General features: G+C 41.0%; 7 protein-coding genes and 2 non-coding genes across 18 annotated transcripts; 2 read left to right on the forward strand and 7 right to left on the reverse strand.

The window, feature by feature from the left end:
• Window positions 1–7,684: 7,684 nt before the first annotated feature.
• On the forward strand, window positions 7,685–14,616 carry scoca (short coiled-coil protein a). 3 transcript variants are annotated; one of them, XM_085163270.1, is made up of 4 exons: window positions 7,685–7,948; window positions 12,073–12,144; window positions 12,254–12,334; window positions 12,981–14,616. In XM_085163270.1, the coding sequence occupies exons 1-4, from the start codon at window positions 7,885–7,887 to the stop codon at window positions 13,121–13,123; spliced, it is 360 nt and encodes a 119-aa protein (XP_085019396.1). In that variant the 5' UTR covers window positions 7,685–7,884; the 3' UTR covers window positions 13,124–14,616. The 3 variants fall into 3 exon arrangements, with proteins under 3 accessions (XP_085019396.1, XP_085019395.1, XP_085019398.1); XM_085163269.1 differs by lacking the exon at window positions 7,685–7,948 and adding an exon at window positions 9,887–10,031; XM_085163272.1 differs by lacking the exon at window positions 7,685–7,948 and adding an exon at window positions 10,051–10,468.
• A 1,211-nt stretch (window positions 14,617–15,827) lies between these two features.
• clgn (calmegin) lies at window positions 15,828–25,411 on the reverse strand. The gene is made up of 15 exons (XM_085163268.1): window positions 25,183–25,411; window positions 22,355–22,612; window positions 22,177–22,250; window positions 21,994–22,052; window positions 20,772–20,913; window positions 20,609–20,690; window positions 20,272–20,464; window positions 19,942–20,131; window positions 19,458–19,571; window positions 19,211–19,367; window positions 18,743–18,958; window positions 18,528–18,644; window positions 18,286–18,436; window positions 18,043–18,185; window positions 15,828–17,164 (listed from the first exon to the last, which is right to left on the reverse strand). Exons 2-15 carry the CDS (start codon window positions 22,610–22,612, stop codon window positions 17,090–17,092), a joined length of 1,971 nt encoding a protein of 656 aa, XP_085019394.1. The 5' UTR covers window positions 25,183–25,411; the 3' UTR covers window positions 15,828–17,089.
• Window positions 25,412–27,136: 1,725 nt separating this feature from the next.
• exosc9 (exosome component 9) lies at window positions 27,137–31,934 on the forward strand. Its single transcript, XM_085163899.1, has 12 exons — window positions 27,137–27,282; window positions 27,493–27,587; window positions 27,677–27,796; window positions 28,559–28,661; window positions 28,755–28,892; window positions 29,016–29,098; window positions 29,862–29,994; window positions 30,531–30,619; window positions 30,734–30,880; window positions 31,161–31,327; window positions 31,434–31,509; window positions 31,605–31,934. The coding sequence occupies exons 1-12, from the start codon at window positions 27,217–27,219 to the stop codon at window positions 31,666–31,668; spliced, it is 1,281 nt and encodes a 426-aa protein (XP_085020025.1). The 5' UTR covers window positions 27,137–27,216; the 3' UTR covers window positions 31,669–31,934.
• Window positions 31,935–32,117: 183 nt separating this feature from the next.
• Window positions 32,118–32,189, reverse strand: trnaq-cug (transfer RNA glutamine (anticodon CUG)). Its single transcript has one exon. It is a non-coding gene; the product is annotated as a tRNA-Gln (tRNA).
• A 297-nt stretch (window positions 32,190–32,486) lies between these two features.
• trnai-aau (transfer RNA isoleucine (anticodon AAU)) lies at window positions 32,487–32,560 on the reverse strand. The gene has a single exon. It is a non-coding gene; the product is annotated as a tRNA-Ile (tRNA).
• An 18,440-nt stretch (window positions 32,561–51,000) lies between these two features.
• Window positions 51,001–68,932, reverse strand: LOC146516232 (high affinity choline transporter 1-like). 4 transcript variants are annotated; one of them, XM_085163893.1, is made up of 10 exons: window positions 68,510–68,932; window positions 63,567–63,635; window positions 62,862–63,064; window positions 62,629–62,742; window positions 61,390–61,545; window positions 57,838–57,986; window positions 56,469–56,612; window positions 56,117–56,270; window positions 54,984–55,201; window positions 51,001–53,811 (listed from the first exon to the last, which is right to left on the reverse strand). In XM_085163893.1, exons 3-10 carry the CDS (start codon window positions 63,043–63,045, stop codon window positions 53,269–53,271), a joined length of 1,662 nt encoding a protein of 553 aa, XP_085020019.1. In that variant the 5' UTR covers window positions 63,046–63,064; window positions 63,567–63,635; window positions 68,510–68,932; the 3' UTR covers window positions 51,001–53,268. The 4 variants fall into 4 exon arrangements, with proteins under 4 accessions (XP_085020019.1, XP_085020017.1, XP_085020021.1 ...); XM_085163891.1 differs by lacking the exon at window positions 63,567–63,635 and having other exon boundaries at window positions 68,510–68,930; XM_085163895.1 differs by lacking the exons at window positions 62,862–63,064; window positions 63,567–63,635; window positions 68,510–68,932 and adding an exon at window positions 58,625–58,671 and having other exon boundaries at window positions 61,390–62,741.
• A 4,738-nt stretch (window positions 68,933–73,670) lies between these two features.
• On the reverse strand, window positions 73,671–80,086 carry LOC146516233 (uncharacterized). 4 transcript variants are annotated; one of them, XM_085163908.1, is made up of 5 exons: window positions 79,807–80,086; window positions 78,863–78,922; window positions 76,957–77,112; window positions 76,661–76,753; window positions 73,671–74,315 (listed from the first exon to the last, which is right to left on the reverse strand). In XM_085163908.1, the coding sequence occupies exons 2-5, from the start codon at window positions 78,863–78,865 to the stop codon at window positions 74,007–74,009; spliced, it is 561 nt and encodes a 186-aa protein (XP_085020034.1). In that variant the 5' UTR covers window positions 78,866–78,922; window positions 79,807–80,086; the 3' UTR covers window positions 73,671–74,006. The 4 variants fall into 4 exon arrangements, with proteins under 4 accessions (XP_085020034.1, XP_085020035.1, XP_085020036.1 ...); XM_085163909.1 differs by having other exon boundaries at window positions 76,957–78,748; XM_085163910.1 differs by adding an exon at window positions 78,700–78,748 and having other exon boundaries at window positions 78,863–80,086.
• Window positions 80,087–103,607: 23,521 nt separating this feature from the next.
• On the reverse strand, window positions 103,608–120,678 carry LOC146516234 (multidrug and toxin extrusion protein 1-like). 2 transcript variants are annotated; one of them, XM_085163373.1, is made up of 16 exons: window positions 119,900–120,678; window positions 118,339–118,440; window positions 118,181–118,249; window positions 117,810–117,958; window positions 116,132–116,174; window positions 115,291–115,335; window positions 115,084–115,181; window positions 111,991–112,088; window positions 110,218–110,399; window positions 110,026–110,134; window positions 108,857–108,932; window positions 108,478–108,547; window positions 108,252–108,384; window positions 106,401–106,495; window positions 106,260–106,323; window positions 103,608–106,186 (listed from the first exon to the last, which is right to left on the reverse strand). In XM_085163373.1, the coding sequence occupies exons 2-16, from the start codon at window positions 118,423–118,425 to the stop codon at window positions 105,942–105,944; spliced, it is 1,563 nt and encodes a 520-aa protein (XP_085019499.1). In that variant the 5' UTR covers window positions 118,426–118,440; window positions 119,900–120,678; the 3' UTR covers window positions 103,608–105,941. The 2 variants fall into 2 exon arrangements, with proteins under 2 accessions (XP_085019499.1, XP_085019498.1); XM_085163372.1 differs by lacking the exon at window positions 119,900–120,678 and adding an exon at window positions 119,014–119,560.
• Window positions 120,679–120,718: 40 nt separating this feature from the next.
• On the reverse strand, window positions 120,719–133,256 carry LOC146516235 (multidrug and toxin extrusion protein 1-like). Its single transcript, XM_085163375.1, has 16 exons — window positions 132,996–133,256; window positions 132,319–132,420; window positions 132,161–132,229; window positions 131,790–131,938; window positions 130,292–130,334; window positions 129,453–129,497; window positions 129,261–129,358; window positions 128,547–128,644; window positions 127,944–128,125; window positions 127,753–127,861; window positions 126,006–126,081; window positions 124,347–124,416; window positions 124,121–124,253; window positions 123,075–123,169; window positions 122,934–122,997; window positions 120,719–122,860 (listed from the first exon to the last, which is right to left on the reverse strand). Exons 1-16 carry the CDS (start codon window positions 133,176–133,178, stop codon window positions 122,616–122,618), a joined length of 1,761 nt encoding a protein of 586 aa, XP_085019501.1. The 5' UTR covers window positions 133,179–133,256; the 3' UTR covers window positions 120,719–122,615.
• Window positions 133,257–134,757: the final 1,501 nt, after the last annotated feature.

Raw genomic sequence — 134,757 nt, forward strand, 5'->3', positions numbered from 1 at the left:
TGTGTGTGTGCTCGCGCGCATATGTGTGTGTGTTCCCCCTGCAGAGTGTGTGTGAGTGGGATGAGAGTGAGTAGGGTGAATGAGAAGAGGGGGGGGGGGGGGGATAGAGAAATGTGAGTGTGGGGGACATGAATGCTGAAGACCTTAAAGTAACACTGAAGCCTGTGGCTGCCTGCAAATCCTGGAATGGACTTTTACCATAGATCGATAGATAAGGGAAAATGTAGATCCTCAGTCAAGTGCCTCATTTGCCCACAAGCTCTTAAATATTTTAGAGTGATTAAATTACTCCACAGATAAAGCTACAAAGAAGGACACACACTGAGCATCACAGATGGTATTTGTTATTCTTCTATAATGGCTCGTGCATACACACTTATTTGCACAGAACAGCACAGCTGATTATCTTTTATTAGTCTGAGGCCGCTGACCCTTTCTGTAGCCGTGGGTAATCTAAGGACACATAATGGGATGAATGTGCGAGGCGGTTGCAGCAGAGGGGACGTTTCTTACATCTTAATGTAAATAACGTCAGAAAACTAAGAACAAAACTAGAGAAAAATCCGTCAGGATGGATAAGAAGAGAAATGGTCTGCAGCTACCACCTGCAAATATATACCTATTTACCTTTTTGTGGGTTGTCACCTTCTCTGACACTAAAACACTGAAATGGATTCACAATACTTGGTACTTTCTGGGCAGATTCATTTTCCTGACTTGTGCTGAATCAAACACATGGAGCTACCTGCTGTGGTGATGTATGAGAACAGAAATGTGACTTTTTAAAGCAAACTGCTGTATATGTAAATTATATAACATCCATTTTTTCATGCTCTGATGAAGGCCGAAGAGCCAAAATATTCATATATTTGCTACATGGCCTGAATAAATTGGTGAAACTTCAACTTGTTCCTTATGCCACCTGTAAGTCATCCTCCCTGAATTCCTCCCACTCTTGAGCTTCTTGTTCTGCAGCTGCATTGGCTACAGCCTCTGGTCCTTCAATACACATGAGCTGCTTCAGAAGACTCCTGGACCACGTGAGACGATTGCATGTTTGTATATTGAAGAGGTTCGTTATGGTCTGGCTGACGCTCACACTAAATTTGTTGAAATCTGGGGTCCTTTTCTCAATCATATTAAGGAGGATTCAACATAAACTTTAACCCATGTGACTGCACTTTGAGTTTACGTGACCCCAATTTCATCCTGGACTTGTTCCCCACATCTTCTTGACTTGGTGAACTCTCTGTTGCCCTGTCTAACCTCACACAGAAGATCACCTTCCTCGGACACTAGCATTTCTCTTGAACTTTTGATTTGGAATGACTAACCGGTGTATTCTTTCTTTTCTTTTCTTGTTTTTCTGTTCTGTTTTTTTGTCTTTCTTTCTGTGTTTGGATATTATTGTTTTTGAATTTTGTTTCCTTTGTGTAGTGTGATTTTATGTAATTTTGACCTTAAAATCTTATAAATAAACATTTTAAAAAAAGAAGACTCCTTGGACCAACCAGGCCCAGAAAGCCTTCGCCGCTGGAGTCCACCAGCAGGTCCTCGGTTGCTGCCATGTCCAGCTCCTCACAGCCAGCTCTGCAATGGTATCTGTAAATATTTTCCATTTGGACTCCAACTTCCCTGATCTTGCAAGAGAAATTGTTAAGGACTCCACTGGCAGAGGCCTTGAATAGGAGTCCCTACTTCATCCTCACCACCTGTTTGCTTTCACCAGATCTGTCAGGCAGATCAATTCTTCCTGTTTCCTCCTCTCACCCCCAACCAGTCGCGGCAGATGGCTGGCCCTCCTTGAGATTGTTCGGCCGATGGTTTCTTCCTGTTAAAAGGGAGTTTTTCCTTCCTCCTTTTGCCATAGTGCTTGCTCACAGGGCGTTATCTGATTCTTGGGGTTTTCTCTGTTTTCACTGTATTCTTGTTCGGTCTTTATCGTACTATATAAAGCACCTTGAGGCGACTGTTGTTGTGATTTGGCGCTGTATAAATAGAACTGAATTGAACGGAAATATCTGACAGTCCCGCTCCTCCCTTCTAAACATCCTCAGATCAGATGACACAACAAAGAGTCAAAAATGCTTCGGTACCATGTACACCGATGAGCCACCTCACTCACAGAGAGGTCACATAACATGTAGAAATACATTCAAAGTCCTGCTGACTGTAGCAAAAAAGAAGAAAACTTGTGTGAATGAAAAAACAAATTGCTTTTTCATGTCTATTTGACTGCACATCAGTGCAATCTAACATTGTATGGACTTTGTACTTGAGAGCTGGCAGGTTAAAGACTGTTTAACAGTCTCAAAAAAGGTGAAACAGCTATAGGCTCATTCACAGACATGCTCACACATAACGCTGAAGAGGCTGCAGCAGACACAAGCATGCTGATGTGGTCTCTGGGCTGGGAGATGGACAGATGGATGAGTGCTCTTTCACTGCCTCTTGTGTTTCTGTTAGAGTGCGTGTACGTGTGTGTGTGTGTGTGTATACCCATGCCTGGTATAACACTGATTGGGTGTTGGTGCCAAAGTGGGCATCTGGTCTGTGGACTATCACAAGAGAAAGAGAGAGAACAGACACTTTACTCTCTCGCTAAAGTTGTAAATGGTGCTGATCCCACCCCAGATACTGCTCTGGTTGTTGGGAGGCACTACGTTACAATAATTAAGTGCACAAAAGGAGAAAAAGATAAGAAACACAGTGAATACATTTTAAGACTAAAGAAATGTCAAATACGGTTTGTTCCTCAGTGCCTTCATTTGTTCCCAGAATCAAGCTGTGGTGTGTGTGTGTGTGTTTGAAGTCGTATACTTCCAGGTTGCGTAAGGGTCAAACTGTGCTACAGGTGCTAGAAGCCATCACCGGCCACTTACCATCCCACTCGACATCGTCTACCACCCTCCCGTAAACTTTGAAACGTCGTGCTGCGTCTGCCTTCTACTATTCATCGAGGGTTTTGTGAGGAACAGCAGCTTTACTGTCACCAGCCAAGTTTAGCTGGCAGTGTCATCCTTTATACTCTGTGAGTGATAATAAAACAGATCTGAAATCAGCAGAAGCAGCCCTCGGAGAGAGCTGATGAGGCAGCACTCTGAAGGGCGAGTTTGGATTATTACCAAACTTTTTCCTGTTAACGACTCTCCCTTTCCTGTGAAAATGTTCATATAAATGTCGCTTTCTTTGCAGCTTTGTGGGGGCAACTAAAAACGACACACACCAAGAACAGGAGTTCAACTCCAAACCTGGCACTGCCTCTGAAATGTTTCCCCGATCAGTGGTGAAACATTTCAGAGTCTGCAGGGCAGCGATGATCCCCTGTGGATGATTCGGGCACTTCACAGTTTTATTTACATTCATTTGTCCCACATTTATCCTCTGATCAGTGTTTGTCAAGGTCCCTGCTGCATTTGTTATCTAGTTTCTCCTGCTTTCTCAGTAAGCCGTCTCTTGCTTAGTGCTGTCACATCTTTAACAGTAATGGTAATTTTGTATTTTGATTATTTCCTGTTTTACCTTAAAGATCAGGACGATCATGCGTCTTATTTTGGTTTTACTTCATGCTTTTGTTTTTTTCCTTCCTTTCACCTGCACTGGACATGCGTTTTATGCGTTTGTGCTTCTTCTGTGGATTCCTTTTGTGCGTAAGTCCTTGACTTTGTGAAGCTTTTGGTTCTTTGCTCAACCATGAAAAAACTTTGCTTTCTGTTCATTTTGCTCTTTCATCATCCTCTCTCCAGGTTTCCCTTTAACACAACTGTCAAGGTCCAGGGATGGCTGGGTTTTTTCTAAAGCTACGCACTGTGTTATTTCTACTTAATAATACTAATCTAAATATATATGTTATATATAAGTGCAATGAAGGTGGTCAAGAAATGGTGAGTCAGTAGTGAGGAAGACTGATAGTGTGTCTTCTTCTGAGAACGAAGAGGAGCAAGGAGAGGAACCATCATGGAAGGACAGGCCCCTGCACGGCATGCACCATCGGCAGATAGAAGAAGTAGCTGATATCCAGAAATCCGGACACTGGTGGACTGAAAGACAGCACAGAGGCACTAATCATGGCAGCACAGGAACAAGTTCTCAGCACAAGATCTGTAGAGGCTGGATCCACGTGTAAAGATGACCCTGAGACAATCCAACAGCAAGCAGGGCAAACATCGAGTGCCATAACCAAGTGGCCGGCACAGTATACAAGAACATCTGTGCCTAGTACGGCCCGGGAGTCCCGAGGTCTAAATGGGACACATTTGTCACATCTGTGTTAATCCTGCAATAGGCTCCAGGACCCCACGACCCTCAGCTTGTCAAGAAGACAGATTATCATCTGTTTGAGCTTAACTGTTCAAATCCCTTTGTTAGCACCAGATTTCAACATGCGACTGATTTCAACATTTCTTAGTTTTTCCACATGCATTGAATTTACTAGAGCACACTACAATTTACAGATCACTAAAAAGGGACAGGAGCTTCACGTGTTGAGTTTTGGTAATCAAACTCAGCATTTCAGTCTTTATTAATCAGACAACTCGCTGAGAAAAATGCTTTCCACATTTAAGATGGTATTACACCATCACACCAGCATTACAATGACAATTGGAACAATTAATGACCTCACTTTTCACATTTAGAAATCCATCCAGTGAGCCGGAGTAGATCCTGGCTTCCTGTTGGACACACCTGATGTATAATATCGTTTTAGCTGCACCGTGAGTGATCTGACCACAAGATGGTGCTCTGCCCTCAGTAATTACATTTAATGTGGGCTCCAGCCTCTTACCACAGTTCGAAGAGGTACATGTCAGGTTAATCAGTGATTAAAATTCAAAATGCTAATTGCAAACTTCAGAAAGTTTTAGGTCTTCAGGTCCTTGATGTTGTGTTTTGCTTTTGTTGTTCTTTTTTTAAAAACTTCATTTTTTAGAAACAAAAACAGACCCGATTAAATAAAAGCCTAAAAGTTAGAAGTTTTAACTTTCAACTTTGACTCCATAACTTTGCATTTGAAACAAACAAACAAACGAAAAGAAAAAGAAAATATTCATACTCATATCAGCATGTTTAGCATCTCTGTGTATCTATAAGGCTGTGCAGGTCCTAGCTGTGTTTGTGTATATGAATCAAATTTAAAATACGCCACTCTGGTAATATTTAAAACACATAGCAGCTTAATAGCTCAATTTCAATATGAGTTTGATTAAAGTCCAGCTGCAGATCAAGTATATCAGTAAGCCAGCAGCATTGACAGTAGTGGTGGACTAAGGAAAGTCAGGCACAGGTTAAAGTCTGAAAAGGGTTTGTTACCTTATTTATTTACCCCATTAAAAAAACTTGGTTCAATTATGCAAAAATCTAAATCACAAATAAGGGCAAGGTAACAGAACATAACTCAAAAACCAGCTTGCCCCAATACTAGTAACTCAAACAATCGGACCTACCGAAATGAGACAAAGGGAAAACTTAAATAGTAGCTGATCAGCCGACCAGGACACAAAAAGGGGTACAACTCACTAAAACCTCACTAAAACCAACATAACAAATTCCATCCCCCCCATGATCCAGAGTTGTGGTATGACCCAATTTGCAGGTCTCCATATAGGCTTGCTCCGCCCCTTTTCCACCTCTTAGCTCAAAGGGCTGGGAGCAACAGCCACTGGGAGACTAAATCATACACATAACACTATAAATTAAAATGTGCGCACTTATTTTAGAATACACTAAACCAAAACCAATTCTTTTTTACCCTGTAAATTAACTCCTATATTTAAAGGAAAAACAACTATGTGTAGTGTTATGTATAAGTCTGTTGTTGATAGATGTTACCCAATATGTGTGGCTGTAACTTCAGCCATCACAACAGTAAAAGGCAAATAAATGTGCCCAGGTCCTGTTGCATTCCCAGTTTTCCTGTCATTTTTAGGGGGGATTTGGAGTCTAAAGCTCAGGACTAGACATTTGTGTGCATTCATTTATGCCAGCCATAAGGCACCAGGTGAAAGATGTTGGCTCTGGTTCACATACTATTATTTTCATTTGGTGCATATGATACACATTTATACAACTGTAGAACATAAAGAATCACTTATAGAAATCATAAATAAAAACTGGAATGTTAAAAAAAATATATTCATATTCATGTGGGTTTTTTTCTTTCTCAAAGCCACAGGGAGCCAGCAGAGATGGAGACCACGTGGAGCTCTGGAGCCTTAGGTTTCTGACCATTGTTCATACTGGATTAATGCAGCTGCAGTGGGTATCTGCATTAATGGTGTTCCCTGTGTCTGCACCATAAATTGCACACAAAAGACACCGGTGTGACATTAAACATTATTTCTGGGGACTGCATTGTAAAGCCTCACCATTAGAGCGTTGGCCGCTGCCAAAGCAGAGGGTGAAATGATCACACAACCAAGCTTGGTTGTATAAGGGCAAATCACAAACACAGGAACCGGCTGTTTAAAGGTTCCTAACAGATGAATCAAATATTAGAACCTTGGCCATTAAGAATGAACTGCAGATGTCTTGGCTGGTCTGTGCCACACAGCAGGCGTTATCATTATTGAGATAAAAAAGAAAAATGTTTTCAGGACATACACCACTGTAGGAATCTTTCATAAGACAAACCCTTTTTAATCTGTTACCCAAATAACCCAGCTAACAGCGAGCATTCCTACAACACTTGCAAACGTCAGCTATGACATCTTTAAGAAAGCATTTTGATCTTTATCATTTCAAATATCATCCATGTAAAAGTTTAAATAAGAGACAATATTTTGTGGGGGTATCAGATAATTTTTAAAACATTTTTTTTTAAATAAAACATCCCTTTAGTGTTACGTAGTAATACGTTTTCAAGGGGTTACTCAGAGCAGAGATGTTAGAATGTTAAACTGAAGTAAAAACTGGCCATTTTAATAAAAGATCGACGTTCTTGTTTCTCTGATTCATTCATTTCAGACTCTTTCCACTAGCTGGAGGACTGAGAAACTACTAGCCTCAGCAGTGTTGGGGAGAAAGAGCCAGGTAAAATACAGGCTATCAGTTATATCGCTTTTGTCATTTCAAGAATATATTTATTTATGTTTTGATAAGATATAGTTTTAAGATTAACATTTAAGAAAGGACAAGTTATTTTTCACGGTTTCCTGGGTGGGCCTCTAACTGTACATGGACCCCTGGGAACATGCCTTGAATGCCTACAGGATCATTTACGCAGGCTCTGGCCCGCAGGAAGTCTCCTAAGAACTAAAATGAGTTTAACCCCCCTGTTCTAGTCCACAGACAGTGGATAGTGAGCTGCAGTGCAAAGCTTCAGCCACCAGAGTGCAGGATGCACCGCAGATTTGAGGAAACTCTTTGTCGTTAAAGATTTCTCCGGTCATTTTAAGTCAGCTGAAGCCTTCAAATTCAAACCTCGTGTAAATAAATAAATAAATGAATAAATAAATAAAAACTGAGGAGCAAACTGTCCCGAGTCACCGAGCTGGGGACTGCAGTGTGCTCGCATGGCTCACGATCCTAATTTGAAGATACTTTAAATGTGCCTCTTCGCTATTACTCCATTTTACAGGAGCTTAAACTTTGACCCCCGATAGCTTTCCCTGCAGTCTGTCTCGTGTTTTGGTCAAGTGGTCGCCATGGTGACCCATTCCCACGACAGCCACGTAATCGGAGCTGCCAGGCAGGTAGAGCAGGTAACCGTGGCAAGCAATTCAAGGCAGCAGGTGTGTGTGAGAGAAGGCAGAGCCAGAGGGGGAGAACAGACAAACAGCAAGAAGAAACGGAGACTAACAGAAAGATCAACACACATTCACGACTCTGTGAGACAATCAAAGAAAGAAAGGAATACAAGTGGAGGACGAAAAGCAAACTCAGGCCATGGAGGCCACAGTGGACGAGGATGATGGGACGTTCACTAACATCTCTCTGGCAGACGATACAGGTAATCCACTTCTTCAGATTTAGCCCTAACCTGTCCTTTATTTCTATTTGCACAAACAGCTTTTAGCCTGCAGCCAGTCGACCAGATTGTAAACGTCGGTCTGTCAGTCACAGTTTTACACAGATAGTCGCCTCAAGACTAAGACAGGAGCTAACCCCCCTCCATTAAACTGATTCCAGTGTGCAGCTCTATGCTTTAAAACTAAAACGTTGCTTTAAAAACAGCTTATTGTTCAAAAGCATGCGCTCTTTGGGTTTCAGGTGAGGTTATGTTCTGATTATTATTGTTATTCATTTATTTATATATTTACTTTACCTGGAGCAAACGGTCAGAGACCGTTGTTTTCAATGTTACAAGCATGTGACTGAACAAAGGGCAATAAGGTAGAAACAATACCACAGTGTTTATATAGGTGTGTGGCATTACTGGCTGGGGTGTGGCTCCTTTTTACTTCTTGGATTTCACAATTTCCGATTGTTACTAATCTTCACTATGTACACATGAATCTCAAACTATAATATTTTATTTAGAGTTGAAGTAAGTAGCTCGATAACAGCATGTAAGCAAAGAGAAAAGAGTAGACGCCACAGACTGTAAATAAAGATGGCTGCAGTCACCTTCAGAATCACCAACAGGTTTGTGAATCCCTGCTATGAAGCCCAGAACACTTATTGTGGAAGTTGATGCACTAATTAAACTTTAAATTAATTTGAACAGTTATTGTCTTGATAATATATGTGTTACTATTAAGGTACCAACATCAGCAGTTGTCTTACAGTTCAGTTACACAGTTTAGCCTGTTAGATGCTGCTCAGCTGCCTGTGTCAGATCACAGACAATATATAGAATATGGAAAATTTTGTAATCACAAGCCATTAGCCACTGAGTGTGCAATTTCACAGTGAGATCCATCCCTTGCTTTTCACATTCAGTTCTGAAACACCAAGAATCTCAGGGCTTCCTAAATTTAATCTGTGGTCTGTGTGGTCTTTACCCACTTGCCAGTCAAAGCATACACCCTCAATTATGCAAACTGGAAACCTTAGTTGTGTTGTGTTTCCTCTTACAAATCCCCTCTAAAGACTCAGTTTTCTATTACCTAATAATCCTAGAATGCTACTCATAAAGACCTTGGAAGCCACACACACTCCACAGAGCAGAAAGGAACGCACAGGAGGATGGATACAGGGTAAACTGGCCTCAGACAACTGTTGGCTGAGGCAGCAGTGCCCCCACAGGGTTTGGGTTTGGCTAACAAGCAGCAGCATATGGAGCTGAGGCCACAGGGGTGCCACACACAGACAGACAGACATGCAGGCATGTAATAATGCTCACACAGGTCAGATAACACTTCCTTCATGCATTCACATAGAAAACTATAGATGTGCATAGCTATGTGCGTGTGTGTGTGTGCTGGGGTTTCTACCAGACGGAAAAGCACGAGCATCTGTTAGGAAAGCTGTGTGCGTTTGTGTGTGTGTGTGTTCAGAGCTGACATATCTCATTGTTAAGAAACAGGGTATAATTCAGGGGACTCACGTGACATAACACTTATTGAATAGAGCTAAACGGCTAAAATATATTACATCTGGTTCTACATATAAAACCCCACACTTTGGTTGGGCGAGTCTTCTTTTTTATTCATTTATTTATTTTATTATACTTAGACTGCATGCTGATTGGGTTGGTTAAGGGCACAGTCCCGGCTGCTGCTGGCTTCATGCCTGAAATCAAAATGGCAGGTGCCGTAAAGTGGATTAGTAGCCTTGTGGCAAACCCACATAAAGGTATTTTGCGAGTCTAAAATCGAACTAATTCCAACATATTTAATAAAAATGAAAATATGATAAAAACCCACGAAATTCAACATTTCTGTTACATCACGAAACCGGAAGTTTAGAGAAAGTCTCCGGTGGTGCGTAATGCATGTGGTATGTTGCTCCCCCTGTCGGTTGGTGTGGTAACACACAGCGATGTAGCTGTCATCGTCATCCTCCTCCTCCTCCTCGTCGTCATCATCACAGCTGTGGGTCTGTTTGCAGGGTAACTCCGCTAATCGGAGAAGACTTTTTTGTTGCTTTAGGTGAGTTCATACTCATACATCTGCTGTGTTCCTAAATTCGAAGTATAAAAATTCGGGACATATTTCTGTCTGAACTTAAAACTAGCCAACAATTTGCTTGTAGCAGTTAGCTGCTCTTCGCCCGGTGACACGGTGTAAATTTTATTTGTTGGCAAAAATTTAAATATCAGACATACCAGGTGGTTTTGTTTGGTTTCTTCTTATGATGCGTTTAAACGTTTTTGGTGTTGAAACTAAATTAAGTTTCAGATTCGTTGGCGTGGTTGGCTGAGCTAGTTAGCTTATGGAGCTAATGTATCTACGCCCATTATCGGACACGCTTGTGCTGTTTTGGCTTGTGTTGTTGGGGAAAACTGCCTCCAGCACCTTGTCCGATGTTTCGGCCGTGGCTTCGAGTGGGAATCGTGATGTGCTAGGAGGTGGAGCTTTGTGTATCTGTATGTGTTTTTTTTTTTTTAGCTAAATGCTATGTTTTGGCGCTCATTGCTGCTTAATCGTTGCTTCAGTGTCAGCATCGATTCGATTATTGGACGGCAGACCGGCGAACTAATGAGCGCCTTTATCCAAAGCAGCATTTGGCTCCTAACACGCGTTTTAATGATGCGGTATGACCACAGCACTCTCAGCCTGGGTGCGGTGTGTGCTCCCATCATGCTATCATCACTCACTCAGACACGGTAACGGTTATCAAATCCAAACAAGCCAAACAAAATTACACTATTCACACAAACGATCAAAGTTACTTTGTTGATCAGTTAAATCACTGATACAGTGTATTTAATTTGAATCAAAATTTCCCAAATTCTCTGTAGTTTATAATAACAGTACAATAATAGTAATAAATGTCTTATGATAGTCTTTATAAAGCATTCCCCGCATTAAAATAACCGTAACTGTTATTTCAGCTGCTGGTGCACCCATTATAATTTTATGATGAGCTGAGTACATACTCAGTGTGTAGGAAGGTTAAAAATGCTGTCATCCTGATTCAGAAAAACCCTTTTTGTGTCACTGTTTGGACTAGAAGTCCAGAATTACTGTAACAGTTAAGACACTTAATCTCTGCAGACTATCAGTAAATGAGTGAGCTCTTTATAATTATGTAATAAATAAATTAATAGGTTTATTAAGACGAAGGAAGACTTGACAAGAGTGCAACCCGGTCACAAGCCAGTGCTCCTAGTGTTGGTCTCAAGCCTGGATAAATGGGCAGGATTGTGACAGGAAGGACATCCCGCGTAAAATCTTGGGCAAATCAACAAACGCAGCTTCCCGTGTTGTTGGACAACAGGGTGCTGGTGGATTCTGTGCTACTACTGACCAAAAACAAAAGAATAGGGAGAGATAGAGACAGATGATCTACTGTGGTAACCCAGTTTCAGTGTTTTAGGATTGGAATAAACCTGGCTTTACATTGCAGGATGGAACAGGTCTCGGTCTGGTTCATACCTCAGCTCGTGTTGTCAGGAGACATGAACTAACAAAGTGCCAGCTGAGCAGTAGAGCTTCAAAGTTATGTCACAGTAATTCAAGAAAATTTATGATAATGATATAGAAAACTACCCAGAAGCAGTTTCAATATTTTTCAGCACTGTGACTTCAAACTTGAAGGGAATTTGTCTTGTATTGTAATGATCACTGATACCTACTGATATGAAATTCAAGTTTTTGTACATATTGCCCAGCAGTAAGACTGAGAGTAAACAAAAGGGGGAATCATTACAGCTGGAAGTGTGTCATCTGTAGAGCATATAATAATCAACCTAAAATTTAATGTTCAGTGATTCTGCTAATAATTAAAATCACTGTCTTATATAACCTTTCCATTATATCCTCCCCATATGAATCTTGTCCGTGTGTTCTGTAATGTAAGCAGGCCACCCTGCCTGACACACCAACTTTACTGACATGAAAATGTAAACACTGATGGCACCATATTTACTGTTGTTTATGAAGAGAGAGATAGATTGTACAGTGGCTTTTAAATATAAACTCCATGTTACAACTCACAGCTATAACGGCGCTTTTCTTTGTCTCACAGCGGACGGTGGATCTGCAGCCCTGTATACCAAACAGGAGAACGAGCTTGTCACCATGAACTGCGACATAGATGGTACGTGTGGGTGAAGCAGTCTCCCTCAGGGTTAGCTTGTGTAGAAATACTACTACTACTACTACTAATATGATAATAATGATGCTGACGTGTATTGTTGTTATTTCAGGAGACATGGAGAATCAGGTGGAGGTTGAGGAGAAGACGAGGTTGATAAATCAGGTTTTGGAACTTCAGCACACACTGGAAGGTAAAACAAAACAAACCCTCTAACACACAAATTAAACTTTACCAATGGGAACAATGACCTCGTGGATGAAACACTCTAAAATGATACAACACGCTGCACATTTTCTGGTTTTATACCAGGAAACTTCCTCTGATATCCGAGGGCCTTTCACTTTTTTTGTATGTACATCCTGCGTTTGTTCCCTAAAACAGATTAAATAAAACCCCCAAAAATCACATGTTTCTGATTTAACACGCTGGACGTTTCTCTCTGTGCAGCTGTCTTTTCTCCTTTTACGTATTCTTTGTTACTGCATGAGCTGTAAAGCATTAAATGCAGATTTTGATAAGTAAAAAACTGGTTTGGGTTTTTAAAAAAAATCCTCATAGAGGAAAAATACAGAAATAATTTACATAAGTCACATGTTGATCTTTCAGTGTGTATTCTGGTAAATTTCTACATCTAAAGCTTTAAGATCGGTCTGGGCATGTCTGCTTAGACAGCTTCCCGAGTGACCCAGGCCCATTTACAACATGGATGGATAAATACTAATAATTAAGTGATATTTGTGTGACAAAAAATATACAGGGGGTCAGTAAATGCTAAGAAAGGGGACCTAATGGGGAAGAGTATGCCTTTTAGCTGCCCGTTTCCTTTTTTGTCCCAGACCTGTCAGCACGAGTCGATGCAGTCAAAGAGGAGAACCTGAAGCTAAAGTCTGAGAACCAGGTCCTCGGTCAGTACATTGAGAACCTCATGTCGGCCTCGAGCGTCTTCCAGACCACCGACACCAAGAGCAAGAGGAAGTGAGTTAGCCTCAGTAGAAAGCTGGAGTCCTGGGCCAGCAGCTGGGAGAGGAAACCCATCATGGAGACGTGGAGACGGGTTTGTCTCCTCAGCAGATGTGGGAGTTCCTTTAACCACTTACCCGAGTCAAAACTAACAAAATAAATATCAAATAACTCCATAAACGGACTTATAGATGTAAGAAATATGTGTATATAAAATTCATTTGGACCTGGGCTGTTTTTCATCAGCTTCACTAAACACTACAAAGTAGATGTCACCCCTTTAACTCAATAACAGTAAATTAACAGGTTGAGGGTCTTCTTACCTCAAGTTTGTCCCTAATGCTCGCTGTCAATCCGGTATGTGTAAAAAAACAAAACAAAGCTGTGTTTCTGTTTGAGGCAAGTTCTGATTTCCTGCGAATGTCCCGCCTTTGTGTTCTGTTTAAAGGTGACCCCAAAACAAACCGCAGATATTACAGATCCTCTTTGACCATGAACCTCATTATCAGCACTGGTTTAATTTATTTACTTTTGGTAAAGTATTTTGTACGACAGCTGGATCTGTTCAGGTCTTGGATGTCACCTTGTCTCTGTAAAGCACGACTGTGTTCCTCCACTTAAAAGCTGGCAAGCTGAACAGTATTATGCAGAGTGCATTTGGCATGTTTGAGTGATATTTGTTTATGTATGTTTTTTTGTTTGTTTGTTTGGCCGATTAGCATATCTACTGAGATGTCAATAAATCAATAATCACTGAAAAACAGACTGTATAAAGTTACCAAGAACTTTTTTAAATCAAGAGTAGGTGGATCCAGGATGTGCAGATACCTTTGAAAGCTTGTTAGCAATATAAAGAAAAGCACAGATACTAAAAGTCTTGTAAACTTGCACTCTGTACCAGATTTTGTCTTTATTAACATCACTCAAGTCGGATTTTCTGTGTTTTTGCAGACCTGTGAACTTAATAGTGCGTGTTTGGTCCAAATAATTCCAAAAGCCACTGGATAAATACTCTAAAAGTTGCATCTGTTCCCTGCCTTCCCCTTAAACTGCAGGAGCAAAAAGCTGCAAAGAGGCCTGGAGTGTTATCGATCCATTAATCCAGGCCTGCAAGATGGGTTTGATCGTAAGATGAGTTGATGTACTCAGAGGGGGGGAGGGCGTGCACATTGTCGTCTTCTTCAGATAAAAGGGGACGTGGAGGGGAGGGGTCAGGTGAAATTTACTTTGAGCAAAGATTTAATTCGCTTTTAAAATGAATTTTCCCCAATTATCCCAAACAGTAATGTGCTGTTTGTAAAGTAAGGAATTAGGAAGGCGAAGGGAGTCAGTGAGTGCTGTACATGCTGTAATTTATTGATGTTATTTTGTACAGTTGTACAGTAGGATTTTAATTTGTTTCCAGCATGCTGCCTGTGCCCTGCCTGCACACGTCCTCGTGTCATCCTGTATGTAGACGTTCTGCACCTTTGCCTTTAAATTCTTTCTGTTTTAATAAAATCCTGAGATCGAGCCTCTCGCTGGTTATTTTGTCATCTGTACAACCTGAAGTCTGTATATGAAAGATGGACATACCCACTGTGGCACCCCCCCATTGGTTGGTGCTGTTTCTCAGACTGTAGAGCAGGGATGTAAAAATTTGACATCATGGGCTACACACATTTAAAGATTTAACCCCTGAGACGTCTTAATATAAGACAAAAGAACAATTTCAGCATTATGTTTCAGAGTGTTTTTTTTATATATATGTGATAAATCTATAAAATTACAGAAAAAGTCTATTGCCCAGTTCGTTCATGGCCCAGACTGACGGGACTCCCAAGTTTGTGTTTTCTCTTTCCCGTCTGAGCAGATGCAGCTTTCTGCACCAGCTCTTCGACGTCCTTATCGCCGCATTGCATTCACGTTCTAAAGGAGAAATAGTTTCCTTGTACTTAAAACAGATTCTGAAGTAAAATTTCACTAACTCATCTGCACAGGCATTTTATAGAAAGCTTTAATCTCAACTTTATTCTCAAAATGATCGATTTTTTTTCCTGAAGTGACCCTGATAATCATTCGACTGTTGTGCATTTATAAAAAATGTTTTTGGTATTTCACAGAAAAACAAGAACATGTCATTTAATTGGTTATCTGTCAGTTAACTATTAGGTTTATGAAAGTTTATAAGAATACGGTTAAAAGTTCTAAATCTCTGCACTCCACATTTTCCACAGGCCTCCAGCTGGATTCTAACCTGTCCAGCGATTAAAACTGGTGGGGTATGATTTTTCTTTGGTTTGCCATTTAGATTAAAAAAAAAAGGAACCACAGGGATATTAAAGCCACAAAATGAGCGTGTCCACCATCAGCATTTGTTTGAGCTTTGAGAGCTTCACCTAGTCCCCCGCCCATCAGCTGTTCTGACTTTAACACACTGTATACGCAGCACTGCATCGACCCCAACAGCACGTCTGAAAAATCCAGCCTTGCATTCTGTGCTCCTCTGTCTCCATAATCAATTATTTACACAAATTGTATAATCAAATTCCTAATATTCATTGACAGCTTCAAACCAGAGATGATGAGTGAGGCCTCCTCTAAAGCATTCCCTGCTTTATCATTATTTTTGACTTTAATGGGGACCATTTATTTCTAAACTGTTGAAGTCCATAAAGTCATCATAAAAGTGTTTACAGAGGGCGTATGCATCTTTGTCCAGTCTGAATAAATCCCAGAATAAGTTTTCTTATTAAATAAGTTTATTTTCAAGAGCAATGTACAATTTGCAAACAAATGTAAACAGGGATATCTGCCAGTGTGTGGCGAGAAGGTGAACTACAAAAAGCTTGAGACAGTAATAGAAAACAAACGAGCGTCAACGTCTTCCCCAGGCTGCAAACTAGATCAGACCTCCGGCTAGCCGGGATAGATTCTGGGAAAGCACTGCTGAATGAGACACATCCACACGGCTTTTTGTTCTGTCTTCCAACTGATGGCCGAGACTTTAACTGTACTTATTTTTGCTCAAAGCGCTGACAGTTTCACTTTGATTTCAGACCTTGGCTCAAAGTAAGCACGTCAGCGGCATTTAGTTTCAGGAAATCTGCCTCGAGTCATTTAAAACACGGCAATATTAAATTTATCTGTACTGCAAAAGAAATTACAACCAAAAACAATAAATATGGTAACCAGTGCTAGTCCTCAGTTCTTAAATGCTATAACTTAGTATAAAACACACATGAAAGGAACTAATGCTCATTACAAACTAGCTGAAATCTAAACATAACATCTTTTTTTTTATTTTTTAGAAGAGGTAATCTTTAACCCTAAGCTGAGACGAATTTGTCTGTCCTGAAGTTGTAGTAACATCTCACACAGCCTTCCTCACAGCCCGGCATCCTCTCCTGCTCTTGAAACCCGAACATTTAGAAAATCTGCCAAACGGTGTCCTTGAACACGTTCTTAAAAAAAGAAAAAGGACACTGAGAGAATGGAGTCTAACTTGAGAGAAGTAGCCCCTACGATATGCGGTAAAAATGGGACGAACGACGCACAGGCGCTCTCTGCTGCTCCGAGAGGACAGGATATGATGGCAGAAGAAACACGGCGAGCAGGAACTGTGGTGGAGGAGGGGCGGGGCCTTTTTTCGTTTTAGGGCTGACAGGCGTTTCGACAGCGATGGCTTATAGAAGGAGAGAAGGATGAAGAAAGTGGATGGAGGAGGGTAAACAGCTAAATGCACAGACTCTCTGGGGAGCTTATCTGAGTAGACGGGAAGAGGGAGAAACAAGACGAGGGGATGGTACAGGATGTGGTGCGGGTGGGTGGATGAGGAGGAGGAGGAGTGGATGGGGCAGCCGGTGGGGTGAGAGCAGGCTACCAGTTAAAGGAAATGCATGCTGCTCCGCTCAGGGAGGAGGGAGCAGCGGCGGCGGCAGAGACGACCCTTCCACCTCTTCCCCGTTGGGGCAGAAAGGAGACAGCAGGCATGACGTTCGCCTCCTCAGTCTTTCCGTACCCTCCTCTTTCTCACTGCTTGTTTGTGGCTCTCTTCGGCAACGTCTCCTTCATCCTTCATCTGCGGGACAGAAAGCGAAGCGTCAGCTGTGATGCTGGAGCTGTACCACAGCACTCGTGCAGCTGACACGTTATTAAAATGTTAAAAGCTTTATGAGGTGTTAGGGACATGTCGGGTTGAGAGTTATTGGGCAGTTTTGACCATAAAGCCCGTCTTGCAAACGCAAACGACAGTTCCCAAGTGACCTGTAAGATTAAAGTTTTATTCTAGTGGCTGTGTTACAATTCTGCAGCAATGTCGGGTTTTATGGTCCAGAAACAGGTGATGTGAACTGTATCAAAATCTCAGATGTATCGCTGTCAGCTGAAGTGAAGTTTGAGGCTGTTTGGATTTTCATTTGCCCCCTTAGGGTTACTGCTGCTTGCACCGCTCTGAGCGAGGACATTAGCCCCTCATTAAGGGATGCTTTGGACTACCGGCCCACCTCTACTGCAGGATATCTATAAAGGCAAAGAGAGCCCCAGACAGCAGCAGACTCGAGTGTGCTGATAACAAACGTGGAGACGGGCTGAGAGACCCTGAGCGATCCAGAGGCAAGCTTCCACCAGTTCAGCTACGGAAAATCTGTTTCTCTAAAAACATATTTTGATCTCATTTCAGTCATCTTGTAAACAGAGAGTGAGTTTGGGCTTTTAGCAGCACAGTGAGACAAATCAAAACAGTCACTGCATTAATGGCTGTAATACCTCCACAATTTACGCAACTGTTTCTGTTCAACCCCTTAAATTAAAGCTAAACTTAAGTCACATCTTGATAGTTTCATTTTATCCTCTTTTGGTGGTAAATAGAAAGAAAATATGTCAAAGACTTGAGAAGTTCCCTGACTGCACAGCTGTTAATTTTTTATCATTTCCCCCTGTTGAACAGATGACACCAACCTCATCTTCTAATGTTCTCCCTGGAGCTTTGCTTTCCTCTTCTCCTTCCTCCTCCTCCTCTTCCTCCTCCTCCTCCTCTTCTTCTTCTTCATCGTCACCCTCTACATTGTCCCCTCCTGCTACTGCATCCTCCTCGGCTTCTTCTGTTGCATTAGAGGAAAAAAAACAAAGAGGACAGTAAGGGGAGAAAATATGATCCAGAACAGTGCAGTATAAATGTATCAATAGGTGAATGTGTGTCACCTGCAGCTGGTGCTGCTTCTGTAGCTTCAGCTCCTTTGTCTTCTTCATCTACTGCTGCCTCCTCCTCCTCTTCCTCCTCCTCCTCTTCTTCCTCTTCCACATCAGCCTTGGGCGGATCCACCTTTTTGTACACGTAGTCATCATCCGATTTCTGGGATGCAAATACGAGACGTCGCAGCAAAAGTCAGGAAGCTGCGCCTATGATCTGAAGTCTAAATGAATGTTTAGCAGGGTCTTGGTACCTTTGGCCAGCAGAAGAGCACGAGCAGTCCCACAGGAAGGCCTACTGTCAGTATGTAGATCACCCAGAGCCACGGCCGCTCCTCTGCTGCCATCATCAGCTGAGCGAAAATCCCTGGCTGTTGAGATGGAGGGAGAGACAAAGAGTAAACCGTGAGAGCTTCTGCACAGAAACGTGACAGCTCTGTGCTACGTCACACGCACACGTGCTGCTGACCTCGTTAGCACTGGCCACCAGTTTCTTCAGCCCCCAGCTGTCAGACGCCCAGCGGTCAGCAACCTCCTTGTGAGAGGTGATAATAAAGTTGTCGAAGTAGATATCTGAGGTCATGGACCACAGCTCCAGTCCCAGAGCCTTGAATGGTGTCATCCTGAACGGCTGCAGGTCCTCAAAATAGTCCGGGTTAAGGATCTTACGAGGCTTCCACACTCCCTTAGGAGACAACACAAAGCACGGAGGATACAGTCAGAAGGACTCACAAATACAAATATACTGGCCAATGCTGTTTCGCTGATAAGATGTACTAATAATACACATTTTAGCTTTTGTCTAGAGATAAAAAAAATAATACATTAATTAAAAAAAACTATGAAAATCGTAAAGTACCAGCCGTGCAGGGGCAACTTGGTGGACACTGTGACATCAATTTAAGTTATGTGTATAAAACCACAGAACAATAGTTACCTGATAGTTAGGATTGTCCACCAGGGGGGCTTTCCACTTGCCCTTGTACTGAGGATTGTTGATCATGGGACGCTTCCACACCCCGCAGCCAGGAGCCGTCTCACAGGCTGGGTTAGGGATCTGCGGCGCCTCCCATTCTCCATCCATCTCCTCGTCCCTAAGGAAACACAGCGACAAGCTGTCACCCTGAACCATTCCTCATTCCAGTTAGCATGACTGTAAGACCGCGGTGAAAGAGTTTGTTTACCAATCTTCTGGTTTCTCTGCGTTGGGGTCAGGGACAAACTCCGACTCATCATCCAACCAGCCCTCAGGCTTCAGTGCATCAGGGTCTTCGATCTTTGCAAGTGCATCCTCATCCCTTTGTTACACACACACACAGCAGGGTTTGTTATTTGCTATTATGCTTTTACATTTTACCTCTTTTACCCATAAAGACCCCATCTGACGACCTCCGCTGTACTCCTAATGTTGACACACAATATATATCAATAAAGATTTGGTTTAAAGAACAACAATAGTTTCTGGATTTGTCCAAGCTTAGCTGCAAAGACAGACCAAAGTGGATAGAACTGAACTTTCAAAATAAGAGCAAGGAAGAGTTTTCTGCCTGTCAATTGTGGATGGTGTTGTTCTGATAGCCAGACTGAGAATAACTGAACATTTTCGCTCATCAGTTCTAGCCTCAACTTGTGTGTCACTCTGTGCACTAGTATGGAGACTATAGTCACCAGTCATCGGGCTTCGTGGCCTCTGGGTCGGGAATCTTGGCCCTCTCGTCCCAGTCGTCTGGCTTGGAGTCATTTGGGTCGTCTATCTCTTTGGGCGGGTTGACCGGAGGCACCATGTCCTCCAACAGGTTGCCACGGCTCACGCTCGACTGATCGATGAACAGCTCGTAGCTGTTGTCCGGGTTCAGGACTGATGACAGACAGAAGTGACCAAAGTAGAAGAGTAGAGTGGATTTTAATGTCATCTGATGAAATCGGAGTCTTACTGTAAAATGAGATCATACTACAAAACAACACTGAGTGCTAAATCTCTTCAAATTAGCTCCATACGCAGCGTGTAGAGGTGAGTCTTCTTGTCAGTGTAGAATTTCTTGAGGTCGACGTCGGCTCTCTTTGCGTGCTTCTCCTCCATGTCTCTGTTCAGAGGATTCTTGTGGCGGAAGATGAAGTGCAGCTTGTAGTCCTCGCCACATTTGTCCGGTCCGAACATGATGGTGTAGGGTGTACGGTCATGGAACTGCGCCTGTAGTGCAGAACAGAAAAGAAAAATACTTAAGCATTTGGTGGATTAGAGAAATTCACCCAATTCTACCACAAATATCAGATTACAGCACAGAAATCTGGAGGTTTTGCTAATTATGGTGGATTATAAAACATGTATACAAACCAGGTTGAGACTGCCAGTGTCGGAAAGCAGTTTGATGTACGCTCCACCACAGTCGATACCATCTTGGAAATTCACTTCATACCTACGACGCCACATAACAAAACTGTTTAATGGGTTCAGGTTGCGACTTCTCTTCATAACGAGGGACAAAGTGTGAACTCACTGAATGACCAGAGGTTCATCCTTGAACACAAAGGGTTTGTCCAGCATTGCAGAAATGGCGTGGTGTTTAGCCCGGGACTTCAGCACCAGGCCCTGGTCTCCTGGAACCTTGTTCTCCTTCAGCTGCTCCACAGCCCACTTCCCTGCAGCCACAGACACGGTAAATGGACAGTAACACTTATTATTATGGACGATTGTCTCTTTTAAACCAGTCTGAGTTTTATTTTTACTGCCACAGCTTTTAGTCCTGTGGGTTTTCACAGACCGGCCTTTAAGGTGTCGCGGATAAATACAACAAAATAAAACTAGTACCGGTACCGAAAAAAAGAAGATTTATTCATAACACACGTGAAAAGACCCAGGAAAACCGAGTAAACGATAAAAACGATAACAAAATAACGCTAAAAACCCTGAAAACTACACATTTCACACCTGAGCCTCAACTCTCGCGGCCCGGTACCAAACAACTCACGGACCGGTCCGAGGCCCGGGGGTTGGGGACCGCTGGGTTATATGGTAACGTTTTTCATAAAAGCCTACTTTTTGGGATGTGTGGTGGTGCTCACTGTGTGTCAGACAGCTTTAAGAGGACCAGTTTCTGGCTCAAGTATCGTAACCTCATGCTGCAGCAGTTATGTTGCCAAATGAAGTACAATTAGCACCAAAAGAAAAGGTGGCCAATACTATACAAGTTAGACCAACTATTATAAATATCATCATCATTTAAAAGCATAATTTCTGCAGGTTTTAAGAAGTTACATTTAATAACTGACTGAGCAAATTTTCAGTCAGTTATTAAAAACTGCCAACCAGTCCCACTGGTTAGAAAATTTATTGTGAAGAATCAAGCATTTTTTCCATTTTGCCGATATGACAAGATCGAAGCAGAACCAAACGCAGAACCCAGAGGAGTCTGATTTCTTTTTGGAACCACTGAAGTCGCCCCCTGTTGGCCATTAGAAAAAAGGCTGTTTTAGGTACTAATTTGAGTGCTTACATATGTTACAATGAGCCTGACTTAAAGTGTGGTTTGCTTTGATTGTTATAGGCTTAATTGATAGTTTTGTTTAGTACTTTCAACACACTTGCGTTACTTTGAATTTAATGCAACTTAAAATAAGATTTTCAGACCTTTCAAACAATGGAATCATGCATGAGGAATATGTGATGTGAGGAAAACACCGACACGCATCTTGAATAGGAGGAAGAGAACAGCAACAAACCGTCATATTTGGCGATGTCACCATCCGCGTCCTCCTTCACTGTTTTTGACAGCTGCCATCTGTGGAGATCAACATCATGAAACACACACACACACACACACACACTTTGATCCGCTAAATCTCTGTGGGAGACCATATAATAAGTTTGGGCTTCATTTTGGAAGTTTGTGTGTTAAACAATACCTGTCCAGTGAACCATCATCAAATGTCTCTGCAAAGTACACATCTCCAGTGGGAACAGGAGTCTTGTATGTTACCTGGTGATATAATAAAGGATACAATAAGAGGCTTTGCAGCCATCAAATAATCTTCAGATTCAAATCATTTTACTAGATTTCCTGATTTTTGCTCTGCTCCAGACCTGGAAGGAGACATTGGAGTCAGTGTCCTTCTCACTGGCTGTGCTCTTGCTGTGCGTCTCTTTAACCTGCTCTCTCTCATCCTCCGCCATCAGGACCTTTAACTCCTCCTCATCTAAGCCCATGTCATCATCGTCGTCGTCAACGACGATGTCTGAAACATCAGCCTCCGACTGCTTCTCGTGGGCCGCCACAGCTGCCACAGCCAGGGTGGATATAAGCAGCAGCAGGAGCCACGTCCAGCCTTTTTCCAATTTCATCTGTAGCAGGAGGGTTACAGAAGTGTGAGATAAGGGATGTGCATGGTGTTAGAGCCAGAGTAAAAAAGGGCGCGGGAGGGGGATGGGAAGAAGAGGCAGGTGTGAGTGAGATGGATTTTATTTATGGAGAACAACGGGGAGTGTGTGCGTCGTGTCAGGGATAAAAATAGAGGAGAGACAAGTGGGTGAGGGTTAGAGGGGAAAAAAAACTACAGACATGGAGGTTACATTAGGACACAATCCTACAAGATCAATGACGTGTATCCTCAGATCATGACTCTTAAAAGAAAAAATCTGCACATTTTCTGCTGTTTTTCCACCAGAAGAAACGCCTTAGGAGCAACACCTCTACTTCACTACACATCTTTTAATATCCTTCTTATTTTTTGCAGCACATGCACAGTATGAATACGCATTTGAAATCTAAACGGTGTCGATTTAGCATGCTGAACCTCAGCTTCAATAACCTCCCATTGATCAGCCCACACCCGCTCGCTCTTGTTGCGAGCAGCAGGAAATGAAAAGCATCACTGGAGACAGCACAGCGGCATGCTTTCCCTTAATTCCTAATTAAGTTTAATTCCCAAACTGGTGTTGTTCTGTTTGCTAACAACAGAGTGCAGGAGGATCAAAGGGATTGTGATGAACATAAGGGAGAGATGATGAAAGAGCAGCATAGTGAAAAAGCTGTCTTATCTTTAAAGGCATTGTGCTGTTGCTCGTGTGTTTGCATCTTTGGACTGAAAGCGAAGCTCAGTTTGAAAGAGAGCTCAACATTTAAATATCAGGTAAGTTTGATGGGGTGTAACCGTTCTGTTTTATCACGGTTTTATCTTCCCCTGTTGTGACTGCCATGTGGAGATGTTAATGCCTGGTTGAAGTGCGCGAGTCTGGTTAAAGGTGTGATGTTTAATGAACGTTGAGTTAACGAGTAAACTGAAAATATAGCAGAATATATTAGTTTATTCTGCCTGAGCAACTGATCAGGCTTATGGTAAAAATAATTCAACTGAATAGGAATGCACCAAAGATATGGCCCAGATCCTCACTCAAAAAGCTGGATGGGATATCCGCAACAAACAGCCCATAAACAGCCCAGTTCTATGTCCTGTATTTATGCTGAAGAGCTAATTTAGACTGGGGGAAGTTAACAGTCTGGAGGTATTTCACACCTTCAACATCAACTGATTTTCTTCACATGTTTGTGTCATATATCTTCATATTTTTTTATTAAACTAGAAACTGTGGTACCAGGATGAAGAAGCTCAGCAAAGACTCATTTGTTTGTTTACTATACCTCTGTACATTTGTTCAGAAAGACATTATATTTGTTAGAAGCTAGGAGGACACTGGTTCCACTGTTGTGACTTGTTGTGAAACACTCGATGCATAATTTCAGCTGAACAGTAAAAGGTCTCAGACAGAAAGGAAATGGAAAACTACCAATGCATTTAAAAATATATATTGTTTGTGTTGCGCCTGATGTCATGCATTATTCTTCTCATTGAAATAAAAGGAGTCAATTTCTAAACTAAATTACCAGCTTTTATTAGCAAATTATAAAATCTTGTATGAATGAGCCTAAGTTTATTTTAAAACGTCAGTATATCAGAGTTAAGTTGAGCTTGATGTTGCCTTAGCACCGAGAGAATGATTCCTAGTTTCCTTCACACAATGAGAAATACAGCTTAATCAAATACTGGCATTAGATCAACGCTCAATTAGATCAAACCCTATCTGGAGACATGTGAGGTCTAGTTATTTATCTTGGAACTGGGAAAATTTGGATTGGAGCACCACTAGGTAAGTCACTTTCCCACTGGCTTCCCTTTTCAAACCAAGGAGCTACACCCATCTTTTATTCTGTCTATGGTTTGGGGTTTTAGGCTTCAGGTGTCTCAACTTGGCCTGCCATGCTAATACCCTGCAAGGACACATCGACCATATCTTACCTGGTGTCAGTCTATCAGTTATGCAGGTAACTCCCCCTTTAGCAAACAGATTTATTAGTGGACATAATCTAGTACTCAACAGCTGTCATTATCTTTACCCCACAGTCAAGCTTCAGTCCTCCTGCTGAAGTGTGCAGGGGCTACATGCCTTATCAGCATCTGGTTGACTCTAAACAGCGCCATTGTGACATTTTTCCATTTATAACCATTATCATAACACACGTTTACACAATAGGAATAAAAAAACCCTAAAAAATAAAGGTCAGAGGCGCTAACATGGCTGCCACCAAACACAGCAACGTCCAGGCTCTTTCAGAGAGCGGCTCTGGCTGCAGGAGCTGCTCGGCTAGCTGATGTTAGCGCGCCAGTCACAAACGGCAAACGTTAGCACAAGATAAGCTTAGCCAGAAATAAACTAACGGGCTCGTACCAGCCCGCTAATTCAACACACATTGGTGTTTAAATTAGAAGATGCTAATGATTAATTTGAAAGCAAAAGGCCGCCGAATATCGCATTCTTCGGTTGCAGAAATGAATGAACAGCAACCGTTAGCTGGCTACATTAGCAGTGATGTCGCACAGGGAGGATGGAGAGAGATTGAATGAGCGCAAACAAACCTTAGCGCCTCCTGGATATCACGGAGAAAAGAAAAAAAAAACTCCGTCGATGAAAACTGTTTCTCCACGCAAAAACACGGGAATAGTTATGTGGGGTGAGCCCGCTGAATACTACTGGGATACAGTCGAGGAGAGCACGGTTATCTGCTGGAGGAGATGGACCGTGGATGACAGCTCGGCCCGGATAACGGTGCGCCGCTGAGAACAGGTTCCTTTGCGACTGAGCATGCGCACCAGGGGTGGTTGGAAGCGTAAAGGGTGCATTCAGGCACCGCAGAAATTAAGAGCATAGCGGTATTCATAAGTATGAAATGACTGAAAAGGAACACTCAGCATTAAACACATAACTAAACGAATCTTGAATCTTGAATTTTTTTTAAAAAAGTAAATGAATACATATATAAATAAAAAATAGCTTACAAATTACACAAATGAAAAAGCTTAATGACATTATTTAGAGAAAAATACATTTCTCTAAATAATACATTTATTAATACAAAATTTAGAGAAAAAAGTAAAATAAACAAGTTCAGAGCTCTTTATTGTCTGTCAGGGTAAAGGTCAAGCTGACAGATGATGTGACAGAGGAGTTCCCATGAACTATGATTTGCAGATTAACCTGTGATCTGAGAGTAGGGAGGAGTTAGAAGAGAGTCTGAAAGGGTGGAGGTATTCTCTGGAGTGAAGAAGAATGAAAATCGGAAAAACCAAGACTAGAAGAGGGAGGCAGACCTAATGGTGAAGACAGAAGAAACCAAAGCTAGTAAAGGTAGATTATTTTAAATATGACATATAACATAATTTCCTCTTGAATGAATAAAGTATTTTGATTCCTGGAGTCAACCATCCAAAGCAACACATGAAGAAGAAAGTGCAGGTAGAGGGGATTTAGACACGTGTTAGTGATGATTTGTGGTAGAAAGACAGTAGCAAGAATGAAAGTGAAGGCTTTCGTGATGGTATGAGACCGGCTGTGAAGGTGGTCCTGATAAAAAGACAGGAAGCCGAGCTGGAGGTGGAGTTAAACATGCTAAAATTTTCATTGTGAGCCTCCAGGATGGACAAGATCAGAAATGAGTACATCAGAGGAAGAAGTCAGTTTTGGAGCAGGTTACAGACAAAGCTAAAGAGGCAGGCTGGGATAGTTTGGACTTGTGCAGAGGAGGGCGTTGAAGATGGAGCTGCCAGGCATGAGGAAAAGAGGACTCTCACAGAGGAGGTTCATGGATGTAGTGAAGGCAGACATGTAGAGGGTTGGTGTGTGAGAGGAGGATGCTACGGACAAGATGAGATGAAAACAGGTGGTCTGCTGTGCTGAAAAGACAATTTGAAGGAGATATATGAAAGCTTACATGCAGCATATACTCATATATTATTACACATAATATTAACATTTATTTCTAGTTTGTGAGGCCGCAAATCTACTAATATTGCGCTTAATGCCATTCACAAAAGCCTACAAAGGACTGACAATTTTACCTTCTTTGAGTGAAACCTTTCTATCAAATATATTTCAGTGTAACTGAGTGACAAAACATGAATTTTATTATTATTTTTCATGCATAACATAAACTAACATTTAAAGAATGGAATAATCTCATACTAAATACATTTTGCCCATTTTTTATTGCTTTGTGATGTGTTTTCCAAAATTTCCAAATTCCTCCAAAACAATAAAAAACAGCTACTGAGAGCTATAAAGGACAAGCTTTTAATATGTCACTAAAGGCATCAAACCATCACACCGCGCAGGATTTCAAAATAAAAGACCCTTATCAATAAATTCTACGCCCAACATATCAAAAATAACGAAATACGACACAAATACAGATTCTAAATGAATTTAAACGAGTTTAATAAAATACTTAATATTAATAATTTTAGATATGCCAATTGTTGAAAAAATATATCATCTAGCCGCTTTTACGTTCACGTGTCTTCTGCACTTCCGGGTTAGAGTTAAAAAAAACATCGATGGCGGCCACATGCTTTTTGGAGCGGTGAATCAGATCAGTATATTATAACAAAAACAGAATGAAGGACACACCGTTGTCCAACTGCGAGCGGGACTTCCTGCTTAAAGCCATCGAAGAGAAAAAGGTGGGTGCGATAATCAGCACGCGCTGTTATGTGTGTGTGTGCGCGCGCGCGCAGCCTGAGGGTTTAACATGAAATACATATATCAGTGTCCTATCCTGGCATCGTTGCTCTGTTTTAGAGAGGATTGATGTGTATTATAGTGCCTTACCGTAGCACACCTACAGGTTTTCATCCGCACTCATGTGTCCTGTTTCTGTTCTCTTCCTTCAGCGCCTGGATGGACGACAGACCTATGACTACAGGAAGATTAAGATCAGCTTTGGGACTGACTATGGGTGCTGCTTTGTGGATCTGGGACAAACCAGGTGAAGCTGCAGCCACATGTTTGCAATCGTGTGTCAAACTGAGCATCTGTGTACACTGAGCTGTGTATTCACTGTACGGCTTCCCGCAGGGTCATGGCGCAGGTGTCGTGCGAGCTGGTGGCTCCTAAAGAAAGCCGACCGAATGAAGGAATCATGTTCTTCAACATCGAGCTGTCCCCGATGGCCTCACCGGGATTTGAGCAGGGAAGGTGAGGACGAACCTCACTCTTTGAATTCAGCTCATTCATTTATGTTCGCTGGAATATAAAGAAATAAGCTCGGTTTTTTTTTCTATGGAGTGTAGGGACATTGTTCCTGAATTTAATTAGATCTGGTGACTGGAAAGCATCCATAATAAGCTTCCATGTTCTGAGGCCGTGGTTCCCAGTTGGATGAGGGTGGAGTACCGACTGGGTTGGGGATGTATGCAGCGGGAGACTGATAAAGGGACTGGTGGCACTTTTGTTTTGGTGAGGAGAAAGGTTACCATGAAACAACAGGTGTCCATCTATGCCACCACGAGCTGTGGTTAGTGACTGAGATTGTGGATGCCAGCGACAGACACGAGCTTCTCCAAAGGCAGTCTGTGCTCAGTCGTAGAGCCGGGGTGTGGAGCTCGTTCTTTCAGGCGGCGCACGGAGTACAGCTGCTACTCCTTCATAGCGTAAGGAACTAGCTGAGGTGGCTTGGGCATCTGATCTATGTGTCTCCTGCTCCTGGCTTCAAAGTGAGGCAATTAAGGCTTGATCTACTGTAGCTTAGCTTACCAACAATTCTGTTTACATGGAAATAATATGTAAGAGGACCTCTGTGTTTGGAGAATGATAGCTGGTGAATTATAGATGACCTGTGCAGTTATTGTTAATTACAATTTTTTGAGTAGTGTTCGTCCCCTGGGGCTGTCTGGTTCATTTAGACAGACTGCTGGTGCAGAGAGTGGAAATCATCTGTGGGGTTTTCTGTGTTTCCAGACAGTCTGAGCTGTCAGTGAAGCTAAACAGACAGCTGGAGAGATGCCTGAGGAACTCCAAGTGCATCGATACGGAGTCTCTGTGTGTGGTGTCTGGAGAAAAGGTAATACACACACACACAAGACAGACAAGACAGACAGAAAGAAGCTTTATCTATTGATGATGATGGTGGTGGTGCCTGCTTGCGGGTTTCTAGGTGTGGCAGATCAGGGTGGATGTTCACACACTGAATAATGATGGAAACCTGATGGATGCCGCAAGCATCGCCGCCATCACCGCTCTGTGCCACTTCAGGCGCCCTGACGTCAGCACCCAGGGACAGGAAGTCACAGTGGTGAGTCAGCAGCACCACAGCAGGTGGTGTCTGAGCTTCCCTGGACCTGCTGGGAGAAAAATGATGATGTTATTGTTTTCATGTTAGCTGTATTTTATTTGTTTTTTAAATTTCTGTCTTCAGTACAGTCCAGAGGAGAGAGACCCCATTCCTCTGAGTATCTACCACATGCCCATCAGCGTCAGCTTCGCCTTCTTCCAACAAGGGTAAAACACTGCTTCTCACAAGATTTCTTCTCCTCTGTATCAAAATGTTAATCAGTATATTCAGTAGTGTTTATAGAGAGTCACTTCAGACCTCCACCAGAACAAAACTCGTGGAGGGGCAGCCCTCATCAGCTTGCCATGACCAGCTGGGGAGTGAGGGGAAGCTCAGTGCATTGAGGCATGAAGACAGTGCCGTGGTTGCTGGTGTTACACGGGCCAGGGTATTTCAGAAACTGCTGATCTTCTTTTCCCACATGCAAAAACATCACCTGGTCTGACAGCACCTTGATTTCTGCTGTGACATTTGCATGATAGCGCCTGAATTTGGGGTAAACGAAGTGAAAGCATGAATCAGTGATATTGTGAGGGACCTTTTTTTGGGAAACTCTGGCTTCCTCAGGACCAAATGTGCATTGTTTCAACTCCACAGCCTGCCTGAGGGTTGTTGCTCACCATCTTTATGATCAGTGCACACATGATAAAACTCAGATCATCTCAACCTGATACTAGCGAGGTGTACCTAATAAATTTGCCAGTGAGAGTGAATAGAAATTTGACTTTAGCGGCACAACTGAGTGAGTGTTCAGGGTCACCTGATCCAGCCTCAGCATTTAACTGCAGTAACATGCAGGCGATCAGGGGAGTAACTTAACTGATCTCAGGCTGTTTTCTTAAAACAGTCCACTTATTTCCTGCTGACCTTCTGAGTACCTGCAGGTGACCACTTGTTTGAACATTAACCTTCCTCGTTGTTTCTCTGCAGCACTTACCTGCTGGTGGACCCGTGTGAGCGGGAGGAGCGAGTGATGGATGGCCTGTTGGTAATCGCCATGAACAAACACAGGGAGATCTGCTCCATCCAGTCCAGCGGAGGAATCATGCTGCTTAAAGAGCAGGTGAGCTCCTTAAAAGCTCTTTGTTACTGTGAGTGAGTGAAAATGGGCTGATTTCCAAAAGGTATAAATTAAGAAATGAATTACTTCAATGCAAAGTTTCGTGAGGACTTATGAATGGGAGATATGACATGTGCTGAAGGTATCTGCAGCAGCAGAGAGTCTTTCTTGTTTGGAGTTTTCCAACTATTTGTCCTGCAAATGTTGTTGCATACACTCGCCGCTGAGGTCTGTCCACAGATCTTCTGTGATTAGGCCACAGAGGTCTGTAGACATCATGGCTGAACCTCATGAGGTTTAATTAAGATCTTTGTCCAGTTGTCTGATCTTCAGCTTTGTTTGAAACAGGCTGCTCCCAAAATCTGCTGGAATATAATTGAATCAGTTCATCCCTCTGCCAGTGAAATATTACAAGGCCCAAATGATTTTTTTGCTTACTCTAAAATTAACAGATACTTGGCTGATATGTTGGTGAAATAACTGTTCAGTACAATAATTCTTTATCAGAGTAATAGACTTTTTTCTGTGTTTTGTTGAAGGTGATGAGGTGCAGTAAGATAGCTGGTGTCAAAGTGTCTGAGATCACAGAGCTCATCAGCGAAGCCCTGCTGAATGACAGGAAAGCCAGGTGAGCAGAGACTTGGTCTCACTGCCAAACTTCAGTCTTAAACTAGAATCATTTTCGAAGCTAAATTAAAAACAGTGTATTTTCCTGTATTTAAAATGTGTATTTTAAATACAGGAAGGCCGGTGGAAAGTGTGGATTTGCAGAGTCCATGCCACAGGACCGAATCACAGCTCTGAAAAAGGACGACACTCCGGTTGAGATGACGGATGTGACAGAAACAGCCAATGGCATCATCCAGAAGGGCGAAGCTGCACCTCAGACGTATCCTGAACCGAATTACAAGCTTAGATATAAAGCATATGAAAAATGGGACACGGTGTCATGGCATTCTTTCAAATGGCCAGCAGGGGGCGATTGCCAAAAACAGATGCCACTTTTCACTGGATTTGTTACGTCTACAAATTTTAAGTCAACAACATGAAGTTTATTTTTAAGGTTTATAACTGAATGACTACATCCAGATTTTATATACAGTCTGTGACAGCAACAAAGAAAATGTGTTCACTTCCTTGTTCTTAGTCTCCTTAACCACACATGCTAGGGTGCCATCCCCAGTGGTGCCAGTCCCTGGTGTTGGACAGGTGGGGCAGGGGCTGCAGAACAGCTGGGGACTGGAGGAGGATGATGAAGATGACTATGAAGAGGAAAAAAATGACAACAGTGGTGACGAGCAAGTGGAAGAAGTGACAAAGATGGATGTGGGCGAAGGTGGTTTATTATTTATTTATTTGGACAGTTTGATGTAAAAGTCAGGTTTGCCGATTAGAGGAAAAGAATAAAAATGTGCTTGAACTGAGAGTTTGTTGTCTTACAGGAGATGTGGTTGAGATATCAGACAGTGAAGAGGAGGATGTGGTCATACTAAACCCTGAGGTGCCAGAAAAACCAAAGTAAGCACAGCTGTTCTTTTCTAATGAATGTAATTAGCAGATAAATATTTTTATATTGATGTGGTTGTTCTTAACTGATTTCTTATTGCTCTCAGAAATACAGGCTCCAAGTCTCACCAGAAGGGGGCAGCAGCATCCAAGAAACGGCAGAAAAAATGAGGAACGACTGCAGATGGGGATTTGTTCCAAAACGTCAAAACGTTTTATTATAAACACTGAGCTGGATTTCAACGAGTCCCACCTGAAGTGACTGCAGCTCAGAAACAAAACATTAACTTGATGTTTGTAACTGTTTCAAACAAATGTACAGAAAGTGAAAATGTTAAAAGATAGTTCATCTGTGCACACCAGACTTTTATATTTCAGTTTGTTTGCAGGGATGTATTTCCTACGTCGATTTCAAATAAAATTAAATAGCTTTTTTTTCTAACAGCGTTTCTGGCTTCATCTAATGGGTTTTATGAATCATAAATGCAAACTGAGAAGCTGTAAATATCCTAACATCGTTTCAATGTGTAAACTAATTAAAGTAAGCACGTGTTGTTAATGGAAGACATTTACAATTATGATAATGATAAGGAGTAGCAGCTGGAGAGAAGTAAAAGTTTAGGTTCCACCGAGATTTGAACTCGGATCGCTGGATTCAGAGTCCAGAGTGCTAACCATTACACCATGGAACCACCGTTGTGACACACCGAGAAGGTTTGATCCATATAGACAACATGATGGCATTTCGTTAAAGTCTATGACACTACTTTTTCTCACTGAGAGCGATACAGTTTTTCTGAAAAAGAAAATAAACATTTTCTTGCTTCGTCAAGCAAGTTAGCTGAAGTTAGTTAGCATATTTGTGATGAGATAGCCCCGATATGGACTAGCATGCGAACAAGACCTCGATAAAGGGAAGAAAACTGCCGGATGATCAGATGTTTGTATGAGCGAAAGAATGCTTGAAACAACATAAAATAAAACGAAGTTGGCCCGTACGGGGATCGAACCCGCGACCTTGGCGTTATTAGCACCACGCTCTAACCAACTGAGCTAACCGGCCACGTTGAACCTGCCTTTCAGTCATACTTAAATAGCTCACAGGTTTCATGACAAATGGCGGCTACATAGCACCAATTATATAACCTCTGTGGCGGATGTAAGAACACCATAAATCAGTTTTTAAATCACTTTTGGTCCTACACCCTGGTGTTCACACTTAAATGTAGGCTGCTGAGTACTGACTACAGATTTTTGGTTATGTGCTGAAAGCTTTAAACCATTTACAGTTTTTTCTGATGGCTTAAGCACATTTTTGTAACTATTGGCTATTTTTGCAAAACTCTACACACAAATAAGAAAACCCTTCACCAAATCAGCAAAACATTGTAGTTTTCTTGTAAAAGCTAATAAACCTTGCTTAACTCTCCAAACTTTTGTAAAAATGGTATTTTCGTATCAAACAATTAACACAAGCCATCACATTAATAACCACACAATGCACCAACTACACACTGATGGTATGAATAAAAAACACATCTGGCTTTTGCTTTCTCAGTATACAAGGTAGGCTATGTCAATTTGAAGTCATGCTTTTGTCATAGGTAAGTAAACATAGAGGGATCTGAACTTCATGTACTGGTGTTTATTCACACACATCAAAACAAACACAAGTGTTTATTTCCAAGTCAAAACAAAAATAGTAAGAGCAGGCGGCAGGCAGTGACCAGAGACTTCCAACACTGCTTCCCATATCCGGGTTTTGTCCTATTATCTGGTTGCTTCACAATCGGACTACCGAAGGCGCTTGTGCGCCCCCCAACTCAACATGTGGTGGAGGTGGAAGGAGGAGTAGTGATGGTAAATTTGATTCTTTTTACTGAATCGAGTTTTAATGAGTCACTCACCAAAGTGAATCGATTTTGAGTCATTTGATTCACTAACTCAGTTCACCAGAGAGTGCAAAAATGTACATTTTCACTCAAACTTAATTTGTTTCTCTTTTCATGTATAGCCTACTGCTAAGATGAGTGATTCTAAAAGAAAACAACTATTTTATAGAGCAAAAAAGAGCAAATTTTTTTTTTATTTTGTTTATTTTTTTTTATTAGTATTTTCCTTAAATGTGTCAAATATATAGTTTCTCATCTAAATGTCCACTGAGCTGTGAGCCAGGGGGCGGTAATGCACCTTAACATTGGTTGCCAACCAAGAAGAAGAAGAAGCTGTGAGACAGGAGGGAAGTAAGCAAAGCTGTTATTTTCAAATGAATACAGTCAACAGACAAAGGGCTACGCACATATTGATGTGGTTGTTCTTAATTCATTTTTTATTGCTCTCAGAAATACAGGCTCCAAGTCTCACCAGAAGGGGGCAGCAGCATCCAAGAAACAGCAGAGAAAATGAGGAACGACTGCAGTTGGAGATTTGATCCAAAACGTCAAAAGGTTTTATTATAAACACTGAGCTGGATTTAAATAAGACTGCAACTCATTAACAAAACATTAACATGCTGTTTCTAACTGTACTGAATACAGATTTTCGGTTATTTGCTTCATTAAAGATTATCAAACCTTTAAACCGTTTAAAGCGTCATATGCTCCTGTTCTTCTGCTTCCAGTTGCTCCCATTAGGGGTCACCACAGGTCATCTGCTCCCCATCTCACCTTGTCCTCCTCTGTCACACTAGCCCTCTACATCTCCTCTACTTGTCACTTCCTGGTCACTCCCAATGAAAAACTTAGCATCCTCACCTACACCTCAACTTCCTGTCTACTGTCAGTGCCATCGTCTCCAATCCATACATCATAGCAGGTCTCACTACCATCCTGCCAAACTTACCTTTTACTTTTCCATCCATCCATCTTCACTTCCTCTGCTCTTCTAATCCTCACTGCATAACCTCCTGCAAATCCTGCTCATGAAAACACTCATAAAACTGAATTCAATAGATATGAAACTGGTATAACACACTTGTTTGTGCAATGAAAAAAAGTAGACATGAACAGCAAACCTCAGATAATAAGCACAGACAACAATGGGACATACATAGGTTAAATCAGTAAGGAAATTGCACAGATCCTAGAAAAGGATAACCGGCGAGGTGTGAGGTTTAAATCTAAAATATGATTTTACTTACTTTTTTAAAGATGATGTAATAAATGTAAGAAATTTATGAAGCTTGCAGCTGACATCTGACAAAATGAAACATGGCAAGTCTACTTATTATGTAATTAGTGGGGTGGGATTCTTTTCTCTTTGAGTAACTGGTACATTGTGGGCCTAGGGCTTCTAATTGGGATAGATCACAGCCAACATTTAATACCTCAAACACAGATTCAGACTCACAAACATTTCAGAGAGGTAAGATTATGTAAGCGGCTTCGAACGACCTGGCATCAAATATCATCAATATAGCAAAACAGTTGCTCTCAGACCACAGAATATGGAGTTCAAAGGGCAACAATGCAGTAGCTATGTCCACCTTTTAAATACAGCCTACGCTTGTAACCTAAAAGATCCACAAAGGATCCGTTACAAACGTCAAAGCGGACACACCCAGAGGTCCGGTACCCAAGCTCTGGGAATCAGAGCAATTTTGGCTGTGCAGGGTCGCCTAATCAACATTAGGCAGGTAGTTTTAAGGTTACGTCTGATCAATTCAGCATGTGCATAGAAGATTATATAACGATGTATCTGTATGTATTTTTTATCTTAACAAAGTCACCAATCCTGTTTGCTTTCTGATGGAGTGATATGTAATCACTAGAAAAACAAAAAAAAGTCTTTTAAGCCCCTGTAAATCAGACGTGCTGTTCCTGGAAGCCTCTTGGCACCTGATGCAAATACCCACATGACTTAAATGTGCATGCTTTTACCGTTATCGGCTTGATCACCTGTGCAGCATCCTTTGTGTACTAGTTTATTTGATGAATCAGAGGTCAGGATTGTGAAGCAGCTCGGGACTTGTTCCCTAGTGCACCAGTACATAGTGATGAAGGATCTAAAACCCATCGCAGAGCCACACCTCTGCTTTCACTTCAGATGTCTGTGTTTCCAAAGTTATTTCCTCAAAACAGAAACACATGATTAACTGCTATGTAACTCTGTCAGATTTGCTCTGGTAAAGTCCTGTATGACTGTGTAATCCTCTAATTACATTCTTCCTCAATTCTTCATTAAAGCCTACTCAGTTTTTCATGTCTTTTTTCTTCTGGTTGGCTGATAAGATGCAGCAACGGTTCCTGTCTTTTTCCCCCCGGGCAGACACACAAGGCTTGCACACAAATACACGTGCACGGCCTGGTGTCTCAGCCAGTGGAAAAGTACTGAACAAAGCAGCGACTGTGAATGCTCACCACCCCTCATCGCTGCCATCAGTGGTTTGACACACAAGCCAAGGTGGCCTAGTGGGTTTATTCAGTGACACACAGGGATACTGTTAAATCAAACTCGTAATGTGACCACTCAGTGCACAAGCAGGGTCTATATTACTCCAATAGCAGACACTCCAGCAGATTATTTAATAGCCAATATTGTGTTACAGTGCTGGAACAGGTTAAGTCTCTTAACTTGGCTAGATTTATCACAGGGTTAAGTGTACCTGAGCTCACTCTCTTTGCAGCTTTTTAAATATACATAAAAAAGATGCTCTTCTGCTATTGGCTCTGTATGATGTCAGTGAGAGCAGAGATAAGTATGGCCATCGCAGGCACACAGTTCTGGCCGTGAGCGCAGAAGCCCCACCTACCTGCTGTTTGGTCATTCTGTTTACGAGGGACAGCCAATAGGAAGAAAGTCGTTTAAAAGTAGAGGCGCTACGAGGAGCTGCATCAAGACCCAGTGTAGGGTAAATAAGGATTATTTTGGACTGTGAATAATGCAAAGCTATTCTAAGCATAAAGATATGGAGTAAAAAGCTACTATTTTAAGTTGTTAGCTTGGGCAATACTGCAACGCTTCCACTGAAGCTTCCATTTCTGGATCTGTGGAAGTCCTGTTGTGATAACTTTCATTACATTAAAGATCTTTTCCAGAATTTTGAAATTTTTGAACTTAATTTCATGTTGGGGAACAAAACAAAGTTACAGGTGGGACAAATATGGCAGGTAGGGATGGTGGTAACCAATGCTCCCTCTAATTTTTCATGTGTCTGAGCGAACACACAAACTCCCTGAGCGGACACTTGGACCACTGTGAGCAACATTAGGCGTGTGCACTGTGGTCACGCCAGCATCGAATCCATCCAAGTTCCATGGTTTATTAAAATAATCAAATTACAGCCTTTACATTTATGTTAGACTACTTTTAATTAACTGCTTTAGCCCACTTACAATTAAAATTAAAAAAAAAAATCTTGTTCATGACCTGTGTAGTATGTTAACACTATTGGAAGTAAAAAATAACTTGAACTCCAATTTTGAAAACACAACTTTCTTTTTTTTTTATTTTAATTTTTTGCTCTGACTTGTATTATGAGTCTGTAGTCTGGGAGAGAGTCCTGTAACTCTCTGTCTGCAAAATACAGTATATAATGACCAATGTTGGGCAATTAATTATATAGTTACTTCTTCAAAAAAGTAACTGAGTTATGCAAACAAAGTTTTTTGCAGCTGTTTACCTAAAAATGCAGCCAAGGCGTTTTTTTAAAGAAACATTTCAAACTATTTACAGAACAATCAGCTGTTCTGCATCAAATCTGATGCCACACAAATTATTTGTGCCACTCCAAAAAATAATTTCTGTCCACTATGAGAAAAAAGGAGAACAACAGCCTGATACCTGCAGGCCTGACAACAGCAGACGTATCACTCCTGTAACACCTGTAACATTCAGCAGTTGCCTCATTGTTCTGACACACACAACACAACTATTGACTACACTACACACTAACTACACAAGATTTGCGCTGAACGTCGCAAATCTCGCACATCTCAAAACACCACCGTCACTCCTAAAACTTCCCCCTTTCCTAAACAATAAATGCCATGTTGCCGTATAATTTTTTGATTGGTCCACATAGTACATTTTTCCACCAATAGGAAAGGCTGGGGGGTTTGGCGTTGTCTTTGCTCACAGCGCTTTCGAGCGTTTTCCTTATAAAACGCAGTTTTTACCGTTTCTTCTCGCAGTAAATATAAACAACGATAGTATTCAGGAAAAAAACAAACATTGCATTTTTTTTTTTATCATAACTCTGGTTTTAAGTGACCTATCAACACAATTTAAAAACTGGTATAAATTCCACACTTTTTCCATCAATTGTTCCGTCTGTCCTGCTCACATCTCCAATGGTTGTACACGTTGTCATTAACGTGGCTTCACTCCACATCAGCCACGGCGCTTTGCTAGCTAAAACACCGGTGTCGGCACATAAGGACGCTGTCTTAGCCTGTCAACGACGTTGATTAGCTGCGTATATACAAATGTGAATCGCATTATTGGCTGGACTGTGGGATAAGGTGGCATCGTTCTAATCCCATACGGGAGCAGCCACTTACTAACACTGCAAAACAAAATTGTTAACGTATTTACTTTAATTTCAATTCAAGTTAGATTTGTTAGATTTTCTGTGCGCAGAGACCGTGCCAGCAGTGCGCAATTGCGCAGCTTAGAGGGAACATTGGTGGTTACCAATGATTGTGTGCACTTGGAGTACAGGCACCACCACCTTCACATATGCTTCAGATGTGTTTTTGTAGAGTAGTGCCTTTAAATGACTTCATGCAGGGTAAACTGAGACATACCATATTTAATGAACCCACTTTGAAGATTTTTCAGAAAATTTGGTCTTTTTCATCTTTTTTGTGGAGAAGGATTCATACAGTATGATGAGGAGCCCAAACACATCTCAAAGCTTCCCAAGAAGACCAGAGAGGACCAAGAATGGCCAACTGTCATTTACTTTCTGTCACAGCCACATAACAAATCCATTTATGGGGGCACTTGAAGACTGGTTTAGCCAAACATTCCCGGCATCACAAGTAGCTCTTGGGAAGTTCGTGCTGGGTTATCAGGTTTTGCATAACATTTGTTGAGTGCTGCTGCCTTGAAAACAAAAGCTGGGGAAACCAAATTTGCATATATTCACCATCACTGCACCTTTTACTCTTAGTTGATATTAACATTTCTGATGGGAAATGCTGTACTGACTTTAAAACAAATGCAAATTAGAAGCACCTCTTTGCAAGTTTGCAAACGAGTCTCTGCTTACACGCCAGTGTGTTTGCATGGTAAAAAAAAAGTCATATCTAAAAATTTCTATTAAAACTTGTTGATATAAACTCCCAGTGAGTCATTTTAACACATTCAAAGAAAAATGTTGTTTAGAGCTGGAGTTTCTTTTTTCCACAGATGATCATCACGGATCAGACTTAACCAGTTTGAGAGGAATGAAGCACAAACTCCACATGCAGTGAAGTGCTCCAGTTTATTGACATGAAGCAAGTGTTTAGTCACCTTCTTATCAAAGAGGCCATGCTCTTATATATATGTCCGTGTGGACGAGTTATAAAAAATTCACACTACTCTGAGTTGTTATGAAGGGAAAAACTATCCATCGAGGCTAAAACATTGTTTTTTGTTGGAGCTGTTGCAAGAAGGATTTTCTCCCCAACATGAAGATGGCATCAGTGTGTTTCTCTGTTATCTGTGAAGACGTTTTCACACTGGCTTCAGGAGCTGAGTGCCAGTTCTTGCATGGCTGCAGTGGGAGATTTTTCAGACCCACTGTTGAAGACTAGAACTTTTCTCTGAAGTAATGAAATTTGGATAAAAGCAGAAACCAGTTAACACAGAAAAGCTACTTGACACTGACTAACTACTACTAACTACACGAAGTGGCCTTTTGGCAGGCTGTGACACTAAAGCAGAATAAATAACTTTCATTAGATCTTGTAGTGCTAGGTCGTACTTTAGTAGGTCTAATTTTTATGATGTTTCATGTTCAATCTTTCATGTCCCTAGAAGGAAGATAATTTTTTCCATGAAAAAATTGTCTGCAATGATTCCCCAGCTAGCAGGAAAACAGCTATTATTAACATCTACAGCATCCTCTGCTCTGAAACCGGAGCTCCTTTGTCCTAATTAGAGGAGTGTGTTGATTGCATCCACCTGTTATAGAGAGTGACACTGAACCAAGACCTCAGCTGAACCTGAAGCTTATTTCTGTGCAAAGAGGATTTTGCTATAAAGCACAACTTTCACGTCTTAGTAATCCATTTTGATGTTTATATGGACTAAATGTAATGCAACCCACGTATTCTTATGGGCACTCCCTCTTTAGTGATTTGTTTTAACCCCATCTTGCCCCATCTTTGGTAGATATATATGTGAATGTATATGGTTGATTGTTTTGTATTTTTTTAGACTATTCCAAAAAATGTGTCTGTCAAACTATCAAAGTTGTGCTGTTGGAAACTTTCACTCACTTTACTTCTCCGTGCATGAACGTTGTGCCAGAAGCTTCCACTCTGTTAAACAACAATATCATGGTGCAGAATTTGCCTGCAGTGTCCGTCAGTCACTGCTGATTTCTTTGTATAGCCCCATCCCATAATGCTTCCAGCAATTTCGTGGTGTCATTCTGCTGCCAGGCTTTTGGCAAGGGCACTCATCTTCATTTGTTTTTGGTTCAAATGAATGGAACTGGGTTTAGATTGGGCACAGCCACTGCATGAGACTTGACGCTCGGCCTATCAAAGAGCTCCCTTCAACTTTCCAGTCCTTAGCGATGAAGGCGATGCGTGTGGGAGTCACTCATCATAGCTGGTGGTGTTGCTGCAAGCTCAAATGGCGTTTGAGTGGCAAACTGTTGGAGCAGAAGCGATGAAATGAAACTTGGTCACATGAGAGGGTTTGCACTTCTGCAGTCTGTATTAATAGTTCTGTTTGGGGTGCTGGTGGCCACTAGTCAAAGTGCAGGACTTTGTGTCAGGGAAGTTACAACATAGACAGTTTTCTAGCAGTGCAAACGTGATGGGTCTTGTTCAAAATGATCAGGATCTTTCTGTGTGTTTACATATATACAGCTGTTTATTTTAAATATAGCCTGAATTTACTGGATTTGATAGAAATCCCCAAACTACCACTTGAACTGTTGAATGGATCCATTTTTGGATATCAAAGGGACGTTTAACCAGCCATAGCTATGCAGAAAACTCTCACATGTGGGGTCTAGGGGAATTTAATGCTGGCATGGGGAGACAGAATATGGGCTCGAATTAATCTATAAGAGTAGCTGTGTGTATGACTGAGGCATACTTCCATGTAACAAGCAGTCTGCTCCAGTAGATTTACATGGCTCTTGGGTTAAAGCCCTAAAAGTACCAGTTTCACTGAACCATAATTGGTTCTTGAAACAATAGCTCTGACCATGTTTCCAGCTAATTCACCATTCAATCTTATAACAACAAGTCAAACAGACACTTTCAGGCAGTTGGTGGAAGTGTGACGTGTAAAGCTTATGAGGCTTCAGTCCTTTAAGACCTTTACTGTTCTTCCCTTAAGGCATCCGGTTTGACTTTTACCAAACAAAAGGTAAAATAAACTGAAATTTATTTATTTAACAGAAGTATTCACACAACTAGAAATGAGCAAATATTCCTCTGACACTGACACTAAAGAGAATTTTTCTAAACAACACACAGAAAGTCATTCAGTAAAAACGACTCTCTGTATTTAAAACCTCAACGTTAGGATTTGGCCATGGCTGTATGTTTTCAGAGCCAAACATAACCATATTTGCACGAGAGGCTGGAGTATTATATTAGCAGGTAACAAGCTAGCTTGGTTAGTAAGCTGCATTCATAAACTGAACATATGCAAAGCAGACGTGCAGATCTGATAATTGGTGCTAATAAGATCAAGGTTCACTCAGCAAAAATTAAATACAGAAGCTGCTTCTCACATAATTGCATCAAAAAAGCCCAAAAAGCCCAGACATGACCGAGAGGCTCAGTTCAGGGATTTGAACTAGCAGACGTGAAGCCTCCCAGATGTCAATCAGCTGCAGCTACCTGTCAGTCAGTCACACCTGTAACTCCTTTTCAGGAAGTGTCATACATGTGCATGTCTTCGTGAGTGCATGCACATACAAGTTGCACTTGTCTGTGCAGCGCCCAGCGCCACATCCACTCAAGATGTGTCAGTTTCACATGTTCTTATCCATAGTGGTTAATGTTCACACAAAACTGAAGCGTACCAATACACTTGGACACACACTTATTTTTCAGTATGCATGCGTTAATAATGCCACAAATTTTGAAAAACAAATCAGTGGCATTGGTACTTTGTACAACACTGATGTTTCACTTGAGCACTAACAAAAAATAGTTCAGCAAAACTGTACTGTTCCATTTTTTGTAAGAAAAAATAGTTTCAGTTTATCATGATTCAGATTCAGATGTCTAACCAAAACATGATCGGTAAAGATTACAACTTTCACCAGAGTGGCACGCTTATCTACTCACTGACAGCTCCTTGTGCTTGTACCAGAGCTCTGATCACGAGGATGTTTCAGTTTCAGAATCATTACAAGCAGTAAACATGCTGCTTATGAACTGGCAACTATTCAAAAATGTATTTAACCTTTACCTCAAAGATTAATGTTGCTAAAACTATTCAAAAAGAAAGAATATTGTACATACATGTGTAATTTCGGCATGTTGTACTAGAGGGCAGGGAGTATGTACCTGTTCAGCTTATTCTTAAAACCTCACAGGAATATTATAATTAGGCGACCACTAAAATTCAGATTTAAACAGAGGTTGAATTTAAACGTATAAATCGTAATATAATCAGTCAAGAAGTGAGAAAGTATTGAATCAGTTTGCCTTGCTTTTGCAAGGTCTGCCTACTATTCACCTACTGCCTACTGGTGGTGGCCAGAAGGGCCGATGGCGCGATATGGCAGCCTCGCTTCTGTCAGTCTGTCCCAGGGCAGCTGTGGCTACAACTGTAGCTGCCTCCACCAGTGTGTGTGAATGGGTGGATGACTGGGTATGTAAAGTGCTTTGGGGTCCCTAGAGGGGACTAGTAAAAGCGCTATACAAATACAGGCCATTTACCATTTATTACTTGAAGTTGGTTAATATGTTATAATATGACCTCGTTTCATGGGCCTTGTCATCAGACCTTTAAAAAATTGTTCCTTTTCATCTTTTTTGGGTAAAAAAGTACCTGTGCTTTTCATGCTTTAAGACAAGACCTGACCCCAGAGGCTTACCAATAATCATCCCACAGATGTAATATTATCTACAGCTACTCTTAGTTTCATTGATGTTAAGTTAGACTCTTTTTCTCCAATTGATCTTTCTGAGTTAACTTCAATAATTACTTCCTCCAAACCATCAACGTGTCTTTTAGACCCCATTCCTACAAAACTGCTCAAAGAAGTCCTGCCATTGATTAATTCTTCGATCTTATATATGATCAACCTATCTCTAATTATCGGCTATGTACCACAGGCCTTCAAGGTGGCTGCAGTTAAACCTTTACTCAAAAAGCCATCTCTAGACCCAGCAGTCTTAGCTAATTATAGGCCAATCTCCAACCTTCCTTTCATATCAAAAATCCTTGAAAGAGTAGTTGTCAAACAGCTAACAGATCATCTGCAGAGGAATGGTTTATTTGAAGAGTTTCAGTCAGGTTTCAGAGCTCATCACAGCACAGAAACAGCTTTAGTGAAGGTTACAAATGATCTTCTTATGGCCTCTGACAGTGGACTCATCTCTGTGCTTGTCCTTCTTGACCTTAGTGCAGCATTCGATACTGTTGACCATAATATCCTATTAGAGCGATTAGAACATGCTGTAGGTATTACAGGTATTGCACTGCAGTGGTTTGTATCATATCTATCTAATAGACTCCAATTTGTGCATGTAAATGGAGAGTCCTCTTCACACACTGAGGTTAATTATGGAGTTCCACAGGGTTCAGTGCTAGGACCAATTCTGTTTACATTATACATGCTTCCCCTAGGCAGCATCATTAGAAGACATAGCATACATTTTCACTGCTATGCAGATGACACCCAGCTCTATCTGTCCATGAAGCCAGATAACACACACCAATTGGTTAAACTGCAGGAATGTCTTAAAGACATAAAGACTTGGATGGCCACTAACTTTCTTCTTAACTCAGATAAAACTGAGGTCATTGTACTCGGCCCTGAAAAGCTTAGAAATATGGTATCTAACCAGATTCTTACTCTGGATGGCATTACCTTGGCCTCCAGTAACACTGTGAGGAACCTTGGAGTCCTTTTTGACCAGGATATGTCCTTCAACGCACATATTAAACAAATATGTAAGACTGCGTTCTTCCATTTGCGCAAGATCTCTAAAATTAGAAATATCCTGTCTCAGAGTGATGCTGAAAAACTAGTTCATGCATTTCTTACTTCCAGGCTGGACTACTGCAATTCATTATTATCAGGATGTCCAAAAAACTCACTGAAAAGCCTTCAGTTAAACGAAAATGCTGCAGCAAGAGTACTGACAGGGACTAGAAAGAGAGAGCATATTTCTCCTGTTTTGGCTTCCCTTCATTGGCTTCCTGTTAAATCCAGAATTGAATTCAAAATCCTGCTCCTCACATACAAGGTCTTAAATAATCAGGCCCCATCTTATCTTAATGACCTTGTAGTACCATATCACCCTATTAGAGCACTTCGCTCCCGCTCTGCAGGCCTACTTGTTGTTCCTAGAGTATTTAAAAGTAGAATGGGAGGGAGAGCCTTCAGTTTTCAGGCCCCTCTTCTGTGGAACCAGCTTCCAGTTTGGATTCGGGAGACAGACACTATCTCTACTTTTAAGATTAGGCTTAAAACTTTCCTTTTTGCTAAAGCATATAGTTAGGGCTGGACCAGGTGACCCTGAATCCTCCCTTAGTTATGCTGCAATAGATGTAGGCTGCCGGGGGATTCCCATGATGCATTGAGTTTTTCCTTTCCAGTCACCTTTCTCACTCACTATGTGTTAACAGACCTCTCTGTATTGAATCGTATCTGTTATTAATCTCTGTCTCTCTTCCACAGCATGTCTTTTATCCTGTCTTCCTTCTCTCACCCCAACCGGTCGCAGCAGATGGCCGCCCCTCCCTGAGCCTGGTTCTGCCGGAGGTTTCTTCCTGTTAAAAGGGAGTTTTTCCTTCCCACTGTCGCCAAAGTGCTTGCTCATAGGGGGTCATATGATTGTTGGGCTTTTCTCTGTATCTATGAAGCGCCTTGAGGCGACATTTGTTGTGATTTGGCGCTATATAAATAAAATTGAATTGAATTGAATTGTAGGGCTTAGCGCCTGATCCTGCTGATACACTGTTTGTGTATAAGAGGAATGCACAAACTGTTTGTGTGTTTCAACTTTCTTTCCCTTTTCTGTTACTATTTTATCTTTTGCAAAGCTATTCACTCAGTGTTGTCAAATGACTGTTTAATGCTAACCACTGAGCTAACAATAATCACAGCTCTCTGTGCCGAGGCCTTAACGAAATTATTATTTTACATTCATGTCATAACGTCTTCTTTCAAATTGCTCCTCTTGGGTGGTTTTCATCTCCTTCTATCTTTTTCATCTTCATCTTCCTCTGTCATGCTAGCCTCCTGTACATCCTCTCTTACCTCATCTTTAAACCACTTTTTCTGTCCTCTTCCCCCTCTGCTGGCAGTTTCACCATCAACACCATTTTCCTGGTGTACCCAGCATCTCATAACTAAACATTTTCAAACCATCATCTATATTCAAATCTTATCTTTTTGATCCTCCTTACTTCAAACACAGGTACGAATAACAAAACCCAAACGAAAGTATAAGTGGGCAAGACACTGAGCCCTGAGTTGCCCCTGGTGCATCGATGGACGTGTGAGGGTGTGTGTGAAGGTATAAACATTTGACTGCATGGTGAGCTTGTACAAAAAATCCCTCTGAGTGCTCAAAAGTATGTAGAAAAGGACTTTATAAGTACCAGTAAATTTACCAACATAAGTAGATGTAAACGTATGTGTGGTCTGAGAAGCACAGATGATTCAGAGGATGATTTTGGAAACTTAAATAAACTCCTCTGCTGAAGCAATTTATTTTTCCTACATCAAAACACTGAAACAAACTTTCTGGGCAGACTTTTGCATCTTAAACAATGATGCTATTCTTTTCTTAGATGTGCTTTACCACTTTGATTTGATTTGATCCCAATAACTGGCAACAACGAGGATGAATGACCTTTTTTGTGGCGTTTGCACATTTTTGTGCAGAGATTCTCTGAGAGTCCTGCGTTTTCCTTCTATCAAAACATACACCAGGGTGTTGCTGGATATCGTGGTCCAGGACTCCACCACAAAATTAGTTTTATTACCAGGAAGCAGAGCACAACTAAAGGTATCAAAAGCCTTAAGATGACAAATCCTGCCACAGACAGAGAGGATTTACTTCAAAATCTTATCGGCAATTTTTTTTCCCTCTGGCCTGCGGTGCTATTTATACATCTAGATTATTTGTTGTAAGTTGCCCAGTAATGGAAATATCAGCTGTAGAACATTTGGCCTCTCTTCAGTCAGTGTCACTGTTGCTGCGTAACTTCCGCGATAAACGAGGGACCACTGTATAGCGTGAAATCACAACAACAGCTGCCTCGGGATGCTTTATGTTGTAAGGTAAAGATCCTACAATAACACAAAGAAAAATACAGTCTTTGCTGTGATTTCTTCTTCACTGATGCATATAGAAGCTGCGGGGTGTTGATTCTTTCTTGGATTATAATCATCTCTTGGTCTTATCTACATTTATGAAAAGATTATTTTTATGACACCAGGCCACAGTCCTGCCAGTTCTCTTCTGTGTGCCATCTGTTTGTCAGTGATCAGCCCAATCTCTGTAGTGTCCTCTGCAAACTTTATAATGCTGGTGTTGGTCTGGGAGGCCAGACAGTCAGAAGAGGCCAGACAGTTCTGGTTCCTGATGTCTGGTTTCTAACTCTGGCTGACTGCAGTCTGTCTGACAGGAAGTTCAGCATCCAGTAAAAATGCATGAGTGGATAAAAGAGTGCATGAATGAAGAATGAGGAAAATAAATAACTGTCTGGGAAATAAGCGAAAGGATAGAAGACACCATTGACTTAAACTGCAACACAAATAGAACAGATGGAAGATGGAGCAGATGTCATTTAGTATACACTCACCAGCCACTGTATTAAGTACACGTTGCTAATGGGTTGGATCCCTTTTCACCTTCAGAACTGCTTTAAATCTTCATGGCACAGATTCAGCAAGTTGCTGGTTTTGGTCCATATTTACACGATAGCATCACACATGGCATGTTAGACACTGCTGCTGAAACAAGGCTGCTTTGATCACCACAAGGCACAGTTTCAGCCACATTATTATGTTCATAAAACAATTATGAAATAAAGCATAAGAAAAGTGAAATTTAAATCCATTATATTAAAAAAAGCAACTGAAATCTACAAAACTGAGCCCCCCATTCCAAACAATCCAGATGAATAAAAAGCATTAAAGGCAAGAAGAAAATATGTACATTAGATGCTTGGTTGAAGTGTCCCTTTAAGATTTTGCCAGCAGTCTTAAAAGCGTCTTTGAGCAGTCTAACATACATGAATCATTTTGTTTTGATTAGACTGTTCTGTTTCTGTTCTACATAAGTGAATGTGCTGTCACACAAACTGTAAAATTATATTGTCAAGTATGAAAAGAGGACTGGAGTCAAATTCAATCTAAAGCTCAGAGACAGAAATTCTTTGACAAAACAACTGAAAAAAAATAAGAGCTGTTCATTTTCTAATATTGAGGCATAACTTCTGAAATTGTGAGATAACATTGCATGTTTGGGTTGTAACTGTGCGAGCAGTTCAGGGAAGACATTCAGTGTAATGGCTCTGAATGGTTGGACAGAATTCATGGTATACAAACTCTTATTAAAGGTCACAGTGAACATCTACACACATGCACTCATGTTTTTTTTTAAACTGTGGACCTGTTGTATTGTGATTGTACCGCCTGTGTGCTTTCACATCATTAAACAGTGCAGTTGTCTAAATGTTTTGATTGATTGATTGATTGATTGGTAATTTATTTCAACATGTGAACAATATACAAGTACATTTAGAAAAGAAAATAAGAAAAAAAAATACTATACAAATTACATACAACAAAAAAAACGTTCTGATTAATTTACATGTTGAAAGGGAGTGGGAAGAAGTAAACACTTATTTAATCCCACCCCTTTGCCATAAATTATCAGTTTATATTTAGTCAGCTTCCTTACTGATATAATTTGTAATAAAAATAGTGAACAGATTTCTGATATACTATATACTATAATATCACATCATGAGTTTTTTTTTGTTTATTTGTTTTTTAAATAGAGACATTCACTTAATTTAAATATTTTCCTTTTCTTTATAGTTCGAGAAGATCATATTTTTATAACTCTTTTTGAACAGTGTTATGTTTGGACATTGCTTTAATTCCATATTCAGACTGTTCCATAGTTTCACTCCATGAACAGAAACACAAAAGCCTTTTCTTGTCATACGTACCTTCATTGTTTTGAAGTTACAAAAACCCCTTAAATTATAACTTCCTTCTTTCAAAAAAAGCATACTCTGAATACAGTGTTGGGAAGGTTACTTTTAAAATGTATTCCATTACAGAATACAGAATACATGCCCCAAAATGTATTCTGTAACGTATTCCGTTACGTTACTCAATGAGAGTAACGTATTCTGAATACTTTGGATTACTTAATATATTATCATGCTGTTTATGTTGTGCCCTTAAACAGGGGAAATAGTGAGGAGAGGTGAAAGAACGGCACAGACACGCAGCTCTCACTCTCACTCGTCTGTATTGAGTTTCAGAAGCTAAACAGATAGTAACAGAAAACTCTTCACACAATATGGCGGAGTAATAGCGAAAACTAGCATACACAGTAACAGAGATTAACTGAAACTTCTCAGCCAAAAACAGTCCGCAATTCACATCTTTCGCTACAATGAACAATGATAACAACGTAATAATCAACAGTAACACACATTTATACAGATTTGTCCATGACAGTTACCTTAAACAGGGGAAATAGTGAGGAGAGGTGAAAGAACGGCACAGACACGCAGCTCTCACTCTCTAGTGATGGGTCGTTCGCGAACGAAATGGCTCTTAGAGCCGACTCTTTGAAGTGAACGACGGGAGCCGGCTCCTTATCGCGAGCCGTCACCTGGGTTTTTTCTCTCTCTCTCTCTCGCACTTTTTTTCGCTTCACTCCGCACGCGAGCCTTGTGCTTTACGCTGGGCAGAGGGGGGAGGAGCGGTAGTTACTCAGTAGCACAGGAACAGAGCGGGAGGGAGAGAGAGAGAAAGAGAGCCAGGGACAACAACGTCACATTAGAAAGGTAAAGTAATCATCCACAACTATTTTCGGTTGCAGATGATAAAGGATGTAGAAAGTTTATTCATGCAGGCCCATATGACAGAGAATATGCATCTTCTTTTTGTTTTCATATTTTAATTTATATTTAATTGTGTTGTGGTTTGCTGTGTTTTGTGTTGTTTCATTTTAAATTTGTTTAAAAGGAAAAAGCTGAAAATTTAAATAGTTAAAAGTTGAAATGTGAATAGTTGGTTTTTGTATTATATGATTTATTTATTACATTTTATGTGGAGTGAATAAATAAAAGTATATTTACGGTGGCCCCTACAGACAAAGCACATACAAACTTCAAATCACGTACAAACTCCGAAGCACGTAAAAACACGTAAAAACTCCGAAGCACGTAAAAACTCCAAATCACGTAAAAACTCAAAAGCACGTAAAAATTCAAAACACGTACAAAAGACAACAGAAGTGCTCCAGGATAGTGTTGAGCTTTTGTTACCTAGTGGCTACACAAGCCAGCAAGTACCAACGACCGGATTTGGTGTGTGGTAATAACAGGTAAATGAACATTTGTTTTAAATTATTTGAATATATATGAGTGCCTGTGTATAAATACACAAACAATACACACATGCTTTCAATTGTGTAATTTAAGTGATCTAGTAGCTCTGCTTTGGAAGTTCAGTTCATGCTAGAAATGTGTTTTGGAGTTTGTAGTGCTTTGTCTCTAGGGGCCACCGCATATATTTATTATAAACATATATAAATAAACCCACTTTGTTTTACGTTAGTAATTCCTTTTGTGCATAATTTTATATTATTGTTAATAATAAATTAATTAAAGCAACAAAACAACCTGAAGAGCCGGTTCGGAGCCGAAAGAGCCGGCTCTTTTTAGTGAACCGAACCGAAAGAGCCGGGTCTCTAAAAAGAGCCGGAAATCCCATCACTATCACTCTCACTCGTCTGTATTGAGTGAAGGAGGAAGCGCGCGAACCCACCTACTGGAGCCCTGAGGCATTACCAATGGATCGACGCACAATCAACCCAGGCAAAACTTTCACTACATATCTCCCTCTATATTCCCACTGCATATTCTATTCGAAAACAGTCAAAGCAACAAATAAAACATTAATAAAGGCATCACATGAAACGTAAGGAACAGAAATGTACAACTTCAAAACTAATCAAATTTATGATCCACCACATTTACAACTACATGAATGTACTATTGCTGTGATTTATTACTGTTACTGAAGGTCCGCGGCTCCGAACCGTAGAAAAGGGACCTCTGGCTAATACGGTGGGTTCTGTGTCGTAGCCGAAAACTAGCTTTACTTTGTTGTCTGGGTCAACTTTGTTAGCGGAGACAGAGAGAGGCGTTTGAAAGGCTGCTCCAACGGAACTTATTGTTTTTGGAGGAAAACACGAACACGGTGTACAGTCGAGTCTTAATAGCTTACTTATAACTTACTTATAACGTCAGGCTCTCTTCTTGGCTGCAGTGGTTATTATTATATTTACATGCTTCCATGCTCGATGACAGCTGTACTTTTCCTTTTTCTCCCTCCCTCGCTCAGAGACACATAACGTGTATGGCAGTCCATTCTCCCTGCAGCACGGACTACACTGCCTATGATGCTACATTCTTTAGAGCTGTACCGGTAGCATTCTGCCTATTAGCTTAGCACAACAACAACAACTGCGCTCTCTCACCCAGGAAACACGCAGAGAGAGAGCGTCACCCTGTAACCATGGCAACCGTAACTACAGAACGTAGCTGTCAAACAAAACCCAAACAGTCCTGACCCGCCACAATATGAAACAGGGAAGTACCGCCGTGTAATCCGTTTATTTCAACAAAGTAACTGTATTCTAAATACCACCTTTTTAAACGGTAACTGTAACGGAATACAGTTACTCATATTTTGTATTTTAAATACGTAACGGCGGTACATGTATTCCGTTACTCCCCAACACTGTCTGAATATTACCTGGCTGGTTACCTGGTTCTTTATTTTTTGCTTTGAATAGAATTTGTGCTGTTTGGAATTTCACTAGATTGTCAATTTTCAATATTTCAGACTGCAAAAATGTTTAAAGACGATTCAGACAGTAATTTGGTTTCATCCTTTATTCTGACAGAACATCAGCCCATGGGGATTTACATTAACTGATGACAAAGTAGGACCTTGCCAAATGGCAAGAAGAGAACAGTCTTCACAAAAGTTCAGTATACAAACAACTCAGTAAATGACATGCATGATAGTATAAAACCAAATACATGTTTAGGGGACAAAATACAATATAGAACTCACACTGTAATACAAACACCACTGTCCAGCACTTTTAGAGCTGTTTGACCAACCCGCAGCTCATGTAGGCACGTACAGTTTCTCCACACGTGTTCACAATCAGTGCTCTCGAAAGTTCATCAACACCTGTTGAAATTCTATATTTATATTCATGTTCTGCGAAATCCAAGGTGAATTTATATATTATTTTGCTAACTTGAGATAAAGTTTTCTACTCTGCACATAAGCAAACAACTGATAAAAAATAGAAAGTGTAGAAATACAAATTATGATCAGAATTTACAGCACAAGAGTAATAATACAAGTAGGAATCACAATCGCACGTATAAAAAGACACATGCATCATATCCTGCATGTCCTCATCTGTCTTTGCTTTTTTTTCTTCTTTTTGACGGCTCGTTCACATTCACACTGTTGGATAGAAGCCACAAAATGTAACGTTTTGTATACTTGAAAAACAACAATACCGCTATGAGGTATAAGAGCAGTGACTAGCGCATATGAAAGTTTTAGTCTGTGAATTACACAATCAACAATTTAGTAAAACAGGTTTCCAGTGACATTAAAGGCAACAGCATGGCAGAGGAAGGCTTCCTGCTACTACCAGGCATCTAGTGCAATAAAACACACATAAGGAAAAAGAAAAGAACCAACAAAAAACATTACACAGTCTTAAAAATCAAATCATTAACAAAAAGGAGTAGAATTTGTACTGCTGTAAAACTTTCAATTCTCTGAATCTTAGCTGCAAACATTTGCACTGCCTCAGAGAAAAAATGATCCCACAGTAAACTACAGCTTTGCATACAGTTACAAAAAACCGACAGTACGTTAAAAACAAAAAAAGGGAAAGGCACTTCTCCCGTACTCTTGGAGAAGAAATAAAAACGTGAGAAAGAGGAATGAGCGAGGAGGAAAACGAGGAAACAAGGAAAGGCTACACTCAGTTATTTTGTGAAATGCATTTGAGCGAAGCGGGTGTACGGTTTCATCTCCCCCTGTTTTTCTTTACAGCAAAACTCATCATTCAGCAGACAAGGAGGGGGAGGAAAAAACGGGACGTTTAAAAAGCACGAGATAGTGTCGGTGTCACTTCCATCAGTGTTTCTGTTGCCATTTTATGAGTTTTATTATTTCTCACACATCAGCACCTCCAGCATTGCACTGCAGCCGAGCTTATCAGCTGACTTAAAATGAACCTAACTAGCAAGATGAGGAGAGTTGCTGTTGCTGCATTATTGGACTTGAGGCAGCCTTAGTGAATAAAGGAAGGAGATGATGATGAAATGAACGGTCTAAACATCTTTCGCATATGAAGCCGTGCAAAACGTTCACTCGTTCTTCGTTCTCAGGGTGACACTTCTTTGTTCTATGTGAAAGAGCCGCGTCCTGCTGACAATCAAAGGAAAGGTAGCGGCACCCGCTGCACAGCGCTGCGATGCAGATCACATGATTATGTGAAATGTTAATAAATAACAACATACTATTTGTGTGTTGTTATAATCGTCAACATTTTGGAGGACTGATTATTCCTTTTGTGCAAAGTCTCTTTTTTGTGCAAGTGTCTTTTTACCACAGTGCTGGTGGTCGTTAGGAAAGGAAAATTTAGGTCCGGGCAGCAGCTCAACCTGTCAAAGTGTGCTTGTGAAAGTGAACTACTGTAAACTTGTAGCAAAAACAGAAAAAATTAAATGGTTTTAATGAACTGTATGTAATTTGTTTCCATTTTAAGTAGTGACTAATGATTTAAATAGAATGCAGCACAAACTGCAACATTTTATTCTGGGTCTGTGTGAATGTTATTATTATTTATACGACACAGGCTTATGGCTTTTAGCCAGGGAGCCTATTTTTTTTTTTTTTACTGTATTTTCTTTAGAAGACAACAGCTCATAGGTCGGGTACCAGAGAGCTCAGCTCATATCTGCTGCTGTTGTGTCAGCAGTGCTGTACAAACTGTATAAAGCATCCAGCCTTTGCTGCTGTTCCCCCTCTGTGAAATCGTGCCCAGCCAGCAGACAAACATGCCTCCAGCCGGCGCCCACCCTTTCTCCCCCTCGTTGTGAGACTTCTCAGCAGCTGGTGGTGTCCAGCAGCTGCTTGGCCACGGCAGCCCCTTCCTTTTCTGAGTTGGTCCTCTTAACGTGTGCGACCTTGGCTGTTGCTCTCTGCCTGCGTTTGACATTAAACACATCCCACTTCTCCGGCAGCAGGCCCTTGTTGAAAATGATGGACGCCAACAATGAAACAAGGAGAATAGACATTAGAGAGATGAGCATGATGGCGGTACGGAAGGGAAAGTACTGGGTTAGCTTTCCCTCCTTGTCAAGCCGGCAGCCGGGGAACTGGATGGCTGGTGGGAGGCCAATGAGGGGCTCGCCGCTCAGGATCCTCATGAGGAGCCCCATTATGTAGCCCACGATGGCGCCGTAACCGTTGGAGACCTTGAAGAAGAGGATGCAGACCAGCTGAGGGAACATTATGGTGTAGGACATGTCCACGCCGACAATCCAGAACACCAGGACGCTACTGTCCAGGAAGGTGAGGCCGGTGCCAGCCAGACCCACGACCACCACAGAGATACGGATGACCCACTGCATCTCACAGTCTGAAGCCTGACGGAGCAGAGGAAATGACAAGACAGACAGACAGAGTTAAATAATACATTACATAAACATGCAGCTTGTTGAGCCCTCCTAGGTGAACAGATGCTGTATATCTAAGCCACTGTGCGAGACGCCAGCAGTGAACAGTCTCACTGTAGGAAACACTGGGTGTAGTTGAAATAATGAAACAGGTCGTTGCTTTCAAATAATTCTTTCTGCACAGTTAAGAACTTTTTTCATGCTGTTTGTTTCTTTAAATGTTAATGCAAATGAAAGGATTATTACGGTTCAAGTACAGATCTCCTGCATAAATGGCTGCACATTGTGTTTCATGCCTTTTCAAAGGAAATTGATGATTAATCCTGGTGAATCGTCATTTGTATCTCCACAGTATGCCAGAAAATTAAATCTCTTATGAAGTGAAATTGCCACTAGCACATGAAAAACAATGTTTTACGCCAACCAGTAACAGTGTTTTATCTACGCTGGCCGTTATGGTGATGACAGTGCAAGATCGGGGGATGTTTTTACCATCTGAGAAGCATAAATGAAAACAGTTTGCTGAATTAAAGTCGGCAAATTCAGCAAAACCAAAAGATATTGAGCACTACAGCTGCTGATCTATGACTAACAAGATGACATTGTCAGTTGAATTATTGAAGCCTCCTTATTGGATGATTCATCAGCATTACCGCAGTTGTTCATACCACTGGGATGATTCATTTAGGAACAAAGTGTTCTTGAGCAGCAGACACTGACACGCCTTTTCTGGAAGATCATATTTGATCCCTAATGGAACTTTTCCTTCACATAAACAAAAATGGCATTGTATTACACCTGAAGGTGGCAGCACAATGGACCTTCAGACCAGGATCAAGTAGTAATAGGACACTGCAAACTGGTGCTGTGGTGTCGTCTCACAGTAAGAAGGTTCTAAGTTTAAATATCCCCACCACCTCTGTGCATGAGTGAGGTTTCCTGCATAGTACAAAACCACATGCTTGTTTGGTAAACCGTCCACGGTTGATATGATGCTACGATGGCTCCAGTTCCCATGACCTGGACTTAAGATAGCTAGTTAAAAGAAAAGGATGCACAGACATTATAATGCTGCTTCAATGCAACAGAGCAGAACACACTGCTGCTTTTACAATCCGATTAGTGCTGCTAAAAACACTCACCTGCTTCCTCATGATGTTCTTGTAGATATTTGAGGAGAACAACGAGGCAGAGGATAGCAGGGCCGAGTCCATGGAGGACATGACAGCGGCAGCTACAGCCCCAATGCCAATGACAGAGATGTAGGGGGGTGTGAGGTACTGCAGAGCGATGGGGAGGATGGATCCTGCCTGGTCGCGCTCGTACGGAGTGGGCAATCCATAAGAGGTTGAGTTCCAATCTAGCAGGAAGCAGGGGAGATCAAATGTCCCCATTAACCCTTTAAGACCTACCATAGAACCAAGTCCGCCAGAGCTTATATTATATTTTTACATGTTGTGGAGCCATTTTTGGGAGCATTTCAAGTTGCTATACATCAATACAACCATTATAGCCCAAATTTTAATAATATGTCTGCATTAAGTGCATAGCAATTACATAAATTGCAAAAAAGTGCAATAAACTACAAAAAAATTGAAAATCGTTTTTCCTTTTTTAACATATATTTCTAGTTAGAGAAATTTAAGAGGTTTATCCCTCAAAACTGTAAATACAAAAAAGTTGCACAAAATAGTTTCCCACCACAGGAAATTTATTTTAAGTGTCTTCATAGTTTTATTTTTGAAATACACCAATTTTTATATACTGCAGGAAAAACGAAAATAAATATTATAATGCAAATTTGCAAAAAAGCAGCATATGCATCAAAATAAACTATTTCCAGCAGTGCAATATGAGTCCTAAGCATCCCAGAAACGACACAGAAAGTCATAAAGTCAAAGATAACTTTTAAAAACACCAGTATAGGCTCATGAGGCCCTGGTGGTAAAAAACTACATTTCCGCGAAAATTATGTCACTTCCGGTTTCTGGCAGGTCATGGCGGACATGCGAAAGTTTGCTCTGACGTCTATTCCAACGTAGAAAGTGTTATGAACAGCTGATCGGATCGGCAAAGCATGTTTCTGGAATATTATGTTTTTGTTGCTGCAAGCGCTTTTTATGCAGTTTTTGCAAAGCTGTATGTGGAAGGAAACTGTGCCTAGGAAGAGCTGATGGCCCAAGATGTAAGTACAATTCCTCCGGTTTCATATGCAAAAAAAATTCCTTCATGCTGATGAAGGAATTTTCCACAGGTGCAAGTTTAGAGGCTTTACCTGTAGATGCAGCCACAGCCCCGATCAGGACTGAGGGGATACCGAGCACCAGGCAGCAGGCCGAAGAGGCGAAGCAGGTCACTTGAGCCTGGGTGTAAGATGAGGAGGACAGGATCCTTTGGTAGAACGCCTGGTAGGCCAAACCGCCCAGAGCCTGGCACAAACACACACACAGTTCAGACACGATGACAGGAATCGGCTTGGATTGTGTAACAGGACAAGATCAATCCTGCAGTGAAACCACTGCTGTTATTCTTGGCAAAGTTTCATTTAACTCTTGCGATGTTTGCTTTGCTGAAAAACAACGTTGAGTACCATTTCCACGTATGAGTTTTATAACATTCACGCTCACCAGCAGCATGAAGTCATCGAACCACTTGCCCGCCTCATCGAGCTCCACGGTGCCGACCCAAGGAGCCTGGAAAGTTGCGTTGTATGCCGTCAGCGAGATGTCCACAGAGTGAGGGTTGGTCATCATGAAAGGGACGCACACCCACTGTTTACACAAGCAAGAACACAGATGATCTGATTGTTAGCTCAGCAGGAGATATTTTTCATCAGACACTGAGGAAATGAGGCTTTAACGTCAACACATTTTATTCCCCCGAGGTTTTTTATTCTGAGTGAAATACAGTTGTGGCGTGGGTGTGGTCTCTGGCCAGCTGCAAAAGAGGGGTGACGCAGTGAGCTCCCGGGGCGGCGCAGAGGCGGGGTGAACAGGTGTGCTGGGATCTGACAGTGATTGTGTCTCTTTATATGTTGGCACTGACAGTCGGAGGGGGAGAGCGGATGTGACAGCAGAGAGAGAGCGGGAGTGTCTGAGTCCCAGTAAACGAACCACAGTATTAAATAAAAGTTCTGCTGTCATCATATTCGCTCCAGCGTTGGTTTCTTGGGTCCAACGTTACAACAGTCAACTAAAAACAGTCAATTCATTTGCTGTTCTGGACAATCTTAATCACATAAAATCTTCTCTGTCTGCAGACTTAAATGGTTTAACGTCTAAGTCAAGACAGACGGGAAGTTCTTTGTAAAATGGAAAATTCTGTAACCTCTGAAAACGCCACTGGCAGCAGAGGGTCATGTGATATTAAGATCAAAGAACAGATATTAAATGGCTCGTGATGGAAGCCTACTCATCAGTTTCTAAACTTTTAAGCTTAATCAGCATTTAGGGAAAAGGTCAAAAGGTCAGGTCAATTTTTGCTCATTTCCAGCTGTAGAATTGCTCGACTAACAACTAGCATGCCGGTGCCACGAGGGCTGCCGGTTGTCCTTAAGTTGCCGTTGGGAACAAATGTGGAGATCTACCATTGCAAAGGTAGACAATAGCAACTTTTGGGGGTGTGACGTGGAGTCTTAGCGTGCAGACAGAGCCTTGACAAACATGGGGCTTCCCAACGGTGGTACATGAACGCGCCTACATAGCAGCCTTTTAGCAGTTGACAGCTGTAACATCAACAATCTTATTTGCTTATCTGGATGGCAGCCATTTTGAAAACTGAGTGATGGAAATTTCAAATAAGCTACTGAAACCAGAGCCTGGTTTAATAGCACCAGTTTGCATTGTTAATAAGCTACCTGTTGACTCTATATTGAAATCTTATCCTTCTATATTCTTTCATGCAGCAGAGCGAGTAACCTGATAGGATACATGCTTGAATAATATTCGTCTCTCAGCGGGAGCCCCTGCGTCGCCATATCAGTAGACGGTTACGCACCAGGCTGATGAAGATGAGGATCAGCTGGATGACGTCTGTGTAAGCCACAGAGTAGAGGCCCCCCAGCAGTGTGTAGACTATGGCCACCACTGAGGAGATGATGATGGAGTAGACATAGGGCAGGTCCAGGATCACGCTCATGGTTCCGCCTGGAACAACAGAGCAGAGCGATGAGCATCGGAGGACTGACGGACACTCGGGTACAGATGAGCGTATCTATGTTTACATGCAGCTTCTCACTTTCGTTGTTTAATTAGATGGTTTTAGGTTCTCAGTCTCTCTTTAAATACGTTCTCTCACACACCACATCCACTCTTATTTTAAGTTCTAATGAGAAACATTGTCTGGTTATACTGTTCACATATAGAGATGCAGTATTAACACATTACTCTTAAGAGCAACATTACATGTGTAGCCGTTTAACTCAGTTACGCTTAAGCATGGGTGACTTTGGTTTAAACCTTATGTTAAGCAACGCTACAACATAAAAGTGATGATGACAAAACTAACAAAAACCATAGAGGAACACAAAAGAAAGCAGCCTATTGATTGTGACTCCACTATGTTCAGTTTCACCCTCTTGTTTGGGCGAGTTAGCACCCTTTGTAATATTGATGTTTCATTTAAAAGAAAAACATTAAAGACAGAGGTGTGGAGAAGTGTGTTCTAGTGTGAAACAAGTGTAAAAAAAAAGAAAAAAGGAATGAAACAAGTACATTTAAATAGATGAGTAAAAAAAAAAAGAGAGATCTTGTTACTCAAACAAGACAAGCAAAAACATCACTACCTTCACCGTCTCTTCTGCCACATTGCCAGGGTCCCCCCAGCCGCAGCCTGCAGCCACACCACAACAATGCCCTTAAACAGAGAAGTGTCAGATCGGCACCATCCACCCCGCTGACCTTTCACCCCACCCACATTACAGCTACCTGACCACCCCGTCTCAACTTCCCCACTAGCTTTGCATCATTATGAACTGAGACATGAACGCTTTAGATTGACCTTTAACCCTATTTGTGTATTTTTTTGTAATATGATCCATTTCTCTGACTTTATCAGGTTCTTATTGGAAAATGTAAACGACTGGACTAGGTGTCAGCTATCTATGACATTGTGGCCCTGCAAAGGAAGGTTTGTTATACAGGTGTTCATTTTTTTTTTTGCACTTAGGCTTCATTTAACGTTTTGGCGTTAACTCTTAAACTGTCTGACACTTCTGCGATGGGTGGGACATGATGCAGCGCAGTCACTGCATCGTAAATAATTCCTGGATGGCCTGTTTTCCAGATATAGTATCAGAGCTCTTATGCATTCTGTGCTGAACTGTGCCTTTCCCCTCAATGCTAAATTTAGGAATAGGAAAGGTGGAATGAGATCCAGGGGCCTCTGGGGCTTAATGAACAGCACCAGGGATGGACAGGGGCAAAGAGCATCCCAAACACCCCCCAGGTTGTTATTAGATCCTTGTCCCACTTACAAACCTCAAACATGTGTGCATGCACACACGCACACACACACACACAGGCTCCCCCCCTTCCAAACTGTCCTGTTCCACATTTCTTCTTGGCAGAAATTGGACCGTGACAGTGCCGTTGATACTCCACTGCTAAGTGGCAGCACATCGAAAGCATTTTTTTAGTTAAGCACCCACCCACCCACCCACACATACACATACACACACACACACACACACACACACACACACGCTCAAGCATAAAGGTCAGTTTATGCTATACATACACACATACAGTCACTCAGCAACATCGCCCTGGTGGGTCAAGCACTCTCTGGAGTACCAGGTGTTTGTGTGTGTGCATGTGATGCGTGCACATCAGGGAGGTTTGCATAACATTTCCAAAAAAACACTGGTGGATGTTGTTACACTGACATGTTAAGGAGGGGTGTCCCCTGATTCTGTATCAGTTTGTAGCTTTGGACAGAAAAAAAATAAAAAGTCCCAGGAGCCTCCCCACCAGTCCTTTTATGGAGCACTGGCACAGCTTAAAGTGACTCTGCTTCTCTTTAAATCTTTAAACTACACACAGGCATTAAACTTTAATTCAGCATGTAACATTTACCCGTCAGTCACAACTGGCACAAACTTTGGAAAATGTCTCTAATGAAACAGCAATCTGATTGGAATAATTGATCACCTTTCACAATCAAAAGGCTGCTCGATGTCTAACCCCCCTTTTCAAATAACACTGGAAAAGAAAACAACGTTAAAAAACACAAAGGAAAACATTATACACACACAAAGGCGCGCACACACACACTTTTGCCTCTTCGCAAACACCCATGCACATACACACTTGCGTTCACCATCTCAGCACGTACCACACACGCATACACACGACACCATCAAAACAGTATTAACAATGTTACCAAACAAGCAGGTTAAATAAGTCACACCATTCCCATTATTTTACGAACATTTCAAAGTAAATTCAATCCATCATCAAACTTTGTATGTGAACTTTTACTCTTTAAAAAAAACAAAGAGACCCTACCAGCAGGAGTGGTGAGATTTTAGATCATATGACTGATAGAAATAGAATTGTTACCTAAACATGAGTGATAATACAAAGATCCACATTAATCTTCAAATAAGTCAGGTGAACACTATGTAACAACAATAACCCAGAGCTGCCATTATTTTTAGTCACTCATCCTCATTGTGCCTATAATAAGGGACGACATTTGTCTTTGCAGAGCCGCTAGGATGACCTCACAGCCGTGCACGACAGCAGCGTGCTTGGTTCGTTCTACAACGTTTCGTTTTTTTCGTCTTTTTGACACGGACTATTAGCAACACTGGTGTTTACATTTTTTAGGCTATTAATCCTTCATTTTAGACAAGGCCAGCAATCAGGATGTTTACAAATGTTGCTAGCAGATACCTGTTGTAGCTAATTATTCAAGCTAAATGAGTTAGTCTGACTTTAAACTGAGTTGTATAGCTAACTAGATTATAACTAGCATGCATGCTGGTGCTAAAGTAGCATAAATAAACTGAGAAATGCTCTGTTCAGATATTGCAGGGTATAAATAGCTGGTACTTCTAAAAAAGGCAGTTGTTTTAAAAATGTAAAGCTTATCTACTTGTTTGACTTTTGAGATGCTAACGTATCGTCTTCTGTTAACTTTAAAACGATTGCGAACCTCAAAATCGAACCAAGAGCAGGACAAAGTGATAACATTACTCTACCCAAAGTAGCGTACCTTATAATTCTATTTTTTGTGTGTTTTTCACCCATTCTTTAAACTTCTTTAAGCTACGTTAACACCTGGTGAAGAAGTTACAAGCTAGCAACTGTTTACAAAGTTGGCTGTTCACTGATAACTTTTGTTTGCAGTTTTCTTATAGCATTGTTTTCTTCACCTGCTTCCTTCCTCTGAATTATTTACAGCATTCAAGCTGTTTGCCAAAAAAGCATCCACTATCAGTATCCTGCAGTTTTTTCTTTTTTTTACCATGCACTCGTTTGGTTGCACAATTATGTGCGTACACATTATGTTGCCAGACCTTTTATAAAGTGTGAAGTAACTTACCCAGGCTGACAAGTGTGCGTGCCACCCACAGCACGTCTGCAACCAGTGCAGGAAAGATCAGTGCACTTGCAAGGACATTCCCATACTTCTTTTGGAAAGGATCCATCATTGTCACGTACTTGTTCTCTCTCATTGGCTTGGCAAAGAAAAAGCCACCTGCAGGAGGAGGAAATGGATTTAGCAACACATCTGATTACTTCCTTGAAAATGTTGTCAAGTTTAGGATACATCGTTTACATATATCTTTCATTAACGAGAGAGAAAGGAAGCGATTTAGTGGCCGAGTGAAAGAATGAACGCTTTTGAACAATAGAAAAAAAACAAGTTCTCCCTCCAGATAGCATAATAAACACCTTCAGACAAACACATGGGGCCATAAGGCCAACAATGAGGCATGTTGTATTTCCTGATAAGAGGTTCCAGTTCACATCACTCTCACAATCTGTGGGCTTTTGTGAAAGAGGTGCCCGAGTGCCGATGACTAAACATGTCACAAATGTTTATGGATGCCGGACGCCCTGCCGAGTTTGTCTATTTGGTGAATTCACAAGAAGGCAACCCAAGCTTAGGGGTAAACTCATCTGTTTGCACCTGTTGCCTCCAGTTAAAATCCTAAACTGATTTACTACAGTACTATTTTTAACACGAGCAACACTTTTATTGGTGCAGTCAAACAGGGACGGTGGTCAGTAACACTTCTGCTGCAGACAGACACTCGTTTTATTAATGCATTTTACACACTGTGGATAACTTAAGGTGATTATGGTCAAAATACTAAACCTATAGCTGCTCATCATAGTTTCCATAGTTCTCAGTTTTCAGTTTAGCATTCTTTGAGTGCCCTGACTTCCTCTAACAATAGCACCTCTCATACCCAAAGGTCATTGTACCACAGGACCTTCATTAGCTCCTCCTGGGTGTAAAATGAAGCATACAAATGTTAAACTTTCTTCTTCCAAACACTGGAGGGGGCTAAGCTGTGTTGTTAGGCTCATTAAAGCTGACATCAACTTTTTGTTTCTATTTAAAAGTCCACCCCTGGAATGTGAGGATAACAAGCACCAATCCGACCTGCACAGTTGCATCCAATCAAATGAAGCCTGAACTAAAATCATGTAAAAAATACCTGCATGACCAAACAGACGCGACCCAGAGCGTGCTTTGAGTGCTTTGTACTTGCATTGCACACGTCCTGCTGTTGCTCTCTTTGTTCTTGTTTCATAAGTGGGTTCCACTCACCTAAGAAGAAGGTCACGACATAGGGCACAGGCATGAGTGCCCAAACTGCACCTAGTGTTGGGTTGTATGTTGCTTCAGCTATACCCAGGATGAAGCCTCCACCAACCCATGTAGCTGCGGACGAAGAAAAACAACTCACTTGTCTTATTCTTGCACCACTTTCAAAGATCAAAATTTAGTGCACCATACAAAAGACTCAGTGTGTATATATTCACACCATCTGACTGCCTTACCAGTAAGTGTGAAGATACCAACTAGTAAGTTGATATTGCGTCCAGCCAGTAGAGTTATCTCCATGCCGTCTCCTGTGCATTTTTTCTCCTCCTTTTTGGAACGCAAGGATGCCCAGATGCCCGTGCCCAAGATGAGCAGGTAAAACAACGCCATCACCACCAGGCCTGGTATATTGAGAGCCATCTTGAACTACTTTTGTGTCCTGTAGAGAGACATCAGAGGCTGGTGAAAAACTGAGTCGCCAACTGCTTCAAAAGGAAACATGCAGATGCTGCTTGCAGGTCTTTTAATTGTAAAATACAAATAAATCACATCTAATTCTCTTTTTTTGTATAAATAAATATTTGCAGGACTGTAGCGCAAGGAAGATGGGGGAGGAGCCACGTTTGCATACATTTAAAAGTCACCTGAGAAGAATCTGATAAAAACGTGCATTCATGATGTGCAGGAAGAAATTAAGCACAATGAAAAGAAAACAGAAGGATGTGTTTGTATTAATGAAACCTGAGCAAAGTGCAAAGAGACTATGTGCCTCTTTAAAAAAGCAAAAAAAAAAAAAGTTAGAGTTTAAAACAAACAAAAACAAACATAAGACAGGAGCAGTAGCATCTGAGGGCCTGGGTCTTGGTGCAAAAGGGGGGGGGGGGTAATAAGAGGCAAGGGGCATGAAGGATGAAGAGTCAAAGAGGTGGAAGGGGTCTCACCATAACACTCGGCAGCACTGATGAAGATGGTGGACAGATGTTGTCCCCCGTCTTCAGTGGTTGAGTAGCCTGAATTTCAACCCCAAACATTGGGAAGTGAACACATCTGAGAGCCACATTAATACGTGTGTGTGTGTGTGTGTGTGTGTGTGTGTGCAGTTACTGTGAGAGGGCATTGCACCGAAGCCTTCTTTGAAAAAAATCTAAAACTGACTCTCACTCATAGACACGCTAAAGTTTTATTATTGAACGCATCACAGTAAAGCAATAATGTTTCTTATTATAAACCAACTCCTTTATTTTAAACAGCCAGTTCATTGGTTAAAAGTTTTTCATTCAGAAATAATTGGTTTTAAAAAAGAAGAAGCCTATATACACACATGAGAGAATATGTAAGAGGGAAAAATAATAATTTTGGTGCGATTTAAAGCTGAAAAAATAATTTCTTTTAGGAAAATGTCTTTACGTGGAAGCATGGAAGGAATGAGCGAGGTGGAGACGGGCTGTGCGGACTACTGGCTTGCTGTCACAGTCCACTAAAGCCTCAAAAGCACACTGACACAGCCCGTGTGTTTTATTCCTCCTGTTGTTCGAGTGTGCGCGTGTGTGTTTGTACACACTGTTATTGCCTATACATAGCAAACATAGCTGGGTTCAAACTGCATCATTGCTACATTAAAGTGCTCATGTTTTCTATGCAAAGCTGTAAAGGTTTAAAGAGAACAGAGGGCTGCAAACACAACCCTGAATCATCTGAGTCGGTGCCTCTGTACTGTGTGAGGAACACCAGGATAGAAATACAACTCTTTCTGGCACTTTGAATGAAAATGTGAAGTGTGGAGAATAACAAATGTCTTATGAGTTCTTCTGATATGCAATAATGTGTGTATACGGAGATAGACACCACCTGTGGCTGTATGACTAACATTCAGCATGCAATAAAGCTAAAACATCTGCACCATAACTAGTGCAGTTTGTTTTTAGGTACTGAGCAGCATCTCAATTTGCTTAGAACTCTGTCCTTGGACATGTATGACTGTTTTCATATTGGGTGAATTGGGATTTGGGAAGATTTATACTAGTTAATCCTTTTCCTTAAAAAGCCAATTTTAACCGACCAGACTATTTTCTCAACCGGCTCTTTTCCTCTCAATCAGAGCATGCAAGACATTCCACAGACCGGTGAGAGGTTTGGAGTCCCTCTTTCTGAATATATGTTTACTGACCTACTTTAGAGTTGAAAAGCATCCCAGTATGTCTGCCTTGCTTACTACACAGACTTTCGTTGCCCTCTGAATATCGTGCCCCTATGGACTTGGCCAGTAACGTGGATAGTCTGCCTTTTCTTAGCAAGACTGGCCACTCTCATGTTACAGACCTCTCTGGTCCAAATGCAAAAGCAAAAATTAATTATTTCACATATTTACACTTTTCACATTGACATCATTCACTCTGCTTCCTTTTTTTTTGCTCACTGTTGAAAGCATGGACACAACACCAGCTGACTTTAGCTCGTATTTGATCCTGGATCACACTAAAATGATGTCCAACTGAAAGGATGCCAAGATATGCATGCTGTAGGCAACTCCCAACCAGGCAACTAAACTCTGTTAAGTAAGAGGCGACAAAAAACCAGCTGGCTTTCTTTTAATAACTCCTGACAGGTCAGCTTTCGCAGCACACAGTCACATGCATTTCTTTCATTTTGCTGCCATAATATGTAACTAAAGCTCAAATAATAGCTGCTGAGCAGCATCCAGTGCCCATATGTCAGATGCTACTTGCATGTTTAGGGTCTGTATCCATACATGGACCAATAGATACTGTTGGTCTGCAATTCATTTGCTGGCTTAATTTAACTTCACATTAACCTGACATGTGTTCCCAGTCTGCTTAAGCAGTGGACTTGGAGCATGGTTTAAGTGCAATGCGCCACTTTTGGTGCAAACAGGGACTACTTATTCCTATTTGTACATCTTCCAGGAGCTCTGGAATGAAGTAATAGCTGTCTAATAGTTGGAAATGCAAAACTATTCCAACCACAGCAATTCCCTTCAAACAAGCTGTAGGAAATTGTTGCATTTCCTCGCACTGAAGTCCAAGCTCACGAAAGCCTGGACTTTAGAGTACCTGCTCTGCAGAAGATAAAGAAAAAACCTCATTGGTCCTTAGATCCTCTGGGGCAGATAAAGAAAGAAAAAAAAAAAAAGCGGTACCACCTCCAACGATCACTAGAACCAGGAAATTATTACTATAGGAAAAGTACTAGAGGAACATGTTAGAACATGCTAGAGGCCTGAGATGAAGAAACCTTTTGCTAAACAAACGGTCTGCCAACAGGATTTACATCTGATATTTGTGAAGTTGCGTGTGACCTTTCTTGGTACACAAATGACACTTAATGTTAAAACTGTGTGTTTCAAAAAAGATGTCTTGATATGAGAATAAATTTATTAGGCAGCTGTAAGTAACAGTTTATTCATACTAAGATTTTGAGAGTCCTCTTGCCAAAGCAACCTATAATCAACTTTTATCATCAGATGTTTGCTACATGTAGAGCTAAAAGCCATACAAGGCTAAAACTGGCCTTTGCTGTTCAACTCATGAGTGAAGAAGCTCTGTATGACATTAACACGCAGTTACTCAATCATAAAGCTAAACTAATTCGTATGTATGACTACAAAAGGGGTTGGAGGGGGGGGTTAGCATTGTTGCCCCACAGCCAGAAGGTCCTGAGTTCAATTCCACCATCAGGCCAGGGACGTTCTGTGTGGACTTTGCATGTTCTCCTCATGTTTGTGTGGGTTCTCTCCGGGTACTACTGCTTCCTCCCATAGTGGGGATTAAATTGCCCATGAGTGTGAATAGTTGTTTTTTTTTAATGTGACAGACTGGTGATCTGTCCAGGGTGTACCCTGCCTCTGAATCCCTGCCACCCTGAAAAGGATACGCGGAAGAGAATGGATGGATGAACTTAAAAAAATTAAAACTAAAATTAAATATTAAATCCTTCAGACTGCAAACTGGTCTCTCTGTCACTATTATCGTTTTACATAGGCTAAACATTCATTTAACATTGGCTTGAATACTTTCAAGGCAAGGTCTATAGAGAAGCCTATTACTTTCATGCCTCATTGAGAAACCACTCTAATGACCCTTTTCACACAATGAACGGTATTCATCATTTTATATCGGCATCGAGCCCTTCTGCTATAAATGTCACGTCAGCATACTGCCGACTCATCACTGGTAATTTTCCATTACTGTTGCTACCTGGTCTAAGTGTGAATACAGCGCAGACATGAGTGTTACTGTAAGGTGACCTTGAGGGTCTGAAAGGCGCCTATAAATAAAATGTATTATTATTATTATTATTATTATTATTATTATTATTATTATTATTATTATTATTATTATTAGGGCCTGTAGCTATCAGTGCAGTCTATCTATACACACATTAATCTGTTATTAGTTTACATACAACATCTTCAAAGTTGGATATACTTTGTAGTCGTGTTTTCTCTTCTTTATGGTGCAAACCAAAAGCAGAAAAGAAATCCACTTACAAGTCACCAAAAATTCCCATTTAATTAGTGTCAGCTTACAGAAATACAGAAAGAAGCGTTAAACAGATGAACTACTGTGCTGCTGAACAGCCGTTTGACATGTCGACACTCATTTTTCCAAGCAGACAGCAAACAAACCTGAAAAACCTGTTGCGTTTTAAAAACACAAATTTCCGTTCAACGTTATTTAACGTCTCATTTCAACTAAATTAAAATGATACAATCTATTCGGTTTGAAGATATCTTAAGATCTAACAAACTGAGAAGCAATTTTTTTTAAATTTAGTTGTCACACAGCAGAAAAAAACAACAACAAACATTTACCACTCACAGCAGATTTACTGCAGGTCGGGCATCTCACGATACATCAGCGCTTCGCCGTGAGCTACATGCAGCGGGTTCAGCTGACACAGAGCAGACCTGTTGCTGCCTTTTTTTCTCTTTCTGTTTTTATGTTTTGTTTGGGTTTTTTTTTTTTTTTTTGGTCCAACATTGTTTTATATTCTCATGTGCAGACGCCTGTCACAGCGGCATTTTTCGCATGCCTCCGCCTTCCGCCCCCATCGCAGACACCTAATTTGTCAGCCTCTCAGTACTTTTCCGTCACGCTGTCTCTCCAGCGCGCTCTGGGTTTGCAGCCTTTCTCTCCTACGTCCCCCCTGTGTGACTTTGTGATGCTGCGCGAGACAGTGCTTACGGATATTACCGGCGTAAAATCATTTATCTTAAAAGCGGATACAGCGCTTAGAATGCAGCTGCAAAGTAATATCAGAACACAGACGTGGCATGAGGCTCAAGAGTCAATCCAGCGAGGACAACTTTGACTGGGAGAATTAGGAACAACTTGGATGATTAAAGGCTTAGAGGAAGAGAAGACAGGGAAGACCAAATAAGTAAAATTGCACGTGATGCGGACTGCCTATTAAAGCAGCCCACACATCGTTATTACAGTATAAATGCCCACAACACGTTCTTCTATGAAACACCACATCAGCATTAAAAATTAATTCAAAGTCATCACACTCTGACACTTCACTAGAACCCGGTATCGTTTCAGTTTCTGCCACTTCTCTATTTCGCGATCAAACACACTAGAAAATTGCAGCTTCATCGGTCACACAAAACAAACCAGAGAGCCAATTTGGCTCTGCAGCGGAGGACCTCGGTGCTATTTCTAGGCACCGGCATGCACTCAACTAAGTGTGTCCCAACTTGACTGAGTTTAAACAACTTTACAAACAGTCTGCACGCGGATTGGACACGGACACAATAACGTGGAATTTTAGGGGATGTCAAAAAGTCTTCAGAAAGTAACACAAGGTGGCAACAAAGAAAAACAAATACACATGCGAGCATATTCAGTGACTGAATACATACCTGAAGTGCACAGTACGACTCAGTTGTAGTGATGAAGAGGGAACAGAGGCGTTTCTCACAGGCCAGGTGTTAAACTCAGTCCAGGATGACACTAGTCCACAATGCTGAGGGAATGACAGACTACCAGAAAATGTAACGAAAGTTCTTTTAAATGAAAGTAAACAAAAATCTATTTGAAAAAAAGAAGCTGAGAAGAAAGAGGTGAGTCAGAGATGATGTTCAAAGAGAGGCTAGGGCCACCGCAGAAGGATGGAAGTCTAGAATCAGCAGCCAGACTTCCGCTGATTTTAAACCTCACGGGGTGGGAGGGGTTAGGCACAACACAAAGGAGAGGGAAGCTGCTGCTAGTGCTACCTGATTGGCGACTTGGCCCCCTGGTTCTGTCTGCAGCCAATTAGCAGTGCTCAGAATCTAGGGGCAGAGCAGATCCCTCCTTGGCTTTGGCCCACATGAGGATGGTTTTGGGAGTGGGTTGGCACTGCCACATCCAGATGCTCATTATGGCTTATTAACCCCCCACCCCCTTTACCCCTCACTGACTACCCCCCCCCCCCAACCCTTCTCAAAAACTTTATCATCTCCCATCCACTTCTCCTTTTCTGTCTCTAACTGTATCTGTCTGCCACCTACCTGCAGTAAAGGCAGCTGTGCACCCAGCCTGAATGATGCAGTACCAGGATCCTCTCTGTCCTTCAACACGAAGACAAATATAACCTCTGTCTGTGTGCTGTTTTTTCCCTCTCTCTTTGGTTTCATTGGTGTGCTAATGTGTGCCCAGTACTTTCATAAAGTAGTGCTTGTTCTGTCCCATGTTTTAGTGTATGAAGTAATTAGTAAAAAAAAAAAGCTGGTGTGTTTTCAGACTGCTTTCACATATTCTCACGTCAGTGGTGGAAGCAGAAACGATTTCACATTCAACAAACCTGATATACGTCTGAATTCTTGTCATGTTTTACAGCAGGGGTGGGGGAGCTCCAGGCCTCAAGGGCCGGTGTCCTGCAGGTTTTAGATGTGTCCTTGATCCAACACAGCTGACTCACATGGCTAAATTACATCCTCAACATGTCTTGAAGTTCTCCAGAGGCCTGCTAATGAATTAACCGTTTGATTCAGATGTGTTGACCCAGGATGATATCGAAAACTTGCAGGACACCGGCCCTTAAGGCCTGGAGTTCCCCACCACTGTTTTACAGGAACTCTGCAGAAAGGGTGATGGCAGCTAGTCATCTTTCTCCAGAGTAAACAAATATATTATGTGGAAACCTCCCTCACATGAATATGAACTTTTTAAAATCACAACTGTGCCATTACAGCCTAATGAAGATGTCTGTATGAACATAAATTGTTAAACTACAAAATAGCATAATTTTTTCACACCTAATGAAAACAGAAAAAAAACCTTCCTCATTGAGGAAGCGAAAAATAAATCTCATTTTTTACTACAGGACGTTTCAGTAAAACTACGTTTTTTGTCCTTCTTTGCTTTGTCACTCTTGGATTCAAATCAACAAAGACCAGCTGTGCATGTCTGAGGTGACACTGTGCCTTTATGAGTCTTCCCTCTTCCATCCTGGAAGTTCAGTAACTCTTTGAATGTGTTGCTGCATGCAAATGCACAGTCACCCTGCCTTGATACTGCCTTACATGCCGGTTTAGATCAGACTTGACTGATCCCCCACAGGGCAAATTAAATTTTTCCCCTGGCTCAAGGAAGGAAAGAGACAGAGAGAACACTGTATGCACCCAACACTTAAATATGACATGCAGCAGTAATATACACATAGTTTGTAGATTATTGTGAAGGAAACTTAATACACTGTTTCTGATCACAAAGACTTTGCACTCATTTAAACCCTTTTCATTCATAATCAAGATCCACAATCCACAGATCTGTTGCTCGTATTTTATTTTGTAAGATTTATTTTCTGCTTTTTAGGCCCTTATTTAACACGACAGTGTAGAGCAGATATGAGGGTGGGGGTAGAGAGCCAGAGTGGATGAATGACACAGCAAATGTCCCGAGGCAGACTCAAACACAGGCTGCTATAGTTCACACCAAAACTTTGCTTTTATTTTTAACATTCAGTTCTTGCTAACCAGGTAGCCGCAGCTCTTCTTGTCCTGTGTTTTCCTACTGGCAGGTATAACACAGGGTGCTGTTGTCCTGTCCTGGAGTCTCTACCTAACTCTGCCATCTCAGACCACAGCTGGACATGGTAATACTTGTGCTCTGGATACACCACCTTCTGCTCAGTTACAAATCCATTTTTTGTAGAGTGTAAAATCAGAGTATTGGTATACTCTCACTCTCTTAACCTTTATTTTATAGATCTTCACTTCTGTGAGCCTGAAGTGATCATCCATCCATCTATGATCTAACAGATGTCCTTTTCCAGTTCCTCCTTGGGGATTCCCAGGCCAGATCACCTGACCTGACCACCGCTTGCTTTCCAGCTTCCCTTGAGACTGGATCTGGGGTTGTCACTTTCCAGTAAGGGTATTGTCGGATTATAATATTATTTTATGCCATGTTAGACCCCTAATTAAAGATTGTGAATTATTATGTAGTTTTAGTTTGCATTATTCTCCTGAATTAGAAGAAGGTGATAACTATTACATTTGGTAAACTGATTTGCATTATATTAGACTGTTGATTTATTGTGAATGAATGATATTGTTTTATGATGCATTATACTGCTGAGTTATAAGAAAATACTGTTCACAGAAAGTCATCGCCTTATTTGTCTGATTAGAAGAGAACAGAGCATACTGCCCCATCTCAGCAGGAGCAGATAAACAGGGAGCCAAGGTCATAGCTTAGGCGCTGTGTGAGAGAAAGAATGTGAATGTTTAGGCTTTTATGATTAGGTGGGGGCCACTAGAGGCTATAAGAGTTTGATCACGGCTCCACCATTTTGAGATTTGATGCTGTCTGCTGTATGGTGTCCATCTCCCACGCGTGTGTTCATTAAATCATCGTTTGACTCAACCCGGCCGGACCAGTGTTGTTATTTTGGTTTTCCTCACTATCCAGCACTAGGGAGGGGTACCGGTTCTGACATAAACGGTAGTAACCAGACCGAAAAGCAGCGCACATTTTGGTGCTTTATTTTGGTGCTTTTTTTTTTTCCTGAGATGTCATACACTTTAGATTCTAGCCAATCATTTTACCTTTCCAAGGATAGTAGGCGGGCCCAGGTACGTACGTTCTTTTAGAGCAGAGCTACAAATTAAAATGTCCCAAGGCGAAGCGGTCAAAAGTCTGGCTGTACTTCACAGCAAAAGATGCAAACTCAGCAGCCTGCAACAAGTGCTTTAAGCTGATACTGTGATACTGTCAAAGGAGGTGACACCTCGAATCTGAAGAAACACCTGGCGACGCATAGCGTTTTTTTAAAAGCCGAGAAATGCGCCGTATTTGATAGCTTGCTGCAAGACCGAGCACCGAGCACATCTACTGCAGGTGTGGTGCCTGTTATCAGACCCGAAGTTAAGTTAGTAAGGTGAACTAGCAAACACCGTCGTAGTTACATGCAGCTGTCTTCTTGTTTGATAGAGTGATACAATATATATGCCCTACAGCTGCAGAAAAGGCTAACATTGTTAGAAAAACAGCTACACATGAGAGGTTTTAGGACAAAGTTTGTGTTTTCCATTCTTTAAGCACCGGTTCGAGCACCATTTAAGCATCGGCACCGTTTCAAAAGTACCGGTTTGGCACCGGTATTAGATAAAACCTAAACGATACCCATCCCTATCCAGCACCAAAACTTTCTACCTCATTAGTTTTTAAAAATTTTAAATTTCATGTCTGTTTCCTCCCCCGAGAATAATCTGCGTCAGGAGAATCTACCAGGACCTACTGGCCCACACTCAAAAAAATGTGTTGTTGGATGAACACAATTTAATCATGGCACCCATTTTGCACACGATTTAACCAAGTACAATAAACCATTTTCAATCATGTCAAACCAACACATTTAGCATTTGGCGGTTTAATGTAATCAGATTACGTTGGATCAACATAGTATACTTACATTGATTTGAAGTGATTTATTTAAGTATGTAGAGTGAAATTTGTTTTAATTCATTCTACACACGTTAAAAGGTTTAGGAAAACACAATTAAATCTTGTTGTTTCAACAACTACTTAGTTAATCAAGGCAACTACTGCAAGTCTTGCTTAATAAACCAATATGGGGGTTGATGATTTCACTCATTTCAATCGAATTATTTCAATTAGATTTGTTTACATTTGTTACACATTTAGAAACCCACTACTTTACAAAAAAAGTCACAATCAGATAATGATAACATTAACTTTATTAACTGGATTTAGTGGACAATATAAAAGCTTACCATTTTTGTACACCTGCAAGCATTATGCCACTTCAAAAGGTATAACGTTAGAATACTTATTTACATAGGTAATATGTTGGAACCAAAGCTTCCACAACTAAAAACAGATGCAAAATTTGCTAAATATTTCAACTGTATTTTAAAAAATTAAACTAAAAGATAAAAATACATCTCCCACTTGGCAAGTTAAAACATGTGACAAAATAGAATTACCATTGTGTGAATTTGGAAAAAAAAAAAAAATTAGAAATAATTTGGGGGCAATACAACAACAACAAAAAATCCATAGGTTAAAAAAAAAGAAAAAAATATATATATAGGGATTAAAAAAAATTTAGGAAGTAAAACTAAAATAGAAACAGAAGGCTTAACATCAAATTAAATGACAGATGACATTTTTTTTTCAAATGCAATTAATTATTTGAAATGAAAATCTATATTTGTTTGGTGTATCTCATTGTAATAATTATTAGTTTGACCAATTTTTATATTTCTGTATTTATTTTTTAATTTTTGTTGCAGTCCTCCACAGCTACCAATATAGTTTTGCTGTGTTTTAAAACATGCTAGCAAGCAAAATGGACACAATAATACAGTGAACTTAACAGGTGGCAGTGGTCTTAAACTTTACAGGCCCTTGACACAACATAGTAACAGTGCAGCTAAAAACAACAATGAACATTTCTTTGGGAAAACCCCTCAATGCAGTTTCTGTAAAATGGTAACTTTGTTCTACAAAGGAGAAGAAAAAAAAAAAGAGGGGGGCACTAAAGCACTCCAATGGAGTGCTTTAGTGCCCCCCTCTTTTTTTCCTTCTTCATTCAACACATGACAGCATTATGGTATGTGTGAATTAGTACCTATACTACAAACTCAAAATTAAATGAAAAATAATTAACAGAACAGTACTTCTGTCAGTACTTCTGATCCATTTTGAGCCATCTATATAAGGACAAACAAAAATCATCTGCAGTGCTGTATAAAAGGTGAATTGCCCAACAGAGAGAATCCAAAAACTTAAAAATATTTTTTAAATAATAGAAAAAAATATAAACAACTCAAATATTAACATTATATATTGGAAATCACCATTGCACCAATGAACCATTCAAGACCTATCAATCATTTTCAAGTGCTCTCACCCCATAAGCTTGTTTTTCAGAAACTGTGCCTTTGAAGAGAGCTTTTGTCCATCAAGATTTAAAAGTATCTTCTGGAGGACTTCAAAGGTGCATTTAAGTTCTGGTGGGTAGCTCAGGTTCAAACAGTATATGAGTCCAAACAACAGAGCCCATGCTTGTGCAATGTTACCCAAATCAGTGTTAGCCTCCACACCCTCAATCAGGACACCAACGTCCTCTGGGTCATCTTCAGGTTCAGCACCCTCCTTCTGGATGACGTACACCCCCATTTGCTCCATGCAGCTTTTTGCCTCGCTGTCCGTATCCTACATGAACAAATAGAAGACAACAAAGTAAAATTTAAGAGATTGTTTAAACAACTGTTTCTATGCTGTTCATAAAATCCAAGTAGTCAAAGTAATAAACAGAAAATTACACCACTAAAGTAGTTGTTAGTAATTACTCCAATACATAAATTATAAAATACACCTCTCATGTCAAAAGAGGTGGCATAATTGACCTCTCACCAGCCCCTCCCCCAAAAGGGCCATTGTCCAATTACACATTATAGCAACAATTACTGTGTCTGACAAACATTAACCTCAAGCAAGATGGAGAAGCAGTGTGCCCACCGATACCCCGAGAGATTGTGTCTGGAGGAGTTGTGTTCTTTCCATTCACAAAGTCGAAAACAACGTGAATGGATTAAACAGTGTGGATGGCCCCACTCCCAGGTAAATGTACCAAACATTATGAAGCATGTCTGCTCGCACATTTGGGTACCCATTGGTGCGCAGAGGAAACCATTTGTTTGTCGGACATAGCAAGAGTAACTTAGGACTCGAGAAAAGGCTAACTCAGCTGCTAAAATAAAACAGGTATAGAAGTGTTAGTACTAAACAGCTCAAAGTTCATAGACATTTCTATTTACAAATACTGATGACCATAGCAATGAAAAAACAACAGGACTTGTTTTAATCCAAGAGCAGATTCAAAAGCAATATTGTCTTGATGCATGTTAAATGCATTGTATGTTTGTGTATCAAGTTTAACTACTGTATGCATAAATTTCTTTCCTTCCAATACCAAATTCCATAAATTCTTTATTGCAACGCTTAATACTGTTTGGTATTCAAGACATCCTTTCCCCAATACCAGGTGTCTTGTTGCTAGGGCTGGGCGATATGACCCAAAATTCATATCTCGATATATTTTACCTGGACGGCGATATAAGATATATATCTCGATATTTTTTTAAGCCATAAAGTAAGAACAAAAAGAGAGTTCTTAGTCAAAGCTGTGTCCCAGATGTCACACGGCACTTTTATTAACATAGAGCATAGATGTACATAAAATTTACTCAAAAATAAATTATGAGCATTTAATAATGCAAATAATAATGCTCCATAAATAAAAGAAAACAATGTTGTTTTTGTGCACAACAAAAAGCTCACAATTGTGCAGTCAAAATGTAAACTAAAAGATGCAGAGCATAGTAACAAAGACAGATTTCACAGCTGCTCTGTTCCCAACTTCTACTGTGTGACTGACAGCATTGAGTTTGAAATCCTCTTCGTAACCACGTCTCTTAACAGGTGCCATTTATGGTCCTTATACACAGTAGGGTAATATTACGTTGAAGCACAGTACGTATCACTCCGCGAGGCTCCTCGGTAGCCGTAATGCTCTGACAATCCATCAACCGGTGCAGCACCGTAGCTTACCAAAGTCGTACTAAAACATTTTTTGACAGATTGCTGAGCGCTGTGTACCACATAAAATCGCTTCGCGGCCATCAAGCACAACCAGAATTCATACATAAGGCGCGCTGTCAACTTTTGAGAAAATGAAAGGATTTTAGGCTGTGCAGCGCCTCTGGGCTGCATGGCGTTAGCGTGGTTAGCTAGCTAACACGTTGACGGCGTCCAGCCCCACGCACGGGGCGATGCGCAGTAACTCGTTAACGGAGATTTGCCGTGTCCATCTTGTCGCTTCCTGCAGGTGAAGCGATGGGGGAGGAGGGGGAGTTGTGTTCAGTGAAGGAGGGGTGAGGCCGAGTAATGTTGCGTAAAGACAAAAGTGGACGAAAGAGAGGCAAACTTGCGGCTCCACAAGTATAGTTATAACGTAACATAGACTATATCGATATAAAGGATATTGTCACATCTTATATCTCGTATAAAAATATATCGATATTTTTTAAAAACTCGATATATCGCCCAGCTCTACTTGTTGCTAATCTCAAAATTTTAATTTTAACGATTTGCATTTGAGGCAACGTCACAATTTGTATGGTAAATAAAATGGTAAATGGCCTGCATTTATATAGCGCCTTACTAGTCCCTAAGGACCCCAAAGCGCTTTACATATCCAGTCATCCACCCATTTACACACACATTCACACACTGGTGATGGTAAGCTACATTGTAGCCACAGCCGCCCTGGGGCGCACTGACAGAGGCGAGGCTGCCGGACACTGGCGCCACCGGGCCCTCTGACCACCACCAGTAGGCAACGGGTGAAGTGTCTTGCCCAAGGACACAACGACCGAGACTGTCCAAGCCGGGGCTCGAACCGGCAACCTTCCGATTACAAGGCGAACTCCCAACTCTTCAGCCACGATCGCCCCATATGAGAATGTTACAGTCAACATGCTGTCACAATGACTCACCAAGTACTCCTTTATTAACTTCTCATAGTCTTCGTTTAGGTAGATGCACAAAGACTTCAAGATGCATGCTCGTCTGGTATGGATGTTGTCATGCTGGAGAGGAGGAGGAGATAATATGAGCCAAAACCAGGCTGTTTTTCTTAAAGCTAGGGTAATCAGTTAACTTGCATAATTATTCTTTAGGTTAGAACCTGGCATGTACCATTTGTTAAGCCGAAACAAAATTGACAACTTCATCTCCAAATAAAAGTTATTTTTGCTGCCTATGACAAAATCTACTCAATCCTAATACAAACCTTGGAGATGGCAAGCATGAGACCTCTTATTTTCTTTCCAGGTGTCCCTCCTTTGATCAGAAAGATTTCCATTAAGCGTGGCGCGTATTGGTCAAGCTCGGCAAAGAAAGTAGATAGCAGAGGCTTTCTGGTGATTCGCAGAAACTCCTTGTCAATCTGCAATAGAGAACAAATACATTGATTAAAAACTCAACTGTATATTTCACTCACTTCACATCTAAGCTGACTAAAGCTGCTTTTAGAAGACCATGCAGACATCAGTGCTGTCTGTGTAGAACATGAATCAGTCTGTGTCAGATCCTGAATTTAAAATTTCCACTGAAGTCACAGGTAAGAGGCAAATGGAACCAAGATCTAGGCCATTTGCTTTTTGAAGTTTGCAAAGACTGCTAAATTGTGCCAGTGGTAGTTCACTCTTTGCAACATAGTACGCTGGTCTAAACAGATTTTTCAGGTTTATTTTTAGTATGTTATTTGCAATTGGTGTTTGTTCTGGGAAAGATATTGCAGACTGAGCAATAATGCATTTCTAATGGGGGCCTTTCTTAAATGTACTGGTCCCAGTAACAAAGGCGCTTGTCGACTCAGAAATCGAGGGAAAACCAACAACACAACCGGCAGAACATTATGTTATTTACACGGGTGCACATACGTGGTCCGCATGTGCGCATTCGCTGTCAAAATAAAAGACGCGCACCAGATAAGAAGTTGCGACGCGCATTTGCGTCCATATAAAAGGCACTGTTTTTGTCCGCTAGAGTGGGATTTTCACGGCACATTCTGCACCACATCTCTGTGCGTTCATCATTTGTTTGAAGCCAGCTCACCTCCTGCAACCACTTTTCCGAGAATTCGCGCTTCTTTTGTGGTTCGGACTCCTTCTGACATTTCTTTGGAGGTGGAGGAACAGCAAAGTAATTGCTTAAAGGAGCTTCTTCGACATCTTTAAGAGTTCTAAACAAATGTCTGTCCTCCTCCAGAAAATCTTATGTACGCAAACACGCATTGCAACTTCTTATCTTGTGCGCGTTTTTTATTTTGACAGTGAATGCGCACCTGCGGACCACTTATGTGCACCCCTGGTTATATAGCTTGTCATATTGCAGCCACAGAAATTCTTGTGTCCATGAAACCATAAAGCTGCACTTTCTTTTTGCCTTATAGTCTGATTTGTCATAATTTTTCCGTTTTGTGGTAAGCTTTTCTTTGGCTGTCACTTCTTCACCCTGACCTGTCTTATTTGGCTCAGCAGAACTAAAATATATATCCTGCTGCTTTTACACACGCACTTACATAACGCTCAGCGATTCTCTGTGCGATCAACCTCTCACATGTTTAAGCTTGCTGCGGGAGATTTCACTTGTCATGTTTGCATAGTAAGCTAACAATTGATAAGACTATGTCAGAGGAATTGGTGCGCAAATTATCATCACTCACCAATCAGTGCTGTCGCTCTCTATACACAGTTCGCGCGATTGCAAAGTGAAAGCAAAAAACAAGCGCAAATTCAAACGCGATTTCAATATGTCACATATTGACAGTGGCTCACCAATGCCAATGACATAATTACCCAGCTACATTTCCGAAAGAATGCAAAAGCATTGACATATATTTTTCCTTCCTATGACAGCCCGACGGGCAGGGCAGAGATAGATTTTGGTGGCCCGACTGGAAAAATCGCTAGCCCCGGGATGTCGGGCTAGCGATTTTGCGAGCCCTGTACAGTGTTTCAATATTTTTTACCTACTACTCTCCCTGATGGAGCAACGCTTGCACTGCCACATACAAGTCACTGAAAGAAAAAAAGAGAAGCAGTTTTAAGGATGGTTTTATTGACCACCTTTTTTTTTTTAACTTTGATTAAATCATAAAACTATCATAAAAATATATGATGGTAAAAACTTACCATGTATTAAAGAGGAGGCACAAACAATCAGAAAAGGGGTCAGCTTTCTTTGTGGTGTTACTATGGTAAAGAAAACAGACAAAAAAAATTATAAAAACTCCACAGTGGATTTTTTTTTTTACTTTGTTGCAAACATATAAAAAAATACAAATACATATAAATACCTCTTGCAATATAAAATTCACAGATAAATATCCAATCTGTTGCCAAATGTAATAGCAGTGTTTCACACTATGCAATAAAGATGCTGGTAGTTGCGGTAAAGGTCCGACAGGCAATTTTCATAACTATCCGCCATTGCCTTTTCCTCTGACCTCGTGTTTATGCTCTTTTTCCCATGCACTAGCGTTTAAGTCAATTCAAAGGATGCAGTCCCTGAATTTGGACACAGCTAATATTTAGCAACTCGCGCATGCTAGTTTAACTTGCATTACTGCAAGAGGCCGAATGCTTAAAAAAAGGAGAGAGAAAGAGAGAAGAAATGCAAATGATAATAAAAAAAAAGTGAAGAAAGACCATGTCTTGCAATAACCGTCATTTAAAACCAAAGTGAATGCTAACAGAGCTAGGTAAAAGTTCAATGAGACAACCATACAACTTTAGCTAACTTCATTTACTTTGAAATTGAATTTCAAACGTGTTAAATATTGAATTAAACACATTAATAACCGCTAAAAACACTATAAGACTAACTGCAAAAACGGGTAACAAAAAAAAGAAAGAAATGGAAATGCTAATAATAATATAAATATAGCCGGAGCGGATTAGAAATCAGGTATTAGACGGTACCGATTGGCACCGTCTAATACCCGATTTTCACTGTATTTGCTCCACTAGCGCTGTCTAATGACAAATTACACATTTGGAATTAAAAACATTGTTAAACAATTAACGGACGGAACAACTTCGTTTGACTAAGATATTTTCAGTTATTTATTACTTACCTGTATTGTGGAAGATTCTGCAGAGGGAAACGGCAGTTCACCAAACACATATAACTTTCTCCGCGTTCCCGCCTCTTCACTTCTGGGAAGTTTGAGCATGCGCACTAGGCATCGGTTTTAGAGTTGTTGATTTAAAATAATTACATTTAATTGAACTGAAGAATGCAAATCTAGTTCATTAAACTTTTTGTTATTTTATGTTAAACCAACAACTGATAATGATTTAAAAACCTAAACTCAATATGTTCATGTTAAATAGACAAATGTCTATTGAATAAATCAAACAACTGCCTTAGTTGACTTTTTTGAGTGCAGACAACACAGCTCCCACATCACATGGACATGTAAATCCCTCCACCATGATACGGTGATGATTCACTGTGGGGAGGGGGGATAGGGGGGACAAATCGCCACTCCCCCAAGCTCACCCCCGCAACCCCGAGTATGATGGCTCCATTGTGTTAAATAAACATGATCTTTGCTGTGTTGTCAGGGAGGGAGGGAGTACAAGTTTGATGTGGTTGAATATGAAAATCCTTTCTATTGTTTCATCAGGTGAGAACTTAGAGCCATCAGTATGAATTTGGAGTTGGGCTCCCTGGGGTACACAGTCTTCTGTATTGCAGCAACCTTCATGTAGTTTTCTGTAGGACTGGAACTTTCTGCAGACAAAAGAGATGGAATTAAATTTTTGAGTCGCAGTAATGGCGAGCAAACAGCTGCTAGTTTACCTGCTGTTGACAGTGAGTAAATACCTAAACTAGGTGTGGCAGCACGAGGTGAGATTAAAGTAAATACTCTTCACAGTTTTAAAAGACAACGCCACTCTGGGAATTTCACCCAGAGAATAATAAGTAACACTAATCACCACGAAGGCAGTTAGGTTTGTTATACTCAGTACAGAGACGAGGTTCAATGTTAAGACAAATTGACAATTTATTAACAATTTAAAACACAGTCATAAAAATCCATGTACAAATATGCTTAAAAATATATTCAGCGCTGAGGCTTACCAGTGGAGGGGCAGGGATGCCACGCACAAACTCAAAAAAAGAAAACACACCACGACACAAGTGCAACACAAAAATCACACACTCACACTAATAAACTAAACAAGGCAGGTGTGTACACTCAAAGGATCCCACCACCAGGGCACCCTGGTCTCCTCCACGTCGGCACTCCGCATCTGAATAAAAGAAACAAAGAAAATTTTAATAGATTACAACAAAACTAATGTAGCACTGGGGGATAACCCTACTGCAGGACCACACTGGTGATCTGCAGCTATAAAAAGGGCCTCCCACCAGTGGTGTAACAAAAATCCAAACTACAAATCAAAACAGAAAAACAACATACAATCTGGATAAAACTTTAAAATCTGGAGCAAACGGAATCGCCGTATTACTCCAACTAGCCGTCTGCCCGACTATAAATTAATCATACGCTCATCAATATGTACGCCAGCTGACTCCCATAACCGGCGTGCATATGGCCGCTGTCCACGCCGACGTCCACGCCGACGTCCACGTTAAAAAGCGGACAGCAGCAGGAAAAGAAACTTCGCAACGGGAACAGACGGTAAAAGCCAAGCAAAGCAAAGCAGCAGCACTTCAGTTAGTGTGGCGTTGCGTAAAACCAAGGCCCACACTTCCGAGTAACCCCGCGTCATGAAACATGAGCAGGGGCTCATAGGAGGCTTCCACAGCTATGACCAGCCGCGATGGAGGCTTCAGAATGATCTCTGCAACACCAAGGGGAAGTCAGGTGACCAGAAGGAGATCACAGGTAAGAGATCCAGGAATGCTCACAGGGCCACTATTTATACTAGCGCCCCCTAATGCGCCAGGCTGAAAGTGGGTGGAACCAAAGAATAACGTTCATCCTGCCACATAGGGATGCACCGATACGATACTGGTATCGGGTATCGGGGCCGATACTGTAAAATGTGTGTGTACTCATACTCGTAAAAGTTAACCGATACCAACTTATTTCATTAATCAGAGGGTGGCATGTCATTTCTGTTGTAGTTTTTTAGATTGGCCACTAGGGAGCCAATTATTATTTTATTTATTATTTATTTAATAATAATTATTTTGTTTGTTTGTTTACAATATGGACACTCTGCAATAATTTAAAAGTTTATTTTATTCTCAAACCTAATTTGTATTTATTTTATTCCAAACAGAAGTGTTTATTTATTATTCTGAAAGCTTGAGACAGTGCCAATAGTTCAGTGATATTTTGTTAAATTACAATGTGGAGACTCTGCAGTAATTTAACAGAAGTGCTTATTTTTCACTTGAAATTTTTTTGTGGTCATTTTTATTAAGATTTTATTTTTTATCGACAGGGAATATAATAAAACCTGTCTTCCAATTCATTGTATTTGTGTGTGTGTGTGTGTGTGTATGTGTGGTAGAAGTATCGTTTTTTGTACTCTGTATCGGCAAGTACTCAGATCCAAATATCGGTATTGTATCGGTTTGAAAAAATTGGTATCGTTGCATCCCTAACCTAAACTATTAGGGGACAGACTGAAGTGTTTCTAGGGCTAAGTCAAGGCTGTCAACCTTTGTGCAAACTGTGATTTAATGATTTAAACGCAAAATCATGTATGCATATATAGACTGTACCTACAAATCAGCAATGCAGTAAAAGCAACGCCAAAGTGCCTTATATATGCATTCTTTTAATAGCCAGCAGGGGGCGACTCCTGTTGTAATGACCATTGTACAGAGATCTGTGGGAAAATGGCCCATGGCTTCCTCGTTCTATGCATTAGGTTTTCTATAGATTACGACCCCCATTAGAGCTGTAATAAAGGAGGGTAAACGTTCTCATTGGCAAATATGAGTGTACAGTTTCCTTCAGTTTCAGTTGCCTCACCATTCACACTGGGTAAGTCCACCATTCATGGACAGTATACTGTTGAGACTGACCTGCTTGCAGACACAAGCCTCTAGCCCAGCTGTGAGGTGCATGACCTGAATAATGAGACAATCAGTTTGAACATTAACATTAAGGTACATGACTTTTGACCTTTTTTGGTTTTAGGCTCCAGACCTCCTGCAACACTGAAATGGGTAAGCAGTTAAGAAAAAGGATTTAGGTTTCAGGAAACAACAGCATATCAGAGGTTCTCACCCTATCTTTAAAAAATGACTCTCAAGGCTTCAGAGCTGCTCCTTTATAAATGTTAAACTGGCTTTTACCTTCTGCACACAAAACAGTCAGAAGATCCCCATTTCCCATTTTTCAGCGCTAACACTGATCCACCAACATCACGGTGAGTCTAAAAGACAGTTAGCGTGCCTTTACTTGCCAGAGGCACACACACACAGCCTTCTCCCTATCACCAAGCACCTTTCATGTACATGTTGACCTTGAACTCATTCATGTTGCTCTACAATTTCACACCCCTTACAGACATGTCAAAGATAGAGCTTTACATGGCAAAGACCCAACAGCAATACTGGTAAGCCGTGGAAAAGTTAGCTTGTTGCATGTAGGAATTTATTACACATTTACAACATCAATGCAAAGCATAGCAGCAAAATCCATCATTGAACTTATAATAAAGTAAGTGTTGCCTTTATTTACACATGCAGTACCAACTTCATTAATCACTAATAATAAACTGTCTCCATGATGATAAGAAAACTTTATACTTTTACGCTTTATCAAGTCTTGGGCATAGTACACATTGTTGAGTACTGCAGATTTTTTCCATCAGCACTGTGGGTATGATTGAAGTCTTGAGGACCATTAACGTAAGAGTGAGCCTTGTCTGAATGTCACCTTAAAAAAGGTTGAATTTTACTTTGGATGCCACTCCTGATGCAATCCCAAAGGGCTTTGTGTCTCCTCCTGGGACAAACTATGAAGCCACTCTAAACCCTTTTCCTCATGTTTTTACTTAAATATTGTCCTCTTCAGATCTCCCATACTTGTTGCACTAAATGCTCTTTCAGGTTTCTTTTGTGGCTGTCTGTCTTTCTTGCTTTCCACACTGAAGGAAATGCTGGGCAGAAGCAATAGGCCAATTTCCAAAGCAGGAACTATCTGGTGGTTTTTAGGCAGTCTGCATGTGTATGTGTTTAACCTTGTCAAGTAACGGCTGTGTGCAGGCAGGAAAAGGACCCAAAGTGCAAGGCACTTGCAGGCCGACCCCAGAACACACAGCATGAATGAGAGTAGATCGCGACAAGGACGGAAGAAAACACAGGACTTAAATACATAGAGGGAGCAATCAGGGAATGAGTAATAGGAGGAAAACACAGCTGGGGCAAATCAGGCCTAACGAAACAGGGGAAGCAAAACCAGATACATTAACATAAGACATGGACCTTCAAAATAAAACAGGAAACATAACACAGACTGAACTTACAGACACAGACTCACAGGCAGGCACTACAACAGAGGGAACAGAGATGTGGGACCAGGGCAGACACAGACACTGACTAGACACGGGGATATAGCAAACAGGGGAGACAGCAACTAAGGAATACACAGAGACATAAACCATAAGAAAGAACTCTAACAAAAACCCAAAGACTAGAAATTATATAATAAACTCAAAAACCCTGGGTCAACGACCCAGGCATCCTAACAAACCTCCCTTGTAACCACTCTGTAGGTCTTTAAACTTGGAGAACAGTAACGTTTCAGAAGGAAGACGAAGGACAGCAACACAAATGAAAATAAAAATAAAAGTCAGGAATGGTTTGATGAGCCTCTGATGCTTCTGATGACATCCAGACAGATTTGTGTCAGAAAAAGAGCAAGAAGCACAAGGATGAGCTAAAAGGTGATTGAGGAGAGGCGACAGAGTCAGAGAAAACACAGCAGAGAATCAGAGAAATAAAACATTCATTTTTTTTTAGACCAGCTACATTTGAAAGCACTAATAAATACCTCCACACAGTCTGTCCACTCGTAGCTGTTTGGCAGAACAGGTGTAACACAGACTTGCAGCTCTTCAGGTTCTAGGCTCTGCCTGGAGGCTGAGTTGTAACCAGGTTGCTATGTTTTAAAAAAAGGGCGCTGTAGCTGTAGCTAAACACAGACAGGCAATGTCTGAAGGAATCTTTTAGCTCCCTAAAAACACATTTCTAAGAGAGCAAGCTCTGGATAATCTGGATTGAGTTTAACATGTGCTTCCACACACTAACACAGTCTCACAGATCAACACCTCCTCCCACGTCCCCGCTCCTCAAGATGCCTATTTGTGTTCATTAGTCAGTCATTTAAAGATTGAGAACAAGGCCGCACGCCCAGTCTTGTTCTATAGAAACAGTGTAACAGACACTTATTTGTGCACTGCAGGAAGAATGCATCACATTACATCTATGTTGTAACAGCAGGCAAAGTATGTGCACAATGCAAGAGCTACAGCTTCAGACAGGTTTGCAAATTAGGTGATAAATATGTGATCAAGCCACAAGTTAAAACTCAAAAGAAAATACGATGAAAGTATAAAGTAAAAAATATCACAGATACACTTATAACATATAACTCAAGCATTCAGATATAAATAAAGGATCATGCCGTACATAATAAAGATCAAAGCTCCAAGATACTAAGTCTTATATATTGTAACAACTATTTAGAGGGCAATTTAACATCATAACCATTACCTCTATTAAAATGAGTGGCCTCTGGTTATATTTATTCATTTAGATTTAGCTTTCGTCCAAAGCACAGTTCAAATGAGATAAAGTGTGAACTGTAGATCAAAGAGGAGCTCGACAGCAAAACATGCAGAAAATTATTTTCAGTTATGAAAAAAAGTACAGAATTTGGGAACTTTTTGCTTGTTATGTGATTTTTAAGAGATGTTTTTCTAAAAGATTTGTTTTAAATTCAAATTTGGTTGATTTTTTTAAAATATATTTTGTTTATTTTGAACATGCCTGGAGCCGTGGCATGTGTCACTGCTTGTTTTTCTTTCTCTCACTCTCCTCGTGTTTACCCTGGTTTTATTTTATTTAAATCACCGTGATGTCTGATCACCAAGCACACATGAGGTCACTTACTTGAAGGTCGAAGGTCACTTCGAGCCCCAGCTTGGACAGTTTCGGTCGTTGTGTCCTTGGGCAAGACACTTCACCTACTGCCTACTGGTGTTGGCCAGAGGGGCCGATGGCGCGATATGGCAGCCTCGCCTCTGTCAGTCTGCCTCAGGGCAGCTGTGGCTACAACTGTAGCTGCCTCCACCAGTGTGTGAATGCGAGAGTGAATGAATAGTGGAATTGTACAGCGCTTTGAGGTTCTTGAAAAGCACTATATAAATGCAATCCATTATTATTATTACAGTTTTGTTCATTTCTACATGTGATCAGAAGCCCCAATCAAAAACACATTGTTATGATATATATATATATCACTTTTGAGTGTGCATGAATTTCTTTTTGGCTGTGTCACCACAGACCCTCTTATTAAGTGATTAAACTTACGCAGAAGCACATGCCGAATAAGAACACATCCATGTGGGTTACTCCTGTTGCAGAGCTCTGACATCCTGCTGTAACCATCAGTCAGTGCTACATATTTTGTCATACGATGAAAAGGACACGTAAACATGCTTTTTCTTCAGATGTCCTGAACACCCGCTGCATGGGCACGCTGATGGCCTCACTCCATGTACGAGTGCCTGGAAGTGATTACTGTTCCAGCATACTCAAGTTTTGCAAGTGCGCCAAGAAGGCATGAAGAGGAAAACAAGTTCCCCCTGTTTGTTCCCTTCTCTATATTTCGGTCTCAGTTCTTTCTGTACGACACAGATTACTTCCTGGACGTTCCCTGTGCTGTGGTAAACAGCTCTCCGTCTTTTTTTGGTCAGGTTTAACATGTGTTTGCCTGGAAGTTGATTGTTTATGAGTAATGCAAAACCAGAACGACATGTGACAAATGTTGCCTCTGCAGACTTTTAGTTTCTTCAAGGCTCATCTTTACATAATATATCCTAATCTTGATTATACTGACTAACTTCAGTGTTGCATACCGTTTATATGACATAAAGTTGTGCAAAATATTGCACTTTTAATATTTAGATCTCAATTTCTAACCAGGATATCATGCTGATGTGACGCCATAGTAACAGGATTACATCAGTGTGTTTACTTTTGAAACAAAGGGGTTATCATACTGAACCCTTTTTGATTTCATGCAGTGTGGTCAAATGTTTGTGCATGTTGGAGGTATTTATTTGTTATTTGCTGTGATCTGTATTGAAACACTTTTCTTAAAAGTAATGGGGTACATTACTTAATTACTTCCCTGAAAGAGTGATTCTTTACACTACTCTTTATATTGCTTTTGTGTTTTTCTGTGAAATGACCTGAAAGGCACTGTCTCATAATTACTATTTAACAATATAAACCTATAGGCTACAGTTCCACATACCAACACAAATCCCTATTCTAATGAGGACACACATTCAATCTTTCTCTTAGTATTCAGGTATGAACACAAAGCCAGCAGCACTAAGCAAAGATGAACACCAGTGCTTTAAAGCGATCGCCACAGTGATTCTACTTTGGATGGGTACGGTTGGTGAAGGTGAGTCAGCTCTCTTTATTTAAATACTTGTAGTGCATGTTCTTCTCTCGAAAAGAGATGCTAGCTATACACAGCAGAAACACACACACTTGCACATGACCTGTACTTGATGTATACAATTATTGCTTATTATCTTAATAATCTTATTATTATCTTAATGCTTGCTCTGATAACTGGAGAAACTGCGTTGTCATCCATCTCTTCTTTTCGTAAAGGTTTTATACCCATCAAGCCCTGCTGAACTGAAATGAACTAAACTGAAAAGCAAAGCAGGAGGTCGTGTCTGTGATTTGACAGCTGTAATGGAGCTGATACTTGTCTGTCAGTTTGGTTAACATGTAAGAAATAGCCTATTAAACCAGCTTTATGAGATGTGTCAGGCCACAGAAGATGTTTTAAACCATTATAAAATTTATTGCCAAAACAAACAACAGATTGTATGAGAAGCTACACTAGGATATTGGGATTGTTTTGGGGCCTTTTAGCTCTTTTTCTTGTTGGGTTGCTGCTGTGTGCATTTTTGATTAAGTGTGGGGGGGGGAAAGACTGCACTAAGCAGCAGCACTACTACAAAAATGTAATAAAATAAGTGATTCCTGTGGTTCAAAATGCTCCAGAGTATGTGGAGTAAATAGCCTCAATGTACAAAAACAACAGTTAAAATGGACAAATATAAGTAATGTAACCTTTACAGTTATTTATGTTGTAAGTGTGAAAGCAAACATGCACATAAGAAAAATCAAAAGGTATGCCTCCTCCCCAACTGCTCAACTGAGCAGTTTCAGTAATGCTTGAACTCTTGCTTCACATTGTGGTTCATTCTTTAGTGTGAGTTCAAATTTCCCAGCTGAGGAAGTCATTTACTTATTTCGCTTTCTGCTGATTAAGACTACACTGTCCCACTATCATCCTTCATACTGGGATTAAATGTACAGTTGGGTCCGTACACTTATGGACAGATCTTGTTGTAATTTTGCGTCTGCACACAGTTGTACTTTAAATCAAACAAATGTGGGTTTAATTCCAAGGGTTTTGTGTTGCAGTATCTTTTTAAGAATTACAGACACTGTATGTTTGGGTCAGGTGACGTACCATCCAAACAGTTGTGGCTGAAGCATAGCAGAGCCTAAAGCCCTGTACACTTCAGAATTCATCCTGCTACTTCTATCAGAAGTTTCATCACCAATAAATACTGGTGGCCCACTTCCACTGGCAGCCATAGATGCCCATGCACAACACTGTCCCCACCACGTTTGATGGGGATCATCTCTTCTTCTCCTTCTCTGTACTTTTCTCTGCCCATCATTCTGATACAAGTTAATCTTTCTTTCATCGTCCACAGTTTTTTTTTCCCCAGAACTGTGCCGGCTCTCTTAGATGTTTTCTGGGAAAGACTAATCTAGCCTTACTGTTCTTGAGCGTAACCAGTGATTTGCATCTTATTGTAAACCCCAGTATTTCCATATGAAAAGTTGTCTCTTGACTGTAGACTTTCACAATGATAGACCTACCTCTGCTTTGAGAGTTATTGACTCTACTAGCAGTTGTAAACTTTTTTTTTCTCTTAAAGAAAGGGAAGAAATGTGCAAACATCCAGTTCAGGTCCTGCTTATACAGGCCTTGAGATCTGACAGTGACCTCCTGGCAACCCCAGGTTACTATGAAAAAGATAGCAGGAAGCAGGAAATAGAGAGTATTCACTTTCAAAGTAAAAGTCGCGTCTTTTGAAACATGTTGATTTACAGCAGTAAGGCTGTAAACCAACATCATCAACATCATTCCTCTTTATTCTTCTCTTTCACAACACTCTTTCAGTCTGGTTCAGCTGGAGGTCTTCCTGTTAAAAGGGAGATCTTCCTCCTCCCTGTCACCAAGTGCATGACCTCGTCTGTTCCTTGGAGGTCTCTTTCTAAGACTGTTGGGTCTTTATGATATAAATCATATGTAGATGTTGTGCACTGGCATCATACATGTAAAACTGAATTTAATGGAATTTTATAGCCAGAACCATGACGTGAAACTAGTTTATTGACAGTGTTGGGGAGTAACGGAATACATGTACCGCCGTTACGTATTTAAAATACAAAATATGAGTAACTGTATTCCGTTACAGTTACTGCAAGACTGTTAATTAAAACACTTTATTAACAAACAATGATTAAAACGACAAGGCTCGCTGCCACGGTGCTACCCTAGTAAAATAACAACTCGATAAAATAACTAAAAATGGTGGAGACTGGCCACCCATTACTCACCCGTGTAGTTCCACTGCAAACCTCACTGTCACTCACACTGGAATCTAAATGGTGCAGTCTACCTATGCCCGGTGTGTACGCTCTCATGCATCGGGGAGGGGATTCCACCTCACGGGCCTAGCCCCTCAACAAGTTGTCGCACCTCCACTAAAGCAACAAAACATAAGCATAAAACGTTAAACAAATTAATAAAAAGATATAGATAAAACAAATACAGCCTAAGTTACAGTTCTTTATAAAAGCGAGATTAAAATATATAAAACAATTCTGTGTAAAAGACCATAAAACCAGGAGTCAGTCGAGGCCAGTCCATAAACGTTTGTAAGATGACAGCAGGCTACAACAAGACAGAATAAAACCGAACAAGACAGAACGAGACAAAACAAGACAGCAGCAGTATGGCACTATCCATTATTTAAAGGGCAATACTAAAATGAGCAGCTTTCCTGAGGAGATTTGCAGTGCTTAGCTGCCTAACGCTCTCAGCCACCTATGATGGGAGAAGACTGCCAAATGCCTCCATGTGGTACTGAAGCACAGCTGTTTCTAATGAGGCTGCTAATTATCAGCTGGGAAGGTGTGGATGTTAGTGCTGCATTTGTGGACATCACGTAAAATCCTACCCCAAAATCTACTTCACTACATGTATAATAACATCTCTTCTGAGCTTAAAACTTTCCACTCACAAATAACCTGACTTAAATGGTAAACGGCCTGTATTTGTAAAGCGCTTTACTAGTCCCTAAGGACCCCAAAGCGCTTTACACATCCAGTCATCCACACACTGGTGATGGCAGCTACATTGTAGCCACAGCCACCCTGGGGCGCACTGACAGAGGCAAAGCTGCCAGACACTGGCGCCACCGTGCTCTCTGACCACCACCGGTAGGCAACGGGTGAAGTGTCTTGCCCAAGGACACAACAACCAAGACTGTCCAAGCCGGGGCTCGAACTAGCAACCTTCTAATTACAAGGCGAACTCCCAACTCTTGAGCCACGATTGTCCTAAGCTCACTATATAATATAGGAGTTTAAAATTAATTATAAAGGACTAAAGTCTAACAGTGTTTATATCTAAGTCAGAGCTTTGAGTTGTAGATTATAACCATTTGCAAAAACTACAACTAGGCTGCTTTTGAGATGATTTCCTATAGTGGTGCTGGTGGAAATTTACAGAAGAAAAAGAGCGTAAACAGAAGAAAGTTGCCCGTATGTGTGCACAAAAGAAAAGAGTGAAAAAAACAAGCAGGAGGTGAACATGAGGCTGGTTGAAGAAACAGAGCGATCCCACCTACTGTTAATTGACAGTATTTGCATTTTTTGCAATAATAACTTAAGACAGCGCTGAGTTTTAGCACCACCTAAGACCACAACTTAACAGTAAAATCATTATGATCTCATTGCGACACTGAACGTTTGCCTCTAAAATGTAAATCCTGCCTTTGTCAGTGTTCATTTTATGCATCATTCTTCCCTGGATATAGAAGGATTGAGTGGACTTTGCAAAGACTAACAACCAAAGTCTCCTTCCTGGTTATACATGTAGTGACTCAGCTGCATGGTGGTAAAAAGAGAGGGGGTAAAACAAGCGATATTAAAAAACTTTGCTTTATTTGAGGAACAATGTTCGGATACAAAATATGTGCAGCTCAAATCGCACAACATGATCAGAATGCTCCTGTGTGCCAAGGTGTACCATGCCGGCAGCGTTTCACTTCAGTGATGGTGACACACCCACATGCTGCTCGTAAAATGTTGTTTTGGTGCCAATCAACAGTGTGTGCTTTGAAAAGGCTGTAATATCATTGAAATGCATTAACCTCAACTAGAGTCCTGTTTTTATACATTTTAGTTCATTTAGAGGTTGCAAGCTACCGGACATTTTGATGGCAAGGGCAAAAAGCTCTGTATTTGAAACCTGCTTCTATGTGCAGATGCAGGGCAGGCCTGGTTTTCAGTGAGGGAGATGTGATAAGCCTTTATTCATACAGACATCAGTGTCTTCACTGTAACCCGCGGCATTTTGTGCACGCTCTGCTCAAAGGTAAAAACAAAAACACATCCTTCCGTCCAACAACTTGCTTTGGTTATACATGCTTTCCCTGCCTGTTTGCACCAACATCTCTGTGAGCAGTGCACACACAACCAGTGTTGGGAAGGTTACTTTTAAAATGTATTCCATTACAGAATACAGAATACATGCCCCGAAATGTATTCTGTAACGTATTCTGTTACGTTACTCAACGACAGTAACGTATTCTGAATACTTTGGATTACTTAATATATTATCATGCTGTTTACAACTACAACTGTTGTAAACAACAACAATACAACTACTATTGCTGTGATTTATTACTGTTACTGAAGGTCCGCGGCTCCGAACCGTAGTAAAGGGACCTCTGACTAATACGGTGGGTTCTGTGTCGGCTCATAGCCGAAAAATAGCTTTACTTTGTTGTCTGGGTCAACTTTGCTTGCCAGAGACAGAGAGAGGCGTTGAAAGGCTGCTCCAAAGGAACTTATTGTTTTTGGAGGAAAACACGAACACGGTGTACAGTCGAGTCTTAATAGCTTACTTACAACTGGGCTCGTCAGGCACTCTTCTTGGCTGCAGTGGTTATTATTATATTTACATGCTTCCAGCTCCCGTTTCTGCTGGATGACAGCTCGTACTTTTCCTTTTTCTCCCTCCCTCGCTCACAGACACATAACGTGTATGGCAGTCCATTCTCCCTGCAGCACGGACTACACTGCCTATGATGCTACATTCTTTAGAGCTATACCTGTAGCATTCTGCCTATTAGCTTAGCACAACAACAACAAAAAGGCCTCTCTCACCCAGGAAACACGCAGAGAGAGAGCGTCGCCCTGTAACCGTGGCAACCATAACGCTGCCGCCTGGAACGACAGAACGTAGCTGTCAAACAAAACCCAAACAGTCCTGACCCGCGACAATATGAAACAGGAAAGTACCGCCGTGTAATCCATTTATTTCAACAAAGTAACTGTATTCTAAATACCACCTTTTTAAACGGTAACTGTAACGGAATACAGTTACTCATATTTTGTATTTTAAATATGTAACGGCGGTACATGTATTCCGTTACTCCCCAACACTGCACACAACGTAGCAGCTGGCTCTCTCTGCTACCTCACAAGAGTGCTGGCTCAGTGTTTTTCCATGATGTCTCTGTCGCATGAGAGACTTTTCTCTCTTTTGTCACATTATGTTTATTCAGAAATGGACTGTACAATGAAAGCCAGGGAGTGTGAGCACTTGAATAAATTAAAAGAAAAAGTGTGCCACGGTGTTGAGGGTTACCACACATAGATATGAAAAAAAGTGGTGAGGTAGAGGAAACACTTGTCATGCAGACTTTGGTACACATGCACGCAGCAAGCTGATACCAAGTGTTTTTTTATAGGTAATATTTCAGAAAATTAGAAAGCTTTTCTTAAGATATTCAGTAACCCAGATGATACCTATGTTTTTTTTGTGCCAGATCAACTTCATAGGAAATGCAAAGTCAAAGCATTTACCTGATTGTTACTCTGCAGGTCAGAGTTTTTTCATTTTCTTCCCTCATCTAGAAAACCGTTTCAAACTGTTTTAAACTTTGCATCAAATAAATAAGTCAGCAATCCCACATCCGAGGAGGGACGTGGGATTGTCCACATTACTGTAACTCAACACAACTATCATGAGCACAAAGAGTTAAAATATAAACATGAAGTCACACACAGAGTAGAAGTGAAAAACCGTGAGGAAATGGCAGCAGGTAGTGTGTTATATTATCAGCAGCTAGGAGAGGCGTGGGGAGATGACAGCTGCTTGGACAGCCTGACACGGGTTCAGGGGAGCGACAGCAGAAGATTTAAAACAGGAATGTGTTTTAACAGATAAACAGGTTTGAACTGAGAAACAGCCACAGGCTCTGACAGAGACTGACAGGTTAAGAATGAGAGAGCTTAACAACACAGCAGTAAAGACAAGGGAGGAAGAAGCACACCAGGTTAGGTTCACGAGACACCTGCTGGGCATTTGCAGAGTGGTAATAAATATGTTTGGTAGTATTATGCAGTATAAACACAGTGTGCTGATTAGCACAAGCCAAATATGTCTGTGTAATAAAATACAGGGTTAGTTGTAGCTTGCTCATTATGTTAATGTAACAGTTTATTGCTTTTTAAAAGCATTTTCAAAGATCTGTCAGTGGATAGAACCCTTTCCAAAGTCTTCTCTCCTTTCTGTGTTTCAGAAACACTTCTGACTCCAATATGAACAGCTCATTTCACTTGATGTAGACACACAAAAATGTCACCCACTAAAAAGCATGTTTTACTGTTAACATTATGATGATTATTAACGGGTGGCTGTAGCTCAGGAGGTAGAGCAGATCATCTAGTGATCAGAAGGTTGGTGGTTTGATTCCTGGCTCCCCTAGTCTGCATGCCAAATATCCTTGGGCAAGATACTAACCCTGAATTGTGTGGATGTCCAATCATCCATTCGCTTCCGCTTATCCTTTTCAGGGGTGCTGGAGCCTATCCCAGCTGTCATAGGGCGAGAGACAGGGTACACCCTGGACAGGTCGCCAGTCTGTCACAGGGCCAACACACACAGACAGACAATCATTCGCACTCACATTCACACCTATGGGCAATTTAGATTAATCAATTAACCTATCTTTGGACGGCGAGAGGAAGCCAGAGTACCTGGAGGGAACCCACGCAAACACAGCAGAGAACATGCAAACAGAAAGACCCCGGCCTGATGGTGGAATTGAACTCAGGACCTTCTTTCCGTGTGTGTGAGAGTGTAAGTTAGTTAAAGCCATGACAAAAAGCATCGAGTGCTTGTGTGTATGGGTGAATGCAGCGTGTCGTATAGAGCTCTTTGAGTACTCCAGGAGAGTAGAAAAACGCTATATAAGAATCAGTCCATTTATTGTTATTATTAGCACTATTATTATTATCAGTTATGTTGTCTTCAGTAAAAAGATAATCACTTGTTATTGTTACTGGCCTTGAAATGATTTGTATATGATTAAACCAAACACTGAACGGCATATCTGCAATCCAGATATGCCGAAGAAGAGAAATGTGAATTGTGAGTAAATGCGTAAACATGCTTGTGTGTGACTCAGTTATGTTGCCTAACATTGCCTAACAACAGGTCCAGCTTAAAATTACAATTCTTAATGTGCCCATTTAGCTTGGTGCTATTAAAATAAATGCAGCACACAGTCAGGTAGGTGCATTGCTGTTATTCTTCTGCTGGTCACATTTGTTCATTAATATTATAATAATAAGTAAATGCATTTCTGGTGAAGGAAAAGGTATTGTGTTGTAAGGCTCAGCTCATCCATGTGGACTGGTTTACACGTTTTGTGTTCCAGTGCCAAGCATGGAACAAAATTCATGAAGCTGCTGCCCAAACTGGCGCAGACAGGAACCTGTCTCGGATATGACACGTATGGTTTCATTGGTTTTATTGGATTAACATGGAGAGACATGAGATGGCATTTTCTTCTGCAGAAACTACAAGTTTCTATGATCTCAACCTCCTATAAGAATACGTTTTTTCATTCATGATGCTGCAGAAAACAACTACTTTACCCCCAGTCCTGAACCAAAATGCTGATGGGTGGAAGCTCATGTTAACATGGAAATGTTTAAACAGGTGATTGCAGTCAACAAAGTTTTTGCAGGAACAAAGCACTCTACTGTACTGATAAATAGGCTCTACCAGCCACGCACAACACAAACTATTCAAAACTATTATTATACAACAGTACAATAATTAAAAAGATTAAATTCAAGAGGGAAAGTCCTTGCTGTTAAATCTAGGCTCTGTTAGTGTTCAATGTTAAAAGTAAGTAATCTTGTATCTTAGCCTTTATATTTGTTTTATTTTTATTTTTTTGATCCAAGTTGAGTCTTTTTATCGACATGATTCACCTCATAGCTGGTTGGCTTAAAAATCTTTAGGTAAGAGGTTTTAGAAACATTGATGGAGAAAATGAGCGGGATATTCACAACTGGAGCTCTAAAAAGGTCTGCGGTCACTGTGGTGCACCTGCTAGATTTGGGGGTTTAGGGGTGCAGACACTGTGTCCAGTGGGTTTAGTTGACTCTGTATCGTTGATGCCTTTTGAAGAATTTTCATCACGTGACCCGCTCTGTGGTAAAACCCATCCAAGAAGTGTTTGCTGTAATTTTGGTGGGTGAAATTCATCTATTTGTGTATTATTTGGCTAAATTAGCAGATATGTGTGTTTGCATGTGTAAAAATGCTGCTTGCAGGGGTCGGCAACCCTGGGTTAACTGATGGCACGACCAGAGCTGGACTGGCCCGGTTTGCCCGATGGTGAATTTTGTTGTTGTTGTTGTTGTAAAGGTATAAACAATGAAAGGTGGTGGATTGGCCAAAGTTTTGCCAGGGGGCCAGGTAGGGCATTAACAGGGAAAGGGGGACATAGAAATACTTTTCTTTCTTATTCTAATTTAAAATGTCTCGCTTTTAGTAAATAATTATCTGAATCTTACAACCAAAGTTTTTATCTGATATAAAATGTATAGAAATCATACGTATACCAACAAGACAGTGTGCATCACTGTCACAACAGTGTTTGTTTTCATTCAAAGACTTTATGGCTTTTCCTGTAATGCCTGAGGGGCCGGTCTATAGTCAAAATGCCCGGGCCGATTTTTTGTCCCAGTCCAGCCCTGCATCCGGGCATCCAACTTAACAACTAAACTAAACAGCAGTAACTTTTGTAGCGTTACTGAAGTTGGACTAGCTGGTATATAATGATGTGCTATGTGAACGCTAGCGACACAGCTATGTTAGCATAATATAAACACAGTGAAGCTGGAGGATGAACGCTAACTTTTTTCCACTCAATAAAAGTTAATGTGAGGGTTCCCGACGGTTAGAGACAAATGTAATCGTATGGCAGGATGCTGTAAACGGACCAAACTTCAGTCAGGAGAACAACTGAGATAATCCATCCAAAAGGTGGGTCTTTACAACACTGGTACTATGTGGGTTTTTCTTGAGTAGCAACTCTGGTAGCGGTAGTGATGATGTAGTTAGCGTGGCCTTGTCTACATTACATACATTCTTGAACCACAACATTAAAAGCAGCTGCCTAAAAAAGTATAGGTCTGAAATGTTGCACTCCTTGACAAACTATTGAATTGGATTCTGGGAAGACTGGAGACCAGTGCTGTGTTCTGCAGTGCGATTTCCATTATGGAAGTGTGCTCGGCCTGTTTATCTTGGTGGCAACATGTGTTTGCATGCAGCTAAGATTTAAATTGATCTCCCTTTAGTGTGAATGGGATTAAACCAAATCAAAACGCTCCATTAAACAACATGCTGCAGTAAAGTAAACAGGAGCGCGTGAAAACATTTCACAATCACTCATAGTGTTGTAGTTTGATCCCTATAGCATGTACTCATCGACAGTATTTGTCATTATCAGCATCTGATTTCAGCTGGACATATATCATAAATACTCAGTGTAAAAAACAGCTTTGTGAAACCTTAAGATGAAAATGTGTTACCTGCACTTATATGTTACATACAGTGTCAGAAAATCCCACCTGTGGAAGCAGCAACAGCCCCGATGAGGACAGGAGGGATTCCCAGTATGGCAATGACAATGGCAGCAGCATAACAGGTTAACTGGGCTGTTTGTGATGAGGAGGCAGACAGCGCCCTCTGGTGGAAACTCTGAAATGAGAGACTACCGAGACCCTGGGGGGAAAATAGCAGGAGACGGGAGGAAAGTGCAAGAAAATGAGTGAGGCAAGGAAATAAAAGACAAACAAAAAAGGACATTTTCATTCAAGCTTATGCGGAAATCCTTTCTTGTATGCGACTTAACACTGATCTATGAGTAATTTAAGTATAAAAAAAGGCACCTAACTCATGGGATGAACCAATGTTTTGTCTGCATATAACAGACAACTTGGCAAAGAAACAATTTTAAACTGTATTTTTAGGTATTGTGTTACTAGCTGCCTGTCACAAAAACATCATTTGTTCCCATTTATTTAGTTGAATGGATGAAAACTGCCAAAAATAAAACAGTCTGACAGTTATGAAGTCAAACCTGAAAAACTACAGCAGATGAGCAGTCGTTCTATGCCATAGACATTCAAACTAATCTGAGATTATTAGTTGATACACCTATGCTATCAATCTGATAATTAGTTATCGCATTCACAAACTTAGGTATCCGTGTTGCTCATCAGCTCAGAGGGGGCGACGGCAGTACACCATCAGCCTTTTATCGGGGGTAAAAAACATGAGCAGTGGATCAAGACTTTTGCACAGCACTGTATTTATTCTCATAGATTACTTGATAATGAAGCAATGAGTCACCACAAACCAAGCTGTTATTATCCGGTCCCAGAGCAAACTTCAGCCCAACATTTCCCATCTCCGTCGACTTCTATCTGCCTAAATCTGCTCATGGCCTCTTATCAACTGTTTAACCTTTATCATCTGCCTGCATTGGCTTTGGTTTTGTTTGAAAACTGGGAGTTTGCCAGCTTTTACAAACTTCACTCTGCTACTTGTCTTTGGTTTCGGTATAATTTTTAATTTAATTTTTTTTTTGACAATAATGAGGCAAATATTAGTGCAAAGTAGGGAAAACAGTAAGTAGAAACCTTCATGTAAAATGGGTGTGTATCTGAAGTGAATGATGAATAATGCGTTGATTGTGTCAGAAATACTTTCCCTGCTTCCCTTTCTTTTTTGAAATGTACACTAGTGTGCAAAAGTCTCGAACCAGCATTCATTTCTTCATATTTTGCTAAGAAAATTGGAAATATGTGCAGCAATTAATTGAAATGTGGAACACATACATGGAAATAAAGTGTATAAGGCAAAAACAGAGTTTGTGCAATTCTAATGAGCTTGAAAGTCTCATGTTATCATTTATTTTGTATTTCCTCCTTTATTCTTAGCAGTTTTCTTGTGATTTCTTTAAGTATTCTTCAGAAACAGTTCTCCAGGCTTTTTGAAGCTCTTCTTTGGAGGTTGGCTGTATTTTGTGCATGTCTGTCAAGATATCCAATACTACTTGATTAATTTTGAGTTCAGGGTCCTTTGTCAGCTCTTTGTTGTATTTTGTTCCAACCGAAGGACTTGACTTTAAGATTCTGTTCCTTCTCTGCAGAAAAATTTTCAGACCTGCCAGTTCTTCTAGTGTCCTCCACTTGTCCAATTTCCATTTTAAGGACATGCTGTACATCATGCCAAGACAAGTTTTCGGTTAATAGCTCTTTGGGAATTACCTTTTTGTTGAAAAAAAAAATACTATATTATACCTGTCAAACTGTGTTATGTTTGACATTTACTGAATTACTTATAGGTCAGTATTTAGTGGCTTTAAAAAAAATAAGAAAAATAATTTCTCTGGAAATGGTCTGGAACAAGGACTGGACTGAAGACCACTTTAAAAAATACAAGAAAGTCTGGCACCTTGGCAATGACCTATAAAGAACTGCACAATACTGCATACATGCAGTGCCTATTTGTAAAGAGGCCGTTAGCCATCCAGTCTTAATGTCTAGAGGCAGTGAACTTGCTCATTTCCATTAAAAAAAATTAAATAAGGCAAAAGAAGCAGCTGACAAAAAGTACAGTAGTGCTAGTGTTCACACTGGGAACAAATGATGTGTTTTTGTGACAGGCTTCGAGTAAAAAAGTGCCTTAAGATGCAGTTCAACATTGGTCCTTTTCTAAATTGTCTCATGTGTAGACGCGACACTTGTTCATCACTTGAGTTAAGTTGCCTTTTTATGCTTGAATGATTCATAGATTAGTGTTAAGTGGTTCACATTACTAGACACCCACGGAAAGGTAAAAACTAAAGCTATAATGTACACCAAATTCACATACCCAGTGTTAAAACTGTATGATTTATGTGGATGAAATTCTGTGAGATACACTCAGTATAACGAAACTCTGCTGCCACCCTGCAGACAGAAAAGCCGTTCTTTAGAGTGAAAATGACTGCAGTGAATTAACATATATAAAAGAACATACAAGGTCCAATCAAAAAGTTAAGTAACAGTGTCGTAGTGTAGGAGTACCATTACATACCCAACCTCCTCTGCACAAAGAGGAATCATACTGATGGATGCTCAGCTTGCCAGCATTAAGAAGTCATCAATCCACTTCCAGATATTGTCCTTATTCAGAGTGCCAACCCAAGGCTCCTGGAAGGTGTGGTTGAAAGCCGTCTCAGCGATGTTTACGGATGTTGTATTAAGGAGCGCAAAGGGGACACAACCACTGCAAACAGATCGACATGATCACACCGAAGGCCTGAAAAAATTATACTGTAGTACAGATGGCAGAATTATAGCAAATAAAGGACATCTTTGGTAGCACTGCAACTCACTAAACTGAGGAAAGCCACAGACAGCTGGATGATGTCGGTGTAGGCCACTGAATAAAGGCCTCCCAACAAAGTGTGGCCACAGCTGCAGAGATCCAAATAGAGTAGCCATAAGGTAAGTCTAGTATCACGCTCATAGTTGCACCTGTTAGAAAAAAACAATAAGCACAATCTTTTAAATGTTGCATAAGGCTAAGCTAAATGGTTTGTTAGATGCTATGCATGCATGTTTACATAAGCCAAGCAGAGTACACGACACCAACAGGACGTCGACCAGCAGACATGGCACTACAAGAGCACTGCTCAGTAATTTTTATACTTTATCTGGAACGGGTCCATCATAGTGATGTATTTTCTCTCCCTCACTGGTTTGGCAAAGAAAAGACCGCCTTAAGTAGTGGATGAGATACTGTTTGAACCATGTGATTTGGATTACGCTAAGCTACACAGAAACAATGTGCTGACATGTCTGATATGATTAGGAAGTGCGCATCACAACGGCACATGAGTGGTCTTACCTAATATGAAGGACACTGAATACTGTAAAGGCATAAGAGCCCATATTAAACCCATGTTGGGAGTGTACACTGCCTCAGCCACACCCAGGATAAATCCTCCTCTCACCCACGTAGCTGCAAAAGGAGGACAAAAACACACGTTTATAGTAGTGTGGGTTCTTGTGCAAGACGAACACAGTCGCAAGTGTGAGCATATACAGTTTGGGCAACCTTGTTAATGGTCATTATTTCCCTGTATAAATCGTTGGTTGTTACAATAAAAAGTGTCAGTTAAATGTATCATATAGGAGACACACACAGTGATATTTGAGAAGTGAAATGAAGTTTATTAAATTTACAGAAAGTGTGTAATAATTGTTTAAACAAAATCAGGCAGGTGCATAAATTTGGGCACTGTTGTCATTTTATTGATTCCAAAACCTTTAGAACTAATTATTGGAACTTAAATTGGCTTGGTAAGCTCTGACCTACATACACAGGTGAACCAAATAATAAGAAAGAGGATTTAATGGTGTCAATTGTAAGTTTCTCTCCTCTTTTAATTTTCTCTGAAGAGTAGCAACATGGGGGTCTCAAAACAACTCTCAAATGACCTGAAGACAAAGCTTGTTTAGGGGAAGGATACAGAAAGCTGTCTCAGAGATTTCAGCTGTTTCCACAGTTAGGAACATATTGAGAAAATGGGAGACCACAGGCTCAGTTCAAGTTAAGGCTCGAAGTGGCAGACCAAGAAAAATCTCGGATAGACAGAAGCGACGAATGGTGAGAACAGTCAGTCAACCCACAGACCAGCACCAAAGACCTACAACATCATCTTGCAGCAGATGGAGTCACTGTGCACCGTTCAACCATTCGGTGCACTTTACACAAGGAGATGCTGTATGCGAGAGTGATGCAGAGGAAGCCTTTTCTCCGCCCACAGCACAAACAGAGCCGCTTGAGGTTTGCTAAAGCACATTTGGACAAGCCAGCTTCATTCTGGAATAAGGTGCTGTGGACTGATGAAAATAAAATTGAGTTATTTGGGCATAACAAGGGGCGTTATGCATGGAGGAAAAAGAACACAGCATTCCAAGAAAAGCACCTGCTACCTACAGTAAAATATGGTGGTGGTTCCATCACGCTGTGTGGCCAGTGCAGGGACTGGGAATCTTGTCAGAATTGAGGGAAACATGGATTCCACTCAGTATCAGCAGATTGTCCAGGAATCAGTGACAAAGCTGAAGCTGTGCCAGGGCTGGATCTTTCAACAAGACAACGACCCGAAACACTGCTCAAAATCCACTAAGGCATTCATGCAGAGGAACAAGTACAACGTTGTGGAACGGCCATCTCAGTCCCCAGACCTGAATATTATTGAAAATCTGTGGTGTGAGTTAAAGAGAGCTGTCCATGCTCGGAAGCCATCAAACCTGAATGAACTAGAGATGTTTTGTAAAGAGGAATGGTCCAAAATACCTTCAACCACAATCCAGACTCTCATTGGAACCTACAGAAAGCGTTTAGAGGCTGTAATTTCTGCAAAAGGCAGATCTACTAAATATTGATTTAATTTCTTTTTTTGTGGTTCCCAAATGTATTCACCTACCTGATTTTGTTTAAACAATTATTGCACACTTTCTGTAAATCCAGTATATAGTCAAACTCAGGAACTTCTTGCATATTGTCCTAACAGTGTTGGGGAGTAACGGAATACATGTTTGTTAAAATACAAAATATGAGTAACTGTATTCCGTTACAGTTACCGTTTAAAAAGGTGGTATTTAGAATACAGTTACTTTGTTGAAATAAATGGATTACACGGCGGTACTTCCCTGTTTCATATTGTGGCGGGTCAGGACTGTTTGGGTTTTGTTTGACAGCTACGTTCTGTTGTTCCAGGCGGCAGCGTTACGGTTGCCATGGTTACATAGTGACACACTCTCTCTGCGTGTTTCCTGGGTGAGAGAGGCCTTTTTGTTGTTGTTGTGCTAAGCTAATAGGCAGAATGCTACAGGTATAGCTCTAAAGAATGTAGCATCATAGGCAGTGTAGTCCGTGCTGCAGGGAGAATGGACTGCCATACACGTTATGTGTCTGTGAGCGAGGGAGGGAGAAAAAGGAAAAGAACAAGCTGTCATCAGCAGAAACGGGAGCTGGAAGCATGTAAATATAATAATAACCACTGCAGCCAAGAAGAGTGCCTGACGAGCCCAGTTGTAAGTAAGCTATTAAGCTATTAAGACTCGACTGTACACCGTGTTCGTGTTTTCCTCCAAAAAAAAAAAGTTCAATTGGAGCAGCCTTTCAACGCCTCTCTCTGTCTCTCCCTAGCAAAGTGACCCAGACAACAAAGTAAAGCTAGTTTTCAGCTACGAGCCCGACACAGAACCCACGGTATTAGCCAGAGGTCCCGTTACTACGGTTCGGAGCCGCGGACCTTCAGTAACAGTAATAAATCACAGCAATAGTACATTCATGTAGTTGTAAACAGCATGATAATATATTAAGTAATCCAAAGTATTCAGAATACGTTACTCTCATTGAGTAACGTAACGGAATACGTTACAGAATACATTTTGGGGCATGTAATCTGTATTTTGTAATGGAATACATTTTAAAAGTAACCTTCCCAACACTGTATATAGGTCAGAATGTACTCTAGTGTCAGATATTGGTTTATCTGGACAGACGAGAAAGCAGTGAATAACATAAACAGAGTACTGCTACAAAGCTTATTCAAACTATAAAATAATCTTAAATAATCTTTAACAGACAGACGGGTGGTAAACAGCAGATTAATCCACATTGTGACTGACTTCCTACCCAAAACTGAATTTTAAAAAGGACAGGTCACAGTTTTACTCACCAGGTGGTGTTCCTCCTCAGTCTGCTGTACTTGAGTAAGAGCACTTTTTTATGCTTGAATTAGGTTTTTATTTTTCCATCGTCAGTGGCAGCAAAAAGTGTCATAAAGTCTATAAAACTAAATGTTTTGTTTTCTAGTCCTTTATCATTGCTATAACTAATTACACAACCAAACATGCAATAACTCTCTAGGGGGGTTTTACAGTGTCTCTGCTCTGAAAACTCCTAATTAGGAGTCTTTCTGTTCAGTGACCGTGAGGTCTTGCAAAGCAAATGCTTCCTCAGGGAGGAAGAATTGCTGGGTGGAATCAGGCTCTGTGGAGAAGGTGACCCACCCCACTAAGGGGAAAGGGGACCTTGCTCCGTTCCTAACCACAAGGGTGTATTACTTGTCTTTGTTGCTTCACCACTAGTTTTCTTGACCATCTCTATCATCCAGCTTCATCAGAAGCAGAGTGTTAGAGAGGGTAAATGACAATATTTCAAGGCTTCCCTGGATTTCTTTCCTTCTGTAAACACAAAAAACTTATAGTAAAAACTGTATTATGCACTCAAACTCCCACTGTCTTTCTGGACCTCAGCTCAGGATGTGACTCTATTGACCTCTTATATGCCTCTTGTATAACAGGATGTTGGCTGACTCCTGCTGCCAGCCCTCGAGTGGACAAGCTGCTTGTCTTGGAAATATGTTATGTCAGGTCAGTTGGCTTATCTGAACAGTCATCAGGAGGAACAATGCCACAAATTTTGTGAGCTAACAAAAAACCAAAACATGCTAAATCACATGATTAAGGTCATGCATCACACTGTGCTGTGATTTGTTATCGTCTTCCAAATTTAGTTTTTATTGGGTCTCATTTCTCAAATTGCAAATTCTCCATTCCTCTCCGTGCATCTTAGTCCCTGAAACTAGGTATGTGGCAATGGATTGAAGCAGGGGACGCAGGTTTCCTGGTCGTCCTAAAGTCCACAATCAAGATGATTGTGCTCGCACCACATTGATAAAGGAGTCAACCACAGCCCGGTACTCTCTCTCAACACCCACACTGATCCATCCAGCCACTGCAGAGTCATCAGAAAACCTCTGAAGATGACAGGTCTCTGTGCAGTGGCGGAAGTCAACAATCCAGGACACAAGAGAGGCATCCAGCTGCATTTCAATCTGATGCCACTACTAAAAGCCTCAGATCAGCTGAAACACTCAGTTTATTTAAATCCAGGTTGAAGACTCACTTATTCTCAGCTGCATTTGAATAAAGCACCAAATCCACACTTTTAAGCTTAAATTTCAAAACTTACATTTTAACTACTGATTTTATCTGTTTTGATTTTATATACTGTTTTGTTTGTTTGTTTGTTTGTTAATTAGTTAGTTTGTTTGTTTGCTTGTTTTAATCAATTTTAAATCATGCTTTTTATTTGTTTTTGTTTCTAATGTCTCTGTAAAGCACTTTGAATCACCTTGCTGTTGAATTGTGCTATACAAATAAACTTGCCTTGCCTAAAAAAGTTCAACAAAGACTGTTCTTTTTTAAGGAAAATGAGATCCTTTAATGTCTCATCTGAGATGTTGTCTTTGTTTTGTAGAAGTTTTATTGAATGATGTCTTTTCGCTGCCTGATTTGGTAACCTGACGGTGAAGAATATGAATAAGTTGGGACTTCTGGTAAAAACTACTAGCAAAATTTCAGGGCGCTGGCAAGATGGACTTTTGGCCATTTACAACAAAAATGTGCTTAGGAAGGCTCATTCTATTGTTAATTGTTTGAACCATCCACTTCACAGTGAGTTTGAGTTGTTGCCTTGTGGGCGCCGTTTTAGAGTACCTGTGAGGAAGACCAAGACTCCAGGTTTCTTTTATCCCTACTGCATCCCATCTCCTTAGTGGCAAATGACCGTCCTGTGACTGTATATTACTATTATTGTCATTATTATTTTATATTATTGTTTTGTTTACTTTTATTTTGCCTGCTGCTAAACTAATTTCCCCTTGTGGGACAATAAAGAATTTGAATTGAATTGGCTATGACAGAGTGGATAATGTCACATGTGGGGTTAGCAGAGGGAGGCACATAAACAGCCACAAAGATTAGATGGGTAAAAACTCGACTTCAGAGTCGAACTGTGCTAGATTTGCTGTTATGGACATTGATAATTAACAGTACTGGTTGTTTGATGAAACTGTCTGAGAAGATGTCATTTATGGCATAGGCTGATATGTATCTGAATGTGAATCTAATCTTTATTTAAAACATATAATTAGCAAACATTAATAAACACTAAAAAAAACCTTATATGAAATCAGAAATACAACTATTATTAGCTATTAGCTATAAATAAATATGCTATTTAATACATAGTTTCTGTAAAAGAAACATAATTAGACAGAAGAGAAATTAAATTAAATTAAATTCTTTAATTTTCTTTTGGTATTTCTGATATCTTTTTGTGATATGTTGATTAAGGCAAATAAAAGAAAAAGTGGTATTTTTTTAAATGTATGTACACAACAATACATTTAACCCATTACATCATTTGAGCAGCGGGGTGAGGACGGTGTTGGTAATGACTCCAGCAGCGAGGATGAGGATCATGATGAGTATCGCCAGGCCGCGCCGTAACACCAGCTGTGACACTGACAGAACATCTCCCACTGTAGTGGTGTTGGTGGTTTTACTCTCTTCTGGTATTTGCATCTCCATGTATACGTGGTCCACCCCGGCGCTCTCACCACTGGATGCAATAGTACTGATTGGGGTCTGGATGTGATTAGAGTCTAGGGTTTGGAAAGAGAAGCATGAATAAGACACTGTAATAACGGGACTGTTTCAGCCAGTTTGCCCACTCACCTCTATTTTCCATCTCGATCGTGTCTTTTTCTTCTTTGACGCGGACTCCTGCTCGCACTTCAGCCTGATCAGACACAACAGTTAATGACATGCTTTGATGAATGAAACTGTGATAAACTGTCGATAGATGCAGGTGTGCACCTCTTCAGCAGCCTTCTTCCAATCGAGTTTGCACAAAAACGTGATGAAAAAGATCGCCTGCACTAACACGCAAACCGCAAGGCCTGTCCAAAATCCTACAGCAGAAAAAACAGAAGAAGAAGATAATAATAGTTTTTTTGACAAGCAGGGAGTACAGCTAATTTCTGACCGCAGCACGCATTTGTCACAATCCACCTGTAACCTGAAAGACACAACATACACTGGTTATTCAGCTGGAATAAACAGGCTTGAACCTGCTGTGGTGTGTGTCCCTTCTAAATTCACACAAGCCTAAGACATCCTAGTGAAAATCATTCTACTTTTACGATGCACATACATTTTTTATTTTTCTGTTCCTCACATTGTCTTCAGGCTGCACCTGTTTCATTTATTTGGACCCACGAAATGCCCAGTCGGAGTCATTTTAGGGTCTGGTTTCTGTTAAGTTTATGTTCAGTCTATTCATATGTTTAGTTACAACTGTTAACAACCAGTATTGCCTGATCCTCATCAGGTTCTAACATTATTTAAATACAACTTTAGATGTATAGCAGCATATGGCATATTATGATACGTCTTTAGCAAAAACTAAGCAGAAAACGCAGAAGCGAGGTGCTTTGCTTGGGATGGTGATTGTGTCATCCAGGGAAGGACGGATGTTGTTTTGCTTTGCTGTGTTTTAATGTAAAGTGTGCTTATTTTTTATACTGCATGTTTTGGTTGCATCTGTCAATTTGTCCTGGAGAGACTCCGCCCTTTTCCCGTTTTTACTAATTTGACACACCTGAGAGGAAAGGGAGTGGTAATTTACAGAGTGCTCAGTGACACATAAGGCTGGTGGAGCTTGGCGTTAAGGTGAGGGGAGGAGGATACAGCGCCAGCAAGCAGGGACTGCTGCAGCAACAGGAGGCCAGATTACGCGTCTGCGGGAAATTAGAGGCGGCGGACGGGCTGGTGCCGATTGGCGGTTATAAAGAAGCGGCGGGCAGAGTTAAGAGCTCTGCCCACCCGGGGTAAGTCTTTTGACTTGTCCCCTTTTAATGAATGAAAGCTGCCTAAAAGAGTAGTGACTGCCGCTGCCTCCCTTTCTTTAGCGCACCGGGGCGCAGAACGCGGAGAAGAAGGCGAGGACGCCGCCGGGTTTCCCTTCTGCACCGCTTCACTGGATTTTTAATTCTTCGTGACTTTTATACCGTGGCGGACCCCACTGGACTTTTAATGTTGTGTTTTATTGATTTTTATTGTGTTGACCCCTGGCCAGGGTTGTTTTAATTCATTTTACATTTTTAACTATTTAAATATAATAAATTTTATTTTAATTATACAGTTTTTAATTCTTGTGCTTTCCCTTGGCGGCTCTACTGCTCTGTCCGTTTGGAGGAAGGTTTCCCTCCTTTAAAAGACACTGTGGAAATAAAATCACCTTCGCTCCATTACAATTGTGGTGTGCATTGAAGTTTGCATGGCCCAACATCTCCACTTTCTTCTTGCCTGTCCAAAGAACATTGTTCCATCAGATGCAATATTGCAAACCTAATCCATGCTGCTATGTTCTTTTTGGACAGAAGAGACTTTCTTCTGTCAGACCTTGATGCACAGCAACAAATGCTTCCCCAAAGTCACTGCTGATGTCTTTCCTCCCTGGCATTATTATAACATACTCGACTAGAAAACTACCAAAATGTCTGATTTTGTTTAATGAATATAATAAGATTAATTGTTATTATATAAAATTAGGGATAAATAAAGTACGACATATCTTATTTTCTCTTGTCTTGAATATGTGATATCAATCCAATGCTATGAAGGAAAACAAAGGAGCTTGGAATGCCACCCTCACTCAGTCCTCACCTACAATCCCCATTTTGGCTGCAAACATCAGAGACACGCCAATGGGTAAGCCAAAAAAGTAGTACCCGACCAGGTTACACAGAGCACCAACCGACTGTTTTCCTACACCTCTGACAACTCCTCCAGCCACACCCTGTAAACACAAACACGGATTTCTCTGAATCACATTTTATATTTGACAGTATTAGCCTGAAATGTCGATCACTGCTGTAAAATCATTTCTTACCGCAATTGCATCAGCAAGATGCAAGAAACTATATATCAACATGAGGTCAGAAACCCTCTGCAAAATATCGCTAAAAGAAATGTGCAGTTTCAGCTTCAGTACATCTGTCTGTACATTCACAAACATTGTCAAACATCATAAACATATGAAACTTAATGAAAACAAAACCTTTAATACAATGGGACACATGGACAATGCATTTATTTGATTATAGCACTCACATAGGCTTGTTTTAGTTAACTGAAACTGGATAACAAGGGCAACATGTTTCTGGGACAAAGGTGTAAATGATTATCTTGAATAATACATGTAATTAAAGAAGCAATAAATAAGAGAGGAACTCTTCCTGGAATCAAGGTTAAAGGTCAAAGATACTTACGGCTCTGATGTGAAAATGTATCCGATGACATCCTTTGAGACGCCAAAAATAATACTAACAAAGCATGCAATTATGACTGCAATGAGAAAAACCATTTAAATATTAAAATCACAGGAAAAACAGAAAAACAAGGAACACAAAAGGTGACCAACTTTACAGTTTATATACAGTTGTGGTGAAAAATGTACTGTAATTTCATTATTCTTCTTTTTCCAAAGTGGAACGATTGTACAGCATTCACGTTTAACAACAAAAACAAGTTCACAAACAAGGCACAAGTTGAATTTCTGTTAACACTTTAGAACCTAAACCATGATATAACTGCCAGAAATCTTTTAGTTTTTGATAATGGACTGTTTGTTGAACCTTTAGACAAAATATATATCAAATTTTAATCAGCATATATGAGTTTTAACTTGAATCACATTCGCTACACGCTGATGATCACAAAAAGGCATGTATCAAATACGATACCCTGGGATTTAAAGGGTTCAAGTTTAACTGCAGGCTCAAAATTACATGAAGTATACATAGTCCACAAATTTATCGCAGTTTATTCAACATGTTGTTCTAATGCATATCAACTACATACTATTTTGCCCAGGGTCGGGTAAACAAACTGGTCCATAATTTGGTGATTTACACATTTGCTTTATAAGCAAAAGGTCACTGGTTCAATTTCAACTGGAGACAAATCCCCTTTGGGACTGTGTCAGGATGAGTATCCGGCATAAAACTGCCAGATCAATCATGCAAAGCTACCCCCTGTGGTGAACCCTTATGTTGACGGAACAGCCATGGACCCTGTATGGGTTGTGGAGGTACTCGAGCTTCCTCCCAGACCAAAGAAATGCATGTTAGGTTAGTTAATGGCTCTAATGTCACTGTATACATGAATATGAATGGTTGTCTATCTCTGAGTTGGCCCTGTGATGGACTTGGCACCGTGAGTCCACCATTAATCTACCATTAATTGGATACACTGTTGGAAGGTGGCTGGATGGATGAATAGTTCATTTATATTTTATGAAATGTATTCTACTTCATATTCTTATGTCATGAAGCTCAGCATGAAATAAAACTAATCCTGCTACTGCTCAGTTAGCAGTATTTTTACTTTTTTCTGTTCATTTAACACAGACAATAATACTTAGTGTGTTGGTTCTTACATGCACAGATGATGGGGACTTTGCACGACAGCTTGGCCTGCTCGATGTTTCCTGCACCAAGTGCATTCCCAACCCTTACACTGGCAGCACCAGAGACTCCTAGTGGAAGCTATGGGAATAATCCATGTGTAATTTCAAAATGTAACGCCAGGTCAACATATAAGCAAAAGTCAAAAGGTTCACTGGAATTACCATGTATGCTGTAATAGCCAATTGGTAGGCTATCGAGTGAGCTCCCAACTCGACCTCACTTATCACACCGCCCAGGAATCCTCCCAATTCAACCACCCACCACTCCAGACAGAGCATGAGCATGCTGGGGACAGCCAGCTTGACAAAGGGTCCCCACTCCTGGAGACAGTCGAGGGACCAACCTGTGGGTCAGAGCAGGGTTTTAATAGTTTTGCAATTTTCATTAGTTTTTATTTTTATTTAGTTTTGACTTCAGATTTTCAATTTTATATCGTTTTAATTAGTTTTTACCAATTGTTTGCTAGTTTAGTTTAGTTTTAATTTTTTTGAAAATCCTTAGTTTCAGTTTAGTTTTGATTAGTTTCAGTTATAGTTTTAGTTGTGTTTGCAATAATTAAGTGTAACAAAATCCCAGTTTCATCATATCAGTCATTCTCTTCTGCTTATCCTTGGGTGTGTTGCTATTCCAGCTACCATACCCTGCACCCTGGACAGGTCGCCTGTCTGTCACAGGGCTAACATGCAGAGACAAACAACTCACATTCCCACCTATGGGTTCTTTAAATAAATAAATAAATAAAGGCAGATGAACAACCATTGATACCAGGCAACTATAAAATGTATATCTTGGCCCCAATGAGACTATTAACTCTCGCAGCACCGGGTGTTCGTAATTTTGGTTCAAGTGAATTGATAAACTTTTTGAAGGTAATTGACTCACACAGTTGTGTAGATATCCCCGTCCTGTTGTCTCGGGATGCATCACGCTGCCTTGCCTGGGGTTAGCTTCTGTTTTCTGGGGATGAGGGTTGAGTGTGCTCCCTTACCTTCTCAAGGTAAGCTAGGTTAGCCTTCTTGTGTGAGCTTTTCAAGTGCACTTTAAGGTTTGTCGAATTTTTTTCCCTTTAGAAATGTCCCTCATAATTTGTCTCTTTCCACTACAAGACACATGCTTTATCCAAAACACAGTCATATTCAAAGTAATCCCAAATTGGACTCTGGCGCTTTCTTCCGACTTTTCCTGACATGATTCTGCGCGTGGACGGAGTAGCAACACAGACGACTCGACTAACGTACTGCCACCTGCTGGCATAATGAGACACAGCAAGAAAAAAATCTGGAAACTAAACTTCATTTTCACCCTTGACTATTGTATGACACGCACACATCAATGAAAACTAAACACATTTTTGCTATAAATTCAGTTAATTTTAGTTAGTTTTGTGAACACTCATTATAGTTTTAGTTAGTTTTCCTTTTTTTGTTTTTGTTTTTATTTTTATTTCCGTTAACGAAAATGTTTTTTCACTTCTAGTTTTCGTTATTTCGTTAGTTTTCGTTAACGATAATAACCTTGGGTCAGAGTGACTCTATATGTCATCTTTCAAACTATTGGTTTAAATTATGATTTAACTATGGGCCTCGGATCAACAATTACTAATGAGGAATTTGCATAAATCAGACATTATTATTAAACAATATTTAAATCCCACACATTTTAACTATTACAGAGATGTCTTGAAGTTTATTGGAACCGCAGAGTTAAAGAATAACCTCTCATCCACACTGCACGCCACAGTTATAGAGTATGACTATTTTTGTCAAACATTAAACTCTGGAGTATTTATAATGGAAAACTTCAGGTATGAAAGGTCACAAAGCTGAATGATGCAACATGATGAAATTATTGGACAGAATTGGAAATAAGAATGACACAGCAAAATCAAAACATTTCAGCAAGTTCAGGATCCCTGTAGAAGTAAAATGACTGACCTGCCCATGTGGCCTTATGCAGACCTCTCATGTACATGTAAATGAATAAGACTGATGCCAACAAATACTGGGAGATGGCACTGGCTGCTGCTGATCCACTAGAAGATAAAAACATTAGAGATTAAAAGAAGGGGAAAAAGAACAATTAAAGCTCCATATTTACAGGTGACAATTCAAGCACCCTAAGATAGGCTTCAGCCCCCCGTAACCCTGTAAAAGGACAAGTGAAAGAGGATGGATGGGTTTCAAATTTGCTGTCAGTTCATTATTCCTTTTAGGTTTTTGAGAAACAATTTATATTCACATAAGAGTGTCCATAAGTGCACGTGGCACCAGGACGCTCTAGGCCGTAGGTCGATGATCGATTTTGTAATCGTATCACCAGACCTGCGACCATATGTTTTGGACACTCGGGTAAAGAGAGGGGCTGAGCTGTCAACTGATCACCACCTGGTGGTGAGTTGGATCAGGTGGCGGGGGAGGACGCTGGACAGACCTGGTGCACCTAAACGCGTAGTGAGGGTGTGCTGGGAACGACTAGCAGAGGCCCCAGTCCGCGAGATCTTCAACGCACACCTCCGGGAGAGCTTCAACAGCATTCCGAGGGAGGCGGGGGACATCGAGTCCGAATGGACCATGTTCAGCGCCTCCATTGCCGAAGCTGCTGCATTGAGCTGCGGCCGCAAGGTGGTTGGTGCCTGCCGTGGTGGTAATCCCCGAACCAAATGGTGGATACCAGAGGTGAAGGGAGCCACCAGGCTGAAGAAGGAGTCCTATTGGGCTTGGTTAGCCTGTGGGACTCCGGAGGCAGCCGACAGGTATCGACAGGCCAAGCGGAATGCGGCTCGGGCAGTGGCTGAAGCAAAAACTCGGGTGTGGGAGGAGTTCGGAGAGGCCATGGAAAAAGACTTTCGGACTGCCTCGAAGAGGTTCTGGCAAACCGTCAGGCGTCTCAGGAGAGGAAAGCGGTGCTCTACCTGCACTGTGTATAGTGCTGGCGGAGCGCTGCTGACGTCGACTGAGAAAATTGTCAGGCGGTGGAAGGAATACTTCGAGGATCTCCTTAATCCCACTGACGCGTCTTCCGAGGAGGAAGCAGAGTCTGGGGATGAGGGGAATGACCCGCCAATTTCCGGGGGCGAGGTCACTCAGGCAGTTAAACAACTCCTTGGTGGCAGAGCCCCTGGTGTTGATGAGGTCCGCCCCGAGTTCCTGAAGGCTCTGGACGTTGTAGGGCTGTCCTGGTTGACACGCCTCTGCAATGTTGCGTGGAGATCAGGGGCAGTACCCGTGGATTGGCAGACCGGGGTGGTGGTCCCCATCTTTAAGAAGGGGGACCGGAGGGTGTGTTCCAACTACAGGGGGATCACACTCCTCAGCCTCCCCGGGAAAGTCTATGCCAGGGTGCTGGAAAGGAGAGTTCGTCCGCTAGTCGAACCTCTGATGCAGGAGGAACAATGCGGTTTTCGTCCTGGTCGCGGAACACTGGACCAGCTCTTCATCCTCTCGAGGTTACTTGAGGGTGCATGGGAGTTTGCCCAAACAGTCTACATGTGTTTTGTGGACTTGGAGAAGGCATTCGACCGTGTCCCTCGGGGTGTCCTGTGGGAGGTGTTGCGGGAGTATGGGGTGTCTGGCCCATTGCTACGGGCCATTCGATCCCTATACAACCGGTGCAAGAGCTTGGTTCGCATTGCTGGCAATAAGTCGGACTCGTTCCCGGTGGGTGATGGGCTCCGCCAGGGCTGCCCTTTGTCACCGGTTCTGTTCATAATTTTTATGGACAGGATTTCTAGGCGCAGCCAAGTGGCGGAGGGCTTTCGCTTTGGTGGCCTCAGGATCTCATCTCTGATCTTTGCGGATGATGTGGTTCTGTTGGCTTCATCGGGTGAGGGCCTCCAGCTCGCACTGGAGCGGTTCGCAGCCGAGTGTGAAGCAGCGGGAATGAGGATCAGCACCTCCAAATCTGAGGCCATGGTTCTGAGCCGGAAAAGGGTGGAGTGCCCACTCCGGGTCGGGGATGAGGTCCTGCCCCAAGTGGAGGAGTTCAAGTATCTCGGGGTCTTGTTCGCGAGTGATGGGAGAAGGGAGCCGGAGATCGACAGACGGATTGTGGCTGCGGCTGCAGTAATGCAGACGCTGCACCGGTCCGTCGTGGTGAAGAGAGAGCTGAGTGTAAAAGCAAAGCTCTCAATTTACCGGTCGATCTACGTCCCTACCCTCACCTATGGCCACGAGCTGTGGGTAGTGACCGAAAGGACGAGATCGCGGATACAAGCGGCGGAAATGAGCTTCCTCCGAAGGGTGGCTGGCATCTCCCTTAGAGATAGGGTGAGAAGTTCGGCCATCCGGGAGGGGCTCAGAGTAGAGCCGCTGCTGCTCCACATCGAAAGGAGCCAGCTGAGGTGGTTTGGGCATCTGACAAGGATGCCCCCTGGGCGCCTCCTGGGTGAGGTGTTCCAGGCATGTCCCACCGGGAGGAGGCCCCAGGGCAGACCCAGGACACGCTGGAGAGATTATATCTCTCGGCTGGCCTGGGAACGCCTTGGTGTTCCCCCGGATGAGCTGGAGGAGGTGACTGGGGAGAGGGAGGTCTGGGCCTCTTTGCTTAGGCTGCTACACCGCGACCCGGCCCCGGATAAAGCGGATGAAGATGGATGGATGGATGGATGGATTTATATTCATGTTCTACATTATGTTATATATATTTTTTTCAATAGTGCTGCTTTGTATTTCCTTGTGCTTATGGGTTTTATAGTCTTCCGAAGCCTGGTATTGATTTCTTATTAGATAGATGTTGTTTGCTTCAAATTAAGCACTTTAAACTGAAACCACTATCAATGTGTATGCCTGTTACATCTAACCCTTCTTTCCTTCCATCATGTGCAGACGGAGCTTTCAGGACACTTGATCCTTGTGTCCTGCATTTGGGTCTGCAAATTTACCAACACACCATAAAACCTGTGGTAATTCACCTAAATTCACTGGATCATGAATTTAGATAAAGAATTTAAAACACATATAGTTTTCACTGACTGAATTGAGAGTTACATTCAACCAATGATGTCACAGGAATGATGGAGGAAAACTTACGCAACACCCAAATCCAGCTGATGGATGAGGACGTAGTTGATTATTGCATTAAAGACATTTCCGATTGCTCCAGTTATAACTTGAGGCCATATAATTCCCTGTACACCAAAGCACAAAATACAAATAATATTCATGTTAATTTTTTAAATGCACAACCAGTTAATGTAATGTAATGTAGGCCATATGCATGCTTCAAAAGCACTGCACCTGATTTTGAAGATACCTCCCCTGCAGCTGGTACATGAAAGCAGCCTGAAGAAAGCAAACATTAAATTATAAGAGACTCGTTGACAGAAGTGAAGAACAAATTTGAGCACATGATCAGAACTTAGGTTAATCAGCACGCTAACACTTTTCAATGAAAACAATGAACATGTCAAATAATTAATAATAAATCAAAGAAATAAAATGTATCACAGATTCTATACATTTATACACCTCCACTGCAACTTATTAACCCTCATCCACTTTGTCGGATAGTTTATGCCTCAAAATTCAACCAAGAATAAATGAGAGGGGGGCATCAAAGTTAGAGATTGAGCAGTATTGTTGAACAATGTAAACTTAAATCTCATTAGAAACGAATACCAAGTCAAACATGATAAATGGTGAATGCACTGATTCTTATAAAGTGCTTTTCTAATCTCTCAGAGCACTCAAAGTGCTTTTTACAACACGTCTCATTCACCCGTCAGCACCAACGCCCATAGATCTGGGGGCAAAAGGGAGGAGATCACATTTAGGGTTAGGCAAGCATGCCTAAGTGCTTTTTATCTAACATTCACACTCCAATGGATTCATTGGAGAGAAACTTGGGGTTACTATTTTGCTGAAGGACATTTGGCATGCAGACTGGAGCAGCTCAGGATCAAACTACCAACCTTGAGATTAGTAGATAACTTGAGCCACGGCTCAAGTGTGACCGATGAACTCTGGATCTTAAATAGCACTACATCTGTTGTTAAGACCCTCAGTTCTGGATATCAACCTGCCTTTTGTTTAAATATTGAACACCTTCCAAATCTGCATCAAATCCTATCAAACTCACCGGCAGAGCGGGCATGAAGATCTTCACATAGAGCTGGGAGAGGCTTCGTGTGGAAATGAAAAGACAAAGTAAGCCTGTGAAACTGATGATGGTGACATTTGACTGCACATAAATTAAGGTTACATACCATTTTGCTTGTTCTTTTACTAAGTTAAGATTTAACAGCTGGTTTCTGCTGCTACAGGTGGTCAAACTATGAGGTTTGGTATAATGTGCTTTTCGATTACTGCATTACAGTGATCCCTCGTTTATCTCGAGTTACGTTCTAAAAAATATGTTGTTTTTAGGCTGTAAAACCCGTCACTACACACTTTATACACTTTTCTCAGACAGGCATGAACATTTTCACACTTTTCTCTCCTGTTTAAGCACTCTCAAAGTTCAAACCTTCGTAGAAAAATAAGCCCAGTATTAAAGAATGAAGCCAAAGATCAAACCCTGTTTTCAGGTCCAGAACATGGGAATAGAGCAGCTGCCAGAGAAGTCAACATTAATGAATCAATGGTACGGAAATAGAGGAAGCAAGAACAATGAGTTGAGTAAAGTTTGAATTATCTGACTGTTTTGTTTTGCTTAATGCGCCTTATAATCCAGTGTGCCTCATGGTCCGAAAAATACGGTAACTTCTACCTTCCTTTAGTACGGAGCCCCGCAGGGGACATGGGAGAAAAAAAAATTAAGACGGACTTTTGCGACATCTCGCAAAACCAACTCGGGATCTCGCAAAACTTTTGCGAGATCTCGCAAAACAAACTAGGGATCTCGCAAAACTTTTGCGAGATCTCGCAAAACAAACTCGGGATCTCGCAAAACTTTTGCGAGATCTCGCAAACGTTTTAGCCGCATTCTTCGGACGCTGGCTCGAAGCCGACCGGGCGGTCGAGGCACGATGTGCCGGGAAAGCGGTGTTCCTCCCGGCATTAGCTCGAAGCTAACGGGAGGTCTCGACCTCCCGTTAGCTTCGAGCTAATGGGAAGAATGCGGCTAAAACTTTTGCGAGATCTCGCAAAACTTTAGCGAGATCCCGAGTTTGTTTTGCGAGATTCCGAGTTTATTTTGCGAGATTCCGAGTTTGTTTTGCGAGATCTCGCAAAAGTTTTGCGAGATCCCGAGATAGTTTTGCGAGATCTCGCAAAAGTCCGTCTTAATTATTTTTTTCTCCCATGTCCCCTGCGGGGCTCCGTACTTTAGCATGTCCAGAGGTCCAACATTTGTGAGATGGTTTGCATCTTTCTCTGTATCTTGGGTGCTACCGCAGGTGCCTTTGATGGTGCAAAACGTTTCGTCGACATTGTTGTTTTTGTTGGGGAGAAAACTTACAAACATACAGTACAGCACTTCACAGTCACACTGCTAGTGATCGAAGATTTATGTAAATTTGACAAGCTGAATGCATTCTGTACTGTACAGGAGACACGGCACGGAGGAGATTGGTTGACAATGGACAGCCGATCATGGACACAATGCACTGTAAAAACATAAAAACAAAAAAACATGCAAAATTGCACAAAAAAAATCCGCAAAACAGCGAAAGGTGAACCGCGTTATAGCGAGGGACCACTAACTAACAGTGCTTGCCATTTTGCATAACTTGCGTTTCTTTAAGAGTGAGACAAACACATGCTCAGCAGTGTCACAACATCCACGTGTCTGCTTTTGCTGGTTAATAACGGCTCACCTGGCGACCTCTGGACTCTGCTTGACAGCAAGTAGGAGAGGCTCAGTGTTGATGAGGATGGCCCAACAAGGGAAACAGGCCAGCAGCAGAATCAGAACTCCCCTCTGGAGAATCACACCCACACGCTTCAAGTTACCGCTCCCATACGTCTGCGTGAAACAGGTAGACAGACGCTCGGGTGAGAAAAGTTGGAAAAAGCAGAATCCCACCAAAGAACAAGGGTATGACTGATCAAAGAAAAATAACTCCGCACAAAAGCTCAGTGTTGAGATGTTTAAAAGGCGATTCCAGGAGAACCTGGGAACCCAGCTGTGCTGCTTGTGTTTGTCTTGGTTACACAAATAAAGTGAAAGCTCCGGTGAGGACCCTACCTGAGATATGAGGGTATCACAAGTTAACGACAGACCGCTGCCAATGGAAATACCAGTGACGCTAACTACCTGCAAACAAAACACAACATGCATAAACTGGGGTAAAAAATGATGCATATTTACGGTTCAAAAACAAAGGCACTGAAATGTCTGCTCACCGCAATTGATAATGCTACAGCTGCAAGTTCAGTTTTCCCCAGGTGACCACAGAACACCGTGCTGACAAAACCGATCATGAAAATCATCAACTGGGAAATGACCTGAAGAAGAGGAGATACTGACTCTGTGTTGTATTTAGAAATACATTTAAAGGAAACATAAATAAGTAATGAATATGATTAAAACATTTAGTAACTTAAAGATGTTAAACATCTTTACCAAAATATCTAAAATAGATAGATAGATACTTCCCACAAGGGAAATTTCTGTGTTACAGCAGCACGATAAAGAGTAAAAATAGTAAAAACATAAGCAATTGTATGTTTTGGGGGCTTAAAGAAAACATGTAGGAATTTGATATGTAATCCAAATAATGCATAAAAAACATCGTAACTTAATTTAAAATTAAATGATTGTAATACTAAACAGATATACACAGTACAGTCCTACAGTGCTTGAGGTCCATTCAGAAACAGGACTTCATAATAACATAAATAACATTTAATGTATTAATTAATAAGACAGTAAACCAGGGTCCAGGTCCCACGTTTAAATCAAATTTCAGTTTATTGACACATGGTGCATCTTCTGTAGTAAATCCGTTCTTCCTGTCAGTAACAACAGACAGAGAGTGTGACAAACTTCAAATGAGCTTCAAATTTACACAGTCTTACCACTGGTGCCGCCAGTTTGGAAAGTTGCACAAGCTCATTGCGGTAAACTGACGGAATAAACCGAGGGACACATTTCTGGCAACAGCCTCGGGAGCTATGTGCGCAAGCAGCCGCTGCACCTTCCTTTAAATCCTCTTTCACTGCCTCTGTGCATTTTCCTGTTTCTTCCCCAGAAGAGTCCATGATTGAACAAATACAGATCCTCTTGACAAACAGCTCTGGGTGATTTCTGTCACTCAGGCAGAAGAAAATGTTGTTGGTTTGATAACCAGCGCAGGAGTCTGAGGAGGGGCCAGACACATTCTGTCCTCCTCATCCTTACAGCCAACCAACTCTTGTCTCTGTTTAGGTGTGATTTCTGCTATTGCAAAATACTCAATACACTTATACAAATAAAGCATTCATTTACAGTTGATCATTAACATGACAGTTAAAAGATGCTGGTGATATTCTTTAGTAACCAGTGTTGGGAAGGTTACTTTTAAAATGTATTCCATTACAGAATACAGAATACATGCCCCAAAATGTATTCTGTAACGTATTCCGTTACGTAATACTTACGTTACTTAGTATTCCGTTACGTTGAGTAACGTAACGGAATAATTTGGATTACTTAATATATTATCATGCTGTTTACAACTACATGAATTTACTATTGCTGTGATTTATTACTTATTTATTACCGAACCGTAGTAAAGGGACCTCTGACTAATACGGTGGGTTCTGTGTCGGGCTCGTAGCCGAAAAATAGCTTTACTTTGTTGTCTGGGTCAACTTTGCTAGCAAGAGACAGAGAGAGGTGTTGAAAGGCTGCTCCAACAGAACTTATTGTTTTTGGAGGAAAACACGAACACGGTGTACAGTCCAGTCTTAATAGCTTACTTACAACTGGGCTCGTCAGGCACTCTTCTTGGCTGCAGTGGTTATTATTATATTTACATGCTTCCAGCTCCCATGACAGCTTGTACTTTTCCTTTTTTTTTTTTCCCTCCCTCGCTCACAGACACATAACGGGTATGGCAGTCCATTCTCCCTGCAGCACGGACTACACTGCCTATGATGCTACATTCTTTAGAGCTATACCGGTAGCATTCTGCCTATTAGCTTAGCACAAAAACAACAAAAAGGCCTCTCTCACCCAGGAAACACGCAGAGAGAGAGAGCTTCACCCTGTAACCATGGCAACCGCAACTGCCGCCTGGAACAACTGAACGTAGCTGTCAAACAAAACCCAAACAGGCCTGACCCGCCACAATATGAAACAGGGAAGTACCGCCGTGTAATCCATTTATTTCAACAATGTAACTGTATTCTAAATACCACCTTTTTAAACGGTAACTGTAACGGAATACAGTTACTCATATTTTGTATTTTAAATACGTAACGGCGGTACATGTATTCCGTTACTTCCCAACACTGTTAGTAACACTTTCCACTTAACTCTCACTTACAACTGTAGTGTCAAAGTTTTAAAGTTCTTTAGTTAGTAACCATTTTAAATGGTGTTTTAACATCTTTTTATATTTATATTGTAACAAACAGGGTTAAATAGGGTCCAATAAAACAGAGTGAGACTGGATGAGGTTGTAACTAAAGTAACTAAAGGTAGCAAAGGATGATTTGTTTACCGAACATAATTAAGGTGAATGTGTCTATCAGCAAGTCAGTAGTGTAAAATGTCCATGAGCATGTGACAAGGTCAGTAAGAATCAAAAACACGTTGTAGCTGAGCCAGTGTAGTCTAGGAAGCTGGTGTCCAAACAATAGCAGTTACTTTTTAACAGAGAAAAGAAACACTGTCATCCCAGACTTTAACTAAGGATGAGAAATGAGTAAACAGTTGAAAACGACTGAACCAAGACGGGGCTGAGTGGGACAGAAGTCATTACCACGGGTAGCTCAGTGAGGAGCTCTGTGCTTGTCTCTGAGATGAGACTGATGACTTACAGTGAGCTCTGAGTGACTTCAAAGACACGACTTTTTGACGTTTGCTTCAATAAGATTCTTCTTCTTATTATTTATTTTACAGTGGAGCTGTTTAATCATACATAAATACACACATCCACACTTAAAGCTGCCCAGTATGACCAGAAGACAGTGATTCAGAAATTATCAAGTGACTGCTTCAATGCTTTGCAGACTCTTTATTGTTACATTATTATGAATCAGGACAATACTTTTACACAGCAACATCCTCAGAGGGTTTCAGTTACCTGAACATTTAAATTCAGTAGAATCACCAGCATAAAAATATAAAACCAAAAATTTTACATTTGATTCTGGAGAAGTGGAGATGAACAGGTGAGCATCAGGGAGCAGGGTCGGGTCATTGATGGGAAACTGAGTCAGTCTGAGGGCAAGTGTTACCATGGTAATAACCCCTTGTTGTGTGAATGTCACACACTAGAGGAGCAGTTTATTAGGAACACCTGTACACCCATTTGATTGTGATTGTATGAAGACATGCAGATATGGTTTTATTTACTGTAAATGATTGTCAAACGTAATTAGACAGACAGGGCAAAATTAAATTAAATCCTTAATCTTCTTTGGTACTTCTGATTTAGCTTTTAGGCAGACAAATCAGTTTTTATGCATAATACTACTACAATAATACCCCACAGTTCACAAAAAAATCCTACTAGATACATGATTTTATCAATTTCAGAATCCTACGTCGGCCTGTTCTTGAGTTACAGCATTCATGAGATTTTCAGAAAATGATACGTCTGACCTTGAGATCAAAGTCACTGAAATTCAAACTCATCCAAGAATTTTAGTAGCTGCACCGAAGCTATCAATTTGAAAAACTTTAAACCAACCTGAGCCGCTGAGTTGTGGCATCATGTGACACCGCAGTCATATTTTTATTCTGAAAATACAGACGGTAAAGAATGTTACCTTTGCATCAACAAATCTGTAAAGTCTTCAGTAACCCAACCTGAGCTGCTGAAATATGGCATCTTAAATATCACATTCCTTTCACCAAAACAGACCAAGTGCCCAATCTGGAACCAGTTCCACTTTACAATAACCACCAATGAGTCACAAATGTAGCCTGGCATTCTGTCCTTGATTTCTTTGCATTTTACCGTAAGTTTTTTTACTGTTATATTCTGTTCTCAAACTCAGGAGAAAAAAGTTTTATAATGTATAAAGATGCACAGTGCCTTCTTTTTGCTTCAAGAGCAGCAGGTCTAGTCCCAGTGAACAGAGTGTGCCTGAAGTCATCTACTTTCTCATACTTCTGTTTTATGTCTCCTTGTTTTCACTGTCTTTACACAGGATTGTTGATAAAATGTACATTAAGTTCTATGAATCACAAAGATCAACTGTCATCAAACTTATCATTATCAAACAGTGGCCTCATTTTACACACATTTTCATTAAAGCCCTTAATAAAGCTGTCCTTTGTTTACTACATATTCCGCCCTTTTCATCTTGTTGAATTCATCTGTGGCCGGACAGTGTAAGACGGGGCACAGACTGCACACAGCTGTTCCTCTGTTGAATCAACAGTGTAGGTAACCCTCCCACAAAAGAAGGTGCATTTTTATTACTTAGATAAACTTTGTGCTTTTTGTCCGACTGTCCACTTCGCATCATTTGAGCAGCGGGGTGAGGACGGTGTTGGTAATGACTCCAGCAGCGAGGATGAGGATCATGATGAGTATCGCCAGGCCGCGCCGTAACACCAGCTGTGACACTGACAGAACATCTCCCACTGTAGTGGTGTTGGTGGTTTTACTCTCTTCTGGTATTTGCATCTCCATGTATACGTGGTCCGCCCCGGCGCTCTCACCACTGGATTCAATAGTACTGATTGGGGTCTGGATGTGATTAGAGTCTAGGGTTTGGAAAGAGAAGCATGAATAAGACACTGTAATAACGGGAATGTTTCAGCCAGTTTGCCCACTCGCCTCTATTTTCCATCTCGATCGTGTCTTTTTCTTCTTTGACGCGGACTCCTGCTCGCACTTCGGCCTGATCAGACACAACAGTTAATGACATGCTTTGATGAATGCAACTGTGATAAACTGTCAATAGATGCAGGTGTGCACCTCTTCAGCAGCCTTCTTCCAATCGAGTTTGCACAAAAACGTGATGAAAAAGATCGACTGCACTAACACGCAAACCGCAAGGCCTGTCCAAAATCCTACAGCAGAAAAAACAGAAGAAGAAGATAATAATAGTTTTTTTGACAAGCAGGAAGTACAGCTAATTTCTGACCGCAGCACGCGTTTGTCACAATCCACCTGTAACCTGAAAAGACACAACATACACTGGTTATTCAGCTGGAATAAACAGGCTTGAACCTGCTGTGGTGTGTGTCCCTTCTAAATTCACACAAGCCTAAGACATCCTAGTGAAAATCATTCTACTTTTACGATGCACATACATTTTTTATTTTTCTGTTCCTCACATTGTCTTCAGGCTGCACCTGTTTCATTTATTTGGACCCACGAAATGCCCAGTCGGAGTCATTTTAGGGTCTGGTTTCTGTTAAGTTTATGTTCAGTCTATTCATATGTTTAGTTACAACTGTTAACAACCAGTATCGCCTGATCCTCATCAGGTTCTAACATTATTTAAATACAACTTTAGATGTATAGCAGCATATGGCATATTATGATACGTCTTTAGCAAAAACTAAGCAGAAAACGCAGAAGCGAAGTGCTTTGCTTGGGATGGTGATTGTGGTGTGCATTGAAGTTTGCATGGCCCAACATCTCCACTTTCTTCTTGCCTGTCCAAAGAACATTGTTCCATCAGATGCAATATTGCAAACCTAATCCATGCTGCTATGTTCTTTTTGGACAGAAGAGACTTTCTTCTGTCAGACCTTGATGCACAGCAACAAATGCTTCCCCAAAGTCACTGCTGATGTCTTTCCTCCCTGGCATTATTATAACATACTCGACTAGAAAACTACCAAAATGTCTGGTTTTATTAAATGAATATAATAAGATTAATTGTTATTATATAAAATTAGGGATAAATAAAGTACGACATATCTTATTTTCTCTTGTCTTGAATAAGTGATATCAATCCAATGCTATGAAGGAAAACAAAGGAGCTTGGAATGCCACCCTCACTCAGTCCTCACCTACAATCCCCATTTTGGCTGCAAACATCAGAGACACACCAATGGGTAAGCCAAAAAAGTAGTACCCGACCAGGTTACACAGAGCACCAACCGACTGTTTTCCTACACCTCTGACAACTCCTCCAGCCACACTCTGTAAACACAAACACAGATTTCTCTGAATCACATTTTATATTTGACAGTATTAGCCTGAAATGTCGATCACTGCTGTAAAATCATTTCTTACCGCAATTGCATCAGCAAGATGCAAGAAACTATATATCAACATGAGGTCAGAAACCCTCTGCAAAATATCGCTAAAAGAAATGTGCAGTTTCAGCTTCAGTACATCTGTCTGTACATTCACAAATATTGTCAAACATCATAAACATATGAAACTTAATGAAAACAAAACCTTTAATACAATGTCAAAGGAGCTTGCAAAGAAAAGCGTCTGGACTTCTTTAAGTTACTTGAAGACGTTTCACCTCTCATCCGAGAAGCTTCTTCAGTTCTAAGGTCAAATGGTGGAGAGTCCCAGATATAAACCTAGTGGGAGTATCCCCCCACAGAGGGACAAAACCTCAACATCAAAGTTTACCGGAAGCCCACACACACGGACCAGTACCTCCTGTTTGACTCCCATCACCCTCTGGAACACAAACTTGGAGTAATTAGGACCCTACACCACCGGGCAGAACATGTTCCCTCTAAGCCTGAAGGGAAAAAGAAGGAACACACACGTGTAAAGGAAGCACTCAAAACGTGCGGCTATCCTAAATGGGCGTTCTTAAAGTCAGCAAAGAGGCACAGAAAAGAAGATCAGACACCAGCGAGGGAGGATAAGAAGGACAGACGCAACAACATTGTCATCCCCTATGTAGCCGGTGTATCAGAGAAACTCAGGAGGGTTTTCTCCAAGCATGACATCCCGGTGTACTTCAGACCCAGCAACACACTCAGACAAAAACTGGTTCACCCGAAAGACAAAACGCCAAAACATAGACTTAACAATGTGGTGTATGCTGTACAGTGCAGCGAGGAATGCCCAGACCTCTACATTGGAGAGACCAAACAGCCACTTCACAAGCGCATGGCACAACACAACACAGAAGAGCCACCTCCACTGGACAAGACTCAGCTGTCCATCTGCATCTTAAGGATAAAGGACACTCTTTCGAGGATGCCAATGTTCACATTTTGGACAGAGAGGACAGATGGTTCGAAAGAGGAGTGAAAGAAGCCATCTATGTCCACTGTGAGCGACCATCTTTGAACAGAGGCGGTGGTTTACGACACCACCTCTCTGCCATCTATAATCCAGTTTTGAGTTCCCTCCCCAGACACCTTAACGCCCACTCACACCCTGGGCCATCTGACCTCAGGAATTCGCATGATAAGGTGGGGCCAGGTTTCACAATGAACTCACCCGAAACTCTGGCTGATTGGGACCCACACCCAGTTCCACACCTTGGCTCAGGCGATTAGAGGATCATCAGGGGGTCCTTTTGTCCCTCGGTGGGGGGAAACTCCCACTAGGTTTATATCTGGGACTCTCCACCATTTGACCTTAGAACTGAAGAAGCTTCTCGGATGAGAGGTGAAACATCTTCAAGTAACTTAAAGAAGTCCAGACGCTTTTCTTTGCAAGCTCCTTTGACTACGATGACCTGGATGACTGAGAACCTTCACAGACTTTAATACAATGGGACACATGGACAATGCATTTATTTGATTATAGCACTCACATAGGCTTGTTTTAGTTAACTGAAACTGGATAACAAGGGCAACATGTTTCTGGGACAAAGGTGTAAATGATTATCTTGAATAATACATGTAATTGAAGAAGCAATAAATAAGAGAGGAACTCTTCCTGGAATCAAGGTTAAAGGTCAAAGATACTTACGGCTCTGATGTGAAAATGTATCCGATGACATCCTTTGAGACGCCAAAAATAATACTAACAAAGCATGCAATTATGACTGCAATGAGAAAAAAACATTTAAATATTAAAAGCACAGGAAAAACAGAAAAACAAGGAACACAAAAGGTGACCAACTTTACAGTTTATATACAGTTGTGGTGAAAAATGTACTGTAATTTCATTATTCTTCTTTTTCCAAAGTGGAACGATTGTACAGCATTCACGTTTAACAACAAAAATTGTCATGGTCATGGTCAGCATTCTTAGTTTTCTTGTATTTTTGTATTTTGTTCCTTATGCCGTGGTTCCTAGGTTCTGTTAAAGATGTTCCTTATTTGATTACCCCCTGTGTGCCCCTCTGTGTATCTGTGAGCCCTCGTATTCCCCTCGTGTTTCATTTAATGTTTTCCCCAGCCCGTTATGTCTGTGCTCTCTCTCCTCCTGTCTGAACCTCTGTGTACTTCCTGTTTTACTTTGACAGTCTGTCGTCAGTATGCGTCATGTTGTGTTCACTCCTGCCCTGTCTCGTTACGATTATCTATGTCAGCTGTGTTCCCTGTGTGCTCCCACTTCCCTCGTTAACCCTCTGTGTATTTATGTGCATGTCTCCCTCAGTTCAGTGTCACGTCGTCAATGTCTCCTCCCCGAACCCGTGTGTCTTTCTGTGTTCCCTCGGTCTTCTGTTAGCATTCCCAGTTTAGTTCTGTTTCTTTGTAAGGCCTGCAATAAAGCAGTGATTTTGAGTTCAGTTCCTGTCTCCGTGAGTTTTGCGTTTGGGTCCTCATCTGCCTCCACACAGCCAGTTCATGACAAAAACAAGTTCAAAAACAAGGCACAAGTTGAATTTATGTTAACACTTTAGAACCTAAACCATGATATAACTGCCAGAAATCTTTCATTTTTTGATAATGGACTGTTTGTTGAACCTTTAGACAAAATATATATCAAATTTTAATCAGCATATATGAGTTTTAACTTGAATCACATTCGCTACACGCTGATGATCACAAAAAAGCATGTATCAAATACGATACGCTGGGATTTAAAGGGTTCAAGTTTAACTGCAGGCTCAAAATTACATGAAGTATACATAGTCCACAAATTTATCGCAGTTTATTCAACATGTTGTTCTAATGCATATCAACTACATACTATTTTGCCCAGGGTCGGGTAAACAAACTGGTCCATAATTTGGTGATTTACACATTTGCTTTATAAGCAAAAGGTCACTGGTTCAATTTCAACTGGAGACAAATCCCCTTTGAGACTGTGTCAGGATGAGTATCCGGCATAAAACTGCCAGATCAATCATGCAAAGCTACCCCCTGTGGTGAACCCTTATGTTGACGGAACAGCCATGGACCCTGTATGGGTTGTGGAGGTACTCGAGCTTCCTCCCAGACCAAAGAAATGCATGTTTGGTTAGTTAATGGCTCTAATGTCACTGTATACATGAATATGAATGGTTGTCTATCTCTGAGTTGGCCCTGTGATGGACTTGGCACCGCGAGTCCACCATTAATCTACCATTAATTGGATACGCTGTTGGAAGGTGGCTGGATGGATGAATAGTTCATTTATATTTTATGAAATGTATTCTACTTCATATTCTTATGTCATGAAGCTCAGCATGAAATAAAACTAATCCTGCTACTGCTCAGTTAGCAGTATTTTTACTTTTTTCTGTTCATTTAACACAGACAATAATACTTAGTGTGTTGGTTCTTACATGCACAGATGAAGGGGACTTTGCACGACAGCTTGGCCTGCTCGATGTTTCCTGCACCAAGTGCATTCCCAACCCTTACACTGGCAGCACCAGAGACTCCTAGTGGAAGCTATGGGAATAATCCATGTGTAATTAATAATGTAATGCCAGGTCAACATATAAGCAAAAGTCAAAAGGTTCACTGGAGTTACCATGTGTGCTGTAATAGCCAATTGGTAGGATATCGAGTGAGCTCCCAACTCGACCTCACTGATCACACCGCCCAGGAATCCTCCCAATTCAACCACCCACCACCTCAGACAGAGCATGAGCATGCTGGGGACAGCCAGCTTGACAAAGGGTCCCCACTCCTGGAGACAGTCGAGGGACCAACCTGTGGGTCAGAGTGACTCTATATGTCATCTTTCAAACTATTGGTTTAAATTATGATTTAATTATGGGCCTCGGATCAACAATTACTAATGAGGAATTTGCATAAATCAGACATTATTATTAAACAATATTTAAATCCCACACATTTTAACTATTACAGAGATGTCTTGAAGTTTATTGGAACCGCAGAGTTAAAGAATAACCTCTCCTCCACACTGCACTCCACAGTTATAGAGTATGACTATTTTTGTCAAACATTAAACTCTGGAGTATTTATAATGGAAAACTTCAGGTATGAAAGGTCACAAAGCTGAATGATGCAACATGATGAAATTATTGGACAGAATTGGAAATAAGAATGACACAGCAAAATCAAAACATTTCAGCAAGTTCAGGATCCCTGTAGAAGTAAAATGACTGACCTGCCCATGTGGCCTTATGCAGACCTCTCATGTACATGTAAATGAATAAGACTGATGCCAACAAATACTGGGAGATGGCATTGGCTGCTGCTGATCCACTAGAAGATAAAAACATTAGAGATTAAAAGAAGGGGAAAAAAAAGAACAATTAAAGCTCCATATTTACAGGTGACAATTCAAGCACCCTAAGATAGGCTTCAGCCCCCCGTAACCCTGTAAAAGGACAAGTGAAAGAGGATGAATGGGTTTCGAATTTGCTGTCAGTTCATTATTCCTTTTAGGTTTTTGAGAAACAATTTATATTCATGTTCCACATTATGTTATATATTTTTTTCAATAGTGCTGCTTTGTATTTCCTTGTGCTTATGGGTTTTATAGTCTTCCGAAGCCTGGTATTGATTTCTTATTAGATAGATGTTGTTTGCTTCAAATTAAGCACTTTAAACTGAAACCACTAGTCAATGTGTATACCTGTTACACCTAACCCTTCTTCCCTTCCATCATGTGCAGACGGAGCTTTCAGGACACTTGATCCTTGTGTCCTGCATTTGGGTCTGCAAATTTACCAACACACCATAAAACCTGTGGTAATTCACCTAAATTCACTGGATCATGAATTTAGATAAAGAATTTAAAACACATATAGTTTTCACTGACTGAATTGAGAGTTACATTCAACCAATGATGTCACAGGAATGATGGAGGAAAACTTACGCAACACCCAAATCCAGCTGATGGATGAGGACGTAGTTGATTATTGCATTAAAGACATTTCCGATTGCTCCAGTTATAACTTGAGGCCATATAATTCCCTGTACACCAAAGCACAAAATACACATAACATTCATGTTCATGTTTTAAATTAAAGTAATGTTGGGCCATATGCATGCTTCAAAAGCACTGCACCTGATTTTGAAGATACCTCCTCTGCAGCTGGTACATGAAAGCAGCCTGAAGAAAGCAAACATTAAATTATAAGAGACTCGTTGACAGAAGTGAAGAACAAATTTGAGCACATGATCAGAACTTAGGTTAATCAGCACGCTAACACTTTTCAATGAAAACAATGAACGTGTCAAATAATTAATAATAAATCAAAGAAATAAAATGTATCACAGATTCTATACATTTATACACCTCCACTGCAACTTATTAACCTTCATCCACTTTGTCTGATAGTTTATGCCTCAAAATTCAACCAAGAATAAATGAGAGGGGGGCATCAAAGTTAGAGATTGAGCAGTATTGTTGAACAATGTAAACTTAAATCTCATTAGAAACGAATACCAAGTCAAACATGATAAATGGTGAATGCACTGATTCTTATAAAGTGCTTTTCTAATCTCAGAGCGCTAAAAGTGCTTTTTACAACACGTCTCATTCACCCATCAGCACCAACGCCCATAGATCTGGGGGCAAAAGGGAGGAGATCACATTTAGGGTTAGGCAAGCAGGCCTAAGTGCTTTTTATCTAACATTCACACTCCAATGGATTCATTGGAGAGTAACTTTGGGTTCGTATTTTGCTGAAGGACATTTGGCATGCAGACTGGAGCAGCTCGGGATCAAACTACCAAACTTGAGATTAGTAGATAACTTGAGCCACGGCTCAAGTGTGACCGATGAACTCTGGATCTTAAATAGCACTACATCTGTTGTTAAGACCCTCAGTTCTGGATATCAACCTGCCTTTTGTTTAAATATTGAACACCTTCCAAATCTGCATCAAATCCTATCAAACTCACCGGCAGAGCGGGCATGAAGATCTTCACATAGAGCTGGGAGAGGCTTCATGTGGAAATGAAAAGACAAAGTAAGCCTGTGAAACTGATGATGGTGACATTTGACTGCACATAAATTAAGGTTACATACCATTTTGCTTGTTCTTTTACTTCATTCTGCTCATTACTGTTTCATGCTGTGTTACACAATGGTGACTTTAATGCGTTATGCTGTAAAATAAGCCCACCAATGATGGTGCTTCCTTTTTATACTTATTGGGTCCAACTAATCCCAAATAGTTTAGACAAACTGAAAATGCATCTCAGGTCTCAGGATGTTAATTATCTTTTTAAAGGTTTTTGGCAGCTTTATCCAAAAGTCGAGGCGCAGTAACAATGTGACAAACAAACAAACACAGCACGTAGTTTAAGTATTGTTGGGTTGTAAACCTGTACAAGGATCTACTGAATTATTTCTCACAGGTCAGAAATGTGTGCAGTAAGAACCAGCACACATTTCCATGCATTTCCACCGCTGAGTTAACAGCTGGTTTCTGCTGCTACAGGTGGTCAAACTATGAGGTTTGGTATAATGTGCTTTTCGATTACTGCATTACAGTGATCCCTCGTTTATCTCGAGTTACGTTCTAAAAATATGTTGTTTTTAGGCTGTAAAACCCGTCACTACACACTTTATACACTTTTCTCAGACAGGCATGAACATTTTCACACTTTTCTCTCCTGTTTAAACACTCTCAAAGTTCAAACCTTCGTAGAAAAATAAGTCCAGTATTAAAGAATGAAGCCAAAGATCAAACCCTGTTTTCAGGTCCAGAACATGGGAATAGAGCAGCTGCCAGACAATTCAACATTAATGAATCAATGGTACGGAAATAGAGGAAGCAAGAACAATGAGTTGAGTAAAGTTTGAATTATCTAACTGTTTTGTTTTGCCTAATGCACCTTATAATCCAGTGTGCCTCATGGTCCGAGAAATACGGTAACTTCTACCTTCCTTTAGCATGTCTAGAGGTCCAACATTTGTGAGATGGTTTGCATCTTTCTCTGTATCTTGGGTGCTACCGCAGGAGCCTTTGACGGTGCAAAACGTTTCGTCGACATTGTTGTTTTTGTTGGGGAGAAAACTTACAAACATACAGTACAGCACTTCACAGTCACACTGCTAGTGATCGAAGATTTATGTAAATTTGACAAGCTGAATGCATTCTGTACTGTACAGGAGACACAGCACGGAGGAGATTGGTTGACAATGGACAGCCGATCATGGACACAACGCACTGTAAAAACAGAAAAACAAAAAAACATGCAAAATTGCACAAAAAAAATCCGCGAAACAGCGAAAGCTGAACCGCGTTATAGCGAGGGACCACTGTATATTTTGCACAGACTAACAGTGCTTGGCATTTTGCATAACTTGCGTTTCTTTAAGAGTGAGACAAACACATGCTCAGCAGTGTCACAACATCCACGCGTCTGCTTTTGCTGGTTAATAACGGCTCACCTGGCGACCTCTGGACTCTGCTTGACAGCAAGTAGGAGAGGCTCAGTGTTGATGAGGATGGCCCAACAAGGGAAACAGGCCAGCAGCAGAATCAGAACTCCCCTCTGGAGAATCACACCCACACGCTTCAAGTTACCGCTCCCATACGTCTGCGTGAAACAGGTAGACAGACGCTCGGGTGAGAAAAGTTGGAAAACACAGAATCCCACCAAAGAACAAGGGTATGACTGATCAAAGAAAAATAACTCCGCACAAAAGCTCAGTGTTGAGATGTTTAAAAGGCGATTCCAGGAGAACCTGGGAACCCAGCTGTGCTGCTTGTGTTTGTCTTGGTTACACAAATAAAGTGAAAGCTCCAGTGAGGACCCTACCTGAGATATGAGGGTATCACAAGTTAACGACAAACCGCTGCCAATGCAAAGACCAGTGATGCTAACCACCTGCAAACAAAACACAACATGCATAAACTGGGGTAAAAAATGATGCATATTTACGGTTCAACAACAAAGGCACTGAAATGTCTGCTCACCGCAACTGATAATGCTACAGCTGCAAGTTCAGTTTTCCCCAGGTGACCACAGAACACCGTGCTGACAAAACCGATCATGAAAATCATCAACTGGGAAATGACCTGAAGAAGAGGAGATACTGACTCTGTGTTGTATTTAGAAATACATTTAAAGGAAACATAAATAAGTAATGAATATGATTAAAACATTTAGTAACTTAAAGATGTTAAACATCTTTACCAAAATATCTAAAATAGATAGATAGATACTTCCCACAAGGGAAATTTCTGTGTTACAGCAGCACGATAAAGAGTAAAAATAGTAAAAACATAAGCAACTGTATGTTTTGGGGGCTTAAAGAAAACATGTAGGAATTTGATATGTAATCCAAATAATGCATAAAAAACATAGTAACTTAATTTAAAATGAAATGATTGTAATATTAAACAGATATACACAGTACAGTCCTACAGTGCTTGAGGTCCATTCAGAAACAGGACTTCATAATAACATAAATAACATTTAATGTATTTATTAATAAGACAGTAAACCAGGGTCCAGGTCCCACGTTTAAATCAGATTTCAGTTTATTGACACATGGTGCATCTTCTGTAGTAAATCCGTTCTTCCTGTCAGTAACAACAGACAGAGAGTGTGACAAACTTCAAATGAGCTTCAAATTTACACACAGTCTTACCACTGGTGCCGCCAGTTTGGAAAGTTGCACAAGCTCATTGCGGTAAACTGACGGAATAAACCGAGGGACACATTTCTGGCAACAGCCTCGGGAGCTATGTGCGCAAGCAGCCGCTGCACCTTCCTTTAAATCCTCTTTCACTGCCTCTGTGCATTTTCCTGTTTCTTCCCCAGAAGAGTCCATGATTGAACAAATACAGACCCTCTTGACAAACAGCTCTGGGTGATTTCTGTCACTCAGGCAGAAGAAAATGTTGTTGGTTTGATAACCAGCGCAGGAGTCTGAGGAGGGGCCAGACACATTCTGTCCTCCTCATCCTTACAGCCAACCAACTCTTGTCTCTGTTTAGGTGTGATTTCTGCTATTGCAAAATACTCAATACACTTGTACAAATAAAGCATTCATTTACAGTTGATCATTAACATGACAATTAAAAGATGCTGGTGATATTCTTTAGTAACCAGTGTTGGGAAGGTTACTTTTAAAATGTATTCCATTACAGAATACAGAATACATGCCCCAAAATGTATTCTGTAACGTATTCCGTTACGTTGAGTAACGTAACGGAATACTGACGTTACTTAGTATTCCGTTACGTTGAGTAACGTAACGGAATAATTTGGATTACTTAATATATTATCATGCTGTTTACAACTACATGAATGTACTATTGCTGTGATTTATTACTGTTACTGAAGGTCCGCGGCTCCGAACCGTAGTAAAGGGACCTCTGGCTAATACGGTGGGTTCTGTGTCGGGCTCGTAGCCGAAAACTAGCTTTACTTTGTTGTCTGGGTCAACTTTGCTAGCAAGAGACAGAGAGAGGTGTTGAAAGGCTGCTCCAACAGAACTTATTGTTTTTGGAGGAAAACACGAACACGGTGTACAGTCCAGTCTTAATAGCTTACTTACAACTGGGCTCGTCAGGCACTCTTCTTGGCTGCAGTGGTTATTATTATATTTACATGCTTCCAGCTCCCATGACAGCTTGTACTTTTCCTTTTTTTTTCCCTCCCTCGCTCACAGACACATAACGGGTATGGCAGTCCATTCTCCCTGCAGCACGGACTACACTGCCTATGATGCTACATTCTTTAGAGCTATACCGGTAGCATTCTGCCTATTAGCTTAGCACAAAAACAACAAAAAGGCCTCTCTCACCCAGGAAACACGCAGAGAGAGAGAGCTTCACCCTGTAACCATGGCAACCGCAACTGCCGCCTGGAACAACTGAACGTAGCTGTCAAACAAAACCCAAACAGGCCTGACCCGCCACAATATGAAACAGGGAAGTACCGCCGTGTAATCCATTTATTTCAACAATGTAACTGTATTCTAAATACCACCTTTTTAAACGGTAACTGTAACGGAATACAGTTACTCATATTTTGTATTTTAAATAGTAACGGCGGTACATGTATTCCGTTACTTCCCAACACTGTTAGTAACACTTTCCACTTAACTCTCACTTACAACTGTAGTGTCAAAGTTTTAAAGTTCTTTAGTTAGTAACCATTTTAAATGGTGTTTTAACATCTTTTTATATTTATATTGTAACAAACAGGGTTAAATAGGGTCCAATAAAACAGAGTGAGACTGGATGAGGTTGTAACTAAAGTAACTAAAGGTAGCAAAGGATGATTTGTTTACCGAACATAATTAAGGTGAATGTGTCTATCAGCAAGTCAGTAGTGTAAAACGTGCATGAGCATGTGACAAGGTCAGTAAGAATCAAAAACACATGTTGTAGCTGAGCCAGTGT

Source organism: Neolamprologus multifasciatus, chromosome 6 (genome assembly GCF_963576455.1).
Source record: "Neolamprologus multifasciatus chromosome 6, fNeoMul1.2, whole genome shotgun sequence".
Taxonomy (NCBI): domain Eukaryota; kingdom Metazoa; phylum Chordata; class Actinopteri; order Cichliformes; family Cichlidae; genus Neolamprologus; species Neolamprologus multifasciatus.

Coding starts and splice junctions, on each gene's coding strand:
- scoca (XM_085163272.1), top strand. CDS start 10,315: ATGGAGCTAATGTATCTACGCCCATTATCGGACACGCTTGTGCTGTTT. Junction 10,469..12,072: donor AGGTGGAGCTTTGTGTATCT/GTATGTGTTTTT, acceptor TTTGTCTCACAG/CGGACGGTGGATCTGCAGCC. Junction 12,145..12,253: donor CATGAACTGCGACATAGATG/GTACGTGTGGGT, acceptor TTGTTATTTCAG/GAGACATGGAGAATCAGGTG.
- clgn (XM_085163268.1), bottom strand. CDS start 22,612: ATGAAATTGGAAAAAGGCTGGACGTGGCTCCTGCTGCTGCTTATATCC. Junction 18,186..18,285: donor AGAAGCAGCACCAGCTGCAG/GTGACACACATT, acceptor CTAATGCAACAG/AAGAAGCCGAGGAGGATGCA. Junction 17,165..18,042: donor GGAGAACATTAGAAGATGAG/GTTGGTGTCATC, acceptor TCTGTCCCGCAG/ATGAAGGATGAAGGAGACGT.
- LOC146516233 (XM_085163908.1), bottom strand. Junction 76,754..76,956: donor TCATGCTTGCCATCTCCAAG/GTTTGTATTAGG, acceptor CCTCCTCTCCAG/CATGACAACATCCATACCAG. Junction 74,316..76,660: donor AGTTAATAAAGGAGTACTTG/GTGAGTCATTGT, acceptor TTGTTCATGTAG/GATACGGACAGCGAGGCAAA.
- LOC146516235 (XM_085163375.1), bottom strand. CDS start 133,178: ATGGACTCTTCTGGGGAAGAAACAGGAAAATGCACAGAGGCAGTGAAA. Junction 132,230..132,318: donor CTGTAGCATTATCAGTTGCG/GTGAGCAGACAT, acceptor TTTTGTTTGCAG/GTGGTTAGCATCACTGGTCT. Junction 130,335..131,789: donor CAGAGTCCAGAGGTCGCCAG/GTGAGCCGTTAT, acceptor TTCCACATGAAG/CCTCTCCCAGCTCTATGTGA.
- LOC146516232 (XM_085163893.1), bottom strand. CDS start 63,045: ATGGCTCTCAATATACCAGGCCTGGTGGTGATGGCGTTGTTTTACCTG. Junction 62,743..62,861: donor TGGTATCTTCACACTTACTG/GTAAGGCAGTCA, acceptor CTTCGTCCGCAG/CTACATGGGTTGGTGGAGGC. Junction 56,271..56,468: donor TCGATGACTTCATGCTGCTG/GTGAGCGTGAAT, acceptor TGTTTGTGCCAG/GCTCTGGGCGGTTTGGCCTA.
- exosc9 (XM_085163899.1), top strand. CDS start 27,217: ATGAAGGACACACCGTTGTCCAACTGCGAGCGGGACTTCCTGCTTAAA. Junction 28,662..28,754: donor GTGTGGTGTCTGGAGAAAAG/GTAATACACACA, acceptor GCGGGTTTCTAG/GTGTGGCAGATCAGGGTGGA. Junction 29,099..29,861: donor TTCGCCTTCTTCCAACAAGG/GTAAAACACTGC, acceptor GTTTCTCTGCAG/CACTTACCTGCTGGTGGACC.
- LOC146516234 (XM_085163372.1), bottom strand. CDS start 119,196: ATGGACTCTTCTGGGGAAGAAACAGGAAAATGCACAGAGGCAGTGAAA. Junction 110,135..110,217: donor TGGCTATTACAGCATACATG/GTAATTCCAGTG, acceptor TTATTCCCATAG/CTTCCACTAGGAGTCTCTGG. Junction 108,385..108,477: donor ATCTTGCTGATGCAATTGCG/GTAAGAAATGAT, acceptor TTGTGTTTACAG/GGTGTGGCTGGAGGAGTTGT.